The sequence below is a fragment of the Hesperophylax consimilis genome, chromosome 7 (genome assembly GCF_061612785.1).
Source record: "Hesperophylax consimilis isolate HC1 chromosome 7, BYU_Hcon_1.0, whole genome shotgun sequence".
Taxonomy (NCBI): Eukaryota; Metazoa; Arthropoda; class Insecta; order Trichoptera; family Limnephilidae; genus Hesperophylax; species Hesperophylax consimilis.
In genome coordinates, this window is record NC_142842.1 from 22,595,775 (window position 1) to 22,739,953 (window position 144,179).

At 36.0% G+C, this 144,179-nt stretch overlaps 5 protein-coding genes across 11 annotated transcripts; 4 read left to right on the forward strand and 1 right to left on the reverse strand.

The window, feature by feature from the left end:
• Window positions 1-968: 968 nt before the first annotated feature.
• Ns3 (nucleostemin 3) lies at window positions 969-22,196 on the forward strand. Its single transcript, XM_089633831.1, has 11 exons — window positions 969-1,023; window positions 1,340-1,434; window positions 1,552-1,799; window positions 2,370-2,588; window positions 2,707-2,830; window positions 4,800-5,558; window positions 7,754-7,909; window positions 19,112-19,262; window positions 19,983-20,200; window positions 21,280-21,386; window positions 21,959-22,196. The coding sequence occupies exons 2-11, from the start codon at window positions 1,342-1,344 to the stop codon at window positions 22,086-22,088; spliced, it is 2,205 nt and encodes a 734-aa protein (XP_089489957.1). The 5' UTR covers window positions 969-1,023; window positions 1,340-1,341; the 3' UTR covers window positions 22,089-22,196.
• Window positions 22,197-48,248: 26,052 nt separating this feature from the next.
• Ns4 (Nucleostemin 4) lies at window positions 48,249-57,767 on the forward strand. Its single transcript, XM_089633832.1, has 7 exons — window positions 48,249-48,457; window positions 48,537-48,666; window positions 51,057-51,204; window positions 52,263-52,403; window positions 52,517-52,724; window positions 54,222-54,938; window positions 57,477-57,767. The coding sequence occupies exons 1-7, from the start codon at window positions 48,376-48,378 to the stop codon at window positions 57,668-57,670; spliced, it is 1,620 nt and encodes a 539-aa protein (XP_089489958.1). The 5' UTR covers window positions 48,249-48,375; the 3' UTR covers window positions 57,671-57,767.
• A 2,892-nt stretch (window positions 57,768-60,659) lies between these two features.
• ldbr (lariat debranching enzyme) lies at window positions 60,660-77,373 on the reverse strand. The gene is made up of 7 exons (XM_089633321.1): window positions 77,082-77,373; window positions 76,450-76,616; window positions 74,938-75,044; window positions 73,571-73,689; window positions 72,289-72,478; window positions 63,346-63,488; window positions 60,660-62,037 (listed from the first exon to the last, which is right to left on the reverse strand). Exons 1-7 carry the CDS (start codon window positions 77,276-77,278, stop codon window positions 61,458-61,460), a joined length of 1,503 nt encoding a protein of 500 aa, XP_089489447.1. The 5' UTR covers window positions 77,279-77,373; the 3' UTR covers window positions 60,660-61,457.
• Window positions 77,374-77,894: 521 nt separating this feature from the next.
• Window positions 77,895-82,454, forward strand: beg (malonyl-CoA-acyl carrier protein transacylase beg). Its single transcript, XM_089633324.1, has 5 exons — window positions 77,895-78,379; window positions 79,282-79,481; window positions 80,380-80,600; window positions 81,391-81,618; window positions 82,267-82,454. Exons 1-5 carry the CDS (start codon window positions 77,991-77,993, stop codon window positions 82,432-82,434), a joined length of 1,206 nt encoding a protein of 401 aa, XP_089489450.1. The 5' UTR covers window positions 77,895-77,990; the 3' UTR covers window positions 82,435-82,454.
• An 847-nt stretch (window positions 82,455-83,301) lies between these two features.
• Window positions 83,302-117,291, forward strand: Mgtor (nuclear basket protein megator). Of its 7 annotated transcripts, none has more exons than XM_089633314.1 (14): window positions 83,302-83,552; window positions 83,931-88,880; window positions 90,775-90,924; window positions 91,146-91,324; window positions 92,272-92,499; window positions 93,044-93,235; window positions 96,011-96,151; window positions 100,534-100,749; window positions 101,403-101,556; window positions 111,372-111,492; window positions 111,643-111,806; window positions 113,950-114,104; window positions 114,411-114,567; window positions 115,195-117,291. In XM_089633314.1, exons 1-14 carry the CDS (start codon window positions 83,351-83,353, stop codon window positions 115,284-115,286), a joined length of 7,101 nt encoding a protein of 2,366 aa, XP_089489440.1. In that variant the 5' UTR covers window positions 83,302-83,350; the 3' UTR covers window positions 115,287-117,291. The 7 variants fall into 7 exon arrangements, 6 of the variants coding, with proteins under 6 accessions (XP_089489440.1, XP_089489442.1, XP_089489443.1 ...); XM_089633316.1 differs by having other exon boundaries at window positions 114,414-114,567; XM_089633317.1 differs by having other exon boundaries at window positions 100,537-100,749.
• The last annotated feature ends 26,888 nt before the right edge of the window (window positions 117,292-144,179 follow it).

A 144,179-nucleotide genomic window follows, 5' to 3' on the forward strand; every position in this document is an offset into this window, starting at 1 on the left:
TTAAAAGCGTATTATCCCCACTCCCCATACCAGTTCCATTGGAACCGGCTGTGCTCGCGTATGGCCTCAAGTGATATTTGAAAACGTGACGTCATCATTCTTGTGCGAACTATGGTCGAGGCATCATCGGTTCATTTTACGAAATAACACGGCAAAATGTTGACTTGTACTATGAAAACTTGTAAAAATAGATGTGAAAAAGAGAATAAACCCAATTGTCGTATTACATTCCATATATAAGCATTATTTTACTTTATTTTAAGCATATTCACATCGTATAATATGAATCAGTTGTTACTATCACATCGAGAAACGTCTGGACGCGAAACACAAAGCTGGTTGGTTGCTGGGAAGTAAATTATGAACATTTATAAAAGTGTCTTAACTAAATACTTAAACGAAATATTCGACTCTGAAAAGGGAACCGAATTTTTTTGCCGAATTTGTTCATAACGTGGCGAGTAATTTGAGCTCCCATGTAAAAATGTCTATTCATTCAAAAGCAGATTTTACTTTTAAGAAGTAAATGGTGATATTATAATGCGAGATGCCTATTTACTGTAAGATTGATTTATTGACGAATCACAGTCAGCTTCACTCCCTTCGTTCTTCAACAGTTGATTTTACCCCTCGCCATTATCTTCTCGTCTATTAATTCCTATGTCTGTGACTAAATGTGCTATAATTATCATGTGTTGAATAAATTTGTTCCGAAAATTCATATGATGAATTCACATATTTTGAGATAACATAGAACCCATTCAAGGGACCGTTTTTCAATGAGGTAATTAAAACAGTAGGTGAGAAACGCAGACTTATAAAAAAAAGGAAAAGACATTGATTTATTATTTAATTAATAGGAATTTAAATTTTAGACAGTATTTTTTGAGCAATAGCTAAGGTCAGCGGCCTGTTTGTTGCATTACTAGTCTATGATTAGAGTCTTGTTTATGGCAACCATATGTCCCTTTCTTTTAGGTTAAGTTGTCATTTACCGATTGACGTTTGACTAATGAAAACAAGGTTTACAATATTCTCAATAACTAATTATTTGTAATTATTGTAAAGTCAGTGTATTTTACTATCAAATTATTCTTTATTTTATTTAAATTAAGTACACCACCTATAATATAATGAGACATCTTCCATATTTTGTCCAAAATACAAATATTTCTGTGTAAATGTGCCAGTAAGCTCATGTTTCAATAATAATTATTCGTAATCGATTTCAAAAAGTATTTAAGCTACTTGCCTGGGTTGGAAACTCTGGATAAGACTACGTTTCATTTAATCTAAACATTATCAGTATTGTTATACCATTTTTTCATATTGTTTTTAGCTATGGGTAAAGATAAAAATGCACTAGGGCGTGCTCTGGTGAAAGATCGTTTTGGAGCAGCTAAAGGAAAAAGAAAGGTGGACAATGGATCTATGGTATGGTTTAAATTTATTGTAAATTAATAATTAATCTTTAACCTCTATATTATTTTCGAACAAACAACAGTAACAACTTTCCCTTGTCACAAATCTTAATGTTTTGCAATTTTCTAGCTTCACACAACGGAGGTGCAAGATGGCTACGAATGGGGTCGCTTAAACCTGCAGTCGGTGACTGAAGAGTCCAGTTTCCAGGAGTTTCTGTCCACAGCGGAGTTGGCCGGCACAGAGTTCCAGGCGGAGAAGTTGAATTTGAAGCTGGTGTCCTTTGGAGGCCTAGAATCAGTCACCACTCCGGAGTCCAGGGTCAAGGCGGAGAAAGCACATGCCGAGTCTAAACATCTTCTGCGTGTTCCAAGAAGGTTAAAAAAGCACAATACTTTGTGGAAAAGGGTTTCAAAATAGTTACAAAGCCCTTTTGGCCTTAGTTATTTTACAATTAAAGATAAAAAACTGATCTTTTTCACAAATGAATGGATGAACTTATTATTTGGATGACAATATTCTCACGGGCTTTGTTTCTTATATTAGTGTATTTAAATGGTTAGTCAATGTTTACACCATCAATCTAGGCTGAGGAGTTTTAGCACAGTTCATGTCCACTGATGGATCGACTCTCTGATGCTGATTCAGTCAATATCGAAGAAAAAGCGGTCTATCATTTCAGGTGTATATTTCTTGTAAACTCATGTATATACTATATCAGTAAACTCATGGCTTTGAAGCCCACACAACTTGGAATGAGTGTAGTTCAGCAGAGTTGTTCCTGGCTGCAGCCTGCAGGGTGAAGATTGCCCCAACGATAACCAACCATCGATAAGAGAGGGCAAAATGAAGTAGAAGAATATCTTTAACAAGTCATATTTTTAGCTAATTGACTTAAATTCAGTTGTGTTTGTTTCCTAATGTAATCTTTATGCATTCATTGATAGACCGGCTTGGAGCAAGGGGATGTCTGCCGATATGCTGAAGGAGAATGAGAACCACGCCTTCCTTAACTGGCGCCGAGACCTCGCTCAGCTGCAGGACTCGGAGCTGATCCTGACTCCGTACGAGAAGAACTTGGAGTTTTGGAGGCAGCTGTGGCGCGTGCTGGAACGATCTCAGCTGCTGGTGCAAGTCATTGACGCAAGAAATCCCCTACTGTTCAGGTTAGAACAGATTATTACCATTTTGCAACTACCAAACTGCAATATTCAAGTATCCGTCTTTCTAGTTCCTTCGAGAGATCTGGGTAGTAACCATTTCTGTTTTTGTGTTTCATTGTAGATGTGAAGACTTGGAAGCCTATGCCAAGGAAGTGGGTGTAAAAGACCTCCTCCTGTTACTCAACAAGGCTGATTTACTCAGTGAACCACAGCGAATAGCCTGGGCGGAGTATTTTGATAAACAAGTAAGCATTTTACACAGATAATTATTCACCTTATGCCTTATCGCTAATGTTGGTCATCTCATCAAAAACAAATAAATACCATGTCATACAATAATAATATTAATAAGGAACTTGAGTGAAAACATATATTCAAATAGATACACAAATGCTGATTCTTACTATATCAGTTTTATTATATATAATTATACCTAGAGTTAATAATTCATCATTCAAAAACAACGTCAAGTAAAAGATTTAAACGCCCTGTGATTGGTCTGCGGGTTCTGACAGGATTTACATCACTACCTCACAGGTCGGTCGGCCACCTGCATTAGAATGTGGACAATTTTGTGCCATTTCCGCCGAGAGATAGAAAAAGAAAGAGACGGCCCCCGTGGTCGAGGCGTAAAGCTCTTCTCAAGTCGAAGGTCATGGGACCAAATTCCGGCATGCGAAAGTAAATTTAATTTCATTAATTTATGTTATTACACAATTTATTCATTTAAAAATAATATATAGTACGCTTGCGGCACGTTCCAGGGTGGAAGATACTCTCAGTATCACCCTGGTGTAAGACCACCATTCAGAATTGAAAAATTGTTTGAAATGGCTTTAGCCGTGCTTGGTGACCAGATCTGAATAGCCAGGTACACTCCCTAACCTGCCCCTTCCCATCTCCTTTCTCACCCCACTACCTTGTAACAATATCGTTAACACATCCTCCGGCAACTAGCTCAGAATAATACTTAAATATATTGCTGTTTTATATTTATCTCTTCAGTCGTTTGTTCTGCCTTCTCACCAATCCAGTTCGCTTGTGTGGGGACTAGGGAGGTGAATTTAATTAAGAACATCTAATAATTATGAGTCTCGATTTTGATAGGGTTTGTCAAGTTTTAATACTAAATCTAAATAATACTTAGATCTACCTCCATCTATAACTTAACTGGTTGTCATATGGTTCGGGTTGCTTCTTCACTATTCACATCGTCATTGTTCACTGTAGCTACACTGTTGTCGCTGAGTTGGTTCTGTGCGTTGGCCTTACTAAGGCCGAAGTCCTAGGTGGCAGCTTCTGCTCTTCTGCAACTCAGGCTCTCCCGGCCGCGTCTGGTCACCGCACTTTCTTCGCCTCACGCCTAGCATTACGTCGCCGGGCGGAGGATAACATATCTTCAAAATCACTTTCTCTAACTCGACTGTAACTTCTTCATCCACCGCCCAGCATCACACCGCTGCGCGGGGAACGCGTGCTTCACCACCACTCCTGTCTCGGTCGCCTCTCTCCCGCCTCGATCTTGACTGTCTCTGTTCCTGAGCTCGTAGGACCTGTCGCTCTACCCCGCACTTCTCACTTCTTTCCTTACAACCCACGTCTGTCAACACTTTCTTTGTCTTTGGGCGCACACTGCGGGACATACTCAGTTTAACATTCAAATTTATTTGTGACGAAATTTGATTTGTCACAACTTTCAGCCTCACGACATAACCCAATTAGGGATGCCATAATCTCATTGGCTCTGGATGGTTGGGTTGAGTTTGAACTCTTGTGCGGATTCACATTATTATGCTTTTTTTAATTCGCTTTGTAGACTCGCACACAAATACACACGACTGATACAAATTATTTGAAATGAATTCTTTTTTCTGAAATTTTGTTAAATATCTAAATTGGGATTTGTTGATTTCATACCGACCCGAGTGGGATTGACCTTACTGTTATTGGACAAAATGTGGGTACATATGACATCAAGTGTACCCTGTCAGATTTCAATTGTTCTGGCGGGGTTTGAATAATAACTTTTAAAATTATTTTAACTCTGAAATCGACATTTGTAAAAAAAAGTACTGGTGAACTTTCATTAGTAAAATTGACTGGATTTCTTTATTGATTCATTTGTATTGTGCCGTTTTTGTGAAAAAATCTATTCTAAATCTAAATATCCATTTTCAATGTACAAAATTAGCTTTATTAAATTTTTTTTAACAGGGCATCAAAGTTGCGTTCTACTCTGCTGTACTCGCCGCTGAGAAAACAAAGTTAGAAAATGCTCTTCGAAGGGAACAAGAAGAAATAGAAGAACAGAAGCGTGAATTTGGAGAAAGCAGCAGTAGTGAAGATGAAGATAGCGATAAGGCAGCCCCCGATACACAAATTAAAAACATACCAGAAGCTGATATTTCAGACACAGAATACTCATTGAACACAGTACAGGGATTGAAAGAAAGCATAGACAAACTGGATATATCTGTCGACAAAACAGCTGAAAAACTGAAAAACATTCAACAAAAGATCTTGGACACTGTAGAAAAACGGCCCGGGTGTAAGGTTATTACAGATGATATAGAAACTGCTACTGAAAAAGTGGAAGAAGCTATCATAATTACAAAGGAAACCAATGAAGAATCCGTTGAAACTACACCTCAAAATATCACTGACAGTAATAAAAAATCAGTTAAATTCTCGGAAGATGTTAAAAAATCACCAGAAGCTACAGAACTGATACCTCCACAAGACAGTGAGGCGGCTCCATCCGCATCCAGTGACAACCATGCAGCTGTTGAAGGCACCAGCTCAACAATTGGCTGGGGCGAGAAGAATAAACCCGATGTCCTGACCAGAGAAGAGTTGATAGAATTGCTGCAGAGTGCTTCCTGTGCGGAGAACGGACTTTTCACTGTTGGCATGGTGGGGTACCCCAATGTAGGCAAATCCAGTACAATCAACTCCCTCATGACTTCCAAAAAGGTACACAGAATTTAAGCTTTAATATTTTATATACAAGGTGTCCGTGGGTAAATTGCACTAAAATCGGGAGATTGTTCTACATAATACAAGTAAAAAAGATAACTAACTTTTTTTTAAATTCCTATGTTTTGAAGTAGTTTTTAGGTTAAAAAGTTGAATTGTTTGTATGGAAAAATAAATAAGTTATTTAACTTTTTTACTTCTACCATCATGTAGAACCACCTCCCGAAGTTTGTGCACTTTACCTCGGGACACCTTGTATTATTCATACTTTAAATTAAATAAGGTTCATTTTATTTTTGTGATTTGTTTTTGGGGTGTTATGCCGTGTTGCGCTAACTCCTTCTTTAGCCAACGTTTCGGACAGCATTGCAGTGTCCATCATCAGGGCAGATGTGTTATTATTATTGCATAACACCCCAAAAACAAATCACAAAAATACTTTTGGCTGTGAAAATCTTAAATCATATTAAGGTTCATTTTAGGCCCTCCTCCTACAGGGATTTGCAAATTCTCGATACTCGACGATTCAAGTACCTTAGCGATTACCGCCATACATCACACTTGCTGTCATGCTGCCATGTTGTCGACATTTTGTAAACTCCTCGGTGACGCCATTTTCACGCACCAAGCCGGGCGAAGTTGTTCCGACTCACATCGTCGAGACTTTAGGACGTGGCGTCATTTGTGTCAGTCATTTTGTAACAAAAATGATGGGATATAAAAATGACCGCTACGGCAACTACTGTTTGGTTGTGGGTGAGGTTATGAAAGCATTCTAGTTTTAATGTTTCGAAAATTGAAGAGTGAAATAAAAATTACAATAATGAAGGTATTTGCGGTTTTAGATTGTTTTTAAAATCAATAATTTATTTTGAATGAAAATATTAAAATTTCACAGTTATAGTACAATAATCAGAATCCGAACTCCTCAGGCCTCTGGCATATTGTCCGTTATCTTTCTTTTTCAACTGTTAATTTTTGTATATTTCCGCTTCGTAATAAAATCCAAATAAATAGAATGTTTCTGTACATATCTGAAAACTAAAAATTATATTTGAAAAGTGAAAAAATACTTTTTCAAATTATATAGATATAAAGTTTTGATTTTGGAAATATTAAAAAAATTTAATGCAAGCGTAAAAAATTTAAAAATGGCTCACCTTAGGTTTTTTTGTGGAAAAACTGAACCTAAATTACTGATTAAAAAAAAACATGTTTTATTAGGAATTGTATTATAAATATTATAATCACCTCATTTTTTTAACGTTTCATATTATTATTTTTATTATTATGTAATGAGCAGGCAGCATTCTGCTGATGCGCTCATATCTGATTTCACAACAAGTTTGACAGTAATTAAGTTGTTTTAAGTTTGAAATAAGTCCTTTCTTCTCTCCAAATGTGAATAATTATCAAAAAAATTCACAAAGAGTCATAATTTCTTCTCGATTTGCGGTCGGAACCTTTGGTTTCATGGAGGTGTACATTTTAATTCTCCTGTGGATAACTTCTATATTTGAATACAAAGTGTGGTGTTTTCTCTTTCTAACACCGCTTAGATCATATTTCTAACCACAACAGCGAGGGAGATGCAACAATTTCTATGAGACCATATGAGTTGTTCCCAAAGTGGAATGAAATGAGTTGGCTCTACGGACAATAATTGTTTGTTCGCAAAACGGAACAAATTATCCTGAGGGGTTAACTCTTCCACTCATTTCATTCATAGTTGGTGAAAATACCCCATTGCCTTCTAAAGGTGTCTTTGATTCTTTCCATCCGTCATTTCCAATATGGAAATTTAACACTCATACGGATGGAATTTTAAAATGATGCGTATACATATTCACATCACATCACATCACAATCGAAGTTAGTTCTAATAGCGTAGACTCGTGAAAAATCACGAGATATAGTTACAATTTTGGAATATAATCACGGGATATACATAATTCCAATATAGATAATAATTTTGTGTAAAAATATTATTTTATAGGTAGGTACCTACCTACTTTATCGCTTCTCTGAATTATATACAATCAGTTCCAATTTTGAAAATGACTCTTATTCAAAGCAAATTTGAGTTCATTGAATGTGAATAATTTCACGCAGGAATATTGCACATCACGGACAACCTATACGTATGTTACACCTATACTATAAGTATGTTTAATAATTTGACTTATTCGTAGGTATCCGTAAGTGCTACTCCTGGTAAGACCAAGCATTTCCAAACCCTCAAACTGACGGAAGAGCTCATGCTGTGCGACTGCCCCGGTCTGGTCCTGCCTTCCTTCGTCTGCACCAAGGCCGAGATGGTTCTCCACGGAATCCTCCCCATCGATCAGGTAACCCTTATGTAATAATGTCCTGTTCCCAACTCCCAATAGGTAAGAGAATCAAAGGAAGATATGGCATAGAAGTGTGCGGACTGTCGCTGATTAACGACCAAAATGCAAGGGCTTTCAAAGCGGCTATGCTATGAAAGTTATGCGTTTGGTGTGTAGATGGAAACATTGGAGGGGACCCACCCTTTCCCGACGGCTGTGTGAGGAAACTGATTGTTTAACCTCCTTAGCCGCACACGTCAGGACTCTAATTTTTTTTTGTAAAAAGAAGCTACATTTATTTTAAAACGAATCTAGACCCTCCAATGTCCCTGCATTCATGATTGTTAGTACGAAATAATGTATGCATACTTACATTAATAGTAACACAAAATAAGAACACATATGAAATGTGTTCGCCTGGTGGTTTGGCATCTAAAATTAAATAATAAATAAGGAGCACAAATTTTATAAGTGGAAGTATGATTGAAACATAAAAATGTAGGTGGAAACAAAGGCAACAAATGGGTGAACTCCTACTATGTAATTATTTGGTTTCTTGGCAACTTGTGGTCGAGGGAAAAGCTCTCAACTAGCAAGCTGAAGATTGGTGGTTCAAATCCCGGCGTGTGCAAGTAATTTTATTTGTAGAATTGTTGAGCTAAAAAATGTTAAGTATATATATTTTTTTAATTTACCTCTGTATTGGATCAAGTTAGATATAAATATATTTGTTGAGTTTAAAAATATATAATGAGTAAACGTGGATATAGAAATAACTTTTTTTTTCTTGTTTTTATTTAGATACAAAATAATGAACATTGGTTTAAAAACTGAACTTACTGGCATAATTTATATTAACGTATTTAATATATGTATAACGAAAAATTTAATTTGGTATGATAGTCCTCAATATCTCAATAACACCAGCGTTTTTCGAGCAAGGTTAATGATACCAGAACCACTAATTTAATTTTTTAGTCAATTTGAAAAATCACTTAATAAACCAATTAATTATCAGGAAAAACTTTACCCACGTATTATTGCCAAACTACGAGTGATTGTATTAGACAGGGTGAGAAACACAAGACTGTAATAATATCGGAGGTCCCGAACCGTGGAGGCGGAAGATGTCATTCCTTCAGTGGCGTGGGGAAGGAGAACGAGCTGTCTCTATAGCCGCTGTAGAGCTAGTCTGATCGCTTGCAGGGTTCTTTCTGTAGACGCTTCCGGGTCTGGTCCAAAGAGGTAGGGTAATCCGTGGTCCAGGAGAGGGCGAGGGTCAGAAGAGAAAGAAGGCGAGCAGAGACAGAAGTCGGAGCGAGGTAGAGGGCAGAGCAGAGAGAGTTGTAGAGCTGATGAGTGTTGCTGCTTGTCTGCCTTTTTCAGGGCCTTGTGCCTGTTTTAAAGGGCGCGGGCAGTGGTCGAACGCTACCACTGCCCCTGTGTTTAGGCACTCAGAATCGAGAGCCGCGTGGAACGTAATGACGGCGTACCTTTTTTGCGTACGGCGGTCATTTTTCCGGCGCACGGCAGGTCGTTTCGGGCAGTGTTCGAACGCTACCACTGCGCCCCTTTATTTCTAATCGCATGGAACGTAATGACGGCGTACCTCTGGCCATTTTGTCACTTCATGACGGTGCACGGCCGATCGTTTCGGGCAGTAGTCGAACGTTACCAATGCCCCTCTGTGTTTAGGCACCATTCTCAGAATGCCGTTACGTTTCTCTACAATTCTCTGTCTGTTTTCCTCCAGCCTTGCTCCAACTTATTTATTGTGATGTTACAAATCGGTACATTGGACAAACTACATATAGAGCATTAATACATTGTTACCCCCCACCCCTCCCTTGAGAACTAAAAACGCAGCCTATGTCAGCAGCTACTGCTCCAGCTGAACTCCGAGCGATAAAATCGATTAATCACTCGATTCTTTTTCGGGTTTCTCATACAAACATAAATTTTAACTTCCCTACATAGAAAGTGGTCTGTGGCAGGACAACATCTTATGTTACAAAATGCATTCAAAATGGTTGAGTTAAATTCTAACTGGTTTCTTATCTTAATATACAAAAATTCAGCCTGCAAATGTCTGTCCTCGCAAAAGTAGTCCACCGATAATGCTGAAAATAGTTTGTAGTTATTAGTGCCAAAGTGTTTAGAGATGTTTAAATGATAGAAGAAGTCGGGGATGCCCAAGGAATACTTAATGTAATATCTCTGCACTGTAATGAGATACAGAGTCGAATTAAAGTCCATGTAATGTAGTTTTCTAGCAATAACATTGTGGTATGCGATAAGTGAATGGTGGAGGAAGTCCGAGGCGCCCGAGAAAGACGTGAGCAATAGCGAAGCATTGCTGGGGATCCACTAGTAATAATTTATAATAAAACTTATATATTCAAAATCAGAGTTTGTTGATCTATATGAATATATATATATTTTAAAGCTATAATGTTTTTCACTGCAGTTCCTTATTTAACCGTTTGATTGCCAATCGTCGACTTTCGTCGATTCGTGTTTTAACGAAGATTGCCGATCGTCGATTTCCGTCGATTGCGTCAGTCGTGTTCTGATTCGCGCGTACATCGGGTGTGGTGCTGCGGTGTTGGTAAATATTATTCTAATATTATCTTAATAGTTGTAAGATCGTAGTAAACCGTTTAAATTTCAGATTCATTTATTATTTTTTTTATTTTAGTTAATTGAAAAAATATAACGTCGAGGGCGTCCTGAAATGTCTGGCAGCGGGAGCGACGATTTCCACTCCTCTAATTCAAGTTCGAGTAAGAGTAGCTCTGATGAGAGTGATGTCAGTGATGTCATACCTGTGTTTCCCAACCGCAGGATGCGAATTTCCAGTAATTCTTCGGATCGTGACCAAGAAATGGAGAGTAACACCGGAAATTACTCATTTTCAAATGTACCTCCCAGAACCAATTTTTCTATCGAAAATTCTCATTTTTTCGAAACGCCTGGACTTCGGGATCCTCCTCCGCGTGATTCTAAACCAATATCATATTTTGATTTATCGAAATCCTTGAAAATTCAAAGAATTTATGGGGTTTTAAAAAAATATATAGTTTCATAAAAAATAATGTTTTTTTGGTGGCATTTTACAAGCAAATGTATGAATTTTTTGGCACTCAAACGGTTAATATCATTGATGTATTATACTAGATTAGCCCTGTCTAGCTAAATTCATTTTTAAAATGACCCCACATAGCGTACGTCAAAAATATGGAGATGAACTTAACAACCCAACTCTGTTTAAACTCCTTGTACAAGCGTTCAAACTCGTAAGCAAAACCACGGAGAATTTGTTGTCAGAGGTGTTGTAATAAGGACATAAAGCCAAAAAGAAACTAACACTTACAGCAAATTTTATGTGCTGAATAAGGGCTGAATCAGGAAAGAATTGATAAATAATACAAAATGATTTTAATTTAATTTATATTTTGTTTTTGAATTCTATACAGGTCCTATAGAACCAAAAACGTATATATTTTTACTATTGTGAATAGGTTTTTTTTTAAATTTACCACAGTATTTATAAAGAATGATATATAATTATTGAAGAAAGCAATCACTTTGTGACTTGAAATCATTTAATTTAATTTGGTTTTATGCCCAGTCTGGCTTTTGCATGCATTTTAAAACAGAATATATCTTGTAAGCTGTCGAAAGTGATACAAAATAATTAAAACTGATGAATATAAAATAATATTAGTTAAAAATTTAACAGTAACATAAAATTATAGAGACTAGAACAACACTACGTATCATTTAATAATTATACTACTATAGGCCAGTGCAATTAGCGATTCGCGATCGAAGTAATTCCGGTAGTCCCAATTTTTTTATATGTTATATAAACTGATCTCCTGATGTAAAATCTGAATTTCCGACCTTGGCACACCTGTGCTCGCGCCGCCATTTTGAAAAAACTGGCCGAAATCGGGCCAAAATCTAGTTTTTCCCAAATATCTCATTTCCAATGCAAATTTCGGCTAAAGTATTTTGTCAAATATAATAGAACATAAAATAATCTACAACTTTTGTAAAAATAAATTTCTTCTATCTCTAATAGGTACCGAGGTAGAAAGTCGTAAAGGTGCGTATATTTTTGAAAAAACAAGTTTTTTGCGCGACTTAGTTTGGTTTTTTATAAATACCTCGTTTCCAGTACAATTTTGTGAAAAATTTATTGATAATAATTTTGTACAAAATAAAATTTCGTTTAAGAAATAGGTATATAATTTATATTTTTTATCTCTATTACGTATCCAAACTCTAATCCACCAAAACCAGGCCAAAAATTGAAACAGAGGTTAGGTGTTTTAAACTTGGCATTCCTTGATTTTATTTTTCTTTAACAACTATTGTTCTACATATACGTTGACAACAATCATCATGCCTGTGTCAGACCTAGATATAAATATAATAGATAGACTATTTCAGCATATCGGTCGCCATACATTCCCAATGGGAAGACCACTAAAATTGGCCAAGCCACTACATTTGTGCTCGCAGCTTGGTCTGACATGCCTATCAACGTAATCACAACATACATTTAAGATTATTAATATAATTAAGATGATAAGGTACATAAAAAAGATAAAAAATTGGTATTTTCGTAAAATTAACATTTATTGACATTCTTTTCTTTATTAGTTAAGTTGTCAGCATAACAAAAAATAAAATTAATGGTAGATCAGTTTAGACAGAAATACGAGCACTTGACTATAGTTTCTTACTTCTGGCCCTGAATAGCTTCTTCATCTGTCTTATCACCCAAATTTGTGGCGACTGGGTCATCATATTCCTCGTCATCGTCATCAACAAAGGCTTCTACAGCATTCTCGCAGGAGTTGCCATTGCAATTAATGCAGAGTAAGGAACATTTCAAACCCGACTTTCTGCAGGTGCACTTTCCAGCGCAACCTTTTTTGCATTGACATGATATGAAGTTCAGCAAGGCCTGAGGTGCAGCTTCCTTCAACATTGTTACCCAACAGCTAAATAAAAATTGTAAATCAACCGTAACCCAACAGCTTCCTTTTTCCACCCCCATTCAGTCGGATCTTTATCGTGACCAAGCCAAGTCTGCACTTGCAAGTATGTTCTTGAAGCGTCTTGCTGGACTGCATCTTTGGTGGGTGGTAGCCTGGATAAATTGAATTTTTTCTTTTTTACTCCTTTGACAAAAATGATGTACCTTAAATTTTCCAAATTTGATTTCTCGTTGCCGCCATACAAAAGTGCAAATAGTTGTTCGGCAGCCAAAGTGATTGTTTCTGTCTTTGCTTTTGGGTCTTGAAATACACGAACAAGTTCATTCACTGAGTGGTTCTTGAGAAGAATATTACAAAATGTGTTTGCCTTGACCGAACGGAGCTCCAGTTGTATCGCAACCACTTATGGCATGAAGGAATAAAATGTTTTTAACTATTTCAAGGTGTTTAAAACATTTGTTCGAGTACAACGCGTTAGGTGATTTATTTTTTCCAACTTTTTGGTAATATACGTTGGGAGGTGTGAGGAGTACCAGCAGATCAATATCCTGACCAACGATTATGACTACATCATGTTGAAATGACAATGAATTTGCTGTGTTCACTATGAGAACGTCAGCATCCTCTTCAGCTTGTACTGTCGTTATGTGGGATCGTGCAAATGAGGTTCTGAGTAGTGAAACAAAACGAGACTTGTTTTTCTCATTTCCCAGAAACTTTTCCTGTGGCACTTATGGGTGCATGCTTTCAAAAAACAAAACTTCAGCAGAAGTTGTAACTCTGGCACGCCGTGCTCTTTCCACCCCTTTAGTGCTTTTCTTTTCCATATAATCTGGGTATCCATCGAATACCACTACTGCATTGGATCCATAATGATTTTGTACATACCTGACATATTGCTGGAAAATTACTGAAAAGGGTTGAGCACGACCCCATACCACTTTGTGCAGTAAATATCCTCCATCAATTACGTGTATTTTACTGCTTCCCAGTTCTGTATTATTTGGTAGAGGGTTGAATGATGAATAAAATATAGACTTCGTTCCTTTGCGCGTGCCTTCCTCTGAGAAAAGAGACAATGGTACAGGAGAGAGTTCATATTGAATAGCATTAATGGATCTATTGCCATAGTCACACCCTGATTTTTGACACTGCTGGTCACCGCCGCAAGAGAAACTATCGCATCATTACGTTTTAAGTGTAGGTTTCCAAAGTTCTGGTTGATAACTTTAGACATAGCTAATTTCCCCATCTTTTCAGCCATGTGACAAGTGACTTTGCTATCCCCGATTGTGCCTCTGCTAATAGACATAATCACGTTTGTTTTAGGAAATGGTTCATGGCAAGCAAACCAATCAATGAGATTTTGAACGTCTCGATCATCCCTCCTAATTCTTGTAGGCCTCATCTCTACATGTTGCTCTGATGTTTCTGATTCAATCCCACAGAATGACTCGATACCCTCACAAATGTTATGCAGATAAACGAATCCAGCAGTCCAACGAAGGATGGAACTGTCTGTGAAGGGAACCGGAGGGGAGGAGTAGAAGGGTGGGGGGTAGCCCCCCCCATACCGAAGTGCCCTCTAGTAAATTTATAGATGTATGTATTTAAAAATGCAAACAAAAATCTAATAACGTGATAATAAACCGTGATTGATTTTCTGTGCGTACCTACCTAGATTTGTTTATTCTTTATATCGGTAAAAAAAAACTATATAAACATAAAAACTGCACAGCCTTTTTTAAAATTTTATGTTCTACATAATTGGTCTCAATAAAATTTTCATGAAATTCCACTGGAAACGAGGTATTTATAAAAAACCAAACCTAGTCACGCAAAAAACTTGTTTTTTCAAAAATATACGCACCTTTACGACTTTCTACCTCGGTACCTATTAGAGATAGAAGAAATTTGTTTGTACAAAAGTTGTAGGTCATTTTATGTTCTATTATACTTGTTAAGATACTTTAGCCGAAATTTGCATTGTAAATGAGATATTTGGGAAAAACTAGATTTTGGTCCGATTTCGGCCAGTTTTTTCAAAATGGCGGCGCGAGCACAGGTGCGCCAAGGTCGGAAACTCAGATTTTACATCAGGAGATCAGTTTATATAACATATAAAAAAATTGGGACTACCGGAATTACTTCGATCGCGACCCCCTTTTTGGCGCTAATTGCACTGGCCTACTATCATTCAATTAAAAGTTATTTTGTCTTCAACCACTTTGTTAGAATTACGACATTGTGTCAACTAGTTTTGGTCAGCTAGTTTCTCAACCTTCTTCAAGATAGCATTATTGAAAACTAACCTAACTACTAAAACTAACCTAACGACTTTACATTAAACATAATGTAAGATTAACCTAAAGAGAAAGATAAATCATAAAATATTGCGGGTTCACAAGCGAGCTGAACCACGAATTATGGGAAAGGAACGAAGCAACCTAATTGAATAAGCAACAATGATTATGACAGAGCTTCAGAGAGCGTATGGGTAAGGGTTAAGGGGGGTGGAGATTACATGATTACAATATATACTTATTTATTTATTTACGCCCGTTAAATAGGATTTTACGTATTATTTACTGCATTCACGCACATCGGTTGTTGCAATTCTGATAGAGGAACAACCGGCTTTTCGATTACAAAAAATGTTTCAGCTGGATCGATAACCAGTCCTGTTCGAGAAAAAACAATGACGGTATCTCTTTTCGCAGGACCTGTGCCCATAGTGGACAGCGACTGTCCGATATCAGCCTGAAAACACCGACATTATCAATTAAAACCTGATCAATCCATAATAAACTTTATAAAGTTTTTTATAATTACCGGAAAAACAGGCAAAGTTTTGCAGTCTACACGTCGGAGGCCGCTTGCAGTTAGATAAATATGTTTGAAAATTATTAGAGCAAACGCGGTTTCCTGCTGATGGTACCCAGTTATTGTCACATAATTGAATTCGGATTGTTTCTAACCATTTCTCCATTTTTTCCGGTTTTGTGGGGAAAGCTAAGCGAAAATACCCATTAAAAAAATGAATTCATTAAATGACGCAAATTTATTTCTATCAATTCTTCTACAAAAAATCGAAAAGGCGAAGCAGATATTACCCGAAAGGCAATAACGACTTAATACAACCCTGATTGGCAAAATGCACGGACCAAATAATTCACACACACTTGAGCTGTCACGCGTGTCAACGCTAGACGACTAATACATCAATAATTATCACGCATTGGTTGCGTGATATTTGTATATCCGCACGTGATAATAATTAACATGAATCACCCTATTGGTGGATTCCTTGTGGGTGTGTTATTCATGTGACGTCAGGAATTTTACCAGCAAAAATAGCTGACAAGCAAAATAGCTTAACTCTAGACCAACAAAAGGTAAAACGCAATGCACAGTGCCCATTTCGCATTGCGACACAATGCGTGCGCCTTTTCATAAATGTGCACGTGAACCAAACCAAAATTGTGTTGCGGTTATTTTTCAATGGTTATGCCGTGTCTAGTCTTATTTAGTCTATGGTTAATATGCTTTTGAAATCATGACTTTTCATTACTTTATATCTCTTTTTGGAGAGTGTGTTGAATTGCCACTGTCCTGGGTTGTCCGGTTACCAATTATTTACACAAAAGTTTTTGTACTGTTTCCCTTCTCCTTTCTTTTACGATTAATCACTTACGCCCTTTTGGTTTGGTTGGAACACTCGATGTAAAGTTTAGTTCTTAGAGAATTTATTAAAAGTGTATATTGTCGCTTTTTACAAGTGTGGTTAGAACTTGGCGTCAATCCAAATGGTTATGATTCCAACTATATATACGTAATCCCTGTCGTCTTTGATTTTTCCTTTCACTCAGGTTTTACATCACGCGTATGCAATTTTTTTTTTCTATCTCAAACAGTGTGACCTAGTTTTGAGTGGCCTTTATAATATTTTAAATGCGAACCTGCGAAGACACGTTTTATATTATTTGGCTAATTAACAAATTTTTAAGAATTCCCACACTTTTATTAGGATTTTATTGGTCATCTGAAATGTAAAGTGGCAGGAATCTACATTATGTATTTAATTTATTTTACAATATTTTTGTTTTTTTTTTTTCCGTTAAGTTTAATGGGTAGACAATTTAAATAGTATCTTAATTATAAAACAAAACTCTGTTTGTCTGAATCATAAACACTCGAATGGTGAGTTCTGCCACAGTAAAATTTGCACAAGTTTTTCTGTTTAAAATTTCTAGGCAAGTGCAATGACTGTTTTCAGGTCGCCGTATCTTTTCCATCATGAGCTACGGAGTTTTGAATTTTCGATTTAACTGTATAAAAATATTAAAGGTCAGTTGTTTCACGGAATTTGAACAATTTATCAAATTTCATAGTTAATTTTTAAGTTCTGTGAAAGTTCTATTCAAGTTATGTTGCCCTTGAGGTGATTTTTCACAAAAACGGCGCTCTACAAATTATCCAATTATTATTATTATTATGTTATTATTTCGTTATGGGCCAGTAGTTTCACAACAACTGCCCCTACGACACTATTGTTAATCACCTCCTTTGCTAAAATAGACAATAGATAGAAATCCATAATCTAGGCCTGCTGTTCAGCAAAGCCAAAACAAATCTAATGGTGATCCATAGGGCAACCTTTGTAAAAGAAAATGCTTTCACAGACTTAGAAACAGTGAACGACTTCATATACCTAGGCTCGTCTATAAGTGACAAAGGAGCCTTTGAGACAGAAGTGAAGAGAAGGATTTGCATGACAAAAGACGCTATGAGTGACAGGGGCAAAATGAAGATGGTGTGGAAACATCGACACTTAGAGACAGCCAAAGAGCAATAGACTGTCAACTGTCTGCCTATAGTATATTTTACGATACTTCACTCACCAAACTGAGGACTCCAACCTAAAAAAACTCTTGGTCAATGGCAAAGTGTTTGGCAGCAGAACCAGGGGAAAATCACCAATGCGCAGGAGTGGCCAAGTATCACTGTCGTCTATTACGTCGGGTGCAATTAATTTTTAAGTTCTGTGAAAGTTCTATTCAAGTTATGTTGCCCTTGAGGTGATTTTTCACAAAAACGGCGCTCTACAAATTATCCAATTATACAGGTGTCCTTCGCTCTCCACACATAACAGAATCGCGAGGAACATTGGAGCCTTGTCTACCATGGAGTGGAGGTTACGATCCTCAGCCACTAGGAACCGATTTAAGAAGTAGAATAATTTTGGGTTCCATATTTTTTCAATCCAAATGTTGTATTATTGTGATAGATTTTTGGCGTCTTGGCTCCCTCCTTCTTTAGCCAAAATTTTGGACAGCCTCAAGTGTCCACCATGAGAATGAGAGCACAGTTGTAGATTGTGGTAAAGTGTGTGTTTATCAATGTGGAAGTGATGGTGCGGTGGTTAATCTCAACCCCTCAAAATCTTAAATCTCCGATTGTCTAGTTCTTCACCGATTGCTGTGAAATTTTGGCACAACGTTGCATTGTACCTCCACAGACAGACTGTGCCACAGCAAAGCGTTGTAGGGAGTTAGAAATAAATATATAATTTTCGAAATATTAAAATTTTGAATGCAAACCTATGTTTTTTTTTTTTAAATAACTTATGCTTACGTTTTTTGTTTTGTAAAATTACTGATAACGAAAAAATATTCAAAAACATACGCATTTCATTATACAAATATATTACAAACGTTACTATCATCTCACTTTTTTTGTCATTTCATATAAAAATAATTAGTAAAAAGATTCATAATTTTTTTTTTAAATTGTCATCAAGGTTACTTTGGTTTTATAAAATATACATTTTAATTCTTCTGTGGTCAACTCTTAGATTGGAATATAAAGCGTAGTATTTTCTCTTTCTAACACTGTTTAGATCATATTTTTCACCATGGCAGTAAGGGATATACATGGATTTCTATGGGAATAATGATGGGATCATTTCTATAGCCCCGTTTTCGTGAGAAAATCACCTTAAGGGCGCTACATTATATGAGCTGTTCCCAAAGCGAACAAATTAGCCAGAGGGCTTAATGTAGTTTTCGATGTTTAGTTTTGGTATAGCCACTTAAATAAGAAGGCAATTGAAAAGTACAAAAACATCTATAAATTTGAATAGTTCTTGGTATCTGTTGTTTAGGTGGGATCAGTGCCTGTATCTCTCCCCTTTCTTGTATCTATCTAGATGCGCGAGTACATGGATGCTATCGCCCTGCTGGTGGAGGGTCTTGCCGGGAGGAGATCCGCTGAGAAGAGGCTGGCCATCCTGCTGCCGCAGGCGCCTACTGACCAGCCCGATGCACTGCCCCCCCGAGATCTGCTCCTCGCCTATGCTTGTGAGTTCAAAAAATTCTTCCAACTGTTTTACTTTCCTGAACCTTTCAAATTTATTATTATCTAAAAAATCATGTGATATTGTAATTGTAGATTTGTGAAGCTGAAAATAATTATATTAAAAAAAAAAAATTGCCTCAGAAACACCATTAGTTAACTTGAGAAATTACAACATTAATATATCTATTAAAGATTTAACCAAAAATAAATACAAGTTTCAAATACAGAATTATTAATTAATTTATTTAGTAACTTTATTGCTTGTCTGAATTGTTCCCACAATCAACAAGTTTTGAAAATGACACTTAAATTCAAAAGCAAATCCAAGTTCTAGAGTTCATTGAACCGGAGTTAGTTGACAGAATCACAATCGAAATTAGTAGTTTTAATTATATATAAATCTGAGTGGAATATACTCTTAGTATCGCCTTGGTGAAAGACTACCATTCAGAATCTATGCGTTGCTTGAAATGGTTTTACTTGTGTTTGGTGATCAGATCTGAATAGTAAGCTAATTCCCAACCTTCCTCTTGCCCAACTCTTTTCCCACTTCCATCAGCCTCACAAAATATCCCGATTGGGGACTCCATAGTCCCACTAGTTCAGCTGTTGGCAATCTTGTGCGGTATTCACATTTAAAAAATTCATATAGTATTTTATTTGATAATGTCTTGTTCCTTGCTGTTCCCAATATGTATCTGAAATATGTATTTTATCTCCAGACAGCAGAGGGCTGATGACGGGCGCCGGCACCCCCGACTGTGCTCGAGCGGCGCGCTACATCCTGCACTCGGCCTGCCAGGGCCGCCTGCCGCTGGCCGTGCCGCCGCCGCACATGGATGCCGCCACCTTCCGGAAGGTCTCGCACCCGCCGCTGCCCGACCAGGAGGGGGAGGAGCACCGGAGGGAGATGACGCCGCAGGAGAAAAGGGCCACCAAGGTAATTCAATCTAATCAAACAAGATTAATTTTTTTTTTTTCATGGTCTTATTATTATCAAGTGTGGAGCAAAAAAGTACAGAAAATTAGAAATGGTACAAAATATATGTAATGTTGTTGCGTTCCGCTGTGGCTCCATAGATATTTACTGTTGTAACATTAAAACTTAATAAACAAGTAATTGTATTGTAAAATTGTATTCGTAGCATCGATGACACGTATTGGAAGTTTGTTCTATGCATCCACTACTCTATTTGCAAGGAAGTATTTCCTCGAAAGGATGCAAAACATGTTTTGTTAATTAATTAATTTTTGTCCCCTGCCACTTCACATTTCTCGGAACTATAATTTGCCAAATTTTACAAAATCAAGCTCTATAATTCCCCAGTATTCGTGTGTAAAATTCACACTTTCTATACTACTGTCGTAAGCAAAAAGGCAGCTAGAACTTAAAAACTCTCATTCTGATGTACTTTTTACTGAATATAGGTTGATAAACAATGAAAGATCTTGTATATCAGAATGACATTTGCAAATGACTAGCTGCCTTTTTGCTTATGACTACCGTCCAGCTTGCTCTTGCAGATGATTTTACCAGTCACTAGGGTTCGTTATTGTTGTTTTAGGACATTTCCATTAGTCCTCTTTGTATTCTAGCAACTGTCTGATGTTTTTCTGTTCGTTTCGTTCTGTCACGTTTTTTGATAGAATAACTTTACATGACACCTTAATTTTAAACAAAAAATGAAATTTTTACAAAAGATCTATAGTGGTGTTTATTTGTTTTTACGAAATACCCGTTTTTACTTTTAGCATGTTTTGTATGCACTATAAATTCGCTGCTTTCACTAAGTATTCGAGTATTGTAATTGGTAAAGGTTGATAGGAAAACACCATTAAAAAGAAATACATAAGGGTGACGGGGGCAGCTATACAGCTAATTGATACATGCTTCAAAAGATAGTCGATAAACTCATTTTTCTATAAACTAACATCCTATTGGTTAATTTTTTGTATAATTTCTCATTGTGTTAATTAGTCAGATTTTTTAAATTTTGTTAATTTATTGTATTTTTTTAGACCGGTACCAACGCTGACGACTTGGACCAGGCTTTCTTCAGGGGGGCCAATCGGGGGGCACATGCCAAGGGGGTGGCTGGCAAATATGGGGGCCTTCCCACTGTTCGGTTAGTGTTTATATTTACATACTGATTTGGATAAAATATTGCATAAAAATGTTGTTGTATTATGCTACATATAGACGAAATTCAAAAAAGAATGAAACGCTGCAATCGCAAACGGCGCAAAACGCCACTGGTTACTTTGTTCCTTTCTCATGATTCGCGGGCTCGACTTGCGGAAATTTTGTCCTGTTTATACGAACCCTTAAAAACTTTTTTTATAACTGAGCTATGCAACTTACAATTGTATCATAGGTTGAACCATCCAATATGCAATTTGAAAAAAGCATTTAGGAGGCGAAGGCGTCACTTATTATTTTTTTCTTCTAAAATGTGGATGAAAAATAACTTATATCAGTGGTTTCCTTTGGAGTAATCTATGTTATTTTTCATAATGATAATTACGGACTTTTTTAGCACATTTTTTCATAGCTTAATAATTTCCCTTTTATAATATGTCATAATCTGTTTTTTTTCACCAGTTTAAAATTATTTTCTACTCACTGATAATATGTTTTTTCTCATCAGCCAAAAACATATATTTCCTCTTATTATTCAATCTGTTTTTTATTCTCCAGAAAAATGATTTCATCCACCACCGGCGAGCCCATTGTTTCCGGAAAGCCGTGGAAGGAGTTCAACAAGCACGCAAACAAAAACAAGAAGCAGAAGTTGAGAAAGGTCTACTTTGAACTAGACAAACACTGAACCTTGTGGATTTTGAGGTTATGAAATATTCCCACTGTTATTTACGGAAATGCAACTATATTTTATCTCACATTATACAGAAAATAAACGTTTTTTATTATAAATGAAACACTAAAACTTTGTTTTATTCCTTATATTTGAGAAACCAATAAATCAACTATGTATAAAGGTTATTTTTGAGTTCTGGCAACAGTCAGCAATTTTCGACTGCCTCTGTTGTCTCGACTACGAATCCGAAGATCGTGGGTTCGAATCCTGCGTCAGTAAATTGTGTGGTTTCACAATTAATTAATTTTAATCAACATACACATGGTGTTTCTGCAGCATGTGTTCTTGGGGAAGATGCTCTCATTATCGCCCTAGTCAAAGACCACTGTCTGGTGTCAGTGGGGAAAAATTTATTACACGCATCTCCAATTGGGGTGGGGAAGTGCAGAAGGGAAGGAGATGTGTGAGAGGAAGGTTAAGAAGTACATACCTGGATATTTAGATCTGGTCACCAAACACGGCCAAAACCATTTCAAGCAATGTTTCTATTCTAAATGATGGTTTTTCACCAGGGTAATAATGAGAGCATCTTTCTTGCTTCCCTCTGGAATGTGGCAATAATTAATTAATGTTCATGATTTATGATTTATTAGTGGTTTACAGAACGACATACACATTACATTGGCTATCGAAGATTTTGTGAAAAAAAAAAACTGTTAATTAGTTTCTCCATTGGCCGCCTGCAAACATAAGTGGGTCAAGCAGTAGCATTGTTGTAGTGCTGTTTGTGTTTGGAACTGATTTAGACAGTATTCTTTACATAAACACAAAAAGTGATTATGTATAAAATAAACAAAATTATGCTTAAAGACAATGACCCAATTTTTTTTAGTAAAGTTGTCAAAGTCCACCCCACACGCAATTAAAAAAAAACCCTTTATTTCGACTTAATTACTAATGGAAACAACTATTCAAGTCGGGGGAGATGTAAACATGTACAAAAGGTTTTTAGATTGTTAGTTTGGGTTATTTTAATAATTTATGCGTGTTTCCTAATCTTCACACATAACTGTGATTGAGACAAAATGGAAGTTTATGCATATATGCTTCTTGTAGTAATTAAATTGAAACCAAGTGCTATTTTTTTTTGCATATTAAGCGTGAGGATAAGAAAACTTTATAGAGAACACTGCACAAGATAACCACACCCTATTGGGTTATGGAGAGGAAGGTTAGGAAGTAGTCAAATGTGACGAAAACCTGGTTACAATGTGAGCTGATATGTTCAGAATCACAATAATCTTTCTTACTCTGGTGCACTCCCTTAGCAACATTGGCATCATCACAATTCAGTCCGGAACTGAAATTTTTATCTAAGAACTATGCTAAAACGTTGGAATTTCAAAAAATTTACTTTTGTGTTTTCATTTGCACTTGCATCATCTAGAATCACCCCCCGAAGTTAGCGTACTCTACCCCCGGACACCCGTATTTAATTTTTGTTTTTGGGATAATTAAATAGATCAATTAAATTTTCCCAGAGACCATCCATACTTTTTAAGTACGTACCTGATTAATCTTTATCAAACAAGGGGTTAAATATAAAGGTTATAGGTAAAATGATCATAAACAAAATGATCGTAATCCAATGATCTTAATCAGATGATCGTAGGCAAATAACTAGCAAATGATTGCAAGCAAATAATACGACCAAATGGTAATTTACGATCAAATGATAATTCCCATGTTTTTACATACGATCTTTCGCATATGATCTTTTTGCTTACGATCATTTGATTACGATCAAAACATCGATTTCCAAAAATAAATTACTTCCTACGCCTGTTGTATGTAAAATACGCAATCTACGGAGCTTTGTGGATATGCTGTTTGCAAAAAATACAAGCATTATTATTTTCACGCTCACAATCTTACCGCAGAAAGCTCCATTATTATTCGTTTATCTGTTACGTGCGTCATTCATGAGAAAGAGGGAGATGTTTAACAGAGTTATGACCGGTACCTACGCTTTTGCCATGCGTATAGATATGTATTCATGTAATATATCAGATCTAAAAGGATCGAAATCAGGTCAAAGTTTATTTAAGGTTTTATTTATTTACGAAGCACTAAATTAAAACGGAGTCCGCCCCTGCTGTATCAGCCGAGATGGATTTGATAGAAGCAATAAATAAATTTTCCCGCCTGCGTCATGGCGGCCATTACCCAACAGAGCCGCCAATGACGGAAAACTGCTGCCAGAAATATTATTCAAACATTATGACAAAATGATATCTTCTGCATGATCTTCATCCTTGACGGCTGTTACAAACTAGAGTATTAGAAAATCATATCCCATTAAGCATGTCTAATAATATGAAACGAAACAATTAGGCTGGTATAAAAAGCGGGAAATCTATAACTATTAACTTACTAATCTTTCATTATAGATTAGGTTCTTACGTATCCCCGAATTCGATTTGAACTGTTTAGCCCAAAGCTGGAATCCCGCCTGATCCATTTCATAGAACGTACCGGTTGACTCTATTACTCATGCTCTATTTAAATTTCAATGGAGTTACCTTTTTTTACTTGACATAAGGGGAACGGTTGCGCGACCTTTTTCGAATAGAATTTAAATTTGGATTTGAGGCCAAAATACTCAACCAAAATGAAAAATATTTTTTTATCAAAGGTGTAGCATAAATCTAGTACGGATATGTACTACTTTATTTAACTGTATTTCAAATTATAAAATATGTGCAAATTAAAGATATCTATTTTTCACGATTTTAGAAAAGCAAGTTTGGCAATTATTTATGATTTTATTGTAATTATTAAAAAATAATATTGCCTTTTTACTAAAAAAATATGAATTATAAAAAAAACTATTTAACAATTGGTTCCGGATAATACGTAACATTTAGAAAATAGATTCCAGATATATGTTACTCGTACGTTCTGCCATATAAACAAAACCCTCAAAAGTGATTCCATATAATGCGTTAGTATATTTAGGAAGCCGTTTTTTTTTTATATCGGCTAGGTACCTACCTACCTAGAAACCATAACATTTAACATAATATTTAGACTGAAATGATTTTTTTGGTCATAATGATTTTAATTAGGGGTAAGGAAAAATTCATAAATGAAAAAGTGTTTCCTCTGACGTCTGCAAACTTTAAATTGGTCATCGTTTAAGAAAATGTAAAGCTATGACAGTTCTGTCAAGCTAACAAATCACTTTCCTCTCTGCGAACTATCCCCGTGTGTGTTTTCAACAACGTAATAAATTATTATCTACCTGGCTATATCCGTGTATTGGACCACCTTCCCCGCGCGATTAATAAAACGAGATTCTTTTTCGCTGTAGAAAGAAGCGAATTATCGTCCGTGTAAACTTTTCCGTGTATACGCTATTAATTTTTTTATCGCGCTTTATAAATAGTTGAAATTTTTCCTGCGCCAAAGGAATATTAATACCGCTGGCCCAGTTCTATTCATGTTATCGGCTTCATACCACACCCAACTAAACTTCCAACTTCCATAGCGATGCTGTAACCCCACGGTGAGCAGTCCAGTGCGGCCAGCGGCCAGCGGACACCTACATGAACTAGGATATTTGGGGAAATATTATTGCACTCAAACCCACAATAATATCCAAGCCAAACATTAATGCATTCACCAATCATCGCTTCCAGCAATGTTGGACTAACCCTATAATTTTCTTTCTTGTTAGGTTTTAACAGAAAATCAATGTACAGAACAAAATTATGCGCAAACTGCATAAAGGATTTGATGAATTAATTTCTAATAATAGGCCCGCTAATTATCTAACCTAATTTGTAATAGAAACATAAAAGTGTCGTCAATCGCTTTGTTTGTTCCTTGTTATATTCATCCAAAACCAATTCTATTCTGTTTTCTGTCAAAAATAGTGTTGTGAGATTCTTCCCTTTGGTTACCTGGCATCCAGTAACTATTTGGGAGGCGGGTTTGGGGTGCCGCCGCCCCGGAAACCCCCTTCACCCCAAATGGTTTGCTAGTTTGGTGACTTAGAAAGGGTCCCAAGTTTTGTGGGGTGAGGTTTTTCCTGCGTTTGCCCACCTGCTGTGTGGTGGGCCGGAGAGACTGATTGAGGGAAACCCTTTGACCTCTCCAACCGGGCTCTCTCGACCCATTGCCTTGAAGTTGTAAAGAATGGACGATGTTGCTGGAAAGCTGTACAGCCTCACCAGTAAGCTCCTAGCGTTCTGACCAGGTGGTGAAACTTCTTCCGCAATCTCAGACAGTGAGATTTGAAATACACGTATTTATTAATTTACTATTTTTTATCGTGTTATACAGAGTAAATATGACATATTATATTGAAAGTGCGTAAGAATAAAAAATCCAGTTAAAAATGTTTACAGGGTGCATTTTAAATAAAATAGATCAAGTAAATTCCTCAAAAAAGTAAAATTCAGTTCATCTTCTCTAACCAAATCCGACTCGCTTTCAACTTTTTTTAAATATTTTTTTATTTTTTATTCCAGATCTTTGCATTTCCCACTAACACTTTCACAATCCTCAATCTATTCCAACTAATTTCTACTCCGTTCCGTGACCAGAGTTTATTGGACTCAACCAAGATGATGGGTAGCACTACCAACTTCCATAATACATGCAATATGTAGGTACATATGTCTACATCGGATGATGGTAGAAATATTTGAATCGTGTAAACTTTCCATGCCAATTTTATAATTTAACATCCGGAACATCTGTTAACAATTCTCGCCTCTCCCTCAGGAATAGCATTCGAGACGAGAATAGACCATTTATTTCAGGACCCATTTTCTATCATTAGACTTCAGTGTGGCAATTTAAAAAAATTATATTCTATATGTATGTGTCTTGTAATGTTTACGTTACAGAAAAACGTAGAATATTCGTCGTCAGAGAATTTGATTTATACTGCAAGATATTTTATTAAATAATAAAAAAATGTGATGGAACGCTTAAGCTAAAACTTACTATATATTTAATAATATTACTTATAATAAAAGAATTGTAAGTTAGAACACGTTAAAAAAATTAACTATGTGGTCTCTTCAAGAAATGAAATTTTGATATTAATTAACTATTTCTGATAGCATTAGGTAGGTAGGTAATGTTACCAATAACTGGTAACATAAATTATTTAAACTGTGAATGGTACAGATTAAGCAATTTTTTCAAACATTCACCATTTTTTTAATAGTTCTATCAACATTGGTATAATTCCATCAATTTATATATATAATTCGACAACTTTTTTAGTAGGTATAATTCTACCAATTCTGCCATTGGGCGCTTTTATAATTCCTACGGCCAATGCACGGCAACGGCACAAACAAGACATAAAATGTACGTTCCTTATCACAATAATGCTGCAGTTCTTTCTTACACACTAAATAATAGAAGTTAGTTGAACATGAGGCAAACAATGTAGGTAGGTATGTCTGCTTGCCCCAAAGGAAAAAATGTAGAAATGAAACTCTGTTTCCGCTGTAAGTGTTCCGAGATTAATTGGTAAAATTCCAACAATTATATCAAAATCGGTAAAAGGTCTGCCTGTTAAAATATTATAATAATTATTGTAAAAATCTACCAATTACTGCAAAAATCTACCCATTATGGTAAACTTCTGCAAAGTGTTGTTAAATCAACCAAATACAGTATTTTTTAACAAAGTATGGTTTCTTTTTTTACCAATTATGGTAATGGTCTGCAAACTGTTGCTTAATTAATTAAGTATGGTGTCTACCAATGTAGGAATAATTCTTCCAATTTTGGTATCATTTAATGTAATGTTGGCATATTATTTCTACAAATGTTTTTATTTGTAAGGGGACCAATTTTTGTACAACTTCAATTGATTTTGGTAAAAACGTACGTAAATAATATATTGGATTAATATAGGTTAAAGGATTATCTAAACACAGCAATTATTGTATGCGTAAATTATTATACTCATTTTTAAATAATACCTGCTTTTAGTGCGAAAGAAAAAATATATCCATTGTTTTTGGTGCCTAATGAAAGAATTCTGGATGAATAATGGGCTACACTTAGCCGAAATTTCCGCCTACCATTTTTTAAAACATCAGACTTCAAGAGAAAATTTGATTTTCCCCCAAATTTTATATATTTTTCAACAGTTATTACACGGGAAAATTAATTTTCCTCAGGGCCTATATCATCTTTGGGGGTGCTATGAGGAGGGTCTTTTCAGAAGGGAGAGGAAATTCAGGGAAGGAAATCGTTATGAATTTGGGTGGGTAGGAATTTGGTGGTCGGTGGGTCCAGGCGTAACGGACGTGTGAATCCATCCCTCTCACTGCGGTGCAAGGCGATTGGGTCGAAAGAGCCCTGCTGGAGAGGTAAAATAATCTCCCTCGATCGGTCTCACCCGTTCAGGACTGCCACGCCGTAAGTGGGAAGACCTGGAAAAACCTCACCCCATGAACCCAGCACCCCTGCTAGGTCACCAAACGTAGTGACCTTTAACAGAAGTGTTGGTTATCCAATAAACGGTTCCCGGAGCGGCGATACCCATACCCGCCCCCCAAATTGCATTTATTTTATTTTATATTATAGAAACAAATAGTACATGATTTACAGAGTTGAAATAATATACAGGAATAAGATACTTCATGTTGTGTACCTATGATATGTTTCCTTGTAATGTCTGCTAAGTGGTATGTTTATTCGTTAATTACCAGGTGACTTGTGTAGTTTATAGGTGTGTGTGTGTGACGTGTGTAATGTATGTGTGAGTGTTTTTGTGTCTGTCTGTATGTATGTGCATTGAATAGTTTAAATTATTGACATGATGCCACGTTTGAATTTGGGCAGTGAATCCGAAAAAATGTCAATGTCAGAGTTAAGACAAATATTATTTAGAGTATGAAGAGCTCGGTTAATTGTCGAATTAAATGCTGCATGTTGTAAATTGTTGAATTGTGTCAATACATATATAATTATATTGTTAAATTCAGATATTCATATTGAGATTCCAGAGATCCCCTTGTATTTATTCTACATATGTATTCGTTATTTTTTCATCACCCCATGTTGAAAGTTCCGAGCGGCAGCTTACGGTGAAAACCGTCTATCCCGGAACACGACTATAAACGTTTCCCTAGACTTATCTTTAATGTGAGCACATTAATGTCAGTTGTCAAAGGCGTATTTCAAATAACACTCTTGGCACCGGAAAGCAATAACTCGCTCGGAGAGCTTTATAGACTAATTTTTTCCACGCCCCATACTCGCAGGTTCTATAAAAAAGCTATCAATCTATGTTTAATTAGAAAGAAATGCCGCTGTCGAATGCAAGGCAGAAGACATTGCTTTGTTTTATGTGTTTATAATTATGTTTGTTTTTCTCCTTCGCTAATTAGGTAGGTAATAATAATAAATCAATTAAAGAAAACACACACACAATAGAAACATCAATCCTGAATTCGTTCAGACGGAATGCAATAAGAATTCACCGGATGAATTAAGTTTTAGACATACTTTTTTAAACTTTGTCAATTTCACTTACCTTGTTTTGTTTGTTTTTGAATATTTATTTTGATGTATGCAAATATTTATTTAGATGTATACTGTATACTGGTATGTATACACCCGACCATCATTTTATTGAATTATTACGGGGGTTGAATAAAATTTGCTTCCGTTGATTATCATGATTTTCTTGACTTATTAATAAAATATCTGCTTGCTCCCGTTGATTATCATGGTTTTGAGCGGCAGAATCTTCAATGAAACCGAATGACAAATTAAAATAGGTATCACCTATAATATCATTCATGAGGTACATAATATGAAACCTAACGAATTAATTATTTAGTCTGGAGAGGACGGTTTAGGAAGACCCTTTGACATCTCCATCCGGATTGTCTTGACCCATCACCTCGCATGCAGTGGGAGGGGTGGGTTCATTTGTCCGTCACTCCCAGACACACTGACCCACAGATTACTACCAACCCGTCAAACGTTTTTCCTTCCCAGAACTTCCACTCGATCATCTCCTTTAGAAGACCCTCTATACAGCATTCCAAAAGATGACGTAGATCCTGAGGTAAATTATTTTACTCGGGGCCTCCTGTGTGAAGTTAATGTAAAAAAATCAATTCTGGTTTCGTTGTGACCTAATAACATTATTCAACTTCAGGCTTACGAAGTTATTATTATTAGATTGGTAAAAGACAAAATCCACTGGCTCAGGGCAGTTGGGATTCTCGTGCTTATATTTACATAATATCAGCAAAAATATTACGGGGTACCAAAGAAGGTAAGTACCTAAAGTTCATCTATCTCTGTACGTATTGGTTTCGGAAGGCAAAACATCTGTCACGCGTAATAATAATTACACAGCAAAACATGTTTATAAATAAACAGTTTATTTTTTAATAAATTAGGTAATAGTATTATCAAACATAAAAAAAATCAAAAAATGTATTTGACCGATTGTTTCATCCTATTATTAATTATTAAGAGATTTTTTTAATAGAAAATAGAGTAGAATGGTAGTGTGTTTCAGTGATAGAAGAAAAAGGAAAATAGTAATATTTTGAATTCATGTTAACCAATAACTTTGTGTAAAAACGATTGTAACGAATACAGGACGTCCCAAAAACAAGTATATACATATTCTTTCTAAAATTATTTTTCCAGGCACAACCTTATTATTTTCAGCAAGATGCAGCACCTCCTCACTATCATCATGATGTGATAACTTATTATTATACATTATGGCTTATTATCTACAACAGATGGATTGGGCGAAGAGGTGCCATTGAATGGCCCCGCTCTCTCCAGACCTCACGCCACTGGATTCTCTTTGTGGGGACTCATCAAAGATAAGGCTTATCTGTCAAAACCGGCAACAGTCAACTTCAAAATTGAAGGCGGAAATTGGTACAGAGAATGCAACGAAATTCCTAATGAAACAACCGCCACAATTGCAATTTCATTGCTTCGCGTAATCAGCAATGGTTGGATAAAAATGGGTAGCTATTTAAACATTTGCGCTGACTAAAAAAATCTGAATCTGTCTTCTAAAATTTGTACTTAATCAGTGATACATTTAAATATTATTATTTTTTAACCATTAAATTAACGTACATTTTTTTGGTATAATCCACCTCACTAGGCTGACCCTTTTCCGAGGTGGCAGGAGTTTGATCTAATTTTAGATATATAATATAGAAAAGATAAATAAAAAAGATAAATAATTAGATAGTAAAAAATTTAAAAAAACATAAGAAATAATGAAAATACGAATAAATGAATGAGAACAAAAGAGAAAAATTCAGGCGTGGAGTATGCTATAATTTATGGTATTGTAGATGTTATCTGTCCGCAGTATACAATGCCTTTGTTGACTATCCATGTGTGGATTTTGTGTCTTATATTTACACTTGTTGCCAGGTCTTTAATATGTTTTTCCAGATTTTAATATGTTTTGCCAGATTATGAAAATGTTTTTTTCCATAGTTGGTATTTATCTTCGGGCTCATGTGTTGATGTCTGTTTCTTGTTTTGTAATTGTGTTGTATAGTATGATGGTTAAGTTTGTCTTTTTGGTAATATAAAGTTATAATTTATGTATAGTTGCTGTATTTTCAGTACGGTGAAGTCCTTAAATAACTGTAGTGTCGAGAATCTGTAAGGTTTTTTTGTGATAACTTTAATTAAGGCTTTTTGCGCTTTGACAAGAGGGTCCAAATTAGTTTTAGCAGCACCACCCCAACCAATCATACCGTGAGTGATAATTGATTGGGCTTTATATTATGCTTCGTATGTATTTAAAGAAATATATCAGTTTTCTAACTTTACCCGCCGTTTTATTTATTTGTTCTGTCCATCTAAAATAGTCAATGTAAATGTCTAAGTATTTAATTACCTGGGTCCGTGTTAATGGGTTGCATAGGCAGTTGTTTTTAGAAGTATAAAATATATATATACATTTTTAGGACACCTGTAACAGGATTTTGCCAATGTCCATGTTTGATATTATTATATACCGGGTAAATAATAAGTGCATCAAGCATTGGTGAGGAGGACTTGCGGAGAAGGTACTCTTTCAGTTTGCTGGCGACTCAAATACAGCGGCAGCAAAGCTGAAAAAGACATTTCCACGCGCGTCCGTTGTCGTGGGCCATGGGGCGGCACTTTTCTTCCTTCTTCGATTTAAAATCATTTTACAGAATAAATAGTATGGAATAGCAACCTTGTGAGTGTGAGACGGGTTAAGGTAGGGGCTGTAGGAAAGGAATTATCATAACTATATCACGGATTTATTAATGCGGGTCTTGAAGAGGCCCTTATTATATGAAGAGAGAAAAAAATTATCGAATATATTGATACATATAAATAAATAACACTTTTATTTATACAGTTAAATTATATATTGATATCTGTTCTGTTCCCAGAGTTCTCCAACTCGTCGTTTGTTGTGTTCCCACAAACAGTTCTCCAACTCGTCGTGGAAGGAGATTATAAATAATTGGTTCTTTGTGATAAATCAGGGATTTATTAATACTTCGCGTATTACAATGGTGACTTGATAGTCGACCTAACTAGAAGCTGGCTAATTGCGATCTGGGAACAGTGAGTTTTGTCTGGGAGCATTCTCACTGGCCCTGGCGACTACTGGCCACTAGCTGCCCTCTTGCGAACTTCCACCCAAGCTCTATGCACTGCCTTCTATGAGTGCTTCTGTGAAGCTCTTACTTCCCAACAATATCTCATTCTAAAATTTCCCACAATTATACAGGATGTCCCGGTGTAAAGTGTGTTAACTTAGCGGGGTGATTCTTCATGATTTTAGAAGTACAAATGAATTTTGAAATTCCAATTTTTATTTTCGTTATACTTTCGAAAGAAGTTATTTCTCTTTTTTACTTCTAAAATCACGTATAATGTGTGCCTAACACTATACACCTATTTTTACCCCCGTGCACTTTAGCGGACTTTACCCCCGGACACCCTGTATAATTTCACATAAAATCCATTAAAATGTATTGGAGAAAACCAAGGCGCACTCACACTCAACTCATGCCGCTATGATATAGTATAGGGTATTTGGTACTAGTTAGTTAGACATGTGAAAGTGTATTGTTATAAGTCCTAGCTAGTTAGAGGATTTCGAATAATCAATAAAATCAACAATTAAAAATTCAAGACGGTTCTTTATTTTCTATTATTGAAATATGCATTAATTTTTCTCGTGTGTCAAGGAAGCCATTACATTATTTGATGTTAAATCTAAATAAATAATGAAAACGGACTATGCAATAAATGTACAATAATAAAAATTATATTACCAATTTGTTTCAAAATCGGCGTTATTGCGTGCTGTCAAAAATGATGACAAAATGTTTTGTTTATAATTCATCAAATTTCTTCTTTATAATCTCAAACAATTTGTGATCCACTTTACCAAAATTCCTCTTCCAGATAATCAGTTCTTTGCCCACCATAATAGGAAATTACACACCTTATGTACCAAATTTTTTAACTTATTTCTTGGCGGTTAGCAATTTTAACGAAGATTGAAAATAAAATTCGGACTTACTAGCTACCTTTTATTACAAAGTATGTAAGGATATTGTCCCACATCAATTCAATGTCCGAGCCACATCTAAACGTACGATTGGTGGAATAAAATTAATTGATCAAATTTTTATAATAAGAAAGAATACCTGTGGATAGCGTTTTTAGAACTATAATTTTGGTATTACGTAATAACGAGTGTCTGATAATGTTTTTCGTTTCGATCGCTATTGCCATATGATCCGGTCTTTTTTAGCCCCAGAAATGCATAATCAGATTGGCTACAACCGATACATATTTTTCCAGTAAGATGGGACCACTTCCCACGTAACAAATGACTCGTTGGCTGCTCTTCACGATTTATTCGATGAAAGAGTAATTAGTCGAGGCATCAACTGGCCACCGAGAAGTCCAGGCATGTTGTCTTTTTCCTATGGGGCTACCTAAAAAATAAAGTTTTCAACCCATTACCACCTAACTTGAATGTTTTAAAGCAAAGAATCGCAGACAAAATCAATGCAATTTCAAGAACAATGCTCCAGCGAGCGATTGAAAATTTTAGTTCCAGGTTAAACGAGTGTGAAGAAATGGGTGGTGCTCATTTACAAATGGTTGTTTTTCATAAATATATATTTTTTAAAACTGCTCTGGAATTTAACAGTAATTAAAACGAGTTTGAACCGTTATGTTGTTTAATTGTTTAGTATTAAAAACGAAAAACATTCTGATACAATCTTTATTAACATTTGGTTTTAGTACCTAGACGTTTTTGCAGATTGATTTATTCGAAAAATCTTTCGATTTCGAAGCTTCTTTCACAAGACTACTGAAGTTTACAATTTCAGCCATTTTCTCAGTTTTTAACCATAGAATAATGTGGGACTACCGGACCCGGACTCCGCACTGCTCGGACATGGCTCGGACCATCTCCGGCATATCTACAGACTGCTCCGAACTACATATAATAAAATAAATATCATTGAAAAAAAGCGAGTAACCTGGTGTTGCTATAGTAATAAAAAATAGTGCCACCCATATATAAAACACTCACGTGTCATCAAAAATGTCTACATTTTATTGGGAAACTGTATCTACATATTTTTGACATTCAGTGAAGCAGTGAAAATTATTGTTCCTATTTTGACGGGTAGGTACTAAGTAGGCAAAAAATAGTCATGTAAGAATTCTCAGGTCCGCGGTATTATAAGTCAAGGGTCAAACTCCGGGAGTGAGAAAGCTAATTGGGGGTCACGATGGGATCAGGGGTCCCATCAGCAACAGTTGCCGTGTCGTGACCTCTCTATAAAAGTCTTCATCTGTAATTAGAGGAATGTTCACATCATATTTAAGTGAATCATGCAACGGTAGGTACTTAAATAATTGAACATGTACAACGGATACCTAATGCTACATATACATACGAGATCCGAACACCTGAGCTGTACTTCAACTTATGGGAAAGGAACGAAACAACTGCAAATGGCGCGAAACGCCGCTTGCAGTTCTTTTCCCGTACATCGCGGCTCGGTTCGCGTTACGGTTTCCAAATGTATACGTACCATTATACCTATCAGGTTTTGAACGAAACGCATAATATATGTATTATAAAGAATTAGACTTTTTACACATTAACTACAAAAGGAAGCAGGTATAAGCTGGTATACACAGGCAGTGAGATTGAACTGGCAGAGGAGGTTGAAAGTAGACTCAGTTGTGACTAAGTGCAGTAGAAATTGAGATCCCTGATGCGTATGTGTGTAAACATGTTGTAATGAATTAAAACGTCCAACCCCGGTAATGGCTACAATAATATCTAACATCTAATAATAATGGCTAACACATCATCCTTGATATTATTTATCATAAAAACGACGATACACAGAAATACAAACCTTCGAAAAATACACGATGAAAAACGAGTTTTAATTTTTTTCCATTTAACCGGATTACCAATAATTTAAAGAGATTTTAATAAATTAGCAATATTCAATAATAATAATTTTACTCAGTGTGGTTTTGACAAGGGTGCCAAAATTTTACTCGCGCCGGCCTGCATAGACCGACTGCTAGCATTGGTGATGGCTACAAACTTCCAGTTCACCATGGAGAGACGCGCAGAGGTTGAAGAACGAATTCACCAAGAGCTGAACGAACATGGCGACGCTAATGGAACGCGTGACGAGCATTCCATATTATCAAACTTGGTTTCAAAATGAATTATTTTTTACTCTGTCTACATTATACGGCACACTGTAGTATCGATAGCTATATTTGGTATTAATATAACAGTATGATGGCTGTGACAATTACGTGAGCAAATTAACTGACAAAATCTCTTATATCTCTCTCTGATATCTAAGCTTCCATCCAACCTATAAACGGTTTATGTTATCTAAGCTTGACATTCCAAGCCGAGCTTTAAATTTACCGATATATCGGGTCTAAATAGGTTTCCCGGGCGCTAAAATCTCTCGTTCCGGCTCTGCTGTTTCATATAATACGTCCAGAAACCGGTTGTGTCCATTTGTTACAATATCAAATTTGGTAAAAATAGCACACCACACGATTCGTTTGCTACCATTCTTCTGAGCGATGATTGTTTCGTATAAATAGGCCGGATTATTCCCCCGATCCATGGCGATATTCTGGAGTTTGTTAGGAGTGACTGATGACTGCTCACCGCAATTACTACTTCGCAACGCGCTTGCATTTGACTGAAAACCGAAAACACACATTTCGTCACGTGTTGCTAAAGTTTATGCTGAGTTTCCTAGAATAACCGAGTATTTGGAACAATTTAAGTGGCGAATAAACATCTTGTCGAAACGTTACAGGATTCGTACAGTACGTCTTTTTAAGTTTAATATGTTCCTGCTTCCCATTATTTTATTATTAAGTTAGTAGCATTTCCCTATAGTAATTTAAAAGCAGCTATACAAACCAATACATAGGTATACATAACACACGTAAAATAAAAATGACATATGAATAAGCACTTATGTAAATTTTTAAAATTATCACAAAAAAAAATGTTTAAAAAAACATCGAAGCTGAAGTTTTGGAGATACAATCAGAGCAAAAAACCGTGGGCGATTTTTCATGTAAGTATTGAAATTATTACAAAGTACCTACTGGTAGTTATTTTTAGATATGGCACAGATGAGCATAAATAAACCAGCATTTAGTTTTAGTGTAATCAAAAGATCTATTTATTTTTAAATAATTTTTTACAATGTTGGTAAGTAATTACACATAAGTTGCTTCTTCGAAATGATTATGAATCATTCGAAATCACCAGTGTTAAAAATCGAAATGTTTTCACTTTTGAAACGTTTCAATCGGTTGATTTCATTTAGACGTCCCCCCCCCCTCCCTCCCGCGATAGAAATCGAAAAAATTAATTTATTCAATGATAAATTACATTGATGGCTATAACCTTCAAAACGTATTAAAAGTTATTAAAAAGTTTAATGTATAATATTATTTATTATTAACATATAATTTCGAAAACGAGTGCTTAAATCATACCCACGACTTTTCCACCTCGAGTTAAGACGCGTGTCATTGCGTCAAACCGTCAAACGATTGAGACAAAAAGTTTTCTGACGTCATTTAGAGTTCATTTTATACCTAATTAAATGTGTCAGTGGCGTACGCAATTATTATTATTATTATGTGAGTAGCGTTATATACGGCTTTCAGCAAGCGTAATTATTATTACTTAATGTTCTGTCGCCTGTCAAAGTGACGGATATTATTTCTCACTCGCCACGCTTTTACCAAGGACGTCTTATATTATAGAGATTATAGAAATACAGGCGGTAAAACGGTGAAATTTTGGTGAGTAAGAAAGTGCATTTGAAGAAAAATAAGCGTATTTATTTTCTGTGACAAGTACCTATCTGTACCCATCTGTAACAAAATGCGATCATTTTGTTACTTTTATGACGATACGATTATTACCACCCCGGTAGGTACCTACTCCAGGGATGAGTTGTTTAATTATGCACCAGGGGGCACGGTTTTGCATTTGCAATGACTTGGAACACATGCTGAGGAGGAAGTTGGAGAATCAGCCAGAATATATAGCAACCAAAGGCCAATATGGTAATATAGGATGGACAGGGGATGTAGACAGTTTTTTTTAATCATAATAAGTGTAATATATTCCAATTGTGAAATATTGTCCATACACTTGGTTTTTTGATACCTGTGATTTATAACAAATTTAACGAAAACTTTAACTTGAAAAATAATGAGGAACCTTGTCCTAAACTGACAAAAAAGTGGTTAATAAATGAACAAAACGTTTATCTATCCTAAACATTATATTTGGTATTAATATTTAAACTTAAGCTAATGTGTATTATGTTATAACATTAAATGGTAGAACCTACAGACAAGCTGATTGTCACAGCTTTGTGGGACTACCCATATCTTATATTGTATTAAATGTAATTATATTAAATTTAATAAATAAAAATAAAAATAAAATATATATGATAAAAATCGTCAGCATTTAGTAGTTTGACCGAGCACCTACAAGAAATGCAGAGTATCACAAAAATTCGCCCTTTCCCCGGAACACCTTTAATAGCCCAGCTACACTACTCGCGAAGTTGATCGAAGTTGACCGAATACGATAGTGTGGGCACGAACTTCGCTTCGCTTCGGGCATCTTCGCTTCGCTTCGCAAGACTTCCGATTGTTGTCGGTAAATGCGCCCGAGTCAAAGGACTCGATGCGTCACGGCATAAATAAACCAATCACTGACTGGTTGGACTGAGTTACTCGCGAAGTTGCGAAGTGTGTGGGCACGCACTTCGAACTTCGTCGAGGACTTCGTCGAAGCATCGAAGCGAGTAGTGTAGCGGCCGCTTTTTTACACTACTCGCTTCGACGCTTCGACGAAGTCCTCGACGAAGTTCGAAGTGCGTGCCCACACACTTCGCAACTTCGCGAGTAACTCAGTCCAACCAGTCAGTGATTGGTTTATTTATGCCGTGACGCATCGAGTCCTTTGACTCGGGCGCATTTACCGACAACAATCGGAAGTCTTGCGAAGCGAAGCGAAGATGCCCGAAGCGAAGCGAAGTTCGTGCCCACACTATCGTATTCGGTCAACTTCGATCAACTTCGCGAGTAGTGTAGCTGGGCTATAGCGGCCGCTTTAACGTATTGACAGCCCACCGCTTGACATGCGCCCCTGGCGACACAACCAGGGGCGATCAAATAATGGACCTTGCAGTCAGTGGCAAAACTATAGGGTGGCAGGGCTGGCAAAATGCCACGGGCCCCGCGGGGGCCGGGGCCCCGGCCACCGCGGGGCCGCTAACTCAGAAGTCAGAAGTAACCTAACAGTTTTAACAAAATTTAGTAAAAATTATAAATTTTATACAAGTACATAAAATCAACTAAAGGCCATATAGGTTATAAGCTATTCGCAAATCGGGCATCTAAAAAATACAAAATGTTTGGATGGAAGGTTATGACGACTAGAAACATATTGTAGACGCTGTAGAAAGACACGAGACATCTAAAATTCACCTGGATTCTTGTTTAACGTATCAACAATGGCGGCTACATGGAACACTAGATGAAGAGCAAGAATTCATTATCAAGAAAGATAAATCTTTTTGGCGCCAAGTACTCTCTAGACTCTTTGATGTTACTCTGACACTCAACGTGTAATTTAGCCTTTCGTGGCCACAGAGAAAAGGTAGATTGCAATGATCCAAGTTCCCGAGGAAAAGTTTTGAGTATTGTCGAGTTATTAGCAAAATACGATCCGATTTTACAAGAGTTGTTAAGTAAATCAAAGGGCCAGATAAAATACTAACTTCAAAAATACAAAATGAGTTCATTTCTGTTCTGGTTCTAAAAATAGAAAATGCACTCATAAATGAAATAAATGCCGCACCCTTTTACTCTATCATTTTCGATACAACTCAAGATATTTCAAAAACAGATCAATTGTGTGAACTTTACCGTTATTGACGAAAATGGAATCTCAAAGGCGCTTGTCATTAAAGAGTCATTTTTAGGATTTCATGAAGATAAGGACCGAACTGCCTTAGCAATGTCCAACCAAATTATTAAATCCACAAAACACAAAAATATGCCTCTAAATGGTGCTAACACAATGAAAGGCACTTATGGTGGAGTTCAAAAACTCATAAAAGATATCGAGCAAAATGCGGTATAAAAATAACTATATTTGGATTTATTTTTTATTTTTTTTGGAAAAATAGTTAATACATATCAAGAAACAAGTCCTGCGAAGCAAATTGAATTGGCTTGTCAACAGGTGCTTAAAGTTTAGTTTCATATACATTTTTATAGTTTATAATTTACATCTTATATCTACAGAATCAACAATTTTTTCATACAATTTTTCATACATATTAAAGTAAATATTTTATTTCGGATAGCCAATTTTTCACCATATATTTAATCTTATTCATAGACTTACACTTGCTTTATAGTGTCAGGTAATAAATTAAATATCTTCGGTATGTTGTATTCAAACGTCCTCTGTCCGTATTTATTATTAAATTTCGGAACTATTAACCCGTCATTGCTCGTGAATCTAGTACTATATTTATGTTCTAATTTTTCTTTATGCTGCGGGATAAGAATTATGATTTTTTGCCATAGAATGACTCAACAGGTAAAATTTTGGCACTCTGAAACAGCAACGGTGTATTATGTCTCTGTTTAAAAATATTAGGGACGACTAGTAATTTTACAATTACGTTTTGTACAACTTGGACTTTTTTCAGATTGGTTATAGTAGTATTTCCCCATATGGTTAATCCATATCTTATAATAGATTCTGCCATTGACATATAGATTATTTTAAGTGTGTCAATTGATAGGAAAAAAATTAATGTGTACATTCTGCCAGCAATTTATTGATCTTTGAGTCTTTTACAGTTTTTTTAATATGAATTTGAAAAAGCAATCTACCGTAACACCAAGATAGACATATTCCGTAATTAATTCTAAGCTTTCACATTTACAATTAGTCGGGATATTTTTATGGATGCAATTAAAATTATGAGAAATAATATTAGGATTAAATTGAAATCTGGCATTAGGTGATCTTATATGCATAAATTTGTTTTTTTTAGCATTATTAATAGTCCTGCATCATGTGACCAAGTTGATTAGTCAATTTGCATGAGTTCAATTGCAATTTTTAGATTTTTATGTGATATGACCAATGTCGTTTCATCTTGTGATTTTTATAGCGCCGTTTTTGTGCAAAATCACCTCAAGGGCGCTGTACAAATATATAATACATTTGTACACTGTGCTTCTCATAACTTAAATCTAGTACATAATGATGCAGTAAGAGAGGTTATTGATATGCAACATTTTTTGAAACAGTTCATCAAATTTATAATTTTTTTGGGCATAGTATCAAAAGATGGAATATCTTATCAAGTTTTATATCTGATCCTGAAGGGAAGTCTTCAACTTCGATAACATTAAAACATTGAACCCTACTAGATGGTCAGGACGTTATGATGATATTTTTGCTTTAACAGTTCGGTTTGTTGAAGTCCAAAAAGCGCTAACGAAAACAATTCTGTTAAATTGCAAATCGGATGAAAGAAATGAAGATTTTCAACCAAGAAGAAGATCGAGAACTACAGTTTTATTATGTTATTGGTTTTCCATTGCAAAATTCTACAAACTATCGATGCAGCCTCTAAAGCACTTCAGTCCAAAGCCATCGATTTTTAAAATGCCTTAAAACTTTGAAATGTGAAAACATGAATTTGAAAATATAAAAAAGGAAGCAAGAATTGTAGCAGAAAAGTGGTCCATCAACCCTGAATTTTCTATATAAAACCCGACAGAGGAAGGTGAAACGCCATTTTAACGAACTTTGCGAAGATGGGCGTCTCCAAGATCCGGAAAGGTTATTTAAAGTGGACATATTTTGTCGAGTATTGGACATCACAATTAATCAACTGAAATCGCGTTTCCTTCCAATGAATGCAATTGTTTTCAATTTCAGTGTTTTGAAACCTGCCACTTTGCAAAATTTAAATGACACTGATCACTTAAAAAAAGCTCTAGAATTTGTTGATATATATAAAAAAGACATATCTGAATCATTTGGCAGGGAAATTCTCAGTTTTCGGTCCACCTTCAGAGACGAAATAGAAAAGGCTCCGTTTATTATAGAACTTTCTGATTTATATAATAATGAATCATTTTATGTCGTGCAGCTTTTTTGAAGTATGTACCTACTACATTAATCTTAATCTTTCAAATTTGTTACAATTCCTATGACTTCAGCTAACGCCGAAAGGTCTTTTTCGAAAGTAAAATTAATAAAAACATATTTAAGAAAGTCAAAGGGACACCACAGGCTACGTAACTTGGCTATTCTGTCATTGAAAATTCAATGGCCCGATCTTTAAACTTTGATGACGTTATTAGTACTTTTGCGGAACAGAAAGCTCTGAGAAAAGAATTTAATTAATAAATATCTTGTAAAGACTAAATTGTTTTTTCATTATACCTACATATGTAATACCTATGCTTTTGAAAATAGAAATGCACACAATATTAGTAATACTGTTGGGTAACTTCTTAAGATATTTATAAAAAAATCAATTACAAAGCGACTGTGATTTTTACTGGGGGGGCCCCATCTAATGAATTTGCCAAGGGCCCCCAATGGTATAGTTTCGCCACTGCTTGCACTATATCAAACCTCTACTTTATTTTGTTTTTTAATACATACTTGGAGGGCGGGGGGGGGGGGTGAAGACGACATAGCCTGCACATTTGTTTTCCTAGATCCATCACTGGCTCAGACCTGCTTAGTTTAATCTCTCCGGTAGATAAAAGCTTTACCAAACAAATCAGCTTCTCGATAATAGAGCATTGAATTTAGTGTGTAAACAAAGCCGAGGTGAATTGTTTTACCCGCCGTGTATTTGTACACCTCCCGTACCTACTTATATTAACCGAAAGATCTCGGTGTATATTTCCCGTCTGTAAAATGTAGAATTAGTTTACAATACCGTCATTCCCCGTCCGATGGTAACCTTTTAAATATTCCTAGCTCGGCAGCGCTTGGCACATGGCCTCACGCTTCCACGGGCTCTCTTTCATCAATACATGGTGTAAATATTTATCAACAATAACTGGCGGCGGCCATCTTTGATGGAGAAAGAATCCCTGAATAGAATGATGGAATTCTCATTTCGGCGGAGTTTTCTGTAATATATTTTCTCGGCGAATGAATATATAAGTACTTATAATAACAAGATGTAAGAGCCTGCGAAAGCTCGAATGTCAGATGGTCAGCGGTTAATAAATAACCCTGACAGTTTATCAAACCCCCCCAACTATTGGTACCTATTTGCTGGATGATAAATCATGACTGTTTTTTTAGAAGCACAGGAAGTACTTCTAGAGATTATAAAAAATATGTTAACATTCGAACAACGAAATTTGAACAAGATTGTTGAAATGTTGAGCAATAAATCTAAAAAATATATCTCTAGGTAGGTACACGCGTAAAGTGAATAGACAAGGAGGCCAAAAGAGAAACAAAAAAACTTTTTCACTGGCAGTCCCATTGTCCACAGTTTGGTCAGGTATTTCATCAGAGATATTTGAATTCGTCAAGTTGCTCTCTGGTAGGAGCTCTGGCAAGAAAATATAATATTTAAAAAAAACTGATACACCGGCCCTGTGTAACTTCGGTAGGTACCTACCTAAAAAGGAAACAGATATAAATAATAATATTATTAGGTAGGCACTTTTGAGACCTACGAAATAATATAAAGGTGGGTAAGTGCCAACAAACATTAATAAAACGTTTTTCAGAACAGTGTCAGTTTGTAAAATAGTGTGTTCCCAACTAAGGGGGCCGACAGACGTAGCTATAAAAGATCAAAAGTTATTTGGCTTGGCGTATTTCGGCATATCGCTCGCCATACATTTCAATTGGAAATGTACGGCGAGCGATATGCCGAAATACGCCAAGCCAAATATCTTTTGATCTTTTATAGCTACGTCTGTCGGCACCATTAGTCAAATGTTTTAGCATGTATAAATGCTTTCCTTGTTCAACTTTAAAGTATTTTATATTGGTCATCAATGAGCGATCAATTAAGCCCAAGCCGCATGCAGCAACGTGCTGGGAATATTGGCGCCAAAAAAAAAACCAAAGCCGTAATGTTTTTTGTCGTTCGGTCAAAATATTTTCTGTTAAAATTTATTTGCTTTTATGATTTAAAGCGATAAAATGGAAAACCATTATTCTTAAGTGATGCACGAAACATTATTCTTTTCCCATGTGTTGACATTTGAAAACATATATAAGGCTTCCGTACTTACTATATTGCAGTACCTATTAGGTGAATAATTACCGATGAGGAGTAAAGATTATTATTATTATTGTTATTATTATTATTTTTATTCAAACACAAAAATATATCAAAATATTCAAATAATAATCATTTGTTCTAAATAAATATAGGGATTTATTATGCACTGGTATCCCCAATATCTAGAGTAGGAAACAATGGTCTGCAAAGTCAATTGTGTCGATCTGTAACAATGTATCTATCTCGAAACAAAAACTTCGTCATCGAAGAATAACAAAGAAATGCTCTAAATGTGTCGCTATGGTCAAAAAGTTAATCGAAGTTAATTGGAAGTGACCTTATAACTGGCTGCCGGCACAGGGATATTCAACCAGTTGCCATTGTGCATAATAAAAGTAGTTCGTAAAGGCGGGAAGATTTAATTACACGCCACACCTTACCGATTGATTAAATAATATATAGAAATAAGTTGATTTGATAGTTGGTCGAGCGGCCAAAGCGTCGGGTTCCCACCCAGGAGTCGCCGGCTTCTCCATCATTGCGCAACCACAATTTTCCACATATATAATATGATGGAAGTAGAAGGATTAATTAATCGTGACCAGAAGAAATTTGTAAATAAACGTAACAAATCTGAGCAAACTTAAAATTGAAAAAAATATAGTAATATCTATATTTTGTAAAATTCAACCAGAAAAATATCTTTGTGCCTATTGAAGAATAATATTCATCAACCCGCATGAGCCGTGCTTTCCTATGACAAAATTTTAACTTCTATATTTTGTAAAATTCAACCAGAAAAATATCTTTGTGCCTATTGAAGAATAATTTTCATCAACCCGCATGAACCGTGCTTTCCTATGACAAAATTTTAACTTCTATATTTTGTAAAATTCAACCAGAAAAATATCTTTGTGCCTATTGAAGAATGACATTCATCAACCCGCATGAACCGTGCTTTCCTATGACAAAATTTTAAATTTTCCAAAAAAAAAGTTTAGTGTCCGTAATGAAGGTAAAGATTTTTTATTATTATTATGATTATTTCTACAGCTATCCAAAAGAGAAACTAACAAACAAACAATTTTTTTTAAATCTATTTTTATTAAATCCAGCTCTTTAAACTTCAAAATACCTCCAGAAGACCTGTACATACTTTCGCAGATCATTGTTAATCTAATGAACAAACATGGAAAATGCAGATACTGTCTTACATTCAAAATATTGCATTTTACTATTGATTTCGTGGGTGGGTCGCAAGTCAAAAATTGGCATCCATTCGGGTAGTTTAGCGATAGGCTCGTGCAGTGAGAATGTGCTAATTACGTGTACACCATAATTATAAAAGTATGTACTATAGAAAGGTTTATTACTCCCGCAAAATCAAGAATTTGACAATCAGGCATTCCTCAATAATAGTCATTAAATAATTTTGTCTATTTCTACTGGATCGGTTGCGTAGAGAATATTAAATAATATAACACTCGCTTCGTTTTATCAGAAAATAAATTTAGTATAGATTGATTTTATTAATGCCGATTTCAACAATTTTAGATAGATAGGTACTCGTATTTGCCTACTCGCGAAAGCAATAAATTTATTAATTCGTAGGACGTAGGTACGTACTTTTATAATATTATTTGCTAACCAGCAGGAAGGTACCAACCATTGAATATAGAGGGTATTTTATTTAGTCATTTGTACTAACTACCAACCTACTACTACATTTCAAATGTACGAAAACCCTCAACCAGCGCCCCTAGATAATAAATATTACATTATTATTCGATAATTAGATTGAATAATGTTATATAGACTTCTATCAATGTTCTTAGAAAAGTTGTGTGTATTTTCTACAAACCTTAGGTTCCTCAATAGGTATATACCTACCTAAGTAAGTACTAATAATTGTTCAAAAAAATGCTTTTCAAAAACGGATTCGCAAGCCGTGGATATATTATTTGCATGAACTGTAAGTAGATACTTATTAAAAATATAAAATTTTGTTCAAAACAGTTCATTTTCCCGCTGTTGAAGAAAGGTTGAAAATTAAACAAAAAACTTTCTTACCATGTTCAATAACGTCACTCGAATACAGTCATCTTCGGAAAAGTTATAATATTATCTTTACGTAGATAGTTAAACATAATACGACGTTTTAAATAATTAATAGATTTTTGAGAGGTATTCACTACTACCATTTCCTTCTCAGTGTTTAATATTTGTTTATCTTAGCCACGAACCGTTTTATAAATTATTACTCTTTGAAATAATAATGAAAAATAATAACCAACGCGAAGAGGTCTTTACTAGTGGCATCTGTCTTTTGTTCCAAAAGATTTCGAATTTAAGTAACAACATTTAAAAATATTTCAAAGTCTGTTTCAAGTTGAAAATTGAAGACCGGCGAGCTGTATGTATGGCGCCCGCGTATCGGATACTGACTATTTTTGATTACTTGCTGAGAAGTATGTGTGTATGGTATAGAAATGATCATAAATTTGAATCATTTCTGGTAACGGAAGCAGGGCTGAATGTTTTGTAATAATATAAATAAGTAATCAAGAAGTTGAAAAAACATACTAAATATACGCAGAAAAGATTATTACATCCTGGTAGGTCGCAGACCAAATAACTCATTTGTTATAAATAATTTTATTTTGGGTCTGCTTTCATAATTTACTACCAACCGACTACCATTCAATATTATCTGAAACAACAAAACAAATCAAAATGATCTGTCTGTGGTTTCAGCTCTCAAACTCATTTAAAACATGAGTTACAGAGATTTGAAATATAATTTGTCAAAAAAATGAGAGGACGCCATATTGCTTTTCAAAAATATTTTTCAAGAAGAAAAAATATAAGTACCGTGAAAAGGGTATTGTAACCAAATAGGTAAAAAATAACTACAAATGGGTGGGTATTCTCGTCATATAAAATATTGCATGTTTTTTGAAGAATTTCAAAATCATCCATGTAACGTTGTGTTCTAAAATTTTTATTGATCTTCAGTCTTCTTATATATATATATATTTTTCCACATGCTCGTATCATGGTACATTTCTTGTTGGAATCCAATATAATTTTAGGTAGAATCTACTTTGGTTATTGCAATGAATATCCAAACGTGGTAAGAGAAATACCCCCTAAAAATATACAGGCAATCTATTTTTCTTGTTATTTATTTTTTGCCCTGGTGAACCAGCCTCCTCCACTCATTGCGTTTCTGAGCTGCAAGGAGAATCGCGAACACCAACATAATATTATATTGACAGAATTAATGGTGCATATTAATTCTTGATCTGCTCCAGTCCTGTGCAAGGGCATTAATATTTCCTCGCGCCCATTGCGCCGGCCCGCTGGCGTCACTGCGGGGCGGGGGACAGGGGCGGGCTGGGAGGAGCAGAAGCTGGAAGAAGGGAGGGGATCACATCATAATATACGAAGATCTGGAGGTAAAAATACATTCAGATAAATAAGTGTTGAAATGAGGGCCGCCTTCATTCTTCAGCGGGCTCACCCAAACCCAGTACACCACACATCACCGGTACTTAGGGAGAAGGGGTATTCATTAATATATATTATTAACTCTCATTGATGGGACAGTCATCCTTAATCGTCCACCCTCATGCTTCTACACATTAGACATTACACGCCACCTGTGATTATGATCGGAAGCACTGGCGGTTTTCTCTAATTTGTGGATGTGTGGTGAACCCGCAAAGAATCATTACGGCGAACAAGGTCCACTTGGATTAATAATATTACAACAGTTTAAACAGCGCGCCACTACTCCATTGTAAAAGAATCCGCCCGTACGAATAAACATTACGTCGCAAATCCATAGTAAAAACATCCACCAATGGGAATTCGGCCCAGGCGGATTCCAGAACGCAAAAGGAATGTGTAAATATGTACATATTTAGTAGGGTTCCATGATAACTCAGCACCAAAGAGTATGATGCTCAGCACAGTGACAATTCAACACACTTTAAAAGGTGATATAAAGTCATTAGAAACGATGAAATTTTTTTTTTTATAACCTAACCTACTTAACCCAGTTAATAATGTTTTTGTTTCATCACTTTCCATGACTTTATATAACTTTTTAAAGATGTGATGAATTATCATTGTGATGATTTATCCGGTCACCATTTAGTAGGTAGGTACCTTTTGAAATTGACATTTCATTATTTCAAAAATATTGGTTATGCTTTGTCTTTTTTGTCCATGAATTAACAGCTGTCAGATGTCATGTCATGTAAATTCAGTTTAAAGAAAGCAAATATGAGCGTGTAGCAAGTTTTCCCAATCATATTATTTTTTAAATATCAACTTCCATCATGACTTCAAGAAGAAAGGTCCCTTTTAGTAACAAGCAAAAAAAGGAACAACTTCAAGCCAAAAAGGCTAAAGATCGCATTGGTAAGTCGCAACAAAATTCTGTGTTGTTTATTTTTTGTTTCTAAAGTTTCAATAAACACGTTATCATTTCTTTTTTCAGGAACTATGGTTTCAAAGGGAATGTGTATGTCTGAGCTGCCAACTTCTTCGAAGAAAAACTCAGATCGTTATGCACTGAAATTTCGCAAAGAATCAAATGAAGAAGTTGAGAAAAGAAAAGAGTTTGCCCGGTATAATCAGATCTTAATTGAACATTTATTTATATCTGAATTTTTATTTTTATTATATATATTTGGTTATTATTGACCCAACCGCCGCACTTTAAGGCACTTATTTAATTAAACTTCAAAATTAACCTAATAAAACCATCTGGTAAATTTTTACCTACGACATACGCATTAAAAAAAAAATCAAACAAACTTTTTATTGAACTGGCAACAAACAACAACTTTTTGCATTTATGATTATGGAAAATACTACTATTTAATATTAACTGACACACCATTTTGGAAACGGTAGTTGTAAGTAAAAAAATTTAGGACTTTTTTGCATGGAGTGACGCTTGCGAGAGTTTAGTTTTATACTAAATATGCATAAATTACTCAATTTACCTAAACTAAGAACCTATTTTGTGCAAATTCAATTGTTGTTTCTTGTGCTAATTGTTAAAACAAAGTTTAATTTTCATAATCTGTGCTTAAAATTGCGGCAGTTACAGAAATAATAACCCAAAAATAACTATTTACATGCACAAAATAGGTCATTAGGTTCTTCGTTTGGGTTAATTAATTAATTTATGCATATTTACATTGATACGAAACTATCACAAATGTCGAATATATACTAAAAAAATCAAAAATGGCATCATGGGGATCATTTTATATGGGAAATTTCGAACTTTGATTGAATAAACTTTAATCCATCTTTTACCGTCCCTCCTGGGGTTTGTTTTGCAGTAATTAAGTTAAAAGGTAAGTGTAATTTCTATAATCATTGTCTATAAAAAGTGTGGTGGTTAGGTAAATATTAACCCTTAATTAGTATGAGAAAAAGTTACTTCTTTAATTTGCATTAGTTTAATTTTTCAATAATAGTTTAAATTTTCTGATATTTTTATTTTGTTTGTATGATGAGACCACTTCAATCTAAATACGCATAAATTATTTAAATAACCCACACTAAGAACCTATTTTGTGCATATTTTTTCATCTCCCCTGCCTGAATGGTTGATTCATGTGCTAATTAAGTTAAAGTGAAGTTTTATTTCAATAATTAAGGCATATTTAGAAGTAAGTGAAATTCAGAATTTTACCCAAAAAATAACTATTTACGCTGGGGAGATGGAAAAACAACCAAACGAAAGGTCTAAAAAAGTATTTTATTACTAATTATAGGTTATTGTCATTAATTTGAATCAAAGGTTTTTTTAAATGCATATTAAAAGCGGTAGTCTTACGTACAAATTTGCCATTATTTTTTTTTTTTACAAATGTCAATTTCATAATTAAAATAATTTTCATAATATGCATTTTTCAAAGCCCGCCAAAACAATCAAAATCTGACGAGCTACGCGTGACGTCATACATATCTCGGTTTCGTCGGTTAACAGTAAGGTCAATCCCATTCGGGTCGGTATAAAAACATAAAAACCCAATGTAAATATTCGGGAAGATTTCCAAAAAACATTAATTCTTTTGAAATAATTTGTAAACCACAGTAGTGATCTGTGTGGAATATACGCAGCGCAACTTAACACCAAATTGTCTGCATTCTTAAGCACGTGGCTGGCTAACCCATTAGGTATTAATTAAGTACTATCAGAGCCCACCATCCAATCACAGGGCGTTTGAGTGTCTCAGGGTTTTAATCGTTTTTAAATGATGATTAATTAATTCTACATGTAAAACTAAATCATATTTTTCATTCAAGTTGCTTATTAAGGACGGGTTGTTTCGGAGAATTTGAACAATTCATCAAATTTCATTTTCGTTTCTGTGAAAGTCCTATTCGAGTTCTGTTATAATATCATTATAGGCTAGTTGTTTGACAGAACAGAACAGAACTTGAAAAAATCTTTCACAGAACTTGAAAATTAACTTTGAAAAGAATTGTTCAAATTCTCCGAAACAAACCGTCCTAATTATATTTGCATTGATTGTGTACTGCCATATGGTATCAAAATGAAAAAAGGAAAATGGAAAATATCATATAGGTGTATTAATTTAACTTCTTGGTGCTAAATTTTCACCGTCCACCAACTGATTCTCTATTCGCAAAACTTACCCACATGTTTTTTGCAAAATTATGTTTTTGTAAATTGTACCTTGTTACCAGATAATGTGTTTATGTATTTATAAAAAATAGTGCATGATAAATAGTTTCCCAGAATAACTAATTATGTACAGAGAAATGAATTTTTTTAAATATTCTTGAGGATATGCTGGCGAACAAGAGGTAGATGCACATGTAAAAAGTTTTTTCTTGTACTAATTGAGTTGAAACAAAATGTTATTTCAATTATTTTTGCATATTTAGATGGAAGCGGAGAATGGAATATTTACCTATTTTGTTTGTTTAAACATAGTATTTTCGATAATTAGATATATTTATTTGACAACAGAGAACAGCTGCAACCTATCTATGAAAGTAACTTGGAGATGAGTGAAGAGGAACTGTTTCCGGAAGGAATGAAGATCCCCATCCGACCCCCCTGGGACTACTCCATGGGAGCCCAAGAACTGGAAAAGCGGGAAAATAGATACTTCCTTGTGAGTTGTTCTTTATCATTAACATTAAATACATTCAACGGCACTTCACACTATGTGAATACAGCACCAGAGTCCCAACTGCTCCCTGATAACCGGAGCCAATGAGACTATTGCATCTCTAATTATTGGGGTATGTTGTGAGGCTGAAAAGTATGGGGAGAAGTAGGAGATGAGTAAGAGGAAGATGGGAAGTAACTGGCCCTACAGATCTGGTCACCAAAATTGGCTAAAGCAATGTTTCAATTCTGCATTATGGTCTTTCACCAAGGTAATATTGAGGGTATCTACCACTCAAATGTTGCAAATATGTATGTGTAAAATTGTCTAAAATGAAATTATAAATATTACTAATTCTATGATTCAAACAAAGTTCCCCACAAAACACATTTTCCGTGTTTTTACTTCTAATTTATAATCGCTAAATAGTTAATATTTATTTTTTGGAATAACTTAGTGAATAAAACCTCAAATTGTAATATTTGATTATTGAAGACAATATTTGTGATTCTTAAACGAAAATCTGAAACAGAAAAATCAGAAAAAGATACGGTCACATCTAGGACTCGAACCCAGGTTACCATTGCGGTGCCCCGGCAAGGCAAGGGACCTGGGTTCGAGTCCTAGATGTGACCGTATCTTTTTCTGATTTTCGTTTTAAGAATCGCTAATATTGTCTTCAATAATTAAGTACTTCATAATTTATTTATTTATTTTTCATTCTCCATAAAACAGTTTTACACCAATATACTACAGAGATTACAGATGTATAAATATATTCGTGTCGGTTATCTGTCAGTACACTGTGGGTGCATTTTGGCTTGGTATAGATTCAAATTCACACCCACTAACCGTGGGTTAGGCGTAATTAGTAGGCACAAATCGTGTATACTTTCTAAAAATTCATTAATTTCAATTTCGAAACCATACAGAGTTGGCCTCATATACAGTTTCAAAATACGCCGCTGAGGTGCATTTTCGAACCGTAAAATTTGTTTGGTTGTGTCGAGGGCCGTTAATCCAAATAATAAATCTCTTAAATAAAATATATTTGCTTTCAGGAATATGTGAACGATCTAGAGAAGAAGTTTGGAGATGATTCCTTGAGTCATTATGAGGAGAACTTGGAAACTTGGAGGCAGCTTTGGAGAGTCATGGAGATGTCGGATATCCTGCTTGTTATAGTTGATATTAGATTCCCTGTACGTTCAAATTATATATTTTGACACACCCAATCAATTCCAAAGACAAAACATCATATATTTATTATCATTTGGAAAAATCTTATTAGTCATAAAATTAAATTGATTTTCAGAACTTGTTATTTCCACCGATGATTTATGACTACATAATAAAAGAAAAGAAGGAGATCTTGTTGATCCTGAATAAGATAGATTTGGCTCCTCCCTCCGTGGTTCTAGCCTGGATGCACCACTTCAAGGAGAGGTATCCTCAATTGCACATTATCCTCTTTACCTCCTTCCCGGGTTACAACCTCTATGGACAGAGTGAAAATAAAGCAGGTAAATAGAATGCATTTCATTTATTGGAATAACTTTTGAAGGTTTTACCCATCAATGTTTAATAATTGAAGAAGAAAATACTACATTACTTCATCAATGATTAACCATTCAGGTCTCTGGCATATTCTGTCAGAATTTGTGTGTACATATTCAGGTTTGCAATAAAATCCAAAGAAATGGAAATTTCTGAACATATCTTAAAACAATTTTTTTTGATAGGTGATGAAATACACTTCAAGGTTTTAATATCTATATAAATAAAAATGTAAATGTTCATTTGTTCAAAATCTTAAATCTCCGAAAGGTCTTAAGGCGATGCCATACGTCGTGTAATATTTTAAATCGAACCGCTATCAATAACACCGCTTACGTAGATGACGATAAGGTTTAAATTCCCGCTTAACACCATCCGCCTGTTTTGATTTATGCAAGAAAAAAACATGGCCAAAAAGTGCCTTTTATTTTATTTTGTGGATGTTCAGGGATAAATATTTAATTTTTTTCCGATCATTTTATAAATAACTTAATTTGCCCCATTCTACAATAAAATCATAACCGAAAATGGGTTCGTAAGTAGGAGATTTTGAACTTTAAAGCAGTTTTCATAGGCCTTATACATTATTTTTTTCTGGGCTTATAAAGACTTATCTAAAAAATACTCGATTATTTCAAAGGCCAAGATGTATTCTACTCGCAGTATTTAATTAAAGCATCTGAAACATTTCCAGGCGACTAAATTTTCAAACCAAAAACATATGATTTTGCATTACTACGTAGTGCATCGCCTTAACCGATTGCTTTGAAATTTTGACACAACGTTGCATTAAAATACGCTTGTGTTTTTATATACCTATATTATATAGATGTCACCTGTGGCAGGTTCTGCTTGAAACCATGTTTTTTGTCACCTGTGACAGATAAAAACATGCTTTTATAAAAACAGTGCCATCTGTTAAATGTAAAACAACAAGTGCTATTACGCTATTACCTAAACGTGTGGCGGGATATAGCTAGTTAGAAATAAACATATCATTTTTAATGCAAACATAAAAAGTTTTTAAAAATGGTTCACAATACTTTTTTTTTATCTAGTAACTAAAATTAGAGTAAATGAATAAAAAAAAATTACATTTTACTACACATTGTAATCACCCCACTTTTATCGTTTCATTTAAAAATAATTATTAAAACAAGATTAATCAAGAGTTTGTCCACACAACCGGAGCATACCTTGATCGTGCTATGACAGAGCAACGAATTACGGGAAAAAACTAAAACAACCGCAAGCGGCGTTTCTCCCCGTTTGTTGTCGCATCACACCGAAAGAATGAGTGCATTCAATTTAATACTTGCATTCTACGATGGTGAATTTCACCCACAGGCACAGAAACATGTAGAGGTGTTAATAATGTGACAATGCAATTTCAAACCGGACTGAAAGCGTGGTAGGCAAGCACTGCTTACATCTTAGGTTTTTAATGTATTCTTTTCTTTTAGGGCTCCAGAGGCGAAGAAGGAAGGGAAAGCTGCGCATGTCGGCTGAAGGAGCGCAGCAACTCTATGAGGCATGCCAAAAGATTGTGGGAGAACACGTCGACCTAACATTGTGGAAAAACAAAATTGCCGAAGAGGCTGACAAAGAATTTGATGATGTCGAGATCGAAGAAACCATCAGCAAAACAGTCGACGCGGCATATTACGACCACGAACGATATAAAAATGGAATACTTACCATTGGTTGTGTTGGGCAACCGAACGTCGGAAAGTCGTCCATTATTAACGCCTTGATGGGAAATAAAGTCGTTTCTGTTTCAAAGACTCCCGGACACACAAAACATTTCCAGACAATATTTTTAACTAGCAATGTGAGGTTATGCGATTGTCCCGGTCTTGTGTTTCCGTCTAAAGTTCCGAAAACAGCTCAAGTCCTGATGGGAAGTTTCCCGATTGCCCAGCTCAGAGAGCCATACACAAGTATTAAGTTTTTAGCGGAGCGAGTTAATCTGATCAAGCTGCTGAACATTAAACACCCCAGCGATGAACTGGAGTGGTCGGCCATGGATATCTGCGAGGCGTGGGCTATCAGAAATGGATTCTTCACGGCCAAGGCAGCTCGACCTGACTTGTACCGGGCGGCTAACGCTATACTTAGGATGGTTCTTGACGGAACAATTCCCTTCAGTTTCGTGCCACCCAGTTATTGCAAAAAGAAAGGTGAGTACAAAACTGTTATGCATCTTCCCCTGGTCCTATTGGGGTTGGGGTCCCATCGAATCAACAAGGCCCCTTCAGGTATCACTGCGTATCACCTGCGCTTACAGGACATTTTATTTTATTTTTATTTTTGTTTATTGCAGAAACAAACAGTACATAATTACATAGATGACAATAGTTACAAAGTTATAAAAGTTAGTATAATAATTGGTACCAATGACATGTCGCTGACATATATACATAGGAGGTATATTATACATTTACGGTTAAGTTACATTTTTAAGTTAAGTTAATTAGTGTGCTGGGGAAGGAGAGAGGTGTGTGTGAGTGTTTGTGTGTGTGTACGTGTGCGTGTGTGTCTGTGTGTGGTTGTATGTGTTATGTTGGCGAATTTAGTGTGCTAAAAAAGTTTTTCTTAAATAGAGGGAGAGAATCAAAAAATATATCGGTACTTGTGCTTGTTTGAATTGAGTTGAATGTTTGAAGGATGCGAGAAATAGGGGAATTGGCTGCAGCGTTTGTATTATTACTAGTTGTGTAAAAAAGGTTGGTGTGTCGAGTTCTTTTAGATGGGGTGTTAAAATTTATTTGGGATAGAAGTTCTGAGCAGTCTATTTCGTTGTGTATTATTTTATGGAGAAATGTCATATCAGCTACCGTTCGCCTGGATTTCAGGGATTGGAGAGTGCAGATATAATTATTGTTGTATTTATAACCTAGGTACTTAATAAATTTATTTTGTATGCGCTCTATATTATTGACATAGTAAGTGTATTTGGGATTCCAGACAGGCGATGCATATTCCAGTGTACTTCTGACTAGTGAGGAATAAAGCATTACTAGCGTACGTGGATTTTTAAATAATTTACTCAGACGCAGTATGAAACCTAACATTTTGTAAGATCTAGCAGTGATTGAAGAAATGTGCGTATTAAATATAAGTTCTACTATCTACGTAGACTCCAAGGTCCTTACATTCGGTTTTTGAGATCACGGGTTCATCGCGGAGTGAATAGGGAAAGTTAATTATATGCTTGTTTCTGGTGAAGGACATAGTGTGGCATTTTGAAACATTGAGGTCCAAATAATTAGCTGTGCAGTAGTTGCAGAGCCTATCTAAGTCACTTTGTAGCTCTCTACAGTCCGATAAAGAGATGACCGTTTTATAAATTTTCATGTCATCTGCAAACATTAAAAATTTTGAGTGTTGGAAACATGAGCCTATGTCGTTTAAGTATATATTAAAGAAAAGCGGACCAAGATGGGAACCCTGAGGAACGCCCGAGGTTGCGTTTATTATTTTGGATAAGACATCACAATACCCAACCGGCCAACGTCCTTTATTTATTATTTCCTTTTTTTTATCTAAACATTTATGATGAACAGTATAAGGCTTTACTGTCATTCATTATACTTAATTATAAAAGAGTCAAATTCTACCAACCGTCTGGAGCCAGTGAGACACCCTAGTATTTATATATAATATAAAAAATAAAATTTTACCAGATTACATGTTAAATAGTGTTAGTATTATGTAATAGTACAGTCCGTGGCTATCCCACGAGAAGCGGCACAGATTTTAGGCTTCCTAAGACAAATTTATCAGCAATACAAAACAATATTTATTATAAAGGTTTTAAAATGTTCAATGAACTCCTCGTAAATGTTAAGGAAGCTTTTGCTTGTTATGTCTCAATGTTGTGAAGACCAAATTAGTACGTCGGTAATAGAATATTATTATAGTAGTTTTAGAATAGATACACTAGATATCAAATTTTATTTATAGCTATGAAGAGTATATGACACAAAGTGCGCCCTACTGTCGAATTTGGTAGCCATCTCTGGTCCGGAGCCCCTAAATACCTGAAAAAAACCCTTGACTCTGTGCAAAAACGGGCGGTCTGTTTGATAGATTCCCCAATCTTAACAAACGGTCTGCAATCTTTAGAGCACAGGCGTCAGGTAGGTATGCTGTCCTTGTTCTATTGGTATTACAATGGAGGATGCTCTGAGGAACTAGCATCATTGATCCCTTCGGCACCGGTGCCTAGTCGGGATACACGCCAAACGCGCGCCCAACATTTGTACACGGTTGACATTTGTCACATGAGAACGGGTCGCTTCTACGATTCGTTCTTAAGTTCAACAGCTCGGCTGTGGAACGAACTGCCGGCCTCTGTGTTTCCTCCCTCCTACAACATGGGACTCTTCAAAACCCATGTTCACTCCTTCCTCTCCACAAAAAGACCCTCCACACAGCATCCCCAAAGATGCCATAGGCCCTGAGGGAAATTATTTTCTTCAGGGACTCCTGTGTGGAGTTAATATAAAAAAAAACAATGTAAACGGTTTTATAAATCCATGTTCACTCTTCAATGCAATGTGATATTCGATTATGCAGCACATTTTGACATAATTTATTTCTTCACGGACCACAATAATATGTGTGATATCCACTTACGGGGATACCGCTGATGGATCGCATATGCGATAGCTGCATAAATGAGGTTAAAGAAAGCTTTGAATTCTTTGTTCTAGAACTCTGGGAAACTTCACCGGAATTGGATCGGATCCAGACCATCCTGGCCCCCAAGAGCGATGCGGAGGAAACCCACCGAGGACAGTCGGCCTACAGATCGGAGTCCGAGGAATCCTCCGACCATTCCAAAACTGAAGATGATTCCGATGAGGAAACTGTGGTTCAGAACATAATTTGCCGCACTTCTCGGTGATTCTGATTGATTCCTCAGTGTTAATTTTCTTCATACTTACCTTTGTAATTATTAACTTTAGGTAAATCTTCACCAAAAACTTGTTGCATACACTTTACTATTTGTTAAATTTTTTATTCAATAAAATATTTTTTTAATGATGATTACTTCTTGTTTAACATTCACACTCTTCAAGCGAGTGAAAATAGGGTCCTGTTTGAGAAAATGGATTTTGCTTTAAACTGCCATGTATTTGAAAATTATACAGGTACAGTGGAACCTCTCATAACGAGCTTAATTTGTTCCTGAATCTTACTTGTTATGTGAACTACTTGTTTCATTAAGCCTGTATAAATATGCCTTTTCCTGTATAAATCAATGTAAAATACTATAATTTTGTAGAATGTATAGCCACCTCCTTATTAGGTGATGCTTCCCAATGTACGATGCAACAGTTTCCCATGCTTTCAGCATTTCTCTTATTGCGCCAGAAGATTGTTGTTCTGCTACTTCCTCCTCATCCAATAACAAACTCTCCTCCATAACTTCTTGCTGTGAAACACAATGCAACTCCACAAGCTCTCCGGTGGTTAGCTCTTGACTGTGCACTTCCACAAGCTCATCAATATCGTTGTTCAGGGACCGCGGAAGTACTCTATGACGGGGGGGCAAACTTGTTTAGTCACCCTCTTCCTTCAGTCTCCTCTCCAGTCAATTAACTAGTTATAAATAAGACAAAACGGAGATGACTAGGTCAAACAAATAACAGGTTCAGTGAAAAAAAAACTTTTTTTTTGAAATATTGCTTTATTGCATTCATTGAACTATACCAAAAACGTTGCATCTCTCAGCCGTCTTTGAAGCAAATTCCCTAAGAATTTAATTTAAATCTAAACTAAATGTTTCCGTCTTATGCATGTGCAATATTGCTAAATAAGTAAGTCTTCTCTGCTTCATTGGTAGTCGGAGGAATGTTCCGATGCGTCGGAGGGCACTCAGAGACCTTTCACACGACGTAGACGTAGCTGGCACGGTGAGGAGCAAGACTAATAACTTTTCTACTTCATGAATCATTTCTCTTGAAACTTTAGGTAGATTAGCCAGTTCTCTTGCGTACTCTCGGAGAGTCTTCACGGGAGTATTGCTTTCTTAGCTATCTTCATTTGCAGTCCTAGTGAGTCAATATCAAAATCAGTTGCGTGAACGCCTAATTCGATACTTTTTCATTTATGAAAAAAAGCACTGTGAAGGATACAGATAATCTTTACCAGCACGGATAATCCTTCTTTACCCAGGTAGTAAAACTGGAGGGGGCGCGGCCCCCCCCCCATTTGATTTTAGGGGGGCATTTGGCCCCCTCTGCCCCCCACTTCCGCGGTCGCTGTCGTTGTTATCCACCTCCAGTACCATGGTATGGGCCAAAGACACAATCTCGTTGACTGTAGACTCCACAGGTACTGTTTCAAACCCCTCAAAATTACATTTGACTACGCTCTTTGGCTAAAGCTTTTTCCAAGCAGAAGTGAGGATCCTCGTGGTAACCCCTTCCCCACGCCTTGTCAATCATCTCGAAGCAAGTAACAATGTGAAAGTGATCTTTCCAAAACCTCAGAGAGTGTCAGGGTCACCTCAAAACAACGCCCGAAGAGTGTTATAGCGGAGAGTTTCTTAAAGTTAGAAATAACCTGCTGGTTCATAGGCTGGAGTAACGGAGTGGTGTTGCATCTATCATAGCATCTATCTTCTTAATTTTATCCTTACTCTTGAGGATAGTGCAAATCGTTGATGTAGACCGATTGAACATGTTCAGCCACGCTCATACCTTGTTCTCACTTTTCAATGATTTTACATTTTATTTCTTATGGCTGTCTTCTTTTGGTCTTTTCTTCAGGTACATTTTTACAAGGGTTTAAATAATGTCTGAACACAAGTTTGGTAAAATGTATGATCACATGCGACACTAAGGTGCTAGCGGAACGAGTACTAATTAAAGACTGACATACTGGCGCGGAAATCCCGGCTCACAAGTTAGTGACGTGAAGATGGGAATTGCCCTTTCTGCATCACTCGTTATTAGAAATGTCGCTCATTAAGGGAGCATTTTTTTCACCATCTGTTTTGCTCGTTATGAAAATTACTCATTATAGGAGGTGCTTGTTATGAGAGGTTCCACTGTATTTGAATGAATTTATTTTACAGTATTCACCACACCCCAACTATAAAAGTACTGTCTGAAATTAAATCCTATTTTGTAATACAAACTAAATTTAATGTCGGTTTTGGGCTATTTTAGTTAATTAACTTATTTTATTACATATGGTTTTCACTTTTGCACAAATCATTACAAAAAAAATAATCATTTCCGCACCTTCAGTGCCTAAAGTGCAAGGATTCATTACTCATTCTACGGGTTTAGCAAAATTTCCTTTTGATTAAATATTCTTCCACATGACAAGAAGATAAGAACATAGGAGACTTGTATCACATTGTTTATACATAATTATAGTTGGGACCCTTACAAAAAGACTGGTATATAATATTCGGTTCCATGATAACTCAACACAGTGACAATTCAACACACTTTTAAAAAGTGATATAAAGTCATTAGAAATGATGAAATTTTTTTTTTTTTAAACCTAACCTAACCTATCTTACTTAACCCAGTTAATAAAGTTTTTGTTTCATCACTTTCCATGACTTTATATAACTTTTTAAAGATGTAATGAATTATCATTGTGTTGATTTATCCGGTCACCATAATATGTATTCATATATAATTATTGTACAGCAATGCCTATTCAGCCAATCAAGTATATAAAATGGAGAACTACCCTTCCAACCGGAAGTGTGTTAATATATTTTATTGCAGTAGCGTTTTTTTTTCATATCAGTCCTAATCTGATACATGAGATCTGGAAAACTATTGTACGCTGTGTATATATATTTGGGTGGTAAACAGTGAAACATTAAAGTATTCTAAATATCCATAATTTTATTGCTTTGTGTTTTTCATAATTTGCACCTAAATATAATTTATTATAATATATTCTATTTTAGATGATCTTGTAAAATTATAAATAAAATCAAAATCATACAAGTAAACAAAGTACTGCATATAATGTAGATTTGGTTAAAATGATTGCACATTTAAAAACGGGTTTTCAGGTGATAAATACATAATAAGAATGGGTTTGTGTTATGTTGAATATTAGCCGTAAACTAACGCTTTTTTTTACATTTTTCTGTTGTGACGTGTGGCAGTGTGATCAGTAGCGATGTGTGGCAGTGTGATCAGTAGCGATGTGTGGCAATGTGGATCAGTGGCGATGTATGGCAGTGTGATCAGTGGCGATGTATGGTAGTGTGATTAGTGGCGACATGTGGCATTGTGATCAGTGGCAATGTGATCAGTCGCGATGTGTGGCAGTGTGATCAGTGGTGACGTGTGGCAGTGTGATCAGTGGCGACGTGTGATAGAAAAATATATTTTTTGTTTTTAATTGGAAAAATGTAATCGAACAGCAAAATGTCATCTACATTTTTTACTTCAAATATTCAGGAATCGCAATCGAAGTAAAAGTCTATCAGGTACATGCTAATACACCTGTACATATACCTTACTTGTTATTAAGATCAATTATCAATAATTTCTCTGGTCTGAAGTATGTTTTCTTCATTATTGTTATGCTAGGGGAATAATAACTGATTTTATAAAAATTAAAATTTGGAGACTTAAGAATGACGATTGAACTTTACAATAATAATTGACATATATTCTTATTGCACACGGTACAATACAAAATTTACTTTATTCGTCTTCTGGTTTGTTAGAATAAAAGCTTTCATTCCGCCTTTTGAAAGGTTTTTTGGTTGAAACAGGTGTGGTGCATGTAGTTATAGCAGTAATCGCTTCTGTCAACTCCTCCGAATTACAATCTGGAGTAGTTGGGATGGTGTACACGAGCCCCGCAGTTTTTTCCATTTCTAAGATGGGCTCAGAGAAGGATTTTTTGGGGACAGGTAAAGAGAGAGGAGTTATAGGACTGGAATAGGTGCTGTCGGAGAGATCACTGAAAGTTCTTTCCGCCAGGTTCTCAGGCGTCAAGTGAACACTTCTCATCTTGGGGGTGATGGGGGAGTGTTGGGGGAGCGAGTTCCCCATCTGCAGCAGCACCAGACTGACGGGGTCATCGATCTGCAGCAGGTCGCAGAGGTGGGTGGTTTGGGCGTTAGAGACGGGTTGCGGCTGCCGCTTCTGCGTGGACTTGTCCTCCGGGTCGTACGGCTCTGCGGTCATCACAAAGTTCTGTGGAACCACCAGATTTCCGTTCATCATTTTCAAAACTGATTTTTTCTCTTCGTCAGTCGGTGTGAAGTTATATCTGCAACTAATAAAAATTAAACTGTTAGACAAAGTAGACATTTCAAGTATTATAACTATCAAAGATGGTAAAGTTGATTCAACTTTAGTATGTAAAAGTAAACTAAATCCTATCGAAACATGCAGTGGCGGCTCGAGCACTTCTTCGATGGTGGGGGACTGACATTTTTTTACATGTACTGAAATCTTTGAGTCTTCAATAAGAATTTCAGAAACTGAACTACTATATATTAAGATAGACCACGACGCCGTCATTTTGTTTTTTCATTATTTGTTTGTGTTTCTGGGTGAAAAAATTCGATTTATGCAAAAATATATCATTAAATTTCGTAAATCTGAATCTAAAAGACAGCCATGGCGGTAAAACGCCAAGAAATGTATTTTTACGTGGTTATTTATTGTCGTAATTAGTATTATTATTTTGTAATTCTGAATCGATTTACACTTGAATGTCATATTTTTTCTAATTTATTTCGAATATCCGAGTTTGAAGGGCTGAGAAAATTCGTTTTAAGCGGGAATATGTCGTTTTTTACGAATTCACACCAAATATCTGAATTAAAAAGTTCCGCCGCGACAGAAATCGGCCGCGAAATTTCGATTTATGTGGAAATATGTCATATTTTTACAAATTTATTTCGAATATTAGAATTTAAAGGGCCAGCCGTAATGGAAATCGACAGTGAAATTTCGATTTATGTATAAATATATCGCATTTTTACGAATTTATTTCGAATATCTGAATATAAAGGGTAGGTAGGCCACGACCGAAATTGGTTGCGAAATTTCGATTTACACGTAAATGTATTGTATTTTTACGAATTTATTTTGAATATCTGAATTTAAAGGGCCGGCCGCGAAAATTTGATTTACGCGAAAATGTGTGGTATTTTTACAAATTTACTTTGAATAACTGAACTTGAAGGGCCGACCGCGGCGGTAATCGGCTGCGAAAATTCGATTTACATGGGAATAATTCGTATTATTACGAATTTACTCCAAAAATACTACCCGAATTTGAAAGGGCAGCTGAGGAACTCGATTTTCGACATCTTATTTTTTTTTTTCATAAAATTTAGAATTACGTTGGAATTTGTTAATTCAAAATTTGATTTTTGATGTCCCGTGAATTTCGAATTAACGAGGTTCTACCGTATAGAATAATGACATGGATTATTGGCTTAATGTCCTGGACATGAAACTTTCACTTATGAAGTATCTGTGTGTAGGTAAAACTTTATATCTTTTAGCTTATCTAAATTTTGCACAGTGCCATCACGAAGTTGGTAATAAAATAAAGAGTGAGTTTTATTACTTTTGATCGCCGTGTTCCCCGGGCATGTGGCACATGGCAGGGCGCACGCTCAGCAGGTGGTTGGTGAGATGCAGCACGGTGAGCCAGCTCAGGTCGTAGTGGAGCTCCACGGGCAGCGCACTGTCGTGGGGGATATCCAGAACCTAGGACAAAATCGGTTTTTCTTTTATTTTAATTCTTTGATCCTAGGAAATCTACTCCAACTTTGATTGGAATTTACGAATATGAAAATATCATCAGTTAAGAGTAACAAGTGGCTATATCAAGGATATTGTAAAAAAAATTTGATTATTAAAAACACGGTAAACGTGTCGCTCTTGATGATTGATGATTTAAAATATTTTTTAGTAAAAGAAAGACAAACATTCCCGGGTTATGAATAACCTGACAATATTTTAAAATCTCCTACTACCACCACAGTAAGTGGAAAATGTTGCTTTTTTGTGATGGAGGACTTAGCCAACCGGGGAATTGAACACACTAAGCCTGGGTGGGACCCAAACGCGATGTCAACTCAGCCACCGAACAGTCAGGGTCATATTTTTTTTTTTATTGTACTTATAACATTGTTACATTGTACATAAAATTAGGTAATAATAGGTAATAGTGAAAAACATATGTTATTGAATTTCTACTCCAATGAAGAGTGCTGGCTCTTGAGCTTGGCGTAGGAGTTATTTCACAATTATTTCATGTTTTTTTATTTTATTTTTTATTTTTTATTGTTGATACATTATTTTACAATTATTTCATATTTTAACACCTCGACTCCGGTGATGGGTCTGGTTTGACCCAGTGATTTTGCCGCAAATATCTCGTTTAGGCTAATTTCCTTTTGTCTATTCTTTCATCAAATATTTACCCACATTTCGACTCAAAAATGATTAAAATCGGACATGTTTTAAAAAAGTTATAAGAATAATTGTGTATAATAACACGCAAAAACTCCATTTCTTCTCAGTTGAATTCGAGCAGCCGACGAAACAGCATATCTCTCGCTCTGTCCTTCCGTCTTTGTCTCTCACAGTCCCGCGCAGATGTTGTCAACCATTCGGGCACATTTCTAGTATTGTGATTTTTGTTTGTGACTTTGTTTTAATTTTTTTTTTTCATAGCGTACGAATGCAATGGCAAAGCAAAATTATTTATCTGATAATGAGATCGAAAAGCTACTTAACAGTTCGAACAGTGAGATCAGTGATGATGGCGACTTGGAATTCGAAACATTAGATCCAGAATTTGAAAGTGATCCGGAAGAAATATTATTACAGGAAATATCTGAAAGTGGAAATGGAAGTGATAATGAAGTTAGTGTAGGAAATTCGAATGAATCCGTTGCAGATCAACATTTATACGTGTCGAATTCCGGATTCCAATGGAATTCTGCGCCACCAGCCAGCTCACGTACCAGAAGCCATAACATTATTTCTTCTACCCCTGGATTGAAAAACGGTAGCCAGAACATAGTATCCATAAGAGATGCTTTTGATTTGTTTATTTCAAATGAAATGGTGGAGGAAATTATTGAAAATACGAATAAATTCTGTCAGCTCAATCCGAAAAATTCCAGCTTTCCTAACATTACGAAGACAGAAATGTATGCATTTTTTGGAGTTCTTTTGGCTTCAGGAAGAAATCGCGGCCGAAAGTTAGAACTAAGCGAACTTTGGACTACGGAGGATTTATTCCGGCAGCATTTTTTCCCCTCCGCTTTATCTAGAGATCGCTTCTGCTATATTTTTAGCAATATACGTTTCGATGACATTTATTGAATGATATAATATATCGATGAATTATTTTTGTGAATTTTAGCATTTTTAATATATTTTAACGAATAAAAAACTGTTAAACTTTTTATAATTGGTAGTGCTATATAATTATTTTGCTGCTGAATTTGTAATAATAAATCCATTTGGTGTTTTGTGTATGTATATAAATTTTATTAATCGTCGAATCATTTTTGTATTTTCGTATTTAGAATATTGCTTTTATTCCGTTTTTTTAAATGAAAATTGTTAATTTAAATTTGTTTTGTTGAAAAATAAAAGTTTTAGTATTTTTTAATGTGTGTCATTCAATGGTTTTAATTGTGACAAATAAATGTGTGAGGAAAGTAAATACTCAACTTGAATTTGAATGCCATTATATAATATTTTCTAATATTTGCATAAGCAATCATCATTTAATATGGCTATAAATTGAAATTATTTTTCTCTTTACACATCTTTCTATTAGAGGTACAGCCACAAGGAAATTATCAAATAAGTGATTTATTTCTGGTATTTTAAATAATACACGATATTCTTGTAAATGCACACCATCGAAAATTTTAATAATTATAGAAATAAAAATGTTTGTTTCCGCTGACGAACGCTTCCTGTCCCCCTCTCCCGCACTGCCCTCCTCATTCCCCTGACCGTCACCCGGCACCCGCATCGGCCGTGTCGGGGCCGTCGTCGATTCAGTCGTTGATTAGCTGTTGCGCGGGATGTCCGCGCCGCTGTATATCGACGAACCGCAAAATTTACGGAATACTAATTTCTAAAACTTCCATCTTCATACAAGAAACACAGGGGATATGTTATGAGTTAATGAGGAACTACAATAATATCATATAAAAGTAAGAATATGAACGAAAAATGCATAAAAAGCCTTTTAATTTCATCATTTCAGCTGGGTCAATCTGGACCCACCACCGCCGCATGTGTTTCATTTTCAACCTCCGGGTATTACGTGTTAATTCAGTAATGTTGGCCTCACTGGGTTGTTTACCCGTGCTGAGGCCCCCATTTTATAATATAAGAGTTTATACATTTAAAAAAAAATAAAAACAACATTAAAATAAAGATAAATTTAAACTAAAAATAAAGATTAAAAATTAAAATATAATTATGACACTAAAAGAAAAATATTAAAAGAGAATGTAAATCGGCATTTATAATGATTTATGTGTTTGTGTGTGTTGCGTGTTTTATATATTTTTTTGTGTTGCGTGTATATGTTTTATTCTTTTATGTTATAGAATTTTGGTAATATTGTCTTTTTGTTCTTTAATCCATTTTTTTTATTTTGTGTTTGAATTTATTTTTATTTTCCCCAATTTTTGTTTCAAGTGGAAGACTGTTGAATGCTTTAATAGCGTGGTATTTATGGTGTCTTTGTCCAAAGGTAGTGTTTACCGTCGGAGTTTTTATGTTTTCTTTGTACGCTTGTCTGACCGGTCTATTAGTGATATTTTGTGTTTGTTGGGGTTTGTTTTTTTGTTCGAAAATGTAGTTTAGTAGTGTTTTAACATATAATTGGCGTATATCAAGTACGTCACAGCTTTTAAATATTTGGTCTGTGTCGGTTAGTTTATGTTTTTTGAGTATTACCTTTAATATCGTTTTCTGTGCGATTTCTATTTGAGTGATAGCTGCGTTTGTTGCTCCTCCCCAAGCAATTATTCCATATTCTATTATTGATTGGCATAGTGCAAAATATATTGTTTTCAATTGTTTTATTTTATATATGTTTCTTATATTTAGGAAAATGTGTATTGTTCTGAGGAGCCTATTTGTGATTTGTTTGATGTGATGTGTCCATCTAAGATTATGGTCAATTACGATTCTATATTTATATCAGTAATTAACATAAATACAGTACAATAAATATAAACTTAAAAGAGGATTGTGACGTTAATTTTGGTTGTAACATGAATTGAAGTTATAACATTTGAAAGGTGATATTAATTTTTTTTAAAGATAAATTTGACCTTTTTTTGAATAAAATAAAATCTGGTATTTTTTTCACTTCTTCGGGAAGACTATTAAAATATCTTATGCCTTTGTAAATGTAATTATTGTGCATTTGTTGAGTTGAAAATAGAGGAATTTGGATGTTAAAATTATGCCTTAAGGATGAGTTAAATTTAAGTTTTTTTAATACAGTTTCTTTATATATTTGTAATATTGCATCTTTTTTATAGAGGTCTTCAATTTTTGGTACTTCGAAAATTTTGAACAATGATGCTGAAGAGAATGTTGGTTGTTTTTTCAAAATTACTTTAATAATTAGTTTTTGTACCACTTTTACAGAGCTTAAAATTTTTTCATATGCACCTCCCCACCCAATGATTCGATACTGAAGTAATGATTGGACTAGTGCGTAATAGACTTTTTTCAGGTTGTTTAGCTTGAGAACATTTCTTAATCTATTGAATATATAGATACATTTTCTAATGCGCTTAACAAGTTCACATATGTGTCTGTTCCATTTCACATATATTATGGTAATTTTATTTTTGTGTGAATGCTGCAAGTGATCACACTGCCAATCGATGATCAATGCTGATCGCAATGGACGGAGGTCTTTGCATTTGTAGTATTGCTATATTGTTTTATATTTTTGATAGCAACAATTCTTTGATTCATTGAAAATCCACAATTAATAGGACACAGCAAATCTGGGGCGAAACCAGTAAACTCTATGGTAAAATAAGTTAATTTTTTAACACAAAATAAGGATATCTATTAAATACTTATTTTTAGATTCCTTCCCGGTTTTACCTTACGAGGAGTCGAGCATGTTGTCAACAATAAAAGTTTATTGACTTATTATAAATCAGATGCAAAGTTTTCTCAGAGCAGTCTATATTTTATCTCCGTGGACGAGGGTTTAGGCTCTCGACCAGCAAAGGCCTCCGAAGGTCGCAAAATAAATAAATAAAAAATAAAAACGTAGATTTTATTGGATGAATTTGTGTTATTTCACAATTTATTTATTAAAAATATTATATATAGTATAGGCTGCGGCACATTCCAGAGTGGAAGATACTCTAAGTATCGCCAGCTTAGCTAGCTAGAGGCATTGCTTTTTACCTTGTGTTGGTCTGCAAGTATCACTGAAAACCTTCAGTCTCACAACGTACCCCAATTGGGGATGCTATAGTCTCACTGGCTCCAGACGATTGGGACCCTTGTACACACATAAAAAACATACTCGCGGTATTCACATTAAAAAGTATATATATTGGGAGTAATCCTTCAACTGCAGACCCTGTACAAATTACAAGTGCGTCCCGCAGTTGAATTTGGTAGCCACCTCTTTTCAATTTGGTAGGCGGGAATGGGTACCGCCGCCCTGGGAACCATTTATTGGATGACCAACACCTCTGCCACAGGTCACCCCAAGTGGTTCGCTACGTTTGGTGACTTAGCAGGGGTGCCCGGGTTCATGGGTTAAGGTTTGCCCGGGTCTTGGTGGCGGGTGCGTCGGCCCACCTTCTGCGTGGCGGGCCGGTTGGGAGATGCTGGTTGAGGGAGACCCTTTACAACCGGTTACCGCTGTCCGAGCCGCTCGATAGTACAGGGGCCCGACCCTCAGGCTCACGACTAAGGGTGGGCTGCCCCATCAGCGAGTGTAAAAACCCCGCCACTGCTGTTGTGCCGGTTCGTGACCGGAGGGGACCCAGCAGCAGCGTTTGGGGCGCATTGGATGCCCTCTCCAGCCGGACTCTCCCAGCCTATCGCCTAGCACCGCAGTGGGTGGGCTGGAACCAAACGCTCATCACTCCTGGACAGCCTGAACCCCATATTCCTACCCACCCCTCACACCTTTCCATTCCAGACCTTCCTTTCACTTCATACCCTTAAAAACAAAAAAAAAAAAAAAAAAAACAAAAAAAAAAAAAATCATGAATATACATAAAAACAAACATAACATCTTTACAGCGGCGAGTAGCAGGCGTCCCCGGTGCGGGCCAAAACTGTTGGTAAATTTTGCCAACATTCGCGGCCTGCACACAAATTTAAATTCCGTCCATCACCATCTTTTGTCCCAACGTCCCAACCTTCTTTTCCTATCCGAAACTCAGATAGCCGAGCCGCCAGACTCCTCCTATCTGGACTGCCCGGGCTTTACCCTCGCAAGCAAATTCCGACTGAAAGGAGGAGTCTGCCTCTATAGTCGAGCTGACGTCAACTGTGTGCGACTATTGAGTCTGGAAAACTCCAGATTCGACGTAATGTGGGTGCGCGTCAATCTTGCCAGTACGGCAAGATTCTACGCATGTCTATACCGCTCACCGAACCATAGCGAATCAGACACTTCCGAGCTCTTCAAACATTTGAGCGATACTATTGATGATCTCTTGCCCCGCTACCCTTCGGCCGAGTTTGTTGTTCTGGGGGACTTCAACGTTCATAACGAACCATGGTTGAAGTTCTCAGGCCCAACGGACTCGGCTGGCCGACAGGCGGAATCCTTTGCCATTTGCTACGGATTAGAGCAATTGGTTCAGGAGCCTACAAGGGTTCCTGATGTCCAGACTCACCGCTCCAATCTGTTAGACCTATTCTTAACTACTGTGCCACACGGTTATAAGATTGACGTCACAGCGCCTCTGGGATCATCTGACCACTGCCTAGTGACGACATCAATCCCCGTTAGCCTCAGACCAACCAATGAGAGGCTGAGGAGAAAAGTGTGGCACTATAGGTCAGCAGATTGGTTCGGTATGCGGGCCCATTTCAATGCTTTTCCGTGGTCAGCTGTTTGTTTTCGGACTTCGGACCCTTCAAGATGTGCCCAGGAGATTGGTGAAGTCATCAAATCGGCGATGGATGGCTTCATACAATCGACTACTAAAGAAACTGGTGTGGGCTCAAAGCCGTGGTTCAGTCGACAATGCTCCGAAGCAGTTCGACGAAAAAACGCGGCTTACCGAGCCTACAACACATCTCGAACGCCCGAAAGCAGATCAGCATACAACAAATCGGCAAAGGAATGCAAGAGAATCATCAATAGGTCAAAATTCGAACACGACCTGCAGATCAGCAAAAAGCTGGCTGCCTGCCCGCATGGCAGCAGAGCATTCTGGTCGCTTGCGGGCTCAATAGGTCGAAATTTTTGCAAACCCAGTTTGCCACCTCTTACCAGACCTGACGGCTCACTAGCAAACACCGCCACCGAAAAGGCAAACCTTTTAGGGAAAATGTTTGCGGAAAACTCGACCCTCGACGACGGGGGTGCTGTTCCGCCGTCGGTTCCTCACTGCGGCTTCTATATGAAAAAGCTGAGGATCCGGCATCGGGATGTACTCCACGTCATACGGGGGCTCGATGTTAACAAAGCTAGTGGACCTGATGGAATACCTGCCCTGGTATTGCAGAGGTGTGCTGCGGAAATAGTTCCAGTTTTGACAAAGCTCTTCAAAATGTCCCTGAAGTGTGGCACTGTGCCCTCTGGTTGGAAAAAAGCGGTAATTCACCCTATTCCCAAGAAAGGTGACCGCTCCAACCCGGCCAACTACCGCCCCATAGCGATCACATCAGTTCTGTCCAAAGTGATGGAACGTGTGATCAACGACAAACTGCTCACATACCTCGAGAAGAACAAAATTATCAACGACCGTCAATACGGATTCCGGCGGAACCGCTCGTGCGGTGATCTTCTCGCGTATGTGACGCATGTTTGGGGGCGGTGCCTGGAACGTCACGGTGAGACCCAAACGGTCGCACTAGACATATCCAAGGCCTTTGACCGGGTCTGGCACCGAGGACTTGTCAACAAATTGCATTCTTACGGACTTCCCGCATCCCTGTGTACGTGGATTGCTGACTTTTTAAGGGATAGGTCGATTCAGGCGGTTGCTGACGGTTTCACCTCTTCCTCGCACTCCATAAATGCTGGCGTCCCACAGGGATCGGTTCTGTCTCCGACTTTGTTTTTGTTGCACATCAATGACCTTTTGACATGTGCACCGATTCATTGTTACGCGGATGACAGTACAGTTCATGATAGCTTTTTGTTTGACAAGCCCCCAAAGGGCACACAAACTCCAACGGCTCGGAGGGCTTTGAAGCAGAGAATGGACGGTTATCTCGAGAGTATTTCCTCCTGGGGTAAAAATAATCTCGTCGAATTTAATGTTTCAAAGACCCAATCCTGTCTGATTACGTCTAAAAGGGATCCAAATGATAATCTAGTCTCCTTCAACGGAAGCAATCTTCCGAACAGGCCTTCCATTGATATGCTTGGTGTAACTATAAGTGACCAGCTCAGGTACGGGGGCTCCATCGAAGCTAGAGTAAAGTTGGCCTCTCAGAAGCTGAGCGTACTGTACAGGGCCCGCAGATACTTTAATAGTACACAACTGCTCACCCTGTACAAATCGCAAGTGCGCCCTACTGTCGAATTTGGCAGCCATCTCTGGTCTGGAGCCCCAAAATACCTGAAAAAAACCCTTGACTCTGTGCAGAAACGGGCGGTCCGTTTGATAGATTCCCCAATCTTAACAAACGGACTGCAATCTTTAGAGCACAGGCGTCAGGTAGGTATGCTGTCCTTGTTCTATCGGTATTACAATGGAAGATGCTCTGAGGAACTAGCGTCATTGATCCCTTCGGCACCGGTGCGTAGTCGGGATACACGCCAAACGCGCGCCCAACATTTGTACACAGTTGACACTTGTCACATGAGAACGGGTCGCTTCTATGATTCGTTCTTAAGTTCAACAGCTCGGCTGTGGAACGAACTGCCGGCCTCTGTGTTTCCTCCCTCCTACAACATGGGACTCTTCAAGACCCATGTTCACTCCTTCCTCTCCACAAAAAGACCCTCCACACAGCATCCCCAAAGATGACATAGGCCCTGAGGGAAATTATTTTCTTCAGGGCCTCCTGTGTGGAGTAAATATAAAAAAAAAAAAAAAAAAAAAAACCTCTGGTCTGGAGCCCCAAAACAATCTGGGCAGAAATGGGTGGTCCGTTTGATGGCTTCCCTGATTTTAATTACCAATAATGCAAATCACATTATTGTTATTAATTTGTATAGGGTAACTCAACGACAGTGCGGTAGTGTTAAATAATAAATTATGTAAAATGATACAAGTTTTAAGTGGAGTAAAAACAAAAAATAACATATTTTAGCAGATATGTATTTTGATAAAAGGTAACAGGTAACCTGCAGAAATCTCCTTCGGGGCAGGCACTTGTCCAGCGCGAGGAACTTAGTGTGCGTGGAGGCCCCCACGTGGGGCACAAGCGCAGCGTGCTTGCAGTGCAGGTGCGCGGAGAACCAGTGTGCGGGGCGCAGCTGTTGCAGGAGCTCTGCTGCAGGCTGCGAGCCCAGCCGGTTCTCTTCAATCTCCTGCCTGGAAATAATGTATTGCCTTTATTGTATTGCCAGTCAAGTTGGCACTTGCTTCTATGTATTATTATTTGTTAGCTTCTAGCTAGCAACACGTGAATGAGCGCGCACACATCTAAATGGTTCCGACCTTTTCCGGACTTAGCCGGTACTAGCAGCGAGCAGAATAACTTAGAGACTCACTAGCACAGAACGTACTCCTTACAACAGTACTATTGTATACCTTATCGTAAATAAAGAATCTCGACGAACTACGTGTACCTTATTGAAGACTCGCCACCACCACACCATCGTTACACAATTATTAGTCGTAATTAAAGGACATTGCATTTATTCTTTGACAGAGACCATGGTGCCTAACGCAAAATGATGAAAACAAGTCCTTGAATGAAAAATCTTTAGAGAGTGGATCTTATACAGCTTGAGACCATTGTGAGATTCCAAAGACTGCGATGGGCTGGACATGTAGAAAGAATGCCAGACAGGATCCTGAAAATTATGACCAAGTTGGTGCCCCAGTGGAAGAGACCCAGAGGCAGACTGAGGAAGAGGAGGAGATCCACAGGAGAGATGCGCAGGTTGAGAAGGACAGAAGAGTGGAGGTGAATGGCGAGGAACCACAGTCAGTGAAGGACATTTGTGGAGAAGGCCAAATCCCACCCGGGAATGTAGCGCCGTGTTTATGATGATTGTCAATAGATTTCAATACTTTTTTCTTATTGATAAACATTATGACATCTTGTCTTCATCATCTTGTTACAGTTGTTTACGGTTACAGTTATTACAGCATAAGTGTATGTCCGTTAGGCTGATCACAATTTGATAAAAAGATAATTAGCTGAGAAGTGGCATTTAACAGAGAACATTCAAAGATATAAAATTCAAAAGAGCGCTAATTGTTGACTTGTGTTTAACATAGCTTGCTATATTCTGCATTTTAGACAGTGTATTTGAGTAAAATGTGTATTACGATAACGATTTTTATTAAAAATAATAAGCACTAGAAATGAAAACCATATTTCTGATTTCCTTTACACCACCTATTTTACACTTTTATTAATCAATAATATGTATAACCGAAATGGTGGTTACTTACGCAAAGAACGGCTTATCTTTGAGAAGACGATCAACGTTTCCATGTTGGGCAGCTCCGCGCGGCCAGTCGTGTGATATCACTATGTCCAATTTATCCTTAAGCTGGCGCAGACGAAATACCTGATAAATAACATTTAATAAGCAAAAGGTAACTAACATGACAGCAAGCACTAACATAACAGTAACCGCCATTGCCATCATAATCTCCAACCTCAAGTGAAACTATGCTGGGCGTGCGGGCACAACTTATCATCTAGATAATCACAATATATCATCTGACGTTGGGTAAGAGAAGCAGAGGTCATTATATAGGTCACTAATGGGCTGACGATTTGAAGCGAATTGCCGACATTGGATAAGTGAGAGAAACAAAAATTCGACAAATCTGAAGCAATTTTAGGTACAAAGCTGGAAGCCAGAAGGCTTAAGACAAATAAGAAGTGCTACAAGTGCACAAGAAGTGCCATAATGCCACCTTAAAAAAAGAAGCTGAAAAATTTGGATTACACATTTTTTTTTTCATTTTATAAATATAAAAAAATTGCCATTTTGACTTTCTCAACTACAATACAAGGCTCATGTCCGTATTATGGTAATCGCACACGATTTATGTAAGAATAACAATAATAAAACAACGGAAAAGGAAATTGTTATGGTAAAACAAATATTTTAAAAATGCATATTATTATAGAAACCATATTAGAAATAGAAATAAAGATAAAACTAAATAAATGATGGAGTTAAAACTTTTTTTTTTTGTTAGGAACTCATGTAATCTTTAAAGAAGGCTCGTCCCCTTTCAAATAGCCAATGTTGAACACGAATAGTATAGAATTAATATATATACATAGTATAGAATTAATTGACTTTATATCGGTGTTTAAACAATGTTAGGAGCTCATGTATTCTTTAAAGGCTCGTCCCCTTTCAAATAGCCAATGTTGAACACGGATAGTAAAAAGGGATATAGAATTAATTGACTTTATATTGGTGTTTAAACAGTGTTAGGAACTCATGTATTCTTTAAAGAAGGCTCGTCCCCTTTCAAATAGCCAATGTTGAACACGGATAGTAAAAAGGGATATAGAATTATTTGACTTTATATCGGTGTTTAAAGCATTGTATACTTTAAGAGCGATGAACCGGAATTGTCGATGAGCGAATGTTGTTCTAGTTTTAGGGAGCACGCATCCCAGGCTTGATGAAAAGCAGGTATGTGCTCGATGTTGTGGAGACACCGCAGGTTATTTATTGATGCGACAAAAACCAAATATATACCTACATCATGGTCAGCAAATGTGAGCAGGAGAACATGTATATATTTATAATTTTACTTAAATATGTATACCAAATATAATGTACGCTTACTTCCAAATTCCGGATGTGATAAACACTTCTTTTGCTGTTGTCAGAGTACGGAGTTACCTCAAAGTGTCCCTTCAAGTAGTCATGGCCTTTGTAAATCCCAGAGAGACCTTTTTAAAGAAAAGACAAAATAAAAATATTTAAATAATGAATAAGAATTCCTTCAAATAATAAAAAAAATAATTTAACTTAACATTTTCAATCTCAATCAATTAATAAAAAGTCACAATTAACTTAGACGCGTTGTAGAAGTGGCAAGCAAAATAAACGTCAATTGTTGTGCTTTCCATTTTGTGGATTTAGTATTTTCAAAGCCATTAGAGAAAGTGAGATACCGAAGGTAGCAACACATAGGTATGTATAAGGACCTGTTTCGGACTTTTGAACTGGGTTTAGTACCAATCCCTGCTACTAACCTATACTAACTATACTACCATATATACTAACCAGTGCAAAAGTCCGAAAACAGATCTCTCTTTAACTGTCAGTTCATTTTCTACAGCACGGAATGTATAAATAAGGCAGTGATCATAAATAAACCACTCACTAGATCCGATCGATATCTTCAGGCTTTTTGTATGAAACAAATTGGTCCTAAAAAACCATAGATATGCCAATATATAGACAGTACAATTCTCATTCGGAGCCTACTTATTATACTATACAACAATGAAAAACTCTGAAAGTTTATTCCATAGACTTTCAGAGTTTTTCATATGACGTCACAATATTTCGGTTCCAATTTTCGATCGGAGTTATACCCCCCTGGCAGTGATTCAATTCAAGACTCAGGCGTTTCTTTCGGATGGATCTCATTTTTTTCAAATTCAAAAGTGTGATTATTTAAAAATAATATTGTTTATGGCAATTGAGTAAGCAATAAAATTAATATGGATTAAATAATAAATAAGTAGCTAATTATCCTTTAGAAGACAGGTAATATTTTGTAAATATCTCAAAGCCGAATATAATATTGAAGATTATATTTCAAATAATTGACAGGCTTCTACAATGTCAACGTTTTACTTAGGAATTTTCCCGGACAGTATTGAAATGCATTAAATACTTCTGAAACCTAGCTCTATACACTGCACGTTGCAGTGCACCTGAAGGTAGTCATGATTTCACTGAACTGCTGCTATTGTAGTTGCTTGGACCCTGAGGGATAATTTATAGGGATTTACTTTTGGGGTATTATGCCGTGTTGCACTACGTCCTTTTTTAGCCAACGTTTCGGAGGTGTCACAATACCCCAAAAATAAATCCATAAAATGTCGTGAAAGTCTTAAATCACAGCCACCAAATAGCTTTTGTAATTATTATTAGCCTGCAGAAAGCAACGCACACGCAAATAATTTGTGTTTCCAGCGTGCATGCATCGGAAAAATAAAAGGTGCCCAGGCACCCGTACATACGTTGAGATTACGCTGAAAAATAATAGAATGCATAAAAAATAACAAGTCTTGTAAAGAAAAACATTGTTTTATAAACAAACATTGTGTTCATGAAACATACCTCCGATTCGTATTCCAGCCACAGTGACAACTCCAGCGTAGCCCATGTAATAAATGTTGGGGGCCACCCAGCCACCGTAAGGGAGCTCTTGAAGGTAGTTTGAAGCCTCGTGGTTGCCCCCAATGAAAATTGTTAGAATGGGAGCTACGGCTTCCCCGCTGTAGTACCTGTTTGAGAAAAAAAATATTTAAAAATCAACTAATCTATTTTAAATCCGGCACAATACAAACAAAGTTCTAAGAATATCTAGAAAAACTTAAATGTATAAATTTTGATTAGTAATATACGAAGAAGAGGCCCCAAAACACATCGATAAATTAACCTCAAATTTCAACAAAAAACTAGAAAAAAATATACAGTAGATTTAATTTTCGAAACGATATTGTAGTGGTTTTGGTAAATATTTACCTACGACTACCGTTTTTACTACTGCAAAAAATTGCCCCTTTAATAACGCCTGCTCGCGTCCCCTTTAGAGTTATATCCCAGTTTTCAAGTAGTTTGTGGGCTACGCTAGGTTTGTATAGACTGATTTGTGATTTAATTCTACCTAATCCAACCTAACCTAACATGTACGGAATATTTTCTCAAACGGTAGTCGTAGGTAAATAATTACCGTGGTTTTTACTTACTTGTAAAATGTGCAAATATTATAAAATTTCGGCGGTATGGCCATACAGCATAAATCATTACTATTTCGCACGGACTGGAAATCGCCGCAGCAAATTAATAGGTCCACTTTGACATTATTCTGTTTCTGTAAATGTTCAATACACTGGTAAATCTTTTCTAATTCGCCGTGTGCACAACCTTCGACAGCAATTAACATTTTATTATGAATGTTTTATGTTGACAAAATGAGATTTTGAATATTTCAAACAGTTTTGGCTGTCAAAAAATATGTCAAACAAAACACACCACAAACGAAGCTTCACTTTACTCATAGACAATAATTTTTGTTTTCCTTCAGAAGAGTGCTTCTAGTGAAAATTTTTGATTATTACAGCGAAAACGATTGCTTTTTTATTTTATACATTCTTAGATTCCATAAAGTGGTGAATCATTTAAATTTACTGAATTTAAAGTTAATGTTATTTATACAAATAGAACGGCGTCATTTGCGCCTCACAATTTTTACCTCATATGGGTGTTTAAAATGTTACCTGACTATTATAGACTTAGAGGCCTTGTATTTTCTCGGTAGGGAAAAATTTGTTACTAAAATTGCATGGTTTGGAGCATCATATTCTTCTGCTACGGTATCATATATATACTACATAGATGTCTGTTGGTGTTATGTTGGGATCGGGGGGGAGATTCAGCTGCGCTTTATTATGGTCACAGTATACTCTTTTATTATTTCCACATTTTTGTCTGGCTAGCGATATTTACCGATTATAGCTATATCTAATTTCCATAGATACCTTTTTGACGTTTGCCCATAAACTAAAATTTCAAATACAACAAAAGTAAGGTTATGTTTGTAGAATACAAACATTGTACAATTAAACATATAATAAACCAATGAAATAACAAGGAAAATGCTTTCCGCGTTGAATTCTTGTTTGAAAAAAATTGTCCGGATTGAAGTTACTAGAACTTCATGCTGTCAGTCGAGATGTTCCCGTCATTATTCGGCCCGAAATTCAGATGACGAACAAACAAAATATGTTTCCCCATTAAAGAATCTCCTGGATAACTCTGCGACGTTTGAAGATCTTCATACCAAGAATCCTAATGATCAATGGGCCACGCACCCTTACCCGGCCGTCCTTAAGAAACACCTCGAAGAAGAAACTGGAGTAGATCCGAAAGAATCCACTATTATTTTATTTCCCGGTCAAGGTACTCAGGTTATTGGAATGGGCCGAGACCTCCTGAAATTTCCCTTGGCAAATGATCTCTTCAGCATAGCCAGTGAAGTAGTAGGGTAAAAAAAGATCACCATTAAATTATTATATTCTATGTTATACAGGGTGTAACAGCACATGCCCGAAGGATTTTAGCCAGCGACTCCTGAGCATGTTTGGAGTAAAAAACTTAAATGTCATTTTGCAGTCTGAAGATATATTTTTTAAAATCAACAAATATGTTTCTATCAAACGTCGCAACTGATCACACAGCTACATATGACGACGAGATCACCTGATATGCGCTCTCTCTCTCCTCTGTTACCGTGCTGCTGGAACAAGAGTGCATATCACGTGACCCGTGCTGGCTGCATCCAGCTACTCGGTTGCGACGTGTGATGGAAAAATATATTATTTTTTATTGAAAAAAGTAGCATCTGACAACAAAATGACATCTACATGTTTTACTCCAAACATGCGCAGGCATCGCTGGTTAAAATCCTTCAGTTATGTTCTGTTACAACTGTACGTAAAATAGTATTAATATAACGAAAATTGCGCATACAATATTAATAGATTTATCAAGACCACTTTGATTTTGAGTGAGCTTTTCTTGTTCCAATTTTGCTGAAAAAAAACTGCTTACAATACTTTACTCACAATCGCTCTATGTTTAAATCTTTTACATATAACACATTTAAATCACATTACCTGGGCATATCCTTAGCAGCTTCCCTAATATGGCGTATTTGGGTTAATAAGTCATTTAACTATCTACCCGTTGATTATTAGTTGTATTCAACCATTTCAAGGCCACAACTAATCATCATCATCACGGTGCTACATCCCAAGTTGGGATTTGGTTTCCTCCACTAATCCTCTACTGACTGCAGTCCCTCGTCATTCGCTTCCAATCATCCATCCTTCCCACTTTACTTAAACCCTGCTAATCTGAAACTAATATTGAATTTTTTTTTTTCAGAATTGACCTAACCAATATAGTAACCCAGGAGGATTTGAATAGATACAGCCAGGAGCTGATAGTGGTATCGAGTCTTGCCGCACTTGAGAAGTTAAGGGAAGAAAGACCCTCAGTGATCCCATCCTGTGTTGCCACGGCCGGTTTCTCCCTCGGGGAGATCACAGCCCTAATATTCGCTGGGGCTATTCCATTAGAACAAGGTTTAAAAAAACATATAATTTGTACTGGTTTAAAAAAAAATGGATAGGTTACAGGCCAGTCCTGATTCAAACAGTAACATCATTAAAAACCTCAAGGGCACAAAGTTATCAGCGCCTTGGCAAGTCAGCGCCCCGAGCGGACTGCTCCAATTGCGCCTGCACAAGACCGGCGCTGGTTGCAGCATGGCTACGTTGTAACATATTCTCCTTCTGTTTCATAACTTCTCTTTCTGCTACATTGTGTCATTTAAGAGAAAAGAGGAGATATTTCAACAAAGCTATGTTGTAACCTCTATTTCTGTGTAACCTGGGGTTTTATGAAACAAATGAAGAGGTTACAGCATAGCTGTCAGCTGCATGGCTTTACCCACAGGTGTGACACCAAGTTTTGTATAAATCACGTATAATTTTAACAGAATGTAAATCATGTTTCTGTGAAAATATTTGAAAATGCTAATTTTTCTTATATAATTCATCTCTGTAATTAAAACCTTGTTCCAAATTTAGGTAGATATTACTATATTGGAGCTGAATATGTTGTAATAGGTAATCAGATAAAACTGAACGGTGACAAAATAGAACATGATTGATCATTCAATGATGGTGTTTTCAAAGCAATCTATTCCACCAAGCGGCATGTTTCAGAGAAACTTTGTGGATCACAATATGAGACATACGCTTACGGGGAAAACCCACTATAGCTCACATATGCAACAGCAGCATAGATAAGGTTACGGATAGGTTTTTTTGCTTTTTTTTATTTTTCTTCAATGTTCTGTTTTATCATGGAACCGTTGTAACATTTCTTTCTGTTCATGCATAATTCACGATGAAGGGGGATAGATTACAATTGACACATCAGCGGTACGCTTTTATGTATAATTTATTACCCCACCAGGTCTGAGACTTGTGAGCATACGCTCAGCGGCCATGGAGGCAGCCAGTAAGGAGACTCCCGGCGGCATGCTGAGCGTCATGTACGCCCCGGAGTGCAACATAAAGCAAGTCTGCGTCAAGGCCGTGGAGAACTGCGCACAGCCAGAGGGGGGGCGCAAACCCTTCTGCAAGGTCGCCAACTATCTCTTCCCGCAGGCCAAAGTCCTGTCAGGAAATGAAGAGGTGTGTTGAATTTTTGTTTGTTTTACCAACACTTTTCCTAACAAGATATTCATGCATAATACTCACTTGAAATCTTATCTATCTACCATTTCTCTGGAAGGGTAGGCAGAATAGATACATTGTCTCACACATACTCTATTATCTGATTCTTGACTTGACCTGGTGTCTGCGACCTTCTTATACCATACACTTTCGCGTCATATATTCTCCGTACACTCCTTTCTTTGTTTATTCTTTCGTCCAAACCATCTAAACGCCCCTTTCTTAATCTTATCCATTTTTTAATTTTTTTTATTTATTTATTTAAATTTACATACCTAGTAAGAACATATTTCAAATAAAAGTTAACATGTTTTCCTTTACAAGAGTCAAAAACTCGTGTGTAAAGGGATTATTCTTACATTCTTTCTGGATCTAAATTTTATATATTAATCTAAATTTTATTTTATTATTTCGGTCGCTAAACAAGTGACGGAATATTATAAGTGTCCCGTGGTCCTAACCCACGGCGTAGTCTTGACTTGATTCGACTTGTCACTTTATTTTCTTATATTATATCTGCCTTATGATATAATATATGCCTTTTTTAATTTGGACGATGTCCGTTAATAAATAAATCTCTAATATTTTTAGCAAGGTCGTAGTTTTACCGCACATACGCTTGAGGGATCTCGCAGGATTCAATCTACTTTCATCCTTCCTTTGCAAGTTGCGTGTCTCACTGCCGTACACATCAGGGTTGGTATCAGCTTTTAACATCCTTATTGTTAATTGTTTTTATTTTGTGCAGGCCCTGCGTTACATAGAGAGCAACGCCCGCTCACTGGGCATCCGGCGCACAAAGCGTCTGAACGTGGCTGGCGCGTTTCACTCAGAGGCCGTGTTCGCAGCCGTGATGCCTGTGCGCCAGGCGCTGCAACTGTGCGACGTCACCGACCCCAAGATCCGTGTCATGTCCGGCGTGGACGGCAAGCACTACCGGAACGCCCAACACATTCAGTCGCAACTGCCCAGACAGGTGAATCCGTAATGATATAATATTACACACTACTAGATATGGCGTTTTGTAACTCCCCGTCGAATTCTGCTGCCTTGCTTTGAAAGCCTAGTTTTTTTAACCGTTTGAGTGCCAAAAAAATTCATACAGTTGCTTGTAAAATGCCACCAAAAAAACATTATTTTTTATGAAACTATATATTTTTTTAAAACCCCATAAATTCTTTGAATTTTCAAGGATTTCGATGATTTTTTCGGTGTTTTATTAAAGAATATTGGTTTAGAATCACGCGGAGGAGGATCCCGAAGTCCAGGCGTTTCGAAAAAATGAGAATTTTACGTACAGACGTACGCGCGAATCAGAACACGACTGACGCAATCGACGGAAATCGACGATCGGCAATCTTTGTTAAAACATGAATCGACGAAAATCGACGATTGGCACCCAAACGGTTAATATAGGCTGCCCTCCAAAATAACGCAGAGCACAAAGTTAACCTTCAAATCACGTGATTATTTGTTCATGTGGAATTAATTATTAATTAATTATTGTGGAGCCAATAGGAAAGCAGAAAGGCACGGCGTCACAAAATTTGTAGGTGAAACTTAAAAACACATCACAAAAGGCTTTACTATTGTATTTTTAACACAAGTTTGTTTTTATTTTCAGATTATAAGCGCAGTGAGATGGGAGCAGCTGTTACACAACATGTACGCACGCCCCCAGGGACATGATTTTCCTCGCACATTTGAGGTTGGGCCAGGAAATACGCTACGTACAATCTTACGTCAAGTTAATGCTAAAGCATGGGACAATTCTTTCTCCATTTCTGCTTGACCATACTGTGAATAAACTAGTTATAGACTTGATTGAGTTATTGTTGTAAACTGTGTAAATATACATTTAAGATTATGAAACCTAAATATTGACCATTTTTATTTAGAAGCGACTTCAGCAAAAGATTTTTTTAGAGGTAACTATTATTTTAGTAGCGTGGAAGTATGATACGCTATTATAAAGGCACTCAAAGAGGACAACAAATATAGTTTTAACCTACAAAATGCTATAAAATTAGATTTTTTCGTATTCGAACAGAAACAAACAACAGAATTCTTCCATAAGTGTAACATCCAAATTCCTCTATTTTCTACACCTAAAATGCTTAACAATTATATTTATATGGATAAAATATATTGATAGTCTTCCCGGAGAATTAAAATAAAGAACAGATTTGGTATTATTCAAGAAAAGGGTAAAATTATATTTTAAAAACTGAACACGCGTAACATCATTAACAAAATGCAGTAAGTATCTTTATTTCGAACCATATTTTATAATGTTATCATAACCTATACACTCTTGAGTAAACTTTTTACTCCTATACCAAACTCAAAAGCTAGTTCTTTTCATTTATGTCAAACACTAAAAAACATGTTTTTTTCAGTATTTAGTTCTTATGCCATTCACTATGTATTTTAGTAACAATATTACATATTTTTATCATACGTTATGTATTTTAAAAGAATAAATTGTGAATTCGAAAAAAATAAATATATACTTTTCGGGTAGCTAGCAGAATTCGTTTTAGAATTGTGCGGAAACATGGCGGAAATGAATTATTCGATATTATGCCCATCACTAGCTGTGAAACTGTGAACATGCTGTGAACTGTGTATCTGTTTTGTCTATGGCTGAGATAATTTTTGTTTTGCTGGTTTCGCTTGTTTCACATTTCCGCGTTTTCTAGTGAAATATGGCCGCCGAAGTTGGCGTGCCCGCCGAAATTATGGCGGAAAATGTTACAGATCTTAAACATTTACACAACCTGCTTTCGCCCGAAGAGTTATTGACTATTAAGAAACCTACTCTAGAGAAAATAGAATCCTACATTGACGTTAAATTCGAAGAATTTTTGACATCGAAGGCGCTGTTTGAAGCCGGCCGGAGGGAATCGGGTATTCAACTTTTATTAACCTCTTTTAACCATATCACATTAAATTTCTCGATAATTAGTATAACGAGTATCTTGTCTTCAAAAGTTTTCCATAAAAAATATATTTTCATCTCTTTGAATGATTAAAAACAATGTTAGTAAGTTCATACTCCTTGTATGCATTCAAAAAGCGTGACCGGTGTCAACGCGTATACATAACAATTTTTTAACGCTCCAAAGTTTTTTTAACCGTTAGCAATGGATTATCTAGATCAAAATTTGAGCTTTAGAATCGTAAATTATTGATAGTCACTTCATGGAATATAATTCTGCTGTTATCTATCTACAAGAAAATACATTTTGATATGGTGTCATTACTAACTGGGTGAAATGTTTTCAGCCGAGAAAACTGAGAAACTAGAGAACGAAGTGTGCGAGATCACATCTAACTATGAGCACAGCAAGGCCAGGCTGGATGCTGCGGAGCAAACGCTTCAGGAGCTAGAAGCTCAGCTGGCGCTCAGCAAGTCAGAGTTGAATCGGACCCAGGAGTCCTTGCACCGTGTGGAAACCGATGTGGAGGACTTCCGGCGGCAGAGGAACTCCGCTGTTGATGAGAGGGATGGGCTGAGTGAGATGCTGGAACGCAGGAACACAGAGCTGGAGCGGCTCCGTGGGGACCTATCTGACCTTACACAGCAGCTGGAGAAGGCCATCAACGAAAAGTGTGAGGCCCTTTGTCTCACCAATGAAATTCAAAACAAGGAAATTACGCTGAAATTTAAAGAACAACACATGGACCAGGAAAGAATCTTACTGAAAAATCAGATTCACACGCTAAATGAAGAACTCAGCCGTTGCAATGAGGAACTCCAGACTATCCGTTTTTCACAATCTAACCGGATACTCAGCCTAGAATCCCAGCTCCAAGAAAAGAGTGAAGCCCTGACTATTGCCGAAGATAACATTAATTTCCTGAATGAAACTAAGCGAACCCTCACTAACAAGAATGAAAAACTGACCCAGAAACTACTTGACCAACATGAAATGGAGGAAAGTATGTGCCAAAATTACAAGAAAGAAATCGAATCCAAAATAAAACTAGCGGAACTTTACAAAAGCATGCAGGATGATGCGGAATCTAAGACTGAGGAAGTCACCAACGGAATCACAGAGCTTCAGAAGATGCTCAATGAGGCTGTGGAGAAATATGGAGACCTGGAGACTAAATACAAACAGCTGGAGGCCGATCACGAGGAGATAGTGGAGAAGCGAAATGAGACCATCGCATCCCTCAAGCATGAACTGGAACGTGCCAATGACTTGCTGCAGGGAGCTAAGAATGAGAGCATCGCACAAGCCTTGGAGCACATGTCCCCCACAGCTGCAGTCACCAGTCGCCTGCTCCGCTCGGGCATGTCGCTCACACAGATATATACGCAGCTCTGCCATGTCACCGATGAGCTGTCTCGCGAGAAGGAAGAGAAGAAGAGGCTCTCGGAGGCCTTGACTAATGTGTACCACGAGCTCAGCGAGAAGGCTCCCATTCTGGAGGACCAGCAGATGCAGTATGAAGAAGCTATTCAGAATAATGCTGTCCTCACTCTCCAGCTAGACACACTTGTTATGGAAGGCAACCACATAAGAGATCAATATGCCGAAGCCAAGAGTGCCACTCTCCATTTCCAAAGGGAAAATGACAAACTCAAGAAGGACATCATTGACGTGTCCCGACAGGTTTGCTATTTGGTTAGAACTGTAGAATCAGTTAAAGGCCGCTTTGTCGGTACCGGAGACGAAGAGTACACTTCCCTTCCCGCTACTGTCAACGTCAACGAACACAACTCTTCCCGGGTTATCACCAAACACATGGTAACCTTTGATGACATCATGGAACTTCAGGCCAATAACGTGTTGCTCTTGAGGACCATCCGAGACTTGAGTGACACGCAAGAAGAGAATGAGAAACAGAAGGTGAAGTTTGAAGTAGATGAGCTACAATCCAAGTACGAAACCATTCAGAGCCGAGTTAAGGAACTTACGGAGGAGAGAGACAACCAGACTAAGATGGTGACCAACCTCATTCGGCAGAGAGATGTGTACAAGAAGCAGTACCAGGACCTGGCCAAGGGACATGGCCAACACGCCAATACGAATTTGGACAGTAGTGATACTTCTATGGATCTCAATGACTCCAGTAGCAAACCTAAGGTTTCCTCTCCAACTATTTCCACCCCCACTGAATTGGATTCTCTGAGAACGCAATTGGCGGAGATAAAGAGTCAGATGGAAAAGAAAGTGGAAGAATATAAAATATATAAGGAAGAAACGCTCACTAATCAAAAAATGCTGATGCAACAGATTGAAGATATGCGCAAGGAGCTGTCCAACATGTCTGGAACGTACAGCAAAACTGCGGCTCAACTGGAATTTACCACTGAAAAACATAAGGCAGTGCAATTGAATGTCACTACATACAAGAAACAAATATCTACTCTAGAACAGAAGTGTAATTCCTACAGTGCCACTATAGGAAAACATGAAGTTTCCATTAAACATCTGCGTGAGGAAGCTATGAATGCTAACAGCAAGTTATCTAAAGCCGAAGTAGTGCTGCAAAATTTACAACGCGAAAACAGTCATTTAAAGAACGCCGAGACAAGACTGCAGACGGAGAGGGATCTACTCAAACAAGAGAGACAAAGCCAGTCTGTGTTACTGAATAACTTGGAGCTCATTAAAGCCAGTTTGCAGAGGTCCGAGGGAGAAGGTCGCCTTAAGTTAGAGTCGAGGTTAGACGAAGCCAACAGAGAAATAAGTTCCTTGCGAAGATCTCTCCAGGAAGAACAGACCAGGTTCAGGGAATTGGCTTCCCATTTGGAAAAACAGACGGAGCATGCCAAATCAAGGATGGAGGAAGAAAAGTCTCAGGCTGACAAGCTAAGAGTGGAACTTTCCTCATTACGTGAAGAATTAACCAATAAGTCCACCCATATTGAAGAGATCAGTAAGAAATTTACTACGGCCATCAATCCCACTAGGATGGATGGAACCTTTGATTCTATCAAGAAACTTAAGGAAGTAGAGAGTCAGCTCACCACCAAACAGTCGGAAGTCAGCTATCTCCAGGAACAGATAGAAGTAAGCAAAGAGAGAATATTGCAGTATTGCAACATCAACGAAGAAGCCGAAGTTCAATTAAAATCTCTTCACGATCAGTTGGCGGAAGTCAAAACTACATCAGAGACTAAAATTAACGAGCTTCTTCAATCTGAGAACCTTTTGAAGGAGAAATGTTCAGAGCTAGAGGCAGAACTGTCCTTGCAGTCTGATGGTCAGCACGTCACCACCGTCACACTCAAGTCTGAACTCACCAAGGCCCAGGAGAACCTCAAGGCTGCTCTGCTGGAGGTGGCGGACAAGTGTGCCAGCTTGCAGGCTGCTGAGGGTGAAGTGGCGCGGTACGCACAGAGTGCGCAGGCCGCTGAAGAGAAGTATGCTCATGAGATGGTGCTTCATTCCAAGGACATCCAATCCCTCACAGAGCTGAAGGAACAGTTACTAAGCTTGCAGCAACAATTTGCTGAACTTAATAATGCCAAGGAACAAGCTTTATACAATCTTAGTGAGAGTAAGGTCGCGTGGGAAGGGCAGGAAAAAATGTTCAATGCAGAAAAAGAAGAAATTCAGACTCGTCTTTCAGATTTGAACCAACAAAATGCATTGCTACTTGATCAAATCCAGGCTCTGAGTACACAACTTGCTCTGGCGACTGTGGCCCGACAATCAGATCTCAATGAGTCCGGCAATGCCTCCATGGTGACAGATAGCTCCATGAACAGGTCCTTTAATGAGGATGAAGTCAAGTCCTCCGATAAACTGTTACAAATCATCAAATACCTGAGGAGGGAACGAGATATGACCATAGCTAAGTTTGATGATCTGCAAGCTGAGAACTTAAGGTTAAAATCACAGTTGGGAATAACTGAAAAGAAATTAGATGAAGCCAAACTCGCTCTTTTATCAGAAAGGGAAAATTCAGAATCAAATTCAGTGTCCCTTTCCAAACATTCAGAAATTCTCAGGAAGGTAGAAACCCTGAACGCCATTACTGACAGTAATAGAATTCTCCGTGAAGAGAGAGACAGCCTTGTCCAAAGGGTTAATCAATTATCAGAATCATCCGCTAAGTTGGAAGAAGCTTTAGCGCCTCTTCAAGAAAAAACTAAGGAGTTCTCGATGAAGATAGACACCCTCCAGTCTGAAAATATTTCCTTGAGAACAGAAGCCAACCGTTGGAGAACCAGGGTGAACGCTCTGGTGGAGAGAGCCAACAAAACTAGTCCCGAAGATTGGAAGAGGCTGCAGAATGAGAGAGAAACTTTGGCTAAAATGCTCACCACAGAGAAGGATAATGTGAAGAAGTTAAATGAAGAGTGTTCAAACATCAAAACGGAGAAGACTCGACTAGAAGAACAGATCAATAACCTCAACAGGCAGCATGTGGCACAGACTGAGGAATTCAAAAAGCAGGCCGAGGAGCTCAACAACCTCAGGAGAGATATTGCCAGGGTCACCCAAGAGCTTGGCGAAGCCAAATCTTCCCTTGCAGAGAAAACTGATGAAAACACCAAACTAACTGAAAACGTAGCCTCTAAAGAAACCATCCTGGCAGATATCCGTAATAAAGAAATACAGATTCGTAAAATTGCTAAGAAATATAAGTCACAATATGAAGACCTTTCTAAAGCTGTGGAAGAAGATAAAAAGAAGAATGCATTATTGGCCACAGAGGCTGCCATATCTTCCGAGTCAGTGGCAGAGGCTCGCAAGGAAATGGAGCAGAAGTTGGCCGACATAGAGAAGGCTCACTCGGAGAAACTTGCCCAGCTCAACGCTAATATTACTTCCTCCTTGGAGGAGAATGAGGCAATAAGGAAAGAAAATGAGTTGCTCAAAACAACTTCTGGAGACAAAGAAGAGAAGGCCAAGCAAGTCCTAAAACAAGCCAAGGTCAAGATCGTTCAGCTGCAAGAATCAAACGAAAACCTTTCCAAAGAGCTGACCGAGATCAAGGGGAAGATAGAATCTGAGGAACAGAATAAAGAAGAGAGCGACACTCGGTTTGGGTTGCTGACTTCCCAATATGAGTCTCGCCTGGCGCGGGCGGAGAAGGAGAAGTCTGAACTGGCGGTGGAGAAGCAGCGGGAACTGGACACCCTGCAGCAGAAGGTGAGCACCCTGCAGAGGCAGCTCAGTAGCCAGCAGGCAGCCAAGCCCTCCACCAGCTCCGGTCTGGGGGAGAAGCCAGCAGGAGAGACGCCCACCGCTAACATCAAACCCATGGCCGGTAAGTTCATTCAACACACACAATATTGTTTATAACACTACTAGTGGTTCCCACGTCTTTTTCGGGCGTCCTTGACTTGTTCCACTACTGTATACCACAATGTTACTGTTAAAAAACTACATTACATCGACTTTAATTCGACTTCGTATTACGGTGCAGAGAAATTGCGTTAAGTATTCCTTGGACATCCCCGACTTCTACCATTTAAACATCTCTAAACACTCCTGGCACTAATAACAACAAACTTTTTTTGAAATTTTTCTGCGTAGATATCAGTCGACTGCTTTTCGACTTTTGCGAGCACAGACGTATGCAGGCTGAATTTTTTCATATACTAAGATTAGAAACCAGTTTGGAATGCATTTTATAATATAAGACGATGTCCTGTGTGAACCAAAAAATTTTTTGGTTCCAAAATTATCATATGTTTCAAGCTGGAACCAAACATACACGATCACAAAATTTCATTGAAAGCGGTTGGGCGGTTTCTGAGGTTAGTGTGTATGAACATGGTGATATGTGATTTTTATATGTTAAGATTAACCCATTAGCCCAATTATTAAGCTCTGACATTGGCCCTCACCTCTGAATTGATTTTGTACCCAAATCTGCATTGGTGTGGTACATCTAATATCCTAACTTTTACAACATTATTTTAAATGTAGTATTTTCTTAAAATTTAATTACTTATGCAGCCTATCTATGTAAAAAATTGTAGTTTTTGCATTTTTCTTCATTGCTTAGAAAATGATTAGTTAAGCAGTGTGGGCAGATATTATTGTATCGAAGAAATATGATCTTGCATTCTTCTTTTCAATTTTGTTTCTTATTCCTAGAAATTATATTTTTTCAGCTTCTGCAGTGTTCGTGGAATTAATGTCCTGATTCCGTGATAGGTGTTGTTATAATATTTTGTGTTATAATAAATAAAACTTAATTGTACTATTTACGAGATTGTTAAATTATTGGAAGCGTTCTCGCTTCAACAAGATAAAACATATTAACATTTACCTTGGCCATTCTCTCGACTTCTGCTTACCGGCAGCCATTTTGTAGACTCTCGGGTTGGGTTCAGGCAATCTCCTAAGGAATCATTTACAGATGTATTACCGATGTAGTATTTATTGAAGACAATAGATGTGCATATTATTACGGGGTAATCTTAAACCTATTGCATGGAACAATACTAGACTGGAAGTTACGGGCTCTGTGATTATTTTAAAGGAACCATCTATAGAAAGCGCTTCCGGCGTGGAATTGACGGGACGCTCTGGTGACTGTTCTAGTCTCGACTTGATGTTCTCGGTATTCATAGTGTGGTTCTATCCCTCCAGAGGTAGAGTAAATCTGCAATAACACTGCGCTCGGCCTCGTGTGAGCTGCACGCTTCTGTCTGTCGGGCTCTCAGAACTGAAGTGGCGTGCAGCCGGTCTTTCTGCATCCCCTCCCATCTGTTTCTCCCTCCTATTTCTTCTTCCGACTCTCGCTTTCCCATTCCTTTCATGGGCATAATTCTGCATGAGCGCTCATCCCCTCTCCCGCGTCGATCGCACCTTATGAGGTAATCTTTCTGTTTGCACGTGAACAAGGCATGGTTCTACACTGTATTGATCGATGTAGGGATGTTTGATTAACGGAGGATATGCGCAACTCATAACACTGCTCAATAGTTGAACACTGGGTCAACAAAATGTCTGAATATATTATTATAGTTGCAAATGTTTTCATACACTTGATTTTTCTCTTTTGACGGCTTAATTATTTATTTGCTAGTTGGGAATGTGCGTTGTTTGTAAGTGGACTGTCTGGATGAAGCTAATGAGCAAGGAGTGTGTACTATGACAGAGTGTGTTTGTGTGTGGACTAGTTAGTTAACGATATATGTTGGTTGCAGCTCACTCAGCCAGTGTATCGGGCGTGGTGTCGCAGCAGCGTCGCGCCGCCGGGGAGACACCCTTCGCCTCCATTCGCCCCATGGCATCGCACGCCACGCGCACAGCCGCCGTGCTGCCCACCAGCGCCCAGCAGCCCCCGCACACCACAGGTACATCCTCACTCATTACAGCTCATTCTTTACTAAGGCGAAACTTGGCCCCTTTCAGTTTTTGATCAATTTTTAAATTGGAATTTGATCAAAACTTGATATGTGCTTAGTTTTTGGACTTTTTGGGTTTTTTTTTTTAATGTTATATAATTTTTCCTTTGAACCATCTTGGTGTTGCTATTGAAATATAATTTATTGTACTCTATCTACACGGTGAACAGTGTGCGTCGTGATTCCAGGCGGTGCGTCCGGGGATTGTGCCATGTCCACCTCACCCAGCAGTTCTCACCACACCACGGAGTACATGCCCGCAAGCTCCTCAGCCCGCCATCTGCCACACCACCCCCGCCACCCCGTCCACCCTGCACCCCCAGGCCCCCCCGGCCCCGAGTCCACACAGGTAACGCACCCAACTTAGTTTTCTTTTCTTTATTTGTGATGCTTACAACTACACTAATATTCATTTTGGAAAAGCTAGGCATCTGCAATAGGCTATCAACTTTCTGCCTACAGAGTACTCTAAGCTACTTTGGATACGTTGCTTGCCAAACTGAGAACTCAAATCTGGGACACTCGCCGGTCATGGTCCTCGGCAAAGTGTTTGGCAGGAGAAGCAGAGGAAGATCACCAATGCTTTGGAGTGATCAAGTATCACAGGCGTCTGGAACCTCTGTGTCTTTGGCTAGCAGGCGAGTGAAGGAGCCTTGTCCACCATGGGAATTGGAGCGGGGAAACGTGATGATCTCTTAACTCATGTGATAAACAGCAACCAGTACCAGCACTTGAGACTGGGAGCAGGCGACGGTGCGAGCCATGGTAAAGGAAGGCGAGATTGATTATCTTTGTTCTTTTCCTAGAAAATGCTGATGTCTTCTCGTTAATTCAATCTTTCCTTTACTTTGGCTTTGGGATGTTTTCATGAATTGTTCAGAACTCGTTGTAATCAATTCTTAGGACCGATTGTTTCACAGAATTTGAACAATTCATCAAATTTCAAAGCTAAAATTCTAGTTCTGTGAAAGTTCTCTTATTATTTCATAATGGGACAGTTGATGAATTTTTGAATTCTGTAAATCCTTCATGAAATACAGTAAACCTTATATGTATAATAATATGGAATAAATTAGGACATTTTGCAATGTAAATATTCAATTGACTGAAAAATCAATACTTCTCACATTATTTTTGTTTCACCGTAATAGAAAAGAAAACGGATTGATTCGCTTTTCATTAAACTCAAGAGTAACATAAAATTTCACAATTCGTTAGCTGGTCCTTAGCGTGCGCTACAATAATTACCTTAAAACACTGGTATTTTATAACCATATTGTTTGGTTGGTTTTTCAGGACATGGAATCGGAGGTGGTGGGAGGAGCGGAAGCGGGCGGCTTGCCATCGCAGATCAGCACGCAGCCGGCCTCCACCGCCACCAGCGGGCCGCAGCAGGCTGTGGCGCTAGTGATGCCGCGCATGGAACCCCCGGCACCCGCTCCACACTCACACTCCGACAGCAGTAGCAGCAGCACTGTGCAACTGCCGCACACCCTGCATCCACACACGCACGCTCACCAACAGGTAGGCCACAATGGATTGCCGACACCAACCCTGCTATGGCATGGAACTGACAGGAAGGATGAACGTGTTGGAAATGCTGTAGAAATGAAATCCCTGTGGCATTTATTGATATAACCTAATAAGACTGTATTCAAACTGGAGATTCAGAAATAATAAAAGGCTGATTTAAGCATAATTAGTAAGTTTTAAAAAAGGATGCTTAGATGGTTTGGGCATGTAGAGCGGATGACCGAAGAAAGGAGTGTAAGGAGAATATATGATGCAAAAGTTAATTGTAAAAGAAGTAATGGCACAATCAAGTAAATTGAATACACGAGCCGTGGCATGTCAAGAGTATGTATCCGAATGAAGCGAGGAATTGTGTGACGCTCCATCCTTTCTGCCTACCCTTGCAGAAAAACAGCCTGATGGTTAGTGAGTTAGTTCGGATTACCGAGGTGCTCCCTTGAGGTGATATTTCATAAAAATGGCTATAAAATTTGCTACAACCTTATTGTTATTACCATAGATCATAATTTATACTCATGCGCATTGTGTTTCCTAGCAACAGGCTTCCAGTTCATCTAGCGCCAACAGCTCCAGCTCTGCGGTGACCACCTCTCTGGGCCCGTCGGTGGCCGCAAGCAGTGCCGGCGGTCCCAGCGCCAGCGGGGCTGTCGTGGAGGGCCGAGGAGCCCTGAAGAGGCCCCGGCCTGCGCACACCCTGAAGCCACAGCCCAAACGCCCCAGAGTTCAGGTGAATATGAATCATTTTGATTTGATACTCATTTTTTTTACATTAACCCTGGGAAATAATTTCCTTCAGGGTCTTGGCGATGGCAATGTGTGGAGGGTCTTTTTGAGGAAAGGAAGGAGTGAACCATGTTGTAGGAGGGAGAAAACAGAAGCCAGCAAATCATTCCATAGCTGAGCTGTTGAACTCAAGAGAGTGTCGTAGAAATGACCCATTCTCATGTGATTATGTGACTAGGGAAATTAATATTTTAAAATTACTTATAATCGATTTTGCATTCTCTGTCCTTTTTTGTTCAAATACACCCAAAGAACATTTAAATGTAATGATAGGTTAGAAAGGGCTTTCGAAAAGGAACAGCTCTCCATAACTATAGCAAATACACCCAAAGAACATTTAAATGCAAAGATGGGTTAGAAAGAGCTTTCGAAAAGGAACAGTTCTCCATTACTATAGTAAATACATTTATACGTAATTAGCTGAGTAAAAACTATACTCACTGTTAAGCATTTATGTTTTATACATTGTATAAAAATATTACACAAAACGCACAAAGAAATCTGACTGATGACGGGCGGGCATAGACGCATTCCACAGGCAACTTGTAAGTGTTGCGTTCCTAAAAATGAATTCCTATCGAATTCTCTGGAATGATTGCCCGATTTGGCGGGGAACACTGAAACGGATTATTCAAATATAACAGAAGTTTTTTTGGTGTTGAAACAACCCAATTTGCATTTGAATAAAATCGACATGAAGATTTTCTTGCATTCAAATAGAACATGGGAATCTAAACAATTGTTCAGTTTTTCCGAAACAACTGGCCCTTAATCCACTTACATTGAAAGAGGTTAACTTATGTGTCCCTAACAAGTATACTCGTGGGAGATCCCATGCACTCTTTTATACTCCGAAAATGAGGATTTCTGTCTATCAGAATTCGCCAATCAACAGAGGGACTCAACTGCTTAACGATTCTGCATTGACCACTTACGGACAGTTTAGCAACTATCTTTTGACGCATGTCACAAAATAGTAAAATTTTCCCTTAAGCTTTTATTCTTACATGTATCTCAAAACTTGTAAACTTCTCCGTAATATATTGGTGTATACCTGTTTCATGGAGAACAATAAAAAATAAATAAAATCGCTGGGACTGCTAAAACCTGCTTAGCATGAATTTCATTTCAATTTACCAACAATTAATTGTAGCTGACAAAGTAGTCCCATATTATTATTTCAATGAATCGGAGAAATCCCTGCGCAGATTCTCCAATGGCTGCTGTCCTCCGCCATTCACTCCCAATCCTCCGTCCTTCCCGTCCTGCCCCAATCCTCCTCCATGTAGTCTATCCACCTATCCCTCGGTCTGCCTCTGAGTCGTTTCCACTGGGGCAACTGCTTGATCATGACTTTGGGTGTCCTATCATCTGACATTCTTTCCACATGAGCAGCCCGTCGCGGTCTTTGGGACTATGCTCTATACCACTCCAGACATGTAGATTTACGGATGTTTAGTTTTCGATTCCGCTATTTGATTTAATTAATATCGTATCTCCAAGTAATCATATGAAAATATATTAATTGCTTACTGCGGTTTAAAGCCAACGAATCCACCGAGATTTCCTCATTTTTGGGTTTTATAAAAATATTATAGAAAATTGTTAAATTTATAATGCATAAAAATCACTTACCTTAATTTGGGTAGTTATCGCTTCGGTGATAAATATCAAACAACACTATATTTCTTGATCTCAAAAACAGTAAAAATGAAGAAATTAAACTTTAAACAGCTCTATTGCAAAACTACAAATTTGCACATCCAACATTGTTTTCCGGGACCATCGATTTGTTTTACGTTCCGTTTAAAGATGGTTGCCATTTTAATTGCATGATCTTTTTCAAATGTGCAATCGATTTTTTTCTTATTTGCGCTTTAAGAATATTTTGGTACCTTTTTTTTAAAATTTAAAATTAGAAACACACTTGTTTGTACACAAGGTCTACTGTTGTACTGTGTGTATGTGTTTAACCCATTGGCCTCAAACGACGCCGTCCCGGCGTGTGTACGGCGATGTGTCTTAAAATCAAACGACGCCGTCCCGGCGGGTCTGATGTCTGTCGGCTTAAAAACGAAAAAGGGATACATTATTGACATCTGTGTTTAAAATTTTAAATGCCAATCGCTCTATAGATAATTAAGCATTTATTTCGTAGTAATTGACTGGACTTCGCTGGTAAAATTTTTCCTGATATTTACGATTGAAATTTTGTTATACTTAAGCTTCATTGAATTTTTTCAAAATGGCGTGTGGTTCGGGAATTGACAAGCTTGTTCGTAAAACGCATGGTGGGCTGCTAACAAGAGCCCATATGGCAACAAATATATATTATGGTTATAAGTATAATTTTTTCCAATCCAATTTTTAAAAAATGATGAAAAAAAATTGGTTTTTGAAAAAAAAAATTTCATATCCTCGTTTAATCATATTATTATTATTTTTTTTAAACAATGCATATATTTTTTACATACCTTAATTCAATGAACAAGTAAATTAAAAAAGATCGTTTCGTTTGCATGTTTAGTTTAAAAGTTATGTAAGATTTAGTACACCACTGCACTTAAAACTTTTGGTACAAAATTAATTCGGATGTGAAGGACAATTTTTTAGCCAAACAATTCGGAAGCCAATGGGTTAATATGTTTGTGTATTAATGACTTTAATTGTTTATAAATTGAAATGCCAATAACAAATGATTTATTGTTGTTATGTCCAGCAGGGCTTCCAGCAAGGCCAGGTGACTGAGTCAGAGGTGGAGTACCAGGTGCCCACCTCCTCACAGCGGGACCAAGAGGACGACGGAGTCATTGTAGTGGACTCCGAGGATGAAGAAGCGCAGTATGCCGACAACTATCAGGTATGTTTACAAAATTGCTCTGTACAAATGAATTGTCATTATTATCAGTCTCCCTTTATATTTCCCTGGTTTATCTCTTTGATCTGGTTTATCTCTGTAATTCTTCTTCATTTCTCAAAAGAATGGGCTGTTTCTAAAAGTCATCGTCGTCAATCAAAATCATCCTCATGGCTGGATATTTGCAGAGGAATAGTTAATGTGATTCTTTGCCCTTTATATGCATCTGATCTACCATACACTGCAGTCAATTGAAGCATTGGGTGGAAAAGGGCATTATCGGCCTAGTGCCATTTATTCTGTTATTAGCTCGAACAATAGTCTGTTCCTTGTTTTACCGCCTGACAAAAATTCATTTCAATCTGACATACATAGGTGTCTCTGTGCATATTTAAATAGATTAGTGTTGTACGCTGTTTCTCGTCCTCCCGGTCCACCCAAAAACTTCTGTCGTGCCGATTGAAAGTCAACTTGTCATTTCTTGCCATGTTTTTTTAAATGTCAAAAAATAATATTTCCTAAGGTTTTTTTTTAAATTTTTTATTTATATTGTATACTTATTTATTTTCATTCCAATGAAGTAATATTATTTCTAATACTTAAATACTGTTTTTTTACAGACAACATCATAAAATCATTGATGGATGAAAAAAGAGCAAAGTACCCATGTGCAATAAAATGCATTTTTTTTAAATATATTTTTTTTTTTTACTATTGTCACGGGTACTAGTGGTATAGTAGGTAAAGAGCATGATTATCTCATTCAAAGGGATTGTGGGGAAGTGAATTCACGAATAAAAAATTACTCACTTGTTCTCAAACAATACAACTTGAGTATATTACATTGAAGAATACATATAACCGAAATATTTGTAACTACAAAAGGCAAGAGAGAGAGTGCAAATCTTATCGAAAGAATCTCATGTTAATATAGTATATTAAGGAAAAGTGAAATACTAGAATTGATAGGACTTCAATGAGTAAATAAAATATTTTAAAAAATCTCCATTTTGATCCAAACGTCCTTCCTGCATCACACTCTTCAGCAGCAGCGTCCTTCATTACATCTACAGAAGTATCTTCCCAGTGCATTTAATTAGTTTAATGCATATTTACAAGTAAGATTGCTAGAAAGTCCAAAGCCCACCTAAGAAGATAATGTATAAGATGATGCATGAATGTGAATAATCCTATATGTGCACACACCGCGCTCCCCTGTCCGAGGCAGTTCCCCCACCATTTGAACTAGAAAGTATTTCTTATAGGTCTGATACTTTATTTTTGTCTAGGCTTTTGGTTAAAAAGTTTTATCAAAAAAATACTTGATTATTTAGAAAGCCAAGATGTGCTCTACTCGCAGTATTTAATTAAAGCATTTATGGTATAGGTTTCTAAGCGATCTCATTTTCAATTCAAAAAACATGATTTTGCAAGTTTTTGTATTACTTTGCATTTATTTAATTAGAGAAATATATGTATCATATCAATATAATTTTAAAACAAGCAGTGATTCCAGATGAAATTAAAAGTAGTATCATTAGACCGATTTACAAAGGCGGCAAACATACAGATGTACAAAATTATAGGCCAATTAGCATTTTGCCAGCCCTAGAAAAAATACTTGAAAAATACATTTCTACAAAACTTAACAAATATTTAGAATCCTTCTCCTTGCTAGATCCCAACCAGTATGGTTTTCAAAAGAAAAAAAGTACGGAAATGTTGCTTCAGGAATTTTCAAATCACGTAAATCATGAATTAAATTTTAAAAAACATGTGTTGGTTTTATTCATAGATAACTCGAAGGCGTTTGATACCATTGATAAAAATAAACTTTTAGAAACAATGGATGCAATAGGAATACGAGGAAAGCTACTAGTTTTGTTAAAAAAATTATTATCGGATCGACAAATAACAGTAAAAATTCTAAAAAAATTTAGCAAAATAAAATATATTTCAACAGGTGTTGCACAGGGGTCAATTTTAGGGCCAACCCTGTATATTATATACGTCTCAATTATGAGTAAATTGTTTTCTTTCGTTAAACATTTTGTGTACGCAGACGATACGGCACTCGTAATATCACACGAGGATTTGATTACTGCAATGAACCTTATGCAGCTTGATTTTATTGCTCTCCTAAAATGGTCTCATGACGCGGGTCTCATAATAAATGCCAAAAAAACTAAAATTATGCACATAAGATACAATTTAATTAATTTACACGCCAGATACAATTTAATCCCTTCGTTATATACACATACTTTTGACTGCTTACATAGGAATGTTGCACAGCCCTGTTCATGTGAAACCATTGATTTTGTCAAAAATTATGTATATTTGGGTGTTACTATTGACTGCCCCATGAAATGGGATGTACACATTACTAATGTTTGTAAACGTCTACGGTCTATTGTGGGTAGAATTTATAAAATAAAATATTTTGTGCCTATAAGTACTTTAAAATTAATCTACCTATCTCTGGCTGAATCCACAATCCGTTATGGAATCACTTCTTGGGGACATTCTTGTAAAACTAATATAAGTTATATCCAAACAGTACAAAACTCCCTTACAAAATTGTTAATCTATAAATATACCAATGCACACAGAAGCGACACTAAATTAATATACAAGTCTCTGAATGTTTTACCTGTCAGAGGATTATTGTTTTATAATATTGTAGGTCAACATCTTATATTGCCTGATTCCTTGTATAGGGAAAGAGTTTTCCATAAACATAATACAAGATTCACCCAAAATGAAGGATTGGTGGTCCCGAAATGTACCAATAAATACGGTGAAAGAACCCTAAACTTTATTGTACCCAGAATATTTAATAAACTACCAATGACAATTAAAAATATAAACGTTTTTACAGCCAAAGTCAAATATAATCTAAGGAAATGGCTATTAGATACTGAGGATCTATATTGATGCACTACTGAAGACCTTGTTTTCCTAATTGGAATTCACATTCTAGGGAAATGGAAAATCGTTATAAATTTGTATTACCTTATGTATATTAAAACCATAGAAGTACTTGTTGATTATATTCATTTGTTCATATTAAATTCATTTGTGCTTGTGTTGTTATATGAGGCTTATACTGCTTCTTACATATTTATACAATTCTGTAATTTAACCAACTTATCATTTATTGTTAATTTATCATCAACATTATACATACTGTTTACCATTGTACCATGTTATTGCAAAAATGTTGTCATTATGTACCTGCTGACAAACTACATAAGTAGTTTAGCAGGTTTGAATGTTAATAAATAAAAAAATAAAAAATTTAAAAAATCAAAAACAGTAAAAATACCAAAATGAAACTTTAAACAGCTCTACTGCAAAACTACAAATTTGAACATTTTGAACATTTGAACAAATTTGAAATATAAAAATACACATAGAAATAGAAAAGTTATAAATACAGTAAAAATAATCTTATTCGGGATACAACAGTTATTAGATAAAAGGTAGTTATGTAGATATTGTGGACATTCATAAGATTATAAATACTGCCATAACACTTTTACAGCCTTATTAATAAACGTGGTGAAAATTTTAGACAATTGATAAACATTTGTGTATGTGAAAATGTTACTGCTAAAAACGTAAAATCGAAACTGACATAAAATAGTTTGCGGAAACATAATATATACATTGTTTATACGAGCCAGATCAAATTTTGGAATATTTCCAATGTTTTTTAAATGTGCTATATTATATATCTTCTTTTTGAAAATATCGAAAGCAAATATTATTTTATAAAATACATAAAACTATCTTTTAATTATATAATATATTTTTACTCCAAATGTAAGAAAATTGTAAAAAAATACATAATAAACTTTTAAAAACACATTCCTTTTATTTTGGGAATTTGCAAGATAACTGACACTTCACTTTTTATCTCATGTATACAATAAAAAATTATAATTATAATTGTCAGAGGATTCATTGTTTGAAAAAACATTGATTTCTAGAATTTTTGTTTACCTGCACAAGAGAATAAGGAATTTATGGTATTAAAAAAAACCACTTCTAATTGATTTTTTTATTAGGTAACAGTCGAGATTATTAAAAAATAATTTGACTGAAATTGAAAATGAAATGAATTTTTGGTAATTTCATGTATGTGTCAGCGCAAAGTGAAAGCATGCTAGCTCTTTCAGAGCACAGTTGAAGACATTTTAATTAGTATCAAATGGAATCTGAGCTTGTATAGTCTTTATTCAATGTGTAACTAAAACACCATTTAACGGTTGGGAAGTGCTTTGTTTATTAGTAAGGCTGTTAGTCATTTGCTGAGCAGAGTTGAATCCAATTGTTTGTATCCCATGAGTTGATAGAGAGTTGAATGTTGTTTGTTTCAGGAGCAGGAGATGTACGAAGAGGAGGAGGAAGCTGAGGACGAGGAGGAGGACGATGACGAGGAGGAGGCGGGGGAGGGAGCCGATGAGGAGGTGGAGGAAGAAGAGGAGGGGGAGGGGGAGGTGGCCGAAGAGGAGGAGGAGGACGGCGAGGGAGAAGCGGGTGGGGAGGGAGTGCCGCACCACAGTGAGGTGGAGCTCAGCGAGGAGGCCTCGCAGGTCAGTACAGTCATAAAACACCTAACCTAACTTCATGTTCTGTTTTGTCACTGTCCTATTTTATCATTTTTACCAGAAACTGGGATTTTTTTTTTTTGATTTTTACTATTGGATTTCATCTTGGTTAAGTAGAATAAATGTGCAAAAAATCAGCTGAAAAACCTGTAGCCAAATGTACTTTTTGAAAATTGTATTGTGTCTTAGCAGATAATGCGTTTATATATTTATAATACTAGTATATAATCTACCATATGTAGTTTCCCCAGATTAGCTAGTTATATCAGAGAAATTTCACTGTATTACCCAAATTCAGTTAAACCATTTGAAAAAATGTAGAAAACATTTTGCAAATAAAGCCAAAGATCTGACATTCTTACATTATGTTTTACAACATGTACAATCTTTGCTACGGAAACGTATTTAAAAAAATAAAAATTGTTTCTAAAAAATGTTTAAAAAGTGTATGATTAAATGAGTCTGAAAAGTATGACATTTTGAAATCTGTCTGTACAGTCCATTTTTACTCTAGCGTTGATTTGATTTTTGTATTTTTTTTTGGTCATTCTTGGTTTTACTGCATATTTTAGGCATTTTTGGTACGTTTATTTTTAATGCATATTATCCGATGCTAACAATGTTTTTATTTTTTCCAGGAGCTCCCTGCCCAGTCAGGCGGAGAATCCGAAGTGGTTGGTGGCAGCAGCGACGCCGGCGTGAGTGCAGCGCCCGCTGCCCCTGCGCCCCCCGCTCCCTCACCTTCTGCAGCCGATGGGCCACAGATCCAGGCCGTGACCAGCGGTACCCAAGGTTAACTCATGTTGCTCACTGACAGTCCTTAGATTCTTTGGGACCCGAGGTTAACAGATACATCTAACTCATGTTGATTAACCTATGGTTAACGGAAACAGTTGCTCGTTGACACTCAATACATTATTTTGATACCCTAGGATAACAAACACAGTCGGCTCATTTGCTCAGTGATAGTCAATAGATTAGTTTGGGGCCCAAGGTTAACAGAAACATCTAACTCAAGTTACAGCCAACTCATCTTGCTCGGAACCCAAGGTTAACAGACGCAGCTAATTCATGTTGTTCGGAACCCAAGGCTAACAGACACAGCTATATCATGTTACTCAGAACCCAAGGTTAACAGAAACATCTAACTCAAGTTACAGCCAACTCATCTTGCTCGGAACCCAAGGTTAACAGACGCAGCTAATTCATGCTGTTCGGAACCCAAGGCTAACAGACACAGCTATATCATGTTACTCAGAACCCAAGGTTAACAGACACAGCTAACTTATTTTGCTCAGAACCCAAGGTACAATATTTTGGGACCCGAGAAAACAAACACAACTAGCTCATGTTGTTCATTGATACTCAATTGGTTAGTTTGGAAGCCAAGGTTAACAGAAAAAGCTAAATCATGTTGGTCATAGACTCAATATGTATGTATATGTTATGTATACGACAGATACAATGTGCAAAGAGTTTACATAATATGGCAGGCAACAAGTAAGCCCCAACCTGTTTTGTAGTTTAAAAGAAAACTTTATATATTTCTATAAAACAATGATGATGACTTATTTTCACTTCTTTGAAATTTTTTTATTAGCCATTTATGTGCTGGAACCAAAATCTTTTCCAAATTTAGATTAAAATTTATGTTTATATTTTTAATAGACCCAACATTTTGCACGATGCTTGCCCCATGGGTATAATATTGTTTTTTTCTATTATTAATATTCCTGTTGAAAGTGAATCCTGGAAATTATTATTCTAAATTTATAGTTATCTGAGATTGTCAACTGACCAGCCGAATATTGCAGTCTGCGTGGTTCCGCCATTGCAAGCTCCGTTGTAACCTCTTTCCGTTGCATGTGAAGTTTGTGAAAGAGAGGTTGCAACGAAACTATGAGCGGTATGCCTTTATTTAACTAATGGTTGCGTACTGCACACCCCACCGAGAGTTAATCAGACCTGAGCTTGTTTTCAGCTGAACTTTGTAGAATGGTGCATATATCCAAGTACTTTCATTTTTAGAATGTGTGATATACAAATACATTTGTCAAATTATAATTTGTGTAACAAGATGTATATTTTTTTTTTACTTTATGATTCAAATTTTGTTTGTCCTTTTGTCTTTTGTCCCCCACGATTGTTTGCATAGTATTTATAATAACTGAAACATTCTTTTAAATAAGTTTTTCTTTATGAAAGATAATGTTAGGTTTAAGATATGGACTATACGAACAATCCTTTTACATCTTGGCTTAGTTTAATATTAAGTATATTCCATAACCTGCAACTACACAGTACTGATTTTGTATGCAATACTTATATTTTATACTCAAAGGTTGCCAAGTTTTGAACAATATGTTTTTTTTGTTTTAAATGGAAGTAAAGTTGCGTTCGTTTGGATTATTGTTGAATTGATGCAAACATCTATTGGCCAAAATTTCTTGAGACTACGGAACGGATTATTGTGCATTAAATAACTACTAATAATAGTGGAAAATGTGCACAAAAAATAAAGTATCAATAATAATTTTTATTTCTTTGTACTTGCACAATAAAAAATACCCTATAATATTAATAATACGTCCAACTCCAGTGAAATAGTTGCAATATCAACAACTCTAGCCGCTAGAGGTAGCTAGTGTAGCATGTTGACTTTGACATTCCTTTCAATGGTGGCAAATTGAATGTATTTAGAATTTGGTGGCGATGTTTTGCGCTTTCTAATTTGTGTTTTGATCAATTTTGATTAAAAAAATATTTAAATGTTTAAAAAAGTGGGTTCCGTGGTTCAGTTTATGAACAAACAGCAAAAACACTCCCAAGTCGTTTTTTAAGATGCCAAAAAACGCTGACAGGTTATAGTTAGGGAAATGATTACATTAGATCATTGTTCTTGATTACGTAAAACTTGGATTAAACCATGAAAATATAATTATAAAAAAATTAAGGTTATTTCAGCAAAGCTGTGTTAGTCCATGTACCATTCTGTGTTCAAATTGATTTTATAATCATCGTCAATGTTGATGTTCAAAACACATTTTTATATTTTTTTTATGTGACACTTCACAAGAGCGCCCCTGTCTGTACAGTGTAAAGGCAGGGGAGCTATGTCGCCACCCGGTTGGGCAACCTTGTGAGGCGGGTTAAGGTTAGGGGCTGTAGGAAATGATTTATTAATGCGGGTCTTGAAGAGGCCCGAATTATATGAAGGAGGAAAAACAGAATTTTATATGTGTTTTGAATTATCGAATATATTAAATATATTGATATATAATATCAATAAATTACAAATTTTTTAAAGGTTCATATTATTAAATATATATATATTAATATCTTTTTGTAAAATGCTCACAATTATAAGTATTATATTACCATAAAGACAGATTTAATAGCCGCTTGAATATTTTCTTAATATATGAGCAAAAAAAGAAGTAAGGTCGTATGTGGGATAACTAATTTAAAAAAAAAACCGACTTCTAAATATAAAAAGTATGAGAGAAAACCAAGGCGCACAACTCATGCCGTTAGGAGTTGATAGTGTAGCAGGTTGCCATCAGAATGTATGGGAAACGTCGGAAGTTATTATTAATATTATAAAGTATTTGACAATAATCAATGCCTTCTGCTGTGACTGGACGGACACTACTTGAAGTTGGGCACAATGTTTTAGGAAGCAGCTCTCTAGTAAATTTCTACTCGATCCAATATTTAGTCAGTGGCAATTTCTTCTGTAGCAAATAGGTTTATTTGATACTTGGCCTCTTTGCAACCTTTTTCTACTCTTCCATTGGGTGTGTTGAGCTTGATCTGACTAAATTTACTACATTACGTGTCAAATGCAGCTAATATTTTGAATAAGATTTGTGATACAGTTGAAGGGTTTGTGTTTAGTTTAGGTTCTTTGTGCACCTTGAGAAGTTTTGGCAGATTTGATGTTCTTTGTTTGATCGTTATATCGTTATGTCTTATTTAATCCGTGTAAAATGTCCCATGAGCTGTTTTCCAGTTTAAAAGTTTATTTCAGTTATAAACCAATGAGACGGGTAAATCTTTATGTTTAAAAATAAAATAATCCTTTTTATTCTATTTGATTTGTAATGAAACAATCCATGATATTTTTGGTTGTAACTGGATTAAAACTGAGGTGTTGGAGGTTTGCATGAATCTTTGCTCGATATTTACTTTTTATCCCAAATCATCTTTATTATTTTATTCGTTATTACTTCAATGTTGAACAATATAACTTAATATTGGCTTTATCCATTTTGGATCAGCACCAAACATTCTGAGTCGTGGCTCATGGGACATTTTTATAATTATATTTGTAAACCATAATTTTTCACAATGGACTTGCTTGTTCATATTATATTGGAAACAACTAGCTCAAGCTTTCCATTTGTTTATATCTCAATAGTCAATAAATATAAGTATAATGGACAGTATGTAGTTAATGTATGTTCCATAAGAGTTCCTTATACCCATGTATTATGTAAGAAAATATCGTTTATCTAATAAAGTTCAACATTGAAATATAACGCTTAGTTCTTTTGACACCCGCCTCTTCCTGTCCTTTTTCATGCAAACTAGTCCTGGGTTCACTTTCAACTACCCCGTCATTTTAAACTGGTATCATTTGATCAATGTATGAATTTATATATCTTTGGTGAACCTATATTATAACACTGCCCGGGCGGCCTGCTGTAATCTATTTATGGCATTTTTTCTGTATGTAAAAGTACCCAATCACTTGGCCGGTAAAATGATCGATCGACCCAGGACTGATGCAGATTGCTACGCATTGTACGGGTAAAGGACATAGTCACGGTTCTGATTAGCTGCAGGGCTACCACTGCCTGTCTGTGTATAGGCTGAATTTAAAGAATGACTGCTGCCATTTTTATGCAATTTTGTAGATATCACTGCATGATTATTATGGAAATGTTGTCAAGCAGGCTGAAGTCTTTACAAGGAAACCTCTTCCAGCTGTTGTTGTACGATGCTGCTATTTAAATCATATTCTGAGCTTGGTAGGTGTCGAATTAATAAGTCATCGCTCTAGTTCGTTTTTGTCCAACAGACCAAAACGTAAATAGGGCTTCAAAGTTTTTTTTACGAAAAATGCATATACAATGAAATTAATTAATTAATTAATTAATTAACCAGTTAGACAAGCGTACAAAGAAAACATTAAAACTCCAACAGTAAATTCAACATTTGGACAAAGACACTACCAATACCATGCTATAAAAGCTTTCAACAGTCTAAAAATTGAAATTAAAATTGAGGAAAATAAAAATAAATTCACACACAAAATTACAAAATGGATTAAACAACAAAAAAGACAATATTACCAAAATGTCATAGCATAAAATAAAAATAAAACCTACACGTAACACACAAAACCAACATAAACACACATCACTCACAAACACACAAGATTATTTTCATTGTATTATTTTTTTAATTTTAAATGTATTATTATGTATTTTTATTTTTAATTTTAAATTTATTATTTTCTTTTCAAATTTACTATCTTCTCTTTAAATGTAATATGTAGATAAGATTTTCATATTATAAAATGAAGGCCTCAGCACGGGCAAGCCACCCAGTGAGGCCTACATTACTGGAAAACATAAATTGTAACAAAATGTGCCAAATAAAAAAAAAAAAATAAAAAAAAAAAAAAAAAAAAAAATTAATTCTAAGGTTACTTAAATGATTTAGGGGGTATTTCACTATGTCGGCCTAAATATCTGACTAGCTATCCGTTGGCTGGCTTTAAAGATCAGAATAACTTCGTTATTCAACGGCGACCGTTTCACCATTGTTTCGAGCTTCCGGATAGATAACACTCGAAATAGTCTGGCAACATCGCAAAATGTTTGCAGTTACTCCATCTACTGCCACGGCTGTCATGCGTCACAGTCCGCACACCGCGAAGCATGCATTTTTTTGGTTATGTTATGTTGATTATCAGGTCATTTTAGATAGATTCGTGTCGAATTAATACATTGTTTCTTATTTTGAACACAATCAAATAATTCAGGATGGATCATACAAGCATTCAAATTCATCCAACAAAATTCGACTCACTTCTCAGCTGTCAAACTCGGAATGTTTTGACGCCATCTTTGATTCGAGGAATAGCGCCTAACGTGAAGTTCGAGCACTGATTAGTCAAATCGAACTTTAACCCGAGCGTTAGCGTTATTCAGATATAGTGAAAACGAAAAAATGACTAATCCGCGGATTAGTGCTTAGTCAGAACATAATCAGAGATAGTGAAATACCCCCTTAAAGTAATGAAATTATTATTTTTAAGTAAAACTGGTTCCAAATATTTAAAATTACGCAGAAAACACTTTTTTAATTTGAATGTAGGACACAGAGTTGGATAAACAAGCTTGGAATATTGATTTAATTTTGGCGGAATTAAGACAAACTGGTCTTGAAAACATACTAAAAATATTTTTAAAAAAATTTTTTTTACTTGTATCGTATAAATAAATGCTTTCGGAGAACAACTGCATACTTAACTCAATTTCGCCAAAAATGATCTGTTGGACAAAAATGAACTAGAGCGACGAAGTGCCAAAAAATATTTCATAAAAGTATTTTATAAACCGTACACATAAATCTACATTGGAAAGAGTTCTATCTTCTCCTAACTAAAGATTAGTCGTTCATGAACGAGCCGCACAATTGCTCAGAGTTCTTTTCGATGAGGCGTATTCGTATGACTCCCGGTAAACCGTACCAAGGCTCAATTGAAAGCTCAACTCCTTTTTTTTCAGGAGATTTTTTAGAAAAATAGTGCCACTAAAATTATCCAAGTATTAATTATTATTACATACTCGGACAGTATTTGACAGTCCGACATCTGGACTTGGCCATGTTTACCTAGCATCTTATTTTTCTTGTTGTACGAGGTTACATACCGGCACCAAGAGTCGTACGATCATTCATATGCTTACGCTGGGGAGCTGGGAGCCGTATCGGGAGAACACAGTATTCTCATTGCTCATAAGTCTGAGATCACGGCTCCCGTTCAACTGAGTCGACTCTTTGAGTCATATGAAAATATTGAGCTGGTACTGTGGCTAATAAGTAATGACCCATCAATAGTAAGAATGTATTAAAATCTAATATAGAATACAATACACCTTTTCAAATAAGTATTTTCTATTACTATTCTAGGGTCAATAATTAATTAAGTCAGCTGTATTTTGTTGCGGGGATCATTTTGACGCAAGCACAATAGTTTAACCCTTTGCACTTGAAAGTTTTTTGGTATACTGCCAACTCAAAGGATTTTTGAAGAAATTAAATCATTTGAATTGAAATATATATATTTTTTTAAGTTTTGGTAAAATAGAATTCCATAACTTATTACTATTTAATTGTAGTAGTATGATTCTGGTTAAATTATATTGAAAATACTAGCTGTACCCCGTTGTTGTGGTTCAGTCTGACATTGCAGATAGAGAAACAATAGTGCGAGTTGCCTTTCGTCCAACAGATGGCACTTTTTTATTTTCAAAAAAGCGTGTTTGTTTTTACCCATAGACATATGAATATTAGTAGACCTGCCCTAAGTGATTAAAAGCGTATTATTCCCACTCCCCATACCGGTTCCATTGGAGCCGGCTGGGCTCGCGTATGGCCTCAAGTGAAATTTGAAAACGTGACGTCATCATTCTTGTGCGAACTATGGTCGAGGCATCATCGGTTCATTTTACGAAATAACACGGCAAAATGTTGACTTGTGATATGAAAACTTGTAAAAATAGATGTGAAAAGGAGAATAAACCCAATTGTCGTATTACATTCCATAAGTAAGCATTATTTTACTTTATTTTAAGCTTATTCACACCGTATTATATGGATCAGTTTTAGAAACATATACTATCACATCACAATGTAGCCATTCTCAAGTGTGCTCATCGTTGTTTACTGGGGTAAGTAAATTATGAAACATTTGTAAAAGTGTCTTAACTAAATACTCTGAAACTAACTACGACTCTGCAAACAGAAGAAATTTACTTTGCCGAATTTGGACTTCGCAAATTAGTTCATAACGTGGCGAGTAATTTGCGCTCCCATGTAAAAATGTCTATTCATTCAAAAGCAGATTTTACTTTTAAGAACTAAATGGTGATATTATAATGCGAGATGCCTATTTACTGTCAGATTGATTTATTGACGAATCACAGTCAGCTTAACCCCCTTCGTTCTTCAACAGTTGATTTTACCCCTCGCCATTATCTTCTCGTCTATTAATTCCTATGTCTGTGTTTTTACCTGTCTCAATGTGGGTGGGTACGGTGGGTGCAATACTTCTAACTATGTCAGTTCAACTCACCTAAACCATCACCCCTAATCTCGTTTATTTATTTTACAATAAAATATACAGTTTTACATATGTATTGGCTTTGATGCTTTACATTTTTGGATTGAACCTTTTTTCAAACTGCAAAAAAAACAGTGAGGCGTCAGTTTTCATGTTATTATTTTAGCATACTCATTTTTTAATGTTGATATTTATTTCATGGTCGTAATTACGACCAGTTTCCCGTAATTTTGTCATTTTGAACTCGTAATTATACCCCTTTGCTGTGATTCACTGTAGGATTCGACCATTGAGAGTTCACATTTCATTTGGTGATTAGTGGAGGGGGGACAATGTAAATACCGAGGCAGTTCTTTAGCGGTGGTCATTCCTTCGTATGGTGGCGCTGGGTGAGGAGATATATGTTTATTTAGATGTGTTTCAGAATCTGTTATTATATCACGGGTGACCGGGTATCTCATCAAAATGATAGTTCAACACACCTACAAAAAGTGATATAAAGTCATGAAAAGTGATGAAACAAAAATATAGTTTTTGTTTCATCACTTTTAATGACTATATCACTTTTTAAAGGTGTGTTTAATTGTCATTTTGATGAAATATCATGTAACCACCTATAACTGCCTATAATAATAATAAATTTTCTAAAGTATGAATTATTTGTTCCATGCTAACTCAACACAGTGACTATTCAACACACTTTTAAAAAGTGATATAAAGTCATTAAAAACTATGAGAAAATTTTAACCTAACCTAACCTACTTAACCCAGTTAATAAAGTTTTTGTTTAATCACTTTCCATGACTTTATATAACTTTTTAAAGATGTGTTGATGATTTATCCCATCACCGAATTATTATAGGCTCCTAAATGATATTTCAATCCCGTCAACACTGTGAAACAACAATAATGAAAATTTTAAATTCACAAAATTAAAACACAACACCAGAATGAAATGTGATTCGTTACCTGTGATGTCAGCATCAACAGATTCAGTCTTACCAACCAAACAGGGTGTTTTAATGTGATGGTGTTTTATTCAATTTAAAATGATGATTCATAAATTCTATGTACATAATATAATATTAATGAAACTTTGTTGTTGTAATTCAGAATTTGTTGATCTATTTGAACATACATTTAAAAAAATTTAAGTCAATAGTTTTCACCGGAGTTCTTTATCGTATTATTTCTCCTATACAATTGACTAACTAAATCAGGGAGAAAATCGACAAACTCTTAGCAGTTGGTGGCATTGGTAGTGTATATTTTGTTGATACAAAAATCTATGGATTTAAAAAGTAGTTTGTTTGTTCCTCCTTTGTCCGCCTGCAAAGTTAGTGTGTTGAGCTGTAGCTTGTTTCATCAACTAACAGCGGTTTTAAGGTACATAAGTCCAGAAGCATAATAATTATAAAGTACCTACTTATAAAACTTATGCCTTAAATTTTACATCTGGTCTGGAGCCCCAAAATCCATGAAAAAACCACCGACTCCTTGCAGAAAGTGGCGGTTCATTTCATAGATCTCTCTATCTTTTTTACACCAAAAATTTCAAAAAAATCTAACCGTTTAACCGTGATAAAAACCACATAGCCAATTTTCCAAAGCGCAACAATGACATGCATATTTGTTTCTAGGGCAAAGTTTGTACCCACATGATGTAAGTATAATATGTAATAAGAATAATGTCACAGTTTTCACAGTCCTCACTTGGGTTTCCTGTTCCGAGGCGGCCTGTAGTTTTATATTTTTGTATTTAGTCTCTAGTTGTCTTTCTTTACATTGTCTTCATAAAGTGATTTCATTTTCAATACATCCGACAATATCAAAACATTGTGTCGGGGCCACAACCTTTTTTGTTTTTCATTGACCACGGATAACAAAATTATTGTGGCCCTGCCCCAATGTTTTCATTTTTGTTAAATTTTTTTAAAACATTTTGCTGCAGAAAATGCGCCTTAATGTTTGCAAGTGGTTTATCACTCTACTCTATCAGCCAATACTTTAGTTTTAAATATATTAGTTTCTATTATATTTTTCGCTGGATTTTGCAATTTGATTATTATTTTTATATTACTATTAACTTATCAGTCATATCACTGACAACATGGGCAAAACAAAAACTGTATTTTTAAATGTAAGTATGTCAGTTGTAATTCTCTAACTTTAAGCCACTGTTGTTTTTTTCTGATCAGATTTTTCAGAATTGTTTTAAGTAGACCTTTTGAATGAATTGTTTTCCTTACAGGGGGCAGTTCACTGGTGCTAGGTGGTAGCACAGCCCAGGGGCCAAGTGGGGCCTACGAGGACGGGGACGATGGCATCGTACCCTCTACACCCACCTTATATGTGCCCCGGAGAAATGATGGGTAAATTCACGCCCTTTTTTCAGTATGTTGTAATGCAGCAATATAAATGCAAATATAAATAATAAAAAAAATAAACATTGGCTTATAAAAATAACTCCGCAGAGTTCGTTAGCGTATCCTATTAAGGTATTTATTTAACTTTGTTTCCAGGTTTGGTGAAGCAGTCAGCTCCCCCGTGGGCAGTGGAGGCGGCAGCGGGGGCCAGGGGCGCTTCACCTTTGCCGAGGGCGGTGCGGGAGGCTCTGGCACTTCCGCATCAGGGGGCGCCATGGAGGACACCCACGCCGACCTTACCTCACAATTGGCACCGCAAGGTCAATTACACAACCACTGTTTTTTTTAATATTTTTTTTTCTTTAACCACTCAGAATATTTTTTTTTTTTTTATATTAAAAACATTAGAACGTCAAAAGACGTAAATATGATAATAGCGTGTTGCGCTAACTCCTTCTTTAGCCAACGTTTCGGACAGCATTGCAGTGTCCATCATCAGGGAAGATGTGTCTGCCCTGATGATGGACACTGCAATGCTGTCCGAAACGTTGGCTAAAGAAGGAGTTAGCGCAACACGGCATAATACCCCAAAAACAAATAACAAAAATACTTTTGGCCGTGAAAATCTTAAATCATATATGATAATAGCGGTCAAGACATTAGAACGTCTTTTCACGTAAACGCGCGAGATTTTACAAAAATCGATTTATTTCCATCACTAGTATACGGATTGCCATGATTTAAAAAACAGAGTATCGATAATGAATAACGCTACGCGTCTGTATTCAATAATATCTATGAAACGTAGAGTTGCATTATCTAAGCCGATTGAATCTGTCATCTTGTTCGTTCATAATTTATTGCGTTTCTAAATAATGTATTAAAAATATTTTAGTTTGAACGGTTAATATTTTGAGGTGACTAATAGTTTTCAATTATATTTCTTCAATATATAAAGTGTTATTTCTTTATGATACTCAGAAAAAAGTACATTTTTCAAAGCTTTGAAATAATTGTAAGCGATTTTTACATATTTTTGACGTTTTCATAAAATGTATATTTAGAAACGCAAATATTTACGTATTACAACACAATGCGATAGTGGATTTCATAATCTTTCCAAAACATTTTTTAGAATGAGGCTACGTTTCCCAAAACGTGAGTTATGAAGCTTTTAGCAAAACTCGTAAATAACACAAAAATTATCACGTTTTGACAGTTCTCAAAGGAACACATAGTAGATAAAAGTCTTTGTCTGAGAGGTTAATATGAATACTGCACACAAGTCCCTAGCTGCCCCCCACTGTCCAGAGCTAGTGGGACTAAGGCATCCCCAATAAAGTATTTTCACTGTTATTTTTATTCCCAAAAAAAATTACAATATTGAAGGTTTTTTTTATGTCAATGGATAAATATTCAATAAAGATTTAAAATGTGCCTTTTTAGATTTGCTACCAAAAAGATATGTTCGTTTTTATTTGTGAATTTGGCGGTGTTGACGTCTCGCCGAGCAACGACGGTGACAGCCATCTTACCAGCCAGTGGCGTTTTCTACATCACAATGATGTTGTAGCCAATTGGAACCGTTTCGGAATGTGTTGTTTTTACGATCAAATTATAATTACACTTTTAGTAAATACACTTTTAGAATCAGAAAAATAAACTTTAAATCTTCCTCAAATTTAACAAATTTAAAGATTTCAAGAAATGTTTTCTATTTTAAATGGTGGTCTTTGGCCAGGGAGATTCTCAATATTCCATTCCGGAAGTTGTCGCTAATATACCAAGTATTAAATGAGAGGTATAGAAGCAAACCTGCCACTTAACGCTTTGCCAATTTCTCAGTAGACACGAAAAACGCTTTTCGCTTTTGTTTCATAAGTTATTAAAAAAAATTGTTTTAGAATTTACTTATTACCATACTTTACTTTTACACGCAACAAAAGAATTACGAATTTCTGCATCTTGGCCAAAATATGGGAGAAAATAATCTCATTGAAATGCACGGTGGCGATTTCGCATTTAACTAAAAGTCAATAGAACAACAACAGCGGCCATTTTAAACAAAGGTGTAAGGAAGATTCTGATTGGTTGTAATTTAATAGTGGCGGTTTTGCATCTAATCCGTTTTGAAAAGTTAATTTTTTGTGGAAAAGAGGCATTTCTGCTTTCAAACATCGAGTGTAGTCGATGGGGCTTGCAATATAGTTTCATAATCAATTGAAATCTAAAAAAAACAATTTTTTTTAAAGTTTTTGTCAAGTTTGCTTCTGTACCCCTCAAATGTGAAATAACACCCATACTAAGGGGCGGCTTGAGACTTTAGTGTGCTAAGATTTAAAAAAATATTATTTATGTTTGTAGCTGAAAATGGGATTCTTAGCACTCCAGCACATTAAAATGTAGCGGCTCCTACATTAATTAGTTAGTCGGTATTAAGTTAGTTTATTATGCATGTTGCAGGTGAGATCCCCTCCATCACAGTGACTGAGCCCAGCAGTGGCAGCGCGAGGGGGGACGAGGTGGCGGAGCAGGTGGGGGCCGGGCAAGGGGCGGTGGACGAAGACACCCCCACTGTCAGCTCGCAGGGCAGCCAACCTGCGTCTCCGCTGCAACAAGTAAATAACCCAACCTGATCCAAAGTCACTTACAGACGACAGTTTAGCAACAATCTTTCGATGCATATCACAAAATAGTCCTAAAGCTGTCCCCATGACCCTTGTATATTTCTGCTTTGTTGTATATTTTCTATCAACCTCTTCCAGTAATTTGCATTTGTAACAAAATAATGTCATATCTCGCATATTTGATACAGATTTTTTATCTTTGATGTTTGTTAATCATTAGCTTTGTCCAGACAATCCGCACACCCCACTGGAGTCATTCACAACAAGTGAATAAATAATAATTGGCATGTCTGTCAGCAGGTTGAGGAGGGCCGCGAGGCGGAAGCTTCACCAAGCAGTGGGGGCCGCGGGCCCCACCAGCGCGGGGGCCAGGGCCAGGGCCAGCGACGGTCCATGAGGCACACCCCGCGTCCCAACCAGCACCACCGCCCCACACCCATCGTTTGGACTCCCGGTAGGTCAACCAACACTTTGTATTATTCGTATAGGTCATCAAGTCTCAATATAGTAGTAGGTGGCAACTGACTTGAACATTTCGTCACCATTTGAACTCGTATTTTAAAGTTTATGTAACATATTTTAATTTGAATGTGTTTGAGCACACCAGTTCTGCCGCGGTAACTAAAAACGGTTCCATGATAACTCAACACAGTGACTATTCAACACACTTTTAAAAAGTGATATAAAGTCATTAAAAACGATAAAAAAATTTTTTTTATCCTAACCTACTTAACCCAGTTAATAAAGTTTTTGTTTCATCACTTTCCATGACTTTATACATATAACTTTTTAAAGATGTGATGAATTATCATTTTGATGATTTATCCGGTCACCCTAAAAACACAGTGTCTTCCTTGAGACTTTTAAGGAAGGCACTGTGTTTTTATTTACCGCGGCAGAATAGTACATACTTCAAATTGGTTTGAGATATTTTCCAACTATGTCATGAGCAAACATTGTATGAATGAAGCAAGGAGTGTGTGCCGAGACAGAGTTAAGTGGTGGTCTATCCTCCGTGCCTACCCCTGCACGGAAACAGCGTGATGGTTAGTTAGTAATTTATTTGTAAATGTTGTTCCAGATGAGATGAGAAACAACCAATTCATGCAGCGAGGCATGCGCGGCGGCCGACGGCCCAATCGTCGTGGACATCCCCCGTTCATGCGCTTCTAACTTGCCACTCACCAATCACGACCCATTCATTCCATTCTGCTTCAAGACTGACCACGGCACCCTACTAGCTGTATGATGAATACACACGTCGCTGACAACACACCATAACCATGTTAGTAGTATGTATAATGTAAATGTCCAGATGCTGACATCTTCTCTAGCGGCAGAAGCATCTTATTCAAATTCATATGTTTATATTTTTTTTTTGTATTTTAATTTTTTTACTATTTGATAATCAATTCGACTGCTATAGTATTAGGCAAAAGAACTTAATTATCAGCAGCCATCTTGGCTGTCAGCATCTGGGCATTTATGTACAGTTCGACACATGTAGCTTTGCATTTGAGGGAGTCGCCACTGAAGATATTTTGAATGCGAAAAAAAAACAATAATGTATTCGTTCATTAATTCCTCCTTTGGCCTCCTGCAAATTTAACTGTGTCAAGCTGTGGGTAAGTATGGCTGAAACAGCACGCCGAGAGGAGACCAATCTAAACAGTGATTTGCTAATATTAAAGTAATGTTTGGCAAAATTGTGGACTTTGACAAAGGCAAATAACAAAGATAATAGGAACAATGGAGATGGGCCGTGAACCTTTGTTAGTATAGATGCAGTGAATATTCGGTCACTATTTGGTATTCAGCTATTTTTTAATATTCATTGAAATGTGTTTAAAATAAAAACACATTTCAATCAAAAAGTTTCTATTTATTACATTTTTTAAAATCAATCAAAGGCAAATTGTGGTGAGTAAAAACCAGTTTTTCAGCTTTTGAAAAACTGGTCTGAAAATAGTCCCTCACTATAGACACTACCGCAAGGTGATGGAATATAAATTTAAACAAACTTCATTAGGTTTGGATATTACTTCGATTTTCTTACGATACTAATTTTGGTAACTATCTATCTCATGTGTAATTAAACTTTTCTCATTTTCCTCAGTTTGTAAAATTCTGCGTTTCGGCCGAGAGCTGCCGAATGTTCGGTATTCGGCCAAATCACTATTTGTCGCATCTCTAATTATTATTAGTATGAAACTGCATGCCGTGCTACTGCCAATCACGTCCTGCGCACACAGGCGCTTACCTTTGTTTCTACCTGTATACCAAATTCATAACTTTCATCGCACAGCCGCTTTTATAGTTTGTGCATTTGAATGTAGCTTGGTGACAGTCGGCACCCTACCATGCCATATTTCCCATTGTTTCTATTATCTATGGGTTATTCGTAGCCTGGGGGCAAATATTAGGCAATTGAAATAAATGTTAAAGAGTATCTTGAGATTGGTTAGTATGTTCCAAGCTCATTGTATTATGATTTTTAAGCTCTAAACATTTCAACAAATTGGATTTGCGCATATTCTCGTGATTCTCTGGCTATGTTGAAATCATTATAGAAATAGTAAAGTAAATTTCTCACTTTATATTATTTTTCTAAACACATTTATTCCATTGTTTTTCCCTTGTATTATTATATGGTTTTTCACTGTAGTATTATATTATTTTTAATATTCCTAGACATTTTGTCAATACATTTTTTTTTGTACGCCTTTCAACTTTAACAGTTTAGGTGCGTTTATTGTTTTTTCATAGTGTTATGAGAATTCGATAAAAGTAAAGATATTTATTATTTTTATGACATGTTATGATTACTTTTTATTTGCTGACAAGGGACTTGTCGAGGGGCATAAAGTGTTGTGCCGACATATCGGTATACTGCACCTAAAGAGTTAAGGTATTGAATTACACAGTACCTCATTATCATTAATTACTATCCATGTTTTTTTTAATTCCTTTAGGGATAATATGTAATAGCTTTTCAAAATTATTTCATTAAAAATTACATTGTCAAGATTTATTTTCCTGCATATACCTTCTCTCTTTCGTCATATAATAATAAATTATGCTTATTTTGTCTAAATTTGCTATCTGTCTTTTTTGTACTGATAAAAATAACCTATGTACATTATCTTATTCATAGTGTGATGTCAAGAAGTGTTCTAATCCAAATAAAATTATATTTAAATGATATTTGACTTCTTGAATTATTCATTACCAACCTTCTTGTTCCTTTTTTAATGTGAATACCTGCAGAAGAGCTCCAACTTCTCTCTACTGTCTGGAGCTAGTGGGGCTATGGCTACCCCAATTGAGGGATATGTTTGCTAGGCTAAAGGGAAGAGGATGGGTTCGGAAGTATCTAACATGGCTAAAGTTTCTTCAAGCAACATTTCAATTCTAAATGGTGGTCTATCACCTGGGCGATACTGAGAGTATCTTCCACTCTGGGGACTGTGAAAGTGGTATCTTCCAACCTTTGGCAATCGAAGAGTAAGTGAAAAGAGGGAGTAGAATCATCTGGGATTTGTTGCTTTGATAAGTCGTCTGTGGGCTTATCTGTCCAGGGACCCAATTTTCATTTCAGTAGACAACTGCTCGCATGCGATAATTACCTACGTTGTCTATGGTTTTTCTATCATCGAGTAATTATCTACTAATTTTCGATAGAAAGCGAATTTTGAAATTTCTAATAGATAATTATCTATTACAAAGCAGTAGATAATTGGACTATTGGTTTTAGTAGTAGTTCAACTGTCAAAAAGTGTTACTTGTACGGTTTGCGTGTGTCGTATTTTTGTTAATTATTATAAAAATGGTGAGTTTTGAAGATTTGACGCACATACAAGCGATCGAAGACATGGAACAGGCCGAATATTTAACTGAAAAGCCACCAAGAATTTTTTTTTCAAGAAATGATGCATTTAGTCTGAGTAATGAACTGTTCTTAAAAAATTATCGACTATCTAAACAATTGCTGCTCAAATTAATTGATTTATTGTCGCCTTTGATGAAAGAACCGTATAAAATCAAGTCTGTAGATGTTAAAACGAAGGTAAGAACGATTAATGATCCCCGTTATATGCAAACAAATCATTTTTTGTACTCAAATCAGTGATATGATAATAAAACATTGTTTTTTTTCAGATTTTAATTGCGTTGAATTTTTTTGGCACAGGATCTTATCAACATCCTGTTGGGTCAAATTACTACTTCTTCAACGAACAACAAAGTGAATTGAAAATTGACAGTCGTAAACAGATGTATATAGAAAAATGTATCAAATCTATGGAGTTAAATACACGTGTTACCATATAAAAAAATAAAATTGCTACATTTTTATGTTGGTATCAATATCGGTTGTTTTACATTATCTAGGACGGTCGAAAATACGCATTTATCGAAACAGTAGATAATTTATCGTGCGCGATCCTCGCATGCGACCAAATTGTTTACTGAAATGAAAATTGGGTCCCTGTTCTATTTCAGCAGCATTTGTTCATTGCAGTTCAGCCTCTGGGTCTTCCTTCTGGAATTACCGCCAGTATCTTCTGAAGAAGTTGCTCTATCCCTATGTCCCAAGCCGACCCCACCTGCGACTTATTTATAAACAGCAACAGGGTTTGATGCCAGAACACGTTAGATCATAGAACTTCTCATTCAACCCTATTTTGTGGCTCCCTCCACTCCTGCAACAGCTTGGACCCTAAAACACTCTCGTTCATCGTACAGATTCAGTGACCGTATGTTTGCTGGGCCGATAGACTGATTTATTTTATACCAATACTTAATTTCTGCTCTTGCATCAATCGACAATGATATACTGTCTAACATGATTAAAACGAACACAAGGGGACCAACTAAATTTGCTCATTATGGCCATTACTCGTAATATCAGAAATAGGTGTCAATACTACTCTACTATCAAAATGTGAGCATTATTTATTACCTCAACACAGGCTTGTCCTAGTGAGGTTAAACATTCTAACGTTATAGAAGATACAATAAATATATGAAATCAAGCGTTATGTGTATACCACACATTCCCAACTACTTCCAATCGTCTGGGGCCAGTGAGACTATGGCATCCCCTTGGGGTATGTTATGAGGCTGAAGGTATCGGTGAGGGGAAGGAGACAAGGGTCAACCAATGATTTTTTCAGTTCGAAGGCGTATAATCTTAATTTCCTAACTAAAATGAATGATGAAGATTTTTTAAAATGAAAAAAAAACATTCCCGGATTATGAAAACCTGGTAATTATTCTGCTACCACCATAATAAGCAGAAATGTTTTTATGTAATTATGAAGGAATTACCTATCGGAGGAATTGAAACCCGACGCATTTGTCAACTCAACCACTGACCTGTTTTATTATTCTTACTCTTTCTTACCAACCGCTAGTTAAGAATTTTAGAATATCTCTAAAACAATGTGCGTTGGCTTTATTAAATCACGACACTGTACCAGCGTTGTCATTTAAAAAAAAACTTACAGTGTAGATTTTCAATGAATAAAGAGCGTAACAAATGAAGTATTTTTTATAATGTAAAGAAATAGATAAGTACAAGCTAAAAACCTGGATTCGTTTAACTTTCACGGATTTTTTTGCAAGAAGACCTTACATATGCAGGTAAGTACCTACCTACTTATTCAATTTTTTATAGCATTTCCACATTCTCAGCAGAAAACCTATTCTAATTTTTCTAAGGTTTGGTAAACATCGCAAATGTAATATTGTCATCAAATTGACAGTTAGCACCATTTTGTTTTTTTGACATTTGAAAGGACCCCGTTACGCCAATTCTAGGTAAGTTTCAGCTTTCGATCAAATAGTGTTAAGCTGACATAATAAAATAATGACAGTTGCACTTTTTTGCTAATGAGCAAAAGAGGACAACTGTCACGTTGTTAAGCTTGTCAGCTTATTGCTGTTTGACAGAAAGCTGAAACGGACGTATAATCGGGATTTAACTGGGACCTTTCAAATGCCAAAATATTCAAAATGGTGATGATCGTCGATTTGTGACAATGTCTAAGGCCCAGTTGTTTCGCAGAAATTCACACCCAACAAAGTCATAAAATGGTCATTCATCACCATTTTGTTTTTTTGACAATGAAAGGCCGATTCTAGGTGCATTTCAGTTTTCTGTCGAATTGTAATAAGCTGGCAAGCTTAACACGATAGTTAATTGTAATAAGCTGATCACAATGTGTTGAAAGCTTAAAATCGGCATATAACAGGGACTTTTCAACTGACAAAAACAAAATGGCGCTGATTAGCAATTTGATGACAATGTTACATTTGAATTTCTGTTAAATTAAGCCAATTAAAAAGGCATGCTAGTGGCTCATTGAGTATCTTCAAAATCTAAGATAATAATATTTATACTAGCAGTTAAAAACCCGCTCCGCGGGTTTTTGCTGCTAGGCCCTGCGGGCGGCACTTGGTTGGGCTGCGCCCAGTTTAAGTGATACTAACAACAGTTACATTTAATAGATAGATATTAGGTCATTCACAGAGAGAGGGTGAGTATATATTGATAAAACACGGAACAGGAAGGAGTTAATGAATAATAACATGCTCAATTTAGGCATAATAAGAATGACAGTTGTTTGAATTAATGAAATTTTACGTATTTGTGATGGATTATTTCAAATGAAACACTATTATTGACTACATGTCTACAACTGATATTAACTGTTATGGTACCTAATATAATTTGCTCATAGGAGACTTGCAGTGCTTAAATATGTGTTACAACCGTCAATGTCTATAAGTTGAATCAATATCGTATAGTTTGTCACAACAATTAAAGATAGTTACAACAAAGTTGACTGAAATAATACATTATTACATATTGATTAATTGTACCCGTGTTTATGGATAAAAGGAGGGTAATTGTGCAATGTGATTAGCAGTCGGTTTAATTAAAAGGTGTGAATTTTACTCCAACTGGTGGTAATTCTTTACCTAAAACTGTTACTGTATCTAATAAAGTTTAAAGTTAGATTATATATACACCTTCATCAGGAGAGTAAAAATCTATATATAAAGGTAGATTATTACAATATAGCGCCCCTGAGGTGATATCTCACAAAAGCGGCGCCATGCAAATTGTCCAATTAATAAATAAATATAATGTTTACATTTTATTATGTACGTATGCATTGATATACAATGGAAATAGATAAAATAATGTTATCCGATTAAACTTTATTTTATTAAAAAACAAATAACTTTTTTAACTTCACTTTATTATATACAACCAATACATGTTTCATGAACGAAGTATACACCGAAGTCAAAAATTAAATATAGATTACAATTGGAAAAAAGAAGTGGAAGGAGGGGGGAGGGGTAAGAGTAGGCTGGGTTTATAAGAATTAGGAATTACAATATGAAAGACCAGTTAAGTGGGAAAATATTTAAAAGAGAGTTTATAAAAAAAAATTCTTGTTAATTACATCTACTTTTATAAACATGTTCTCTTATTTCTAAAATTTCGAAATTATTTATTTGTGATGCTTTATATCCTGTGTGAAGTATTTTAAGACCTGAATTTTTTTTTTGCATATAACCATAAAACAATATATTCATAAGACAAATAACATTTAATAACGGTTATTCTAATAAATTGATAGTTGAAATACTAAATAAAATAATTAAACATATTATCTTCAAACGGTATTTTTACCCTAGTTCTTAAGATATAAATAAACAATGGCCTAGAATTCTGTTTGTGGATAACGACACTTCTAAAATTATATATATAAACATTCCTGGTACTATTCAACCGGCGTTTTACACTAATAACAGAATGAATAAATATATTCTTAATAATAAAGATTGCGAAAATCAAACAAAAAAATCAGGAGTTTATAAACTCAATTGGGCTGGATTGTAATTTATTTTACAAAGGTAGAACCAATAGAAACTTTGAAGTCAGAACTAAAAAAACATCTCAGGGTTCTAAATGGAAATAGTGAATATGAGTTTGCAAATCATCTTTTGAATCACACTTTCGATAAAAATTCAGGTCTTAAAATACTTCACTCAGGATTAAAGCATCGCAAATAAATAATTTAGAAATTTTAGAAATTAGAAAACATGTCAATATAAAATCAGATGTAATTAATAAGCAAAAAAAAATTATAAATAATAATGAAAAATGCCATTGCAAAGTTGAACTAAACTTCCAGAAGAAATCTTATTATTAAACGCTTGATGTTCAAGTAATTTTGCATATTTAAATATACGCGCCAGTCATTTGATTCGTTTCTTCACCGCCAGAGGGGCGCTCTGTCGGCCACCTATAGCCACGATGCGTATCGGGTATCGGCCATATTGAATTAACGCGTGCTTTTTTAGTCAAACGTCAAACGTAATCACGTAATTGTGGATAATTTTCACTGTAATGTAATTAATCCAATGGATTATGAACTTTCTAAGACATATTTTCTTCGATATTATCCAAAAATTGTATGAGCAGAAACGATATTTTTTAAGAAATATCGTATTACATGTGGCGATTCTATTTCAGTATGAAATCGTGTCTTAATCTTTAAAGTCTTATTTAAACAAAATTTGAATTTGACCAATCACAGGGCCTACACCGTCCAGACGCTGGAGTAATAATATTATCAGATGACATCCAGAAGGCATTTGAAAAAGATAAGTGCTTTTGAATTCCGATTGCAATCATTTTCGCAAATAACTATAAAACGCTGTTACCAATAGTTGAATATTAATTCGTTTCATAATATCAGAAGGCATTTGAAAAAGATAAGTGCTTTTGAATTCCGATTGCAATCATTTTCGCAAATAACTATAAAACGCTGTTACCAATAGTTGAATATTAATTCGTTTCATAATATCAAATCTCGTTTATCCGGTAAATCTATTAGTTTTCAATTATTATTCAGTTATCTGTTTCAGGCATTTTCTCGGCGCTGTGTATTTTGCCTATACGCCAGGCGCCATTCGTACGACCGTGACCAAGTCGCGTCTGTCAAGATTTTATTCTGCATTATCTAATGTAACTTGTGAATAATTGACTTGATTATCGTTTAGTATTTTTTCCTGACAGTTTTTTTCGTTAGTCTCAAATAAATATATACATTTTTTTCGTAGTAAGCAATGTCTTTGTGGTTTGAAAATATGTATTATTAAATGATACAAACACTTTGTTTACAACCACTTATTTATTTGTCAATAGTAAAAGTTTCAACTAGTTTAAAGTGCACCCTGGTTTAAATTTACTGTGATGAAGCTTGATTTAAGCGAAACCAGTTGGTGAATAAATTTAAATAAATCAGTGAAAAAAAGTGTTTCATTTTAATGCAATATATTTTTGATATATTTTTTTATTTTAAATAATATACAATACGTGTATTATAGGTTAGTATTTCCCTAAGTTAATAAACTCACTGTGAATTATTGTTATGCAAATCAGTAGTTAATTTTTTTTAGCAAATTACAGTTTAAAATACATAATTAATATTTGAAATATATATATATATATATATTTTTTATAGTTAATACCTCACAAGAGTCCCAACTGCTCCCGTCTGGAGCCAGTGAGACTATGGCATCCCCAATTGGGGGATGTTGTGAGGCTGAAGGTAAGTGGGGAAAGGAAAGAGGAAGGTGGGGAAGTACCTGGCTATTCAGATCTAGTCACTAAACACGGCTAAAGCCATTTGGAGCAACGTTTCAATTCTGAATGGTGGTCTTACACCAGGGCGATACTGGTAGTATCTTCCACTCTGGAACGTCCCGCAAATATACTATATATTTTTTTAATTAATGAATTGTGAAATAACACAAATTAATCAAATAAAATTTATTTGCGCACGCCGGGTTCGAACCCGCGACCTTCGGAATGGCAGTCCAATGCGTTACCACTGGACTATGCCGGCCGTCATATATATAATTAACATCTACAATAATTAATAAATTAACATTAACAATAAAATATTAATATAATTTACATTTACGATGCTTTGTTTTGAATACATTTGGCGTTTTTGAAGCAAGGCCGAAAACGATATTAAATATTACAAATCTATATAAATAAAAATGTTCGTTTGTTCAAAATCTTAAATCTCCGAATGTACTTCACCGATTGCTTTGATATTTTAACTCAATGTTGCATTCGAATACGCGTGGTATTATTATAAACATATCACCTGTGAGATGTAAAAACATGCTTTTTTTGAAAACAGCTCCATCTGTTCGACGTCAAAGCAACACGCGCTATTGTTTATCTACAGGGTTTTCCAATAAGAGGTGTTATTTTGATATTCAATCGTAAAAGATCAATAGTTTCGTTGCTTGTGTGGCAAGTAGCGCCGTCTTGTTGAAAGTAAACGTTGTCCAGATCAATACCATCCAATTCCGGCCATAAAAATCATTAATCATCTCTCGATAGCGCAATCCATTCACCGTAACTGTTGCTCCAGCCTCATTTTCGAAAAAGTAAGGTCCAATGACTCCGTCGGACCATAAACCGTACCAATCCTGCGACAATTTTGCTTGTTGACGAAGCCACTGAGGTGGAAATGGGCCTCATCACTCAAGATGATTTGCATTTGATTCACTCAAGTGAATTTTAATAATTTCAATGCGTTGTTGAAGCGTGTATCGTTCCCTTTTTTAATGGCGTAGTTTCTACTTGTCAAATATCAAAAAATGACAGCTTCAAAAGTAACATCTACCGAAATAGCGGGCTATTCAAATTAACACCTCTTATTGGAAACCCTATATCTACACCGGCATACTGATCCACAGCAACGCGTGGCGGGGAACAGCTAGCATATAATAATATTTTAAAAACAAACATAAAAGAACAAATTTTTAAAACAAATCTCGACCTAGATTTCAGCCTTTAAAAGCATGTAGAGACAGGTGAGCGATTTAGTTGGTAGGTAGATGAATCACAAATACGGCGCCTCAGAATTGCACCGTTCTGAGATTACTGCTGAATAAATACAAATAATATAAGTACGTTTAGTGTGTCTATGTGATTCAATTTAAAAATCGCGGAATAAAATGATGAATTATGACGACTTATTCACAATCGTAAATACCAAACGACCGTCGGAATGTCAACATTGTAAATGAACTCAACAATTAAGTAAACAACAGTAATGACCATAATCCATAATACTGCTTGCACACATTTTCAATTGGAGAGATTTCAACAGTGAACAGATTTTTTTAACTAAGAATGCACAAAATATAATAAATAAATTTATTAATGAAATAAGTACGTGTTTTTAAATCCAGACATCACTATTAAATAAATAAGTACGTCTTTTAGATCGAAACATCACTTTTAAAGAAATAAATACTTGTTTTAGATCAAATAATCACCATTAAAGAAATAAATGCGTGCTTTTAGATCGAGACATCACTATTAAAGAAATAATTACTTGTTTTTACATCGAAAAATCACTATTAAAGAAATAAATGCGTGTTTTTAGATCGAGACATCACTATTAAAGAAATAAGTACCTAGTTGTATTAGATCGAAAAATCACTATTAAAGAAATAAATGCGTGTTTTTAGATCGAGACATCACTATTAAAGGAATAAGTACTTGTATTAGATCGAAAAAATCACTATTAAAGAAAGAAGAACGTATTTTTAGATCAAGATATCACTATTAAAAAAAATATCTGATTTGTTTATTTATCTATAAATACAGTTTTTGAATATCACTTTGATGAATGAAGTGGAATCTTGGAAGCGGAAATTAAACCACTTCCTGACATCCGATCGAGTTGAAACTTGACGTAAACAATCGTTGACAATGCAATCTATTAATAATTAATCTTTTGGAGTAACACTCGTAAACACAGTAATCACATACACACACGCGAACATATACGTATTTCTCTGAAATCGGGCGAAATTACAGTAGTTAAAATATGACATAAATATAGGCAATACACGATAGGTATCTGGCAAGGTCAGTAGCGCGGTTATCTTCGGTCCCTGGGAAGGAACGTTTAAACCTCAGCGAAAACATTTTTTTTATAATTAGTAAAAACACTTTGTTTTCTACGGGTTGATTTTTATTATAAACCTCTATACCGATTTTATTATAAACCTCTATACTGATAACAATTACGGGTTGGCAATTTGAATTTTAAACTGACAGATAGATTAGATATTTCACCATCAGAAAGTTACCTTAACAAACTTATCAACTAATCTTTATTTTATAGTTAGTATGAACTTGAAGTCTATGATAACATTCGAGTCGGACGTCGGATCTCGGACGTCGGACCTCGGACATCGAACGTCGGACCTCAAGCTAAAACACTTAGCTTTTATAAGGTTAGCTTTTCGAACGGCAGTAAAGATATTTTTTCTGGTTTATACAAAAATGCTTCTAGGCACTAGGCACACAAATATTAAAATGCATCTTTTAATACTTGTGTGCCTACAAAAATCACGTAAGTAGCCCATTTAAAAAGCGTGAAAATTTGCTTCTCGGTTTTTCTAATTTTTACGACCCACTAAACATTTGTCGATAAGAGTTAACATTATGTTTCTGTGACTGATTGCTTCAATGGAAAATTTCCATTATTTGTTTAAGAATAGCTCTGCTGAATACGTAAGAGATTATCCATCAAATAATTCATTATTATTATGTTAGACTTTATGATTCATGACCAAGCTGTTTGCACAAGTGTAAAACTTCATTCAATATTATTCCTTATATTGTATTCAGACTTTTGGCCTTTTTGCATTTGAGTCATCTTTATAATTCTGAGACTAAATAATTTGTTTTCGTGGAAGATATCACATCAAGAGCGCTATACAACTTAAATTTCTCTAACCTTCAAATTATCACCAACACTTATAACTATGTATTAAAAGTATTATTTTTATTATTTATTACACACTTTAAAAATATAAGGCAAAAAAGTCCCGATAAACTGCTTTTTAGCAGTTTGTCTAACGGGTTCTTTACATTATAAATCTTATTATAGTTACTTACAAATTAATAAGATTTATAAGTATTGACTTACAACTTACAACCAAGACTTTTATTTAATAACGTACGTTAACTAGTGACTTTCAACTTAACTATTTACTTTTTTATGTGAATACCGCACAAGAGTCACAACTGTTCCCAACCATCTGGAGTGAATGAGAATATGGCATCCCCAATAGGAGTATGTTGTAAGGCAGAAGGCGGTGGGGAAGGAGATGGGAATGAGGAAGGTGGGGAAGTACATGGATATTCAGATCTGGTCGCCAAACACGGCAACAAGCAACGTTTCAATTCTAAATGTTGGTCTTACCATAGGGCGATACTGAAAGTATCTTCCACTCTGGAAATTTCCGCAAGTATGCTATATATAGAAATTGAGCCCGCGACCTCCGGATTTGCTAGTCGAGAACCTTACCCCTCGACCACGGAGGCCGTCGGAAGATTAAGACTATCGACCGATTAGTAGCTGAGTGTACAAATGCGCAGTCGCGGTCGTGGATTCCTCCGCTAACTAACTCCTCCACCATTGCAGTAGGAGTTTTCAAATTTTGTTAGGTTATGTAGGTACTTAACCCGAGAATGTTTATCTTTCATTAAAAAAAGGCTTTTACCTAATACTAAGGACGGATTGTTTCGCAGAATTAGAACATTTCAGACGTAATATTCAAGTTCTGGTAAGATGACTCACAACTACTATAAATACAACATTTTTCTATCGATTATCATTCATTCACTCATTCATTCATGATTCATTCTCAAAAGTCAAAAACATAACACAAGCCGCTCATAGGACAGTCACTAGGACATTCCTGCTTCGAGATGAGCAATTAAAATGAAACAATATAATTACGAAATATACATTCAATAAAATAACAGACTATTGCAAAAACAAACACACACGCATTCTAGACATAGAATAAAGAAGATAACTAGAAGTGTTTCATTTAGGCTAATAATTGCCCAGTGTTCTGTCTCACTAAACTTAAACTCGCCTGACATCGTATATCTCCATCCCATTTGAAATTCGTAAACACAGTTTTTTGGAATAAACTCCGATTAGGCAAATATTTGCTTCACGAAACACGTCCACGAAGTATTTCTTGTGTTTTTCTACAATTTTACAGTTGACAAGTTAACAAAAATACTCTATATCCTATATAAACATAGGTGCAACGGAGATATTGCGTCGGTAAAAAAATTAATAGTATTCGTAGATTACGTTCCTGAAAATATAAAAAAAAATATTTGCACCATCTCTTTAAGCCCCCGCATACATTTCTACCGATTCATAACAAGTTCCTCGTTAACTCTTTAAGTTTTAACTTCGAAAAAAAAATATTTTTGAAGATAATATCTATACATTTGTTATGCCAAAACGTTAATTTTATGGAATTCCTTTGATAGAAAAAAATCGCGAAGAAAGTTTCGAAAATTATTAAACACACGTTTTTTCTGTTATTTAACATGTTACATATATAGGCATGAAAAAATCACAATGTATCTTTAAATGCAACTAAAGCATTTTTAGAGAGATTTTTGCTCTATTTCATACGAGTCGTGTTTTGTTAAATATTTTAACTATTTTCGCTTAATTTTTATTGTTTTTTTTTAATATTAGTGCAATCCTGCTAACATTCGCATTTAAAACTCTCTAAACCATCTTTGAACGCTTACTACGGGGCCTTAACATATTTCGTAAAGTTTACTCGAGTGAGTAAAGGAGGCAGGATCCTGAGGAACCGCCTCTGATAGCATGCAGGACAATCATTCTCTTATTTATTACCGTTAATTTGCATATGAATATATTATTGTATTTTGTAACTATCAATACGTTTTCTCTAAAATAATATGTAACACGACCTTGAATAATAGCTATTTGTAAAAAGTAAAACGTTTTTTTTTAAATGTGGTGCTTACTTGGAACTGTACTACATTCCAAACTAAATGATACGCATTATAATGATATTCCGCCCACTAATGCCCGTCGGGAGTGTGAGGTTAGAAATGCCATTACGACATTGTTGTCATTCCCATATTCCCAATAAGATTACTTTCTTGGAATAACGACATTTTTCGTCTAGCCCTATAACCCAACACGTCCATAACAACTGCAAAGTTATGATCGAGCTTGCTATTATTTGTATTATAATTATTTTAACAAAAAGAGAATAACAAGAACACACTTAGGTTACTGGAATTTTGCATATTTGATTTATTTAGTCATTAGAAATGTTTACAGGGGAAAAACGTACTTTTTAAAATTTCACTAGAAATTTTCAGTCGAAAAACGAGTTCGAAAAATGCTGTATGCAAGTAATGCATTTGTGTTACTACAATTTTGGCTACAATATCTATAATATAATAATGAAAACTCATTTAGTAAATAATAATAATTTCAGTGATGTGTCGCCGTGTCTGCGTGTAACTCCGGTTCAATGACACCTAGAACTAGGATTTACTTTGATTTAACTTTCTGTGGGAACAATTCAAACGAGCGATAAAGTAGGTACCAAAATATGATTTAAGATTTTCACGGTCAAAAGTATTTTTGTTATTTGTTTTTGGAGTGTTATGCCGTGTTACGCTAACTCCTTCTTTAGCCAACGTTTCCGATAACGTTATAGTGTCCATCATCAGGGTAGATCACACATCTGACCTGATGATGGACACTGTAACGTTGTCCGAAACGTTGGCTAAAGAAGGAGTTAGCGCAACACGGCATAAAACCCCAAAAACAAATAGCAAAAATAGGTACCAAAATAATTTAATTAATTAAAAATACTATATTTGAATTGTGGGTTTGTTCTGTTTAAATTTTTGGCAGTCGTAGTTATAGTCGTAGTCTTTTTAAAAGCCAACGATCCTGAGGTAAATATTTTTATAATATGATTTATTCATATATTAGTAGTGTGTTCAATGGCTAATAACTATGTTGGGAGATACATAGAATAAATGGTTGACCAAATAAGCAAAACTAGCAGTCTACAATCGAGTTCTGATACCAACCCTGATTTCTGACAATGAGGCATGGAACTGGCAGACGAAGGATGAAATAAAACTCAATGCTGTAGAAATCAGGTCTGGTAAAACCATGTATGATCATGTTTCAAACGTAGAGATCCGGAAAGAATGCAAGGTTGATGTATGCGTAATATTTTGGACATGTAGAGCGATTGAACTAAGAAAGGAGTACAAGGAGGATGTAATATTTCGCGAAAGTGAACGATAGAAGAAGTCAGGGACGCCTGAAAAAGTCACGGCATGATTAAGTGATCAAATATTCCCCAACTCACTTATAAAATTCAAACAAATCTCAAATGACATGCTTGCTATAAAAAGTATCATATTCTTGGTTTTGCTTTTATTTTCTTTTCTACTTTATAATGTAACATAGTTCTTACGTGCATCCAATACCCAACGCATGGTGAGAACATCTTACTTTTAATTTTTAATTGGTTCGATAACCTTACTTTTAATTGGCTTATATCGATAGATTCGTTATCCACTCTGTTAATATAATTAGAAGAGTATATAAATATGAGACGATTTACGAAAATGAATCAAGGATTGTGTGCAAGAACTTGGTTGTATTGTAGCTGTCCATACTGTCATACGGCCGTTTTTAGTATACTTTAGGAATGTTATGAGTCGAACTGGGTTGTTAGTAGTTGTCAGGATTCCTACCCGATAGCAACTTGACGAACCTAAATATCTCTCAAACCGAGCTTGAAAAGCAACTGAAATACCGACTTAATTAGATAGAAGAAATCATTAGAAAGGTCAGGTTACGTAAGTGACAAAGAATGTATAGTTTCTAATTGTTTTGAAGTTATTTTCCGACCGGTCGCGAGGATCGACATCCGGGTGATTAATGGCTGGGAATTTTAATAACTTTACTGGAAGTGTAAAAGTGTGACTCCTTAAATAGTCAAATAATATCAAACCGCAATTTATTGAAGGAAACATGTAATTAATTTGATTGTATAATTTGATTATACACTATACAGTGTGTTTCGGTTTACTGTACAAGAGTACTCAAAATCGCTGAAGATATATCCGATAGATGCGTTCTGTAGCCGGTTTCGTATACCCGAACTAAGCTAAGTTTTCCTTACTGGTTAAATAATAAATGCTTCGAGTACTTTTGGTTAAATTGACCAAACATAATAAAATCGGAAAACGCCATCGGGCGCCCAACTTTATTACACGGTTGATATTTGTCATATGTGAACGGGTCGCTTCTACGACTTGTTCTTGTAGTCAACTGTGACTGGGGAAAGAATTGCTGTCATTTGTGTTTCCGTTATCCTACAAGACCCATTTATACTCTCTTCAAGACCCATAGTTACCCATGGTTACGTTATACCCGAAGGAAGATAAATTTTTAATTGATCAAACAATTTTCAATTGATCGATCAAAGAAATTAAAAGAGATCGAAATTTTTTAATTTAATCAAACAAATTTTAACTAATCAAAACAATAAAAATTGATCATACAGTTTTAATTGATCTAAATAATTAAAAATGATCAAACAAATTTTTTTACTTTTTTGATCAAGTTTAAATTGATCAATCTCTTTTAAATACTGAATTTCTTTCATGAGCAGAAAACCTTTTTCATTCGCTTCCATTCTAGGAACTAGGGGTCGAAAGGTCAAAAGACATCAATTTTCTTTCATGTCAGTATAGATCACACTTCTAGGGATTATTAGTTCAGTGCCCACAAAATACGAGACTGTGGTTTTTTGTTGATAAAATGGTTTTTCTCTTATTCTCTTAATCTTATGCGTACTATACTCAAAATATGCTTACTGCATCATTTCTTGTTTATGTGTATATTTCATTAGGAGTTCCAACTGCTCCAAACCGTCCAGAGCCAGTGGAACTATGGAAATGGTGGGGAGAGGAAGGAGATGAGGGAGAGGATGGTGGGGAAATACCAGGCTATTCAATCTAATCACCAAACACGGTTCCGAACAAGTCCCTCTTTTAAAATACATCTATTTTAATTACGATTTTGTTTTCTTGAATGAATGGCTAAATAAATTAAATGGACTCTTCCAAGTTGAAATTAACCCACTTCCTAAAATCCGATCGAGCTGAAACTCAGCAGATATACTCGTTGTCTATGACAATGCATTCTTTATTGGGTGCACATATACCTACCGCATTCCTCTGAAATTGGATGGACTTTATAAAAATTTACAGCAGTTATTTTACTAAGGATTTGGCTTAAGCGATAAGTGCGGTTCACTAATTTTAATCACTCCCTGGGGCGAAAGGTTAAATCCTCAGTCAAACTAAAACTCAAAAAAAAAAAAAAAAATTAAAAAAAAAATAAAAAACTCTTTTTTTAATGGGCTGATGTTTTAAAAGCCTGTAAAATAAGTGTGTGAATTGTGAATCTGTAACACATTATCGTTTAGCAAGGCAATTAAAACTAACGACTGTGTGGATGTAATAAATTCTAAAACAAAAAGCATTTCGGTAGAAATTCAATGATTCATAATTATTATATGATTCATATTACTATGTTAGTCAAATCCTGTTTTCATAATGTTTTCTCCGTAGGTTGGCATCCATACTAAAATCATGTTCTCATTCAAACCATCAATCTTATTAAAACAATATTTCTCGTAAAAAACATTCGTCAAGGACAATAAAAAGATAGTATTTTTTAAATATTTTCTTACTTTCTTTCAAATGTCGCCACGAAGAATATAAATTAGATTTTTGCTCCAAAAATGAGTCGTATTATTAATTAATAATAATGATTGGATTATTTGTATAGCGCCGTTTTCGTGAGAAAATCACCTCAAGGGCACATTATGCATAATCGTTTTTGGCAATCAATGAATATATTAATTTTACCAAGTAAATGAAAAATATCTTCTTTTGTTTTTGGGGAGCGGGTATGGGTGCTGTAACCCCGGGAACCATTTATTCGATGACCACCACCCCTCCCATGGGTCACTCCAAGTGGTCCGCTACTTTTGGTGACTTGAGTAAGGGTGCCCAGGTTCATGGAGTGCGTTTTGTCAGGGTCATGGGGGCGGGTGCGTCTGGCCGCTAACGATCGGGAGAGACCGCTCGTGGGAGACCTTTTGACCTCTCCTGCAGGACTCTCTTGGAACATAACATTGTACCGCAGTGGGAGGGATGGATTCATACGCCCGTCATTTTTAAACACACTGACCTCCAGATTAATACCCATCTCTCTTACTTTTTTCATTCACAGAATTTCCTCCCCTTCCTTTTTTAAAAATACCCTCCACAAAGCATCCACAAATATGACACATGCCCCGAGAAGAATTTGAGCCGGGGCCACCTGTTTGGATTTGCTATAAAAAACTCAATAATTAGTAAATCAAGGCCAAAAAGGAAACAATATTAATTGGATAAAAAAAATAAAATAACTTTCTAACTCGATATATGGACACGAGACAAGAAAAGCAAATGATAATAGTTCAATTTTTGTTTACCTACAGTCATGGGACAAAAAGTATTTGTTAAAAAATTTTTTGTTTATGTCAGGTCACTGTTGCAATTGCAATTTTTGACGCAGTTTACGTACCAACCTACCGCATGATTATCTAAATATGTACCAAGTCAGTGAAGGCTTGAATTTTTATTATTGACTTTTTAATTCTAAACAACTTTAAACATCTTCAAACAAATGTGTTAGGACTGCTAGGTGTTAAGTACAGGGTTTTCCAATAAGAGGTGTTATTTTGATATTCAATCGTAAAAGATCAATGGTTTCGTTGCATCTCTCGATAGGGCAATCCATTCACCGTAACCGTTGCTCCAATGACTCCGCCGGACCATAAACCGCACCAAACAGTCACACGTCGAGGATAGAGAGGCTTTTCAACAATAACTCTTGGGTTTTCCGAGCCCCAGATGCGACAATTTTGCTTGTTGACGAAACCACCGAGGTGGAAATGGGCCTCATCACTCAAGTGAATTTTAATAAATTCAATGCATTGTTGAAGCGTGTATCGTTCCATTTTTATTAATAGCGTAGTTTCTACTTATCAAATGTTAAAAAATGATAGCTTCAAAAGTAACATCTACCGAAATAGCGGTCTATTCAAAATAACACCTCTTATTGGAAAACCCTGTATTATAAGTGCTTGAGCAATTCGGCGCTAGGAACGGACTGCTCCATTTGCGCCATTGTTGGGCCGGCCCTGCTTCCTTAGTTAAATTAAAACAGATTGTTAAGATGTTTGTATTGACAGAGCATTGCCATAAGATTTTTTCATCCTTAATAAGATTTTGTGGAAGTTCCATGAGCTTACAACATTTGTTTTTTTTTACTTTGTTTCTTCTTGTGCGAAGCAGTAAGGCGATAAATAGGCCACTAATATCAAAAACTCCCGTTAAACTGCCAAAGCAGTTTGTCAGCAGTAAATTAATAGCAATAAATTAAGGAGTTATAATAGTAGCGGTAGCGGTAAACCTTGAAATGTTGTGGAGTAAAATTTTTAGTGTTATTGGTAGGTATAGGTATAAGTTATTACATTGTTATAGTAGACTAAAGAAAAGTGAAATAATAGATTTAATAGGACTAATTTCTATAACTAAATAAAATATTTTTAAAAATTACTATTTTGATCCAAACGTCCTTCCTGCATCACCCTCTTCACAGAGGCGGATTTGCCCTTAGGCCTATGTAGGCCCGGGCCTAGGGCGGCCAGATATTAGGGGCGGCCAATCGTGACAAAAAAGTCACAGATGATAACAAGAAATTACTTCCTAAGTACCTAAATATTCTACGTACGAAATAGCGATATGCAAGAGCGTGTTCACACACAGCACACAGCGCACGACAATCGACAATTATACAGTATTGAACTAGCGAATTTAGCAAAGCGTATTTTTTTACATTAATTCCACACAGGAGGCTTTGAGGAAAATATTTTCCCTCACGACCTATGTCATCTTAGGTGATGCTGTGTGGAGGGTCTTTTTAAGGAAGGGAAGGATAGGAAGTTCTGAAAAGGAAAATGAATGAGGGGTGGGTAGGAATCTGGGGATTAGTGTGTCCAGGAGTGACATACGTATGAATACATCCCTCCAACTGCGGTGCAAGGCGATGGGTCAAGATAGTCCGGCTGGAAAGGTCAAAAGGCCTCCCTCACCCAGTCTCTCTCGATCCGGCCCGCCACGCAGCAGGTGGGCAGACGTATCCGCCGCCAAGACCTGGACAAATCTCACCCCATGAACCATGAATGATAATGGCGGGAAAATTAAAACGGTTTTGACCCTAGGATCTTACTGAAAAGTTTGAATACTCCTGGTCAATATGATGGGTACTGAGAAAGGGGCGGCTACATGGTCTGGGGCCTTAGGGCCTAGGGCGGCCAAGACTGCAAATCCGCCTCTGCCTCTTCAGCAGCAGCGTCCTTCATTGCATATACAGAAGTGTCTTCTTGCCAGTGCATATAATTAGATTAACATATATTTACAAGTTACATTGCTAGAAAGTACAAAGCCCACTCTAAGAAGACAATCAATAACATAATCAATAACATAATCAAGAAGATAATACATAACATAATCAATAACATAATCAAGAAGATAATCAATAACATCATAATCAAGAAGATAATCAATAACATAATCAAGAAGACAATCAATAAGATAATCAATAACACTGTTCTAGACACAAGCGCTAGCTTCTATAGAAGAGGAACACTAAATAATCAAAAGCAGTGAAAAATAATTGTATGAATTATTTAAGTTAACACTATTGATTATAGTCTGTAAATTGATTAATTATTATTTAATAAAAAAAAATTTAAAAAATGTATGAGATGATGCAAGAATGTGAATAGTCCTATACACACACCGCGCTCCTGGTGTTCGAGGCAGTTCCCCGACAGACTCCGTGGTCGAGGGGTAAGGCTCTCGACTAGCAATCCGTAGGTCGCGGGTTCAAATCCCTACGTGCGCCACTAATTTTTATTTGATGATTTATTTCACAATTTATTAATTTAAAATAATATATAGTATACTTGCAGCACGAGTGGAAGATACTCTCGGTATCGCCCTGGTGTAAGACAACCATTCAGAATTGAAACGTTCCCCCCCCTGCATCTTCCCCATCTCCTTCTCATCACCACTACCTTCAACATACCCCAATTGGGGATGCCCTAGTATCACTGGCTCCAGAGGGTTGGAAGCAGTTGGGACTCTTGTGCGGTATTCACAAAAAAAAACAAGAAATATTTTTTTTAGCAGTCAAAGGGGTAAAAATTAATTATTACTATTTTTAGCCCGTTTTACATAATATCTAATGACTAATTAATAATATATACATACATACCATTCATGATATTTTAATATCTACTTCTTCTATGGATATTTGATATAATATGGTATAATTGGGTGGGGGGGGGACTTTCAAAACTAACCTCTTACCCGTAGAAAAGGCACAGAGATTGATTCTAAAAGTCATCCTACGTAAACCATCTATATTTCCAACAACACAGTTATTTAACTCTTTTAGGGTTCTCAGTCTAAATAATATATTCAAAAAGAACTCATTGTTACAAACTCAAAAAGATCATTTCAATCCTACAATAACATTTCCAAAAATAAGTAACCGATCAAGATCACGTGGCAATTTAGAAATCCCTAAATTTAAAATGAGCGCTTCTCAACACCATTATTCTTATCAAGGTATAAAATTTTTTAATGCACTCCCATATAAAATCAAATATGAAAAAAATTATAAAGCCTTTAAATTACAAATAAAACAACTTCTTGATCAACCAAATAATAATAATAAATTTTAATTTGATTTTTTACATATCTACTGATAACAGGTACATATTAGTAGTAATTGATCAAATTCAAATTTTATTGGTACCTACATACTCAGTATATCATTAACTATTTCATAAAATTTATTAACTAAAAAAAATATATTTTTCTTCTTTTACCATATCCTCTAATATTATATCAGTATTCGAGCCACCAACAGATTATTGTCGCAACTTATTATGTACCTCCGCTTGCAATACTATCAGCTCTGTTTACTCCAAATAAATAAAATAACTACATGTACTTATACCACCTACTACCTACTTATTAATCGAAATGTAATAATATTATTTTATTTTATTTTTATTCTTAAATTAATGTTCAATGTAAATAAATATATTCTTATATTTATTTACATTTACTATCTATCTAATTTAGTAACATCTATTATAGTCTATTTTAATTATCTATACTTTTGTTATCAAGCTTTATACATTTTGTTTATTTCTTACTTAGTAAATAAAAACTTTCTTTCTTTTCTTTACCCAATATAATATATTGTAATGGCACTACTCCCCAAATCAAACACGAGAAAAGTTTTTCTCTCTTGAATTGGGTAGTTACGTTAAAAAGAAAACATTTTTATTGTAATTAGTTTTTTGTTGTAATTTAACATATTTATGTTTTTGTATAAAAGAAATATATTTTTAAATAAAAAAATAAAAAAAAATATGGATGTTAAAAATAATTTCATCTAATGGCAGATTTTAAAAAATCACATTGTTGTAAGTACATAATGACATTAATTATTACAAATCACACTGATCTGAAGTGATCTGTCAGGTAAGTATGTTTTTCTGTATCTTTTATACATAATAAAATTAGACGAGCCTAGGAACTCGTAATAAATTGTACACCTAGATGATTTTTCACAACAAACGGCGCTAAATAAATTATTATTTATTATTATCGTTATAGTTTGAATGATTTCAAGATATGATCGGAAATGAATTACAGACTTTTTGACGTGTGGGCGAAACATACACATTCTAGATTGAAATGCGTTTTCTTGAGCTAGCGTTGTTCAGTTTGTCTTCGATATTGAAATTCCCAACATAGCGGCTATGGTCGTGTCAAGATTTAGAATCATAGAAGAGACGATGTGACAATGTGAATGCAGCAAAAAGTTTGTGCCAAGACATGGCGTGTTGCGTGGCAGTACATCCTTCCTACCCACCCTAAGGGAAATGGCAATTCTCTAGTTTGTTAGTTTTTTAGAGCTATTGCATGATCTAATAATTAGGTCACACTGTGGTCGCATTTGTTGTTAAGTACGCACATGTTGTGTTGTCTGGAATTTTTGTCGATTGTAACAACTGTCTCATTTTGTAACACTCAGCAACAATGCTACTTTATAATTTATTCAACAAAATAACATTTACAGATCTAAAAAGAGTTGCGATAGTTTGCAAGCAATTATTATTAACCTTAATTTATGCATATACGAGAAAGTGCATGGTCAGAGAGCACAATGACGTGATATAATTCAATCAGAAAGTCCATTCAACTTAGATACTTTTTTTGGCAACCTTGTAATGTCCTTGCTAACTTAACTTAACCCCTCGATACCAGTTAACGATTAATCGTTGTAGGATAGGCGAGAACCGCCAACAAAGATCGTCGTTCGAACAATGATTGCTGCGCAGCCATTTTCATACAAAACTTAATTTTGGAATTGAAACCACAATGCCCAAGAAAACTTTATGATATTTTTAAAATCAAAAGATATAACAAATTACTAATACCTATAGTTCAGAAGTATTTGATTTTATTTTAAATATTTAATGTAGGCCATTAAATAGATCGATTTTTCGTCATTTTAGAAGCAACTTTGCAAATATTTGTGAGTTAATGGTGAAAAAAGACGAACAGCCGTTCCTTTTAAAATGATAAAATTAATTTCATTAATAATCCTTGTAAAACTTTTTATAAAATTCTGTCGAATTGGTCTCCAGTGGAGCCAGTGAAAGTATGGCATCCCCAATCATGGTATGTTTTGAGACTGAAGGTTGTGGGGAGAGAAAGGAAATGGTAAAGAGGAAGGTGGGGAAGTACCTCGATATTCAGTTCTAGTCACCAAACACGGCAAAAGCCATTTCAAGCAACGTTTAAATTCTTAATAGTGGACTTATACCAGGGCGATACTGAGAGTATCTTAGAAATTTGTGAAAAAACCCTAATTAATCAGTAACCTATATTTCCGTACAAAATTGTGTTTCACCATGATTACGAAATTTAAATGGGGAGGCGACATACAATTTCAGGCAAGTGTAAAAGAGACAGACCGCGTGCTAATTTGAATTTTTTGTTTACGTAAAAAAATTTGGAATGCACTTTTAGTTTTCTTCTTTGTTTTATGGTCGAGTACATGCGGGAAACCCTATATAAACAGCGGGATTTATGGTCCATTAAGTATCTCGGCATCTAGAGGGTTGAACAACGAACGAAAGCGGTAATTTGACGTCACAAAGTGACGTGTATAGACGTCGCTTCATGCGGTTATGTAGACGCCTAGATGTTATCTGAAAACGGTGGTTACGCAGATGTGGGCGCGGCGTACTATTTATAGTAGGTGGTCCGACTAGGTGGTAATGAAACAGCACTCAAGTGCACAACGTGGCTAATGGCTAATGAACTAACACGTGATTCATTCATTAATTTGCGTTCAACGCGACTTAATTAATGACTCTCTTATAGAGGGAAGTCATAAATTAAGAGAAACGAGGGACTCCCTGTCATACAAAAGTGTAGTCACAGGCAACAATCAAAGTAGAATGAGGAACTCCAAGTGTATTCAAGAATACTTGCATTTTCCTTATTTGTTTAATGCACTTACGAGTAGACAGTGAAAAGATAACGTTGTGCCAATCAAATATACGCTATGCCAAAAGTCCGTGACTAAGTAAGCTTATCTTTGAAAGGGAGTCCCACTTGTCTGCTCGTTTATATCTTCCCCTTGTGCGAAACAATTTTACGTGGCAGAGCGGTATAAAATATAAACATATCTCGGAATATTAGAGTTGACTCAACTAAATTAGGATTGTACGTATTGGCGCACACTATAGACAATAGAAACGCAGGGAGATATGGAACGTGCCATCTGTCTCCGAGCTACAACCTAATTGCACGGATTATCAACACGTTTATGACATGAAAGTTATGCATTCGGTGAGATTTGCAGTAGTGTGGGTGGTTTGCAGGCGCAATTGGAGCAGTCCGCTCCCAACTTGCAAAGAGGCCAAGGACCAAAAGAGCCAAGGCGCTGATAATATCTAATACCTTGTAAAGCGCCCTTGAGGTTTTTACTAGGCGCTGATTGGCTCAGAGCCGGACCTGTATGGGTGAACGATATTGGCGCTGTTAGCTGTTTACTCTGAGCAAAGGGCAAGTCATCGACAAAGAATGTTTATAATGCTGAATTCTTATATAATCTATCCTCCTTTTCACACGTCTGAAAAGGAAAAAGACACAAAATATCAGAACGTTGAATGTCACCAAACACACATAGATTTCGAGGAAAGTAGTACAGTTCTTTTAAAATTCATAAATGCCTAATGGCATTAGGCAGAAAAAGAAATAAGCTGCGATCTACAATAATCTCTCAAGTTAGGTAAATTATTTTATGCGCTTTTTGATCACTTTAGTTACATGCGAGCAGCTCTCTTTATCATTTTGACATTTACATACGTTTACATACACTTTCATGTTAATTATCAGGGGGTTCGAAATACAGTGCTAGAGAATAATGGTCAGGATTCCACGGTCTATCCATTCAGGCACACTAATCTATCCATTCTGGAAGAGCTAGACATCCACAAGAGGCTGTCAACTGCCTACAATTTACCTAAGATCCTTTGGACACGTTGCTCACCAAACTGAGAACTTGAACCTGGTGATCATTAGCTCGAATCAAAGGAAGAAAAGTATTATAGGCGTTCGGAACGTCTTTGGATCGCGCAGAGCCGCGAGGACGTTGGACTGATAAGTATTAGAGGTATTCGAAACGTCTGTATCCTTGGATCTCCACGCAGCACAGAGCCGCGAGTACGTTGGACTGATAAGTATTAGAGGTATTCGAAACGTCTGTATCCTTGGATCTCCACGCAGCGCAGAGCCGCGAGGTTGTTGGACTGATAAGTATTACAGTTATTCGAACGTCTGTATCCTTGGATCTCCACGCAGCGCAGAACCGCGAGGAGTGTCGATGCGTTGGACTGATAAGTATTACAGTTATTCGAACGTCTGTATCCTTGGATCTCCACGCAGCGCAGAACCACGAGGAGTGTCGATGCGTTGGACTGATAAGTATTACAGTTATTCGAACGTCTGTATCCTTGGATCTCCACGCAGCGCAGAACCGCGAGGAATTTCGATGCGTTGGCGTTGGACTGATAAGTCTGTGTCCTTAAGAAGTACCGCAAGGAGTATCGATCTCTGTTTCACCAGGGAAATCGGAGTGGGGTTAAAGATCTTCAGCAATGAGAAAATAATCAAGAAGAAGAATCAGGGTTCGAAGAGCTGTTTTGGGTTTTACCAAAAATATAATTATGACCGACTATATACATACATCAGTGTGGGGAAAATTCTATTAATATTGTAGGATATTTACGACATATTTGTCATTAATTTCCACAAAACCCGGAAAACCCATATCGCATTCAAATGCAATACCTGGAAATAGTAATTGAATCTATTTAATGAATAATGCAGTCAAATGAGCTTAAACATAATAGAAAAATGTGAAGGGAAATGTGAAAATGTATATTGTGATAAAACATTACGTGAAAACCGCAAAAGACACAGTGGGGCTATGGCATTCTCTACTGGGTTATGTTGTAAGATGGAAGGGATTGGGGAGGGGACATGAAGATGGGGCACTGAACACTGACTCTTCAGATCTGGTCACCAAACATGGCTAAAGCCATTTAAAGCAAAGTATTATCTTTCCTGAACATTCTAATCAATTCACATATCAACATAGACCCTTACCGCGTAATAAATGATATTTCAAAAATATCATTTTTTGTGCCATTTTTTCATGAATTTGTCATAAATCATATATGTAAATAAATTCTCGAAGCATCTAGCGTGTGCACAAAAAATTTACTTAAGTTGACAAACACCAATTACTTTTCCCAATTGACTTACGTACATATATTAGTTCTTCTTACTAAGAATCGATTGCTACCGGCAAAAAGCGGTGACTAATACCTTAATAACTGACTTAAATCATTGGAAGCGCTTATAGATAAAAAAACATATTGATTCTGGCGCTCCAAACTATCATGCTAATTAAAAGAAAAAAATGCTGCCACAGACATGTAATTATATCGCATTATATGTATGATAAATGTGAGGTGTCGGAATATATATATAACTACATTAACGAGTATGTTGTGAGTTTTTTTATTTTTCTTAGATCTGTATGATTCATTAAATAACTACTTAAATACGACAATACCTAGAATTGTGATCTACAATTGTGAATACTGATCGTACAACGTGAGCGGTTTATTTATTACAATTCCAGAGTGGAGATTTCGGTTAATTTACGATTTTTTCGATATCATCCGATAGAACTGGTTTCCAGTGGTGGCTCATGACTTTAGGGTGTACGAGAGTGCTAATTTTACAAAAAATGGTATTATTGATGTTGTTATAGCTGAAATCGATTATTTATTTTTTTAGAAAATTCGATTTTTGTATGAAGATTTTCAGGAAATTTCGGTAAGTTTCAAAGTTTGACCGTGCGCCGCACGGATTTCCTGAAAATCTTCATAAAAAAAACGATATTAGAAAAAATATAAAAATTCGTGTTCAGCTACAATAGCAATATTGCCAATTTTTGTAATATTAGCACTCTGGTACATCCAAAAGTCACGTCACTGCTGGTATCGCAGTTAACGAAATAGTTGTTATTTTTAAGGTTAAGAACAATTCTGCTGTCGTCGCAGTTACAGAAAAAGCAGTTATTTTTAAGGTTAATAACAACTCTGCGGTCATCGCAGTTTAGGAAAAATGAGATTATTTTTAAGGTTTAAGAACAATTCTGCTGTCATCGCAGTTAAAGAAAAAGCAGTTATTTTTAAGGTTAATAACAATTCTGCGGTCATCGCAGTTTAGGAAAAATGTCGTTATTTTTAAGGTTTAAGAACAATTCTGCTGTCATCGCAGTTAAATAAAAAGCAGTTATTTTTAAGGTTAATAACAATTCTGCCACAACGCAGTTGACGTAAAAGCCATTATTAATTTTAAGGATAAGGACAATTCGTTATCAATAAATAGAACCGAAATATTCCCCCAGGCAAATAAATAGAATATCAGTTCAAGAAAGAATTTTGATAATGTTTTAACGTAACGAAAAAATGGAGTAATTTCTGGCACACGGACACGCCCACATCTATACAGATTTAACGTTTCGACTCCTAGGCCCCAAACAGGTTAATAACATTGATTATAAATATAATATAAATATAAAGAGATAATATCGATATATTTATGGTAACGTTTGATCAATTCCACGGTTATTTTTGTTAATTACCATAATTCGAACACACACACACACACCCTCAGCACACCCACAGCACACCCACAGCACACTTTTAGCTGAATGTTCTCTTCATTGGGTATATGTATTTCATATGTATTGCTTTGTATTGAGATATTATTGGATAATTGTCATTAAAAGTGTAAAAAAAATGTTATGTAACGTAATAGATAAATAAATAATATTTAAAAATTTGATATACGGTAGGTTATTTATATTATATAAATTCATGTTGATGTCAAATTGATAGTTCAATTATGTGTCTGGGTCTGAAAGCTGTGTGATTTATTAACGTTGGTACTTAGTGTGTTTTTTATTGCCACCTTGCGACTAGCCATTTATCAGATGGCTGTTGACTCAATTACATCTGAGTCACGGACAGTTATTTAAAAGTATGGGAAGGTTTAAGATCGGCATGCCGCACAGTGGGCTGAAAATCGCCTTTCATAGACATAGAGACTTGAATTTTCAAGGGTATTTTTTTTGGCTAGAAATGGATTCTGCTGATCATTACTATGCTATAAAATGTCGTATGAAGCAATTGCGTGTACAAATGAAGGAGTTATAATTTTTTTAAGAAAAATTTGTATGGCGCTGACATTAAAAATGAGGCTATCTCTGGAATCATAAGTTTGGCCGTTCTATCTTTACACACAAGTCTCTA

Coding starts and splice junctions, on each gene's coding strand:
- Ns3 (XM_089633831.1), top strand. CDS start 1,342: ATGGGTAAAGATAAAAATGCACTAGGGCGTGCTCTGGTGAAAGATCGT. Junction 2,589..2,706: donor AGAAATCCCCTACTGTTCAG/GTTAGAACAGAT, acceptor GTTTCATTGTAG/ATGTGAAGACTTGGAAGCCT. Junction 19,263..19,982: donor TCTGCTCCTCGCCTATGCTT/GTGAGTTCAAAA, acceptor TTTTATCTCCAG/ACAGCAGAGGGCTGATGACG.
- Ns4 (XM_089633832.1), top strand. CDS start 48,376: ATGACTTCAAGAAGAAAGGTCCCTTTTAGTAACAAGCAAAAAAAGGAA. Junction 48,458..48,536: donor AAAGGCTAAAGATCGCATTG/GTAAGTCGCAAC, acceptor TTCTTTTTTCAG/GAACTATGGTTTCAAAGGGA. Junction 51,205..52,262: donor GGGAAAATAGATACTTCCTT/GTGAGTTGTTCT, acceptor ATTTGCTTTCAG/GAATATGTGAACGATCTAGA.
- beg (XM_089633324.1), top strand. CDS start 77,991: ATGCTTTCCGCGTTGAATTCTTGTTTGAAAAAAATTGTCCGGATTGAA. Junction 79,482..80,379: donor GGCTATTCCATTAGAACAAG/GTTTAAAAAAAC, acceptor TTACCCCACCAG/GTCTGAGACTTGTGAGCATA. Junction 80,601..81,390: donor TCCTGTCAGGAAATGAAGAG/GTGTGTTGAATT, acceptor TATTTTGTGCAG/GCCCTGCGTTACATAGAGAG.
- ldbr (XM_089633321.1), bottom strand. CDS start 77,278: ATGTTAATTGCTGTCGAAGGTTGTGCACACGGCGAATTAGAAAAGATT. Junction 76,617..77,081: donor AATATTTGCACATTTTACAA/GTAAGTAAAAAC, acceptor TTTCTCAAACAG/GTACTACAGCGGGGAAGCCG. Junction 62,038..63,345: donor GGGGAACACGGCGATCAAAA/GTAATAAAACTC, acceptor AATTTTTATTAG/TTGCAGATATAACTTCACAC.
- Mgtor (XM_089633314.1), top strand. CDS start 83,351: ATGGCCGCCGAAGTTGGCGTGCCCGCCGAAATTATGGCGGAAAATGTT. Junction 88,881..90,774: donor TAACATCAAACCCATGGCCG/GTAAGTTCATTC, acceptor TGTTGGTTGCAG/CTCACTCAGCCAGTGTATCG. Junction 111,807..113,949: donor CTCACAATTGGCACCGCAAG/GTCAATTACACA, acceptor TGCATGTTGCAG/GTGAGATCCCCTCCATCACA.